This window comes from Poecilia mexicana, unplaced genomic scaffold, assembly GCF_051168715.1.
Source record: "Poecilia mexicana isolate PSO_F unplaced genomic scaffold, ASM5116871v1 scaffold_14, whole genome shotgun sequence".
In the NCBI taxonomy this organism is placed as follows: Eukaryota; Metazoa; Chordata; class Actinopteri; order Cyprinodontiformes; family Poeciliidae; genus Poecilia; species Poecilia mexicana.
In genome coordinates, this window is record NW_028263383.1 from 25,647,193 (window position 1) to 25,770,661 (window position 123,469).

The 123,469-nt window shown below is 39.6% G+C and overlaps 1 protein-coding gene across 1 annotated transcript; it reads left to right on the forward strand.

Annotated features, from left to right (window-relative positions):
• Positions 1–55,982: 55,982 nt before the first annotated feature.
• ntm (neurotrimin) lies at positions 55,983–121,000 on the forward strand. The gene is made up of 7 exons (XM_015001656.2): positions 55,983–56,553; positions 90,925–91,157; positions 99,357–99,482; positions 109,216–109,344; positions 113,484–113,604; positions 113,808–113,959; positions 119,873–121,000. The coding sequence occupies exons 1-7, from the start codon at positions 56,378–56,380 to the stop codon at positions 119,959–119,961; spliced, it is 1,026 nt and encodes a 341-aa protein (XP_014857142.2). The 5' UTR covers positions 55,983–56,377; the 3' UTR covers positions 119,962–121,000.
• The last annotated feature ends 2,469 nt before the right edge of the window (positions 121,001–123,469 follow it).

Here is a 123,469-nt window from a genome sequence, read left to right on the forward strand (position 1 = left end):
CCCACTGGACGGAGAGGACGGGGGGAATGTAACTCCTAGCACAATAATCCGTTCCTATTTACCGCAACTCCACAGCGAGGAGAAACTACAGCAAGGGAGACGTAAATGCGAAATGAAATTCCTTTCACTTTCCAACTGCTCTTTGAACAATCGGCAGAGCTGCCACCGCGACTTCATCAGAGCAATTTATCGCCCAGCCTGTGCTGTATGACCCTTCTTTCTAATCATACATGAAAAGCAGATACTCGTGGAAAATTACGTGAGGAGCAGGTTCCTTCAGCTTACTACCCTCGGTGTTAAAGGACGCTAATTTCCACCCAAGCACACTCCGGCTTATTGGTTTTTCATCAGCGAGTGGAAGATTTGTCAAGGTCGACGCTGACAAGTGAGCAAGTGGGCGTCTCTCGTGGAAGGAGCAGGGATGCAAAGCAGATGACAAGGACTGTGTTCTGCATGTCATCAGCACCGCTACGGTTGTGTCCTGAGTACACTTCCTCCCAGGCTCTTGCGTGGGTGTGTGTGTGTGTGTGTGTGTGTGTGTGTGTGTTCGCGCACTTGAGATAAGTGTTTGTAAAGTGTTTTTGTGCTTTCATGAAATTTAGCTCAACCACATTCCACTTTGTCTGGTGTCGTCGTCGACGCAGAGTCGCCATCAGCAACTGGCACTGCAGCTTTAAAGGACCTCGTTTAAATCTGGAGTGATTTCTGCTCGGAATTGAAAACGCTACGACTCCAACAGCTTTGCTTGCTTTTATGCAATTATGTCCACAGCGAATCGATAAAAGAACACATAAGCCAAGGGATCTTTCTCTTTCTCTTTGTTGGACCTCTGTTTGGGAGGCCGAGCGTGTTTTTTTTTTTTTTTCTTTGGGAGAAAGTCTAGATATGAAGTAAGTTTTATTTTATGAACTTATTAATAAAAAAATATGGAAGCAATGTTTGACAATGCAAATGAGATGCAATGAACTGATAACATTTTGCAAGGTTTAGAACCTAAAAAAGAGATTTTTATGACAATTATATGACTCGCTTAATCAAACTACCTGTTAAGTTAGACAAAAAAAGGAAGGAGAAAAAAAAAAACCTGAAATGATTTTATTTATTAGGGGACAGAAAAAATACCTTTATGCCTATTTCTGAAAAATAATCACCCTTATTGGCAGCACCAATTGCCATCAAGACTTTTGATATGTGCTTTACATCAATATGGAGGAATTTTGACCAACTCTACGTAGCAGAATTTCTTTAATCCGTCCAAACTAAAGGGTTCAAAATATTATTTATTCAATCTATTTTGAGCTACTGATTTGAACTCAGCTTCCTCTAAAACAATAAGTAATATTTCCAAATACTTACATATTATTAAAAAGAATTATTCTAAGTCATAAGTGAGACTTCACTACACTTTGGCACATTTTCTCAAGTTGCCAACTTTGCATTACGGCTTTGTTCGTATGGTGAATACGCTGTTGTCTCATGTACTTCATATTAACGTTTTTGTCCAAAGAAAATCTCTTTGCGGTGCGAAGACTGAAAAGCGCTTTAAAATGTCAAGTTGATTACTGTTTGGGTCGTGCTTTGGAGCGCCGGTCAGCAACTCGGATGCAGAACTGCACCGAGGATGAGGGAAAGAAAAAGACGGACAGGCAGGTGAGGTTTAATGGTTTCACTGCTGAAAATGGACCGACCACCTTTTTCTCTGCATGATTTTAAAACTGTTTGACTGAAGAGATAACGTTGAGAGAAAGTCATTTTTAGGCAGACGGGACTAATTGACGGAATCGACTCTTGAGATAAGGGAGAGGGGAGACAAATTGAGCAATTCTTTCCAAATTAAAAAAAAGTGAGATGCGAATTAACGGTTTTTTCAAATCCCTGAGACTGCAGAGAGTGAACGGATCGCTTTGGGTCAGGAAAGAAGAAGGGCTGGTAGAAACATAAGTTGGTGTGTCGTTTAGACTCTATTGGAGAAAAGACAAAAGACGGGAGAACACATGAAGCGACTCGCAGTCTTATGAGAAAACTAAATCTACCCCTGTTTTATGTAGCTGCTCCTTGCACTTCTTACAGGTGTATAGTCTAATCAAAAGTGAAACAGAATTTAAAAAACTGAAAAATAGACATAACAGGTACTTGGGGGGGGGGGGGGGGAGGTGTGTGTGGTGGCCAGTAAAGGTTCAAATGCTGTTTGATTGAATGTCTTTGACGACACCCCCAACTCTCTTCAGTGTACAAACATTAGCTGCCTGCAAGCTTTACCTTGACATAGCTGTGCATGATAGACTTATCACTCCAACATCAGCTAATAGTCCAGAAAAGACACATCGAGGTTAATTGGCTCCTCTCAGCTGCCCTCAACTTTGACCTCCCTTTTGGTGCAGATGTTTTTGATTCAATTGAATTTAACATCTAACTGAGTTCTTTAGTTTGCCTGCTCTGATGGGCTTTCTCAAACGCAAAAAGTAAAAACTAGTTTTAAAGTTTCATGTGTGTGGATGAAGAAAAGCAAAGAAGAAAACGAAGAAGAAGAAGAAATTCTTAAACCAAAAATCAATTAATGTTTTACCAACCTGAGAGTGGAATTGATCGGTGGTGCAGTGCCGGGGCTGGTCTGCTGTCTTCAGACGGTGCAGACCAGAGCAGCTTTACTTTTGGAGGTGACTCGGTTCATCCCAGGAGAGGACGACACAAATCTGTAGATATTTTCCTCTCACTGTTCAGTCGTAATGTGTTCCCAAGGCTGTGCAGACCAGACAGGGTGATGCATTCTCAGCTGCGGCCTGACTGCTTTTCACGGCTGAAACCAGCAGCCTGTCATCTTCACGCAATTGGATTAGAGTAATAATATGTCTCTTTGCTTCTAGAGGGCTGCTGCAGCTTTCTGGGAGTTGGTTTATCACCTGTTAGGTTAATATTACTAAACCTGCCGTCTTTCTTTCTTTCTTTCTTTCTTTCTTTGCATAACATGATGTGTGATTGTTCTGTATGACTGCAGAAGACCATGGTCTATTTGTCACATTTATGCAGGTTGCCATTATCCAACAGCTCCAGCATAATTGAATACTGAGAACAATAACCCTTTTTTCTGCTTTTGCACCGTAAAAATAATCAGACATGCTACATAAATGAGCTGTTCGACACAAATTTTCAGGCGTGCCGTGACCTCATTTGTGATGCTGTTTGGCACAAAACATCTTTTTTCTTACTGAGTAAACTAACATTATTCCGGTTTCTAAATCTTAGAATTATTGTTTTTATATTTACTTTGTTTTCAACTTTAAGAAAAAAAAAAAAAAAAAAAACTCACATGCTCATAAAACTGTCAGGAAATAAATGTGTGGGACATTAGAGGAAACATTTATTTTACCGGACCTTATGAGAAACGAAGAGCCTCTGAAATCGTATTATTGATGTGCTGTATGTACGCCAGGTAAGGGAGTTTATTCGTACGGCACCATTCGTTTCCATCACAGGGACATTTCTCAGACAATGTTACAGCTGACGAGCTAGCAGTAACTGTGATGGAGGACAGGTTGGCTGACAAAGAGGAGGCGCTACAGCTGGAAGGAGCCCTGCAGATCTGAAGGACATGATTGCATTTTGTTGAGCCAAGAGACAGATTCCCTAACATTGTCTGGAACGTGACGTCTAAGAGTCCGCAGTCTGGACCTAATCTGTTGAGAGGAACAGCCTGGAAGATTGTTAGGTGAGAGAGATGAGACCTAGACACCAGAACCTGGTAGGAGGGGAGGCAACGACTGAAGATCTAATAAGACTCCAGAAAACACTCGCAGGCTGCGTGTTGGATCGTGATCCACTGACGTTCTGTTGAAATGAATGGTTACAAAATCAGGATTATTTATAACGACCACTGATTGAATTTGGTAAAACTATGCAAGTGTTATATATGGAAGCCTGTTTACACCACTGATTAAAAAAAAAAAAAAACGACTATCTCATAAGACAAGTGTCATTATGATGATATTATAATAAGATACTGTCTCTTTATATTATTATATTCTTTTTTTTATCAGCGTGGCAGAAACGGGCTTCCGTAGTTATGCTTAGAAAACCAGAATTTGAACAAATTTGAACCCGTTTTCCTCATAACCCCCTTGTTGAATATTCTGTTACAATGACAGACTATATGTTTTTCAAATATGACCTGTTGAATGAAGATAAACACAAATAAAACGAGCAGCAACCGACTTCACTAGATTGAAGGTTATCAGGTTATTTTGTTAGCGTCTAAATACTTTCCGCTGGGTAACGCAGCCGCTTCAGTGTTTGCGTATCGCTCCTCTGCCTTTCCATACGGTTCTGGACGACTCATGCCAGATAAATTTCAGGATGAAATGGTGACGCAGGATGTCGGATACAGTAGGAGACTCGGTTCAAGCCAGCCATCAGCTCGTAGGGTGACTCTGACGTTACCATCGTTTCCTCCTTCTGCCATCTTGCTCCGACTTTTCAAATAAACTATCGAAATTTGAGCATTTTTTTATTTTTTTTTGACGCCGATTCAAAAACAACCGGAAAGAGAACATCAGAGGCAAGCGGTTCATTCTGAAACATTTATTGTTCTCAAAGATGTTTCACCTCAGGAGCTTTTCATCAGTACAGTCATGATCCTGATTTGGCCATTCATAAAACTGATCAGCCAACATGTTTTAGGATTTAAATCGAGTCAGGTGAACATTATTACCTCCGACAGGCAACTTGTGTAGACAGCAGTGGACACATGCAAAATAACAAGACATACAAAATGCTGACAACTTTTAGCAGCTGGGATAAAAGATGTTTTTCTGTCAGTTTGCCAGATGTTTTGGAAGGTGAAGGGTTAAAGAGTCAAATCTGTATTGTCTAAAGCACAGAGTCTGAAAAGTCTCCCAATGTCCAACAACAACCACTTTAAAGCTGCTGACTTGTTTTTATTATTTTTGGCCTCCAAGATGCAAAGTTAGCAGCAGGATAACACCGGAAACCATCTGAGAATCTGAAGAGCAACGTTGTTAGATATTAAGCCGGCATTGGCTGTAAGAAGCTTTGTTTTGATTCTCGTTCTGTTTCCGACACATATAAGGCTGTGCTTAGCCCGGTTCCCTCACATACTTAAGATGCAGCCGTCCGTACCTTCCAGCTCTCTTTGGGATGATAAAACGCAGTCGTTCCACCGCTGCACTCTAACAGTCTCTCTGCATTAAACTTGATACAACCCACAGGCCTTAGGGGAGAAAATTGATCCTCTTGCAGACTTTCGTCCCGTCTTTTCCTACTGTCTCGGGCAGATATATTATTTTAGACTTTCAGTTTTCTTATCTTTCGGGGGCAATAAAGGTGTCTAATAAAAATGTATATCTATACATGCGTGAGTTATTTTCTATATTTTCTTTTCTATTTTTATGGAACTTTGTGGCACAACATCATAGCTAAGCAAAGTTGTTAACTTTACTGACATTTGCAGTGAAAATGAGTAAAATCAATTTGTTGAGTGACTTCTCAATCCATCCATCCATCCATCCATACATTTTCTTTACACCCTTTCCCCTCAGTGGGGTCAGGAGGGGTGCTGGTGCCTCCTATCTCCAGCTATCGTTCCAGGCGAGAGGCGGGGTCAACCTGGACAGGTTGCCAGTCTGTCGCAGGGCAGACTTCTCAATCACTCATAAGGAAATGAGGTCATTTAACAATTTTTTTTACATGGGAAATTATTATTTATTTTTTTGTCACACCTAGGTCAAACACATTTTCATATGAGATTAAGATAATTGGAGAAAATACAAAACGCACAATGGCGAAAAAGTAATCACCACCCGTATTTAATCCTTCATTACACGGTATAATCCATATTTTATTCAGTTTTACTACCTAACAACTAGAATCAGGAAATCGCTTTTCAATTCTGACAGGGAGGCTGAAACATCTGAAAGGGCGACACACAGAGCCCCAAGTTACAGCAAAGCAAAAACTGTTAAACAGATTAAGTGGCACTTCTAGCCTGAAAAGGAATGCAAGCCATTTCCACTGCCATCAGTACAGACGACTCATCCATGAGGTCGTGAAAGATCCAAGAACTTGTGAGGCGCTGTGGGTCTCAGCTGGGCCAGTCGGGGTCAGTGTTCAGCGTCCACCACAGAGAGAGACCTGAGGCTGTAAAAGAGGCAAATGAGTAAAAAAATACAGAGGCTGCTTTGCTGCTTCAGGACCGAATGATCACTGTAATTAATAGAGACATGAACTTCTGTTCCGTAGCAGAGAATCCTTCAGGACAGTTTCTGCCCTCAAGTGCACTTTGGTTGAACAGCAGAACAATGATTTGAAGTACACCTGCAAATTCACATCGGTATGACTCATAAAAAAAAAAAAAGACACAAAAAAAAAAGGTTTTGGAGCAGGCAGGCTGAGTTTGGTTCTGTGATATGAGCTTAAACAGGGCTCACGCTTTAAAACCATGCAATGATGCTGAAATTCCTTAATGTGGGAATCTGCATTATGTGTTTATTCAGGCTATTTTTTTATATATATATTAACATTTGTTGATGATTTAAAACACTGAAATAAAACAAAACCTGTGCTGCAAATACCTTTCCATAGCAATACAGTGTAGATGATAGATGCAAGACTCAAAGGTCTACAACAAAGTTAGCCGTATGTGGACTCAGGCTTGGCCGTACATGGACGTGTTTGAAGCTCTGCTGTCCTCTAGAGGAGAACAGAGTGCATCACGAGTCAGCAGCGGCGTGAGACCACATCACAGTGGACAGGAAGCAATGATGTCTACTTTAAAGAAAAATGTCTGCTCTTCTGGACCCAGTCAGTTTCGTGCAGTAATTTAGTTCTCTGTAGAATAACGGCACATAGTCGGTGAAATAACCGCTGCAGACGGGAATTCACAGCTATGCATTAGGAACATTTGGCTATTAAAAGATCAGAGCTGTATGCATCAGCAATTTAAGTTGGATGTTGTTGAGACTTAGAGAGTTGAAACTTTTTAAAGATGTGAGTCATCAGAAGTTAAAAACTGGAAAATAGAAAGAGGCACTGCGATGTTTATAAGGTTAACTTCTAATTTTGCTTAGCATTCTGTACAAGGTAATAAAAAAAAAAAAAAAAACACAAAAAATTAACCACTTTCAACGCTGAAAATCTGTCAGCGCCATCTCACTTCACGGTTTATATTTTTATCCCAGAGGAACGTCACACCAGCGTCTGTTAAAAATAGAAGCTCTGCAGTTCAGAGCCTTTCTTTCTTTCTTTCTTTCTTTTTTTGCAAAATTGAAACGTATTCTACGTGTGCACATTACATGTCAAATTCTCTGACACATCAGTGGAACAGAAGTTGCAGAATGAAACGACGTACAGCAGCTGCCTCAAAGACTCAAAGCTGTTGTAACTTAGCAACAGCCTGGGAAGTGGGATCAGAGATGAAAGGGTGGAAGAGGTAATTGGTGGAGAATGGGGGTGACTGGAGGTGGTGCAGTGGGTTAATGACCAGCGTGTTCAATCTTCAGCTCCCTTGTGTATCATCTTGTTAATGTCTATCCGGTTTGTCACAGTTTAATTGTCATTTGCTTCTTGGAGCTAAAGAGGAAAGATCTGGAGTCGGCTTCAGTTATTACAGCTAGAAACCAGCAACCAGGCCTGGAATCAGGGTGTGGTCTGATCTGAACCTTCAGAGCCACATAAAGATAGTTACAAAGTCGACCTTCTGTCACCTGAAGAACATCTCAAGGATTCAAGAACTAAAGCAGGATCTTGAGGAATCCAAACATGTTGTTCTTGTTCCCAATAAAACCATGACGATAGAACACATCACCCCAGATCTAAAATCCTTACAAATTATTCTATAGATGTAATTAACCAAACCTAGCCTGAGAAAACTTGAACAAACAGTTTTGATTTTATGATTTAATGTGTTAAAGGAACAAAGCATCCAATGGTGACTCTGACTGAGCACACAGAAACTTAATAAATACAAACTTAAAAAAACAAAAAGTTAGATTACATTCTCTCAAATACGTTAGAAGTTAAAAAAACAAACACACACAAAAAACAAAGGCACATGTTTCTTCATAATGAAGGCTTTTAATTCTGTTTTAAAAAGTTTCCAGTGTCTTTGAAGCCCGTAGAGGATGTTCAGCAGGTGTTCAGCAGTGGATTAATGTGTAATAATTAGTTAAATTGGCCTTTAAAAAACAGCTCTTGATATTTTCTCAATTTGTATTTGTCTGGTTTTAAAATTTGTTTGATCATCTAAAACATGTAAATGTTTTACATGTTTTGAGGGGGACAGAATGGGGGAGCGGAGGGGAGAACATCTGTAAGGAATAATAAAATACTTTTCCACACTATGAAGTACCAGTCTTACAGTATGGAGCATAGTCGATTGTAGAGGGAGGGTATGAGTTTTATCAATTTGTGAAAGTTGTTTTGTCTGTTTTTTTCTTGGTAATAGACAAAAAAAATCATCAGTGTTGAACGTTTTCTCTTCAAAGCATTTGGGAATTAACTAGAAATGTTCTGAGTTGTAATGACTGAATGAAATCATTTAGTTTCAGGGACTTTCTCTTGTTTCTGATTGCGACCCTCCCTTTGAGGACAAACCTTCAAGCCGTCAGGTCGGCAACTGAAGGCTCGACACCATGTGAGTGTTTTTGTTATTTTGAAGTGAAGCATAAGACTCTTCATATTAAAGTCTGTTTTTTAAATGATGTGTTGTTTTAATGTCAGTATTTCAACAGGTTGTTGAGTCTCCATCTCCTTTAAGTAGACCTTTAAATAAGTCTCAGGATTGGTTGTAGATATTCTGTAAAGTCCGAAAGAAACTGATCCCAGATCCTATTTAATCAACCAAATTTCAATACTTATTTTATTAATGTAAAGTAGTACGTGTTGATATTTCAGTCAATTGCCCCGAATCTCGCAGCATTCCCTCGACTCATTACAAACGGCCACTGAGCCGAAGCTAATCCTGGGGTTCTGCTGCTGATCTATATGGAGGGAGCAGCGTGCCCTTTATATCTTAGCTGTCCTACAAAGCCCCAAGATCTAAGGAAGATTAACTGAAAGGCAGCAAAACTTAGTTGAAGTTGTGCAAGAGATAATCCAATTATAAAATATTGAAAAATCTCAAATCCTTTTTGGTGTTGTTCAAAGCTGTGTGAAAAAAAAAAATAGAAGAAGAAGAGAAAGCTCTTTCAGGTAGAAACATTTTTAAAGCAGTTCCGTTTTTTTATTTTTTTCAAAAATAAAACTTCAAAAGAGTAGCAAAAGTAAATAAATAAAGTGTTATCCTGTTACTCCAAAACATAATCATTAGACCAGCAACACACCTTTTGAAAAATAATAGAATATCCTTCTGTAAGTAGACAGCAAAACCAGAGAGCCGTTTTCTTTTTCATCTCTGAGCGTCAAGCGCAGCGGGTCGTCTGCGGGTTGAATTGAAATTGAACACCTGTCTAAGTTTCCATCTTTCACAGAGCCAATTATTATTGGTTGTTCTGTAGTTTTTGTTCATAATTTGCTCTTGAGTTTGAAGCAGACGGTGTTTGTCAAAGGCAGATGAGAGTTAAAAAAAAAAAAAAAACGGAGGCTCTTCACTGCTAGTCATATCTCTCAGTACCTCCACGTTGGACATGCGCGATGTTTACGGACAGACTCACCACCGGCGGCTCAATTTACCCAATAAACATTATTAAAGATTCTCATTCTGTGTCTTAAAACGCAAGTTTTTTTTGTCTTTGAATTTGATTGTAATTCACACAATATCTGCGCTCTTTCTCTCTCTCTCTCTCTCTCTCTCTTTGTTTTCCCTGGTGGGTTCATTAAAGAACAAGAAAACAATGGGAGAACCAGCCTCATTTGTTTACACTGTTGCATCAGATAAAAGTGAATTCTAGCAGTCGGCTTAGCAACCATAAACGTCAGGCTGCATTTGAAGGAAATGGCTTCCTGGATTGCACTCTAAACCTCACTGGTGCACTATATCACTATGTTGACACTGCCTGATGAAACTGTCGAAAAGAGCAACATACATACCCTCAAATGGCCAAAGGCCTTGTTTGATAAACTGGAACAGGACTGAGAACAGATAGCGGGAAGCACAACTAGTTTTGCCAGAGGCATCATAGGATTGCTTTCTCTAAACCATTAGCATCACTTCTATCCACCGCGTTCAGCAGTGCGGCACAAGTATCTTGATCCGTCCCAATGACTCCAAGCCGTACGGAAGTGTGGGCTGAAGCCCTGTGGCTGGAAAAAGGGGATAAGGTAGGTTTTGCGGTGATTACTGTTTCGTTCCCGAGGTCAATTCAAGATGGAGGCGACAGAAATAGTCAGCTTTTACGCAGTGTCAGAGCTGGGAGCGAAACGGAAACAAAATGGGACAATAATGCGACTGTTTTAAATAATGACATTAGGCAAAGCAAGGTGAGCTTACCTGTTCACACACCAGACAGGAGTCCTGGTTCTGGCTTGTACTGGGTTTCTTCTGAGTTTGTATTTTGATCATTTACTTCAGTCCTCCTCTTGTATCTCATCTTTATCCTGTGATTTTATGTAGGTGTGGCACAAGCTGTGAATAACAAGTTCCTATTGGAAAACTGTATGCATTTACTTAACTGAAGCTGCTATTTGCCCAGTATGATGAGGCAATGACAAATATGAATAAAACTGTTCATTAATTTTGAAGTGTCTTCACTATCAGAATTTCTTTCCTGTATCGAATGTTCCTCTGAACATTTACGATTGACGTTTCAGTGCTTCCCTGTTGGTCTGATAAATATTAAGTGAATTAATCAACGAGAAAGGACAATCTGTTGGTTAAACTTGCAGTTTCAAGCAATCGGCATGTGGGGGGCAGGTGAATACGTGTCAGTGTAGAGAACATACTGCAGCCTGACATTTAACAGTGTTTTACTGGGTCATTGCTGTGATATGTAGACAGCGGTTGTGCTAATTCTGCTGCAGAAGTCTGTGTGTGCAGCATAACTCACCCATGTGACACTCGTCCTTTTGTACATCCAAAAGGAGCAATTTGTTTATAAACCATCAATTGTTAATTTCTCTTAGAATTTCAAAAGAGTTTAAATTCGATTGTTTTCTCATCATATTGTGTTTTTCTACATTACTTAGATAGATTATGTAACGTGAGCCAATCAGGGCAAAAGTAACATATTGTAAAAATATCACAATGTAGAATTGATTTTGTTTTTTTATTTTAAATAACTTGTCCTCTATTTTCATAACCATTATCTTTTTCTGAAGTTCCAATTGGAAAGTGTCTGTTTCGTTTGGATGCCCTGCATCTAAATTCCAGACAAGGTGCCACAGATTACAGATTACAGATTACGTGTGTCTGCTGCACGTTCTCTGTGTTGCACAGACTAGCGATCTCTGAGTGGGATTAAAATTAAACAATATTGTGCCGTGTTATTTAGCAAATAAAAAATAATATTTGATGAATGGATGGATGGCTTTACTAGTTTGTAGCCAACATTAGGTTGGGCTCAGCACCAGCTGCTCTTGAAGAATTACAAAAAGTTTTTTTTCTCCATTCAACATTTTGAATTTATGTAAATTATTATTATTATTATTATTATTATTATTATTATTATTATTGTGAATGAAGATATGTGCGATATTTGATAGAAGATTCTCAGGATAAAAAACAACAAAAAAACAATATTACAAATGGTTGATAAACATTATCATAACCATATTCATATTAATACACTCATGTTTTTCTCCATAGATAAACCAGATAAACATGTGAAATTATTTTATTACAGCGTGAAATATCAATACACATTTGTAATATAGACATTTTCTCCTCACAGGCTCTCTGGGTTTTGACCTAGTTGTTAAAATACATCCTAGAGCTAAAAGTGGTCATTTCTGAGACGTTGGGAGCTGTAATCTTTACTACACTCGTGCCGAGTGCCTCTTCAGAGTCTTAATGTAATATTTTCCTCCCACTCAAACGTGAGGCGTCCATGCGTGGGTCTGTGTGTGCCTGGCGTTTCAGACTTAGAGTTTAACATATGTTCCCCACTAGATGGCAGAAGAGCTCTACTGTGTTGGAGAACCTGGAATCTGGGTTAGTGTCTTTCTCTGGAACCTCCCCCCCCCCCCCAAAAAAAAAAAAAACCAAAAAAACAGGGATTTCTACCTCATTGGAATACAAAGATTCTGCTCAGATTGTCATTTGCACAATGCCGCTTTTCGGGTGTCAAATAGGTTTTTATGGCTGACGAAAACAGTGTCTTCCAATGGGGACTGTCTGACAGGATGTCCTGGAACCACAGAAGCAAGCTAAAGATAGAACATATTCTTTCCATGAATATATATATATATATATATATATATATATATACACCCCAGAAAGCTCCCGTGCCTGAGCATGTGCTTCATATGTTCCTACCTGAATGGCAATGGGGGTTAATTTTGATAAACTTTCACATAATCCGTGGCGCTGTAAAACTCCATTTTTGAAGCCAGTTTAAATATTAATTTTGTTGTTTCACAAATAATACAGTTTTCTCGCTCAGTACTCCATGTTTTCCAATGAACAGTTTCGAAAATGACTTTTGTCCTTAAATGGGTGGAACAACAAAGTGACTCAGAAGGAAATATTGTGCTTGGTGGCCCACACGTGTGCCTTTCTATTGGCATGGAAACAAACAGGCATGCCTAATAGAATGGCTCGAGCAAGCAGAAAATAAATTTCCTGCTCCGTGCACACCAGCTCTCTCCAGTTTCATCCTTATTCATTTCAGTGCTGCTGCCGGTGCTGTCACTGATAGTAAGGAAGGCAAGGGCTGTTCATACACAAAGCATTTCTCTTCTCGGAAGAATTGATTTAATGACAGCGTCCTCTGCCCGCAATCGATGGGGCAGAGGGAAAAGTGCATTATGAAGGAAGGAAGAGTGATAATGAAAGATCACAAAGCTATTCCCATCACTCTAACTAGCACCATCAACGCTGCACTCTGTGTTATTCCCAAAGCGCCCAGACCATTGGTGGAGTTTTCTTCTGCAAGCCCCGTGAATTTCTCTCTTTTCGTATTTAGTCGTGTTCTGTCTGGATCTGAGCATGTGCTGTGGGACGCATCGTCATGCTGGTTCATGCGGAAAGGTCAAATTACTTTTGCCTCAGCTGGATTTTATTAGTCATCATCCACACGTCTTCAGCCACTTGTCTTGGCTTCTTCTCAAACATGTGCGTCATGATTTTAGTCGTAGTCGTGCTTGTGACAGGAAGTTTTATGTCACCAACGCGTTAAAGCATAATGTTGCGTTTTGCTTCACAGTTAACGTATGAAGAGGCAACCAAAGAACAATGCTTAACATTTGCAACAAAATGCTAAAGGAGGAGCCATAGGAGATGGATGAGGTTTAACTAGGAAAGCAGGAGAAAATCTTACCTGCAGTCGGTTTTTGTGAATCTTCTGAGTTTTTTTTTTTTTATCAGTAGGGGAGAAGATGGATAGATATTTCTGTCTGTAGCTTGGAGCTCTTTTAAGCTGTTGGATTTAAAATGAGAATCAAAGTACTTACACATGTCTGCTGCTAAGTGGTACAGCTCTTTCCTCTGCAATACTAAATACTAATTGCAAAGTTCAATCTGAACACAGAGTGAAATGTTGCAAATAAGACCATAGGAATACTAAAAAATTTTTAAAAATCCTAACATTAAGGATTTTTGTTCAACACTTAGATTCCTTTTCAACAGTCTGTGTGTTTGTGTGTGAGCAGAGATACAGCATTTAAACAGACAAACTTGTAGAAGTGTCATGTAGTATATATATATATATATATATATATATATATATATATATATTTGGTTAATTTTGGTTGGCTGGACGGCTCCCTGCTGAGGGGTTCCTCAGAGGAAGACCCAGGACACGTGAGAGGGACCTGGGAACGCCTTGGGATTCCCCCAGAGAAGCTGGCACAGCTGGGTGTGGAGGGAGGAGTCCAGGACTCTCTGCTTCGGCTGCTGCCTCTGTGCCCGGACACCGGGTCAGGAGGAAGTCAATAGATGGAGCTATTTCGGTTGGCTTTCTTGGAGTTTAGTTCAGCGAATACCGATTTATGTAGTTTCCTGCTCAGCCCCTTCTTTGGGAAACTTTTCTTTCACCTTTTCAGACATCGTTCTCTGGTCTTCTTCAGCCTCCATCTTGACTGGTGAGTCAGTGAGTTTGGCTTTTCCTTCCCTTTCCTAGTTTTTCACCACAGCTTGATGAGGGAGCAGTTTGGTGGATGACCAGTGTCAGAATCTGGAGGATTGGTCTCGTGGTCAGCTATAGTATTGGCAAGGTGATCAGCTAGAGGAGCAGCTTACTGGTCATCTGGAGATATGTCAATATTGGCAGTTGGAGAAAGATGACCTATGACCTGTGAGGGAGCAAAGTTGGATTCCACTGCGCTGGAGCCCAGTCTGTATAATCCTCTGTGTAGCTCCTGCTGGAGTTTTTGTTCTGGCAAGACCTGGTGGCGGCATATTGCCATGTTTTTTGTTTTTTTTCTCTCACATTTATTCTCATCCAGGAATGACTTGCAGTGCTCAACGTCTTCTTTAGTGGCCCATAAATACTCCTGTCAAAGGGTTGGAGTTTGTGACTGCAGTGAGGGAGGGAATGTGAGCATCACAATGCCGTTGCTCTACCAGAAGTCAATGACTGTGAACTGTGGTAATCCATGAGGGAAAAGCAGCTTTTTTTTCATGGCTGACCTTGGTGTGGTTTTTAAACCGCTTTAGAAAGATGACGAAATGCCTTTACGAACTCTGTGCCAGCTGACATGACAAACATTGTACAATTTTACCACAGATCTGTTGGACATTTTCCTGATTTTTTACCAACATTCCAGACTCTTAAATACATCAATAAGTCAATGGGGCATCTGGACATGCAAATCCTGGAGTGCCATGATTTGTAACTCAATGCTAATTGGAGAAATCAAGGGGCTGCACAGAGGAGCAGTTGGTAGAGCTGTTGCCTGGCAGCAAGAAGGTTCTGGGTTTGATTCCCAGCCCCGGTCTTTTCTGCATGGAGTTTGCATGTTCATGGGTTTTCTCTGGGTACTCCGGTTTCCTCCCACAGTCCAAAAACATGACTGTCAGGTTAATTGGCCTCTCCAAATTGCCCCTAGGTGTGAGGTTGTGTGTGCATGGTTGTGTGTCTCTGTGTTGCCCTGCGACAGACTGGCGACCTGTCCAGGGTGAAAATGGATGGATGGAGAAATCAAAGGTTTAAACTATCCTTATCTCTAATGATTCAAATGACCAGTGGCAGATATCAAGGCTTGTCTTTTAGCACACGAGCTTTTCTTTTTCTATGATACATCATACTAATATGCTGAAAGTTTAGTAGAACGATATCATTGATAGAGGTATCGTCTCCAGAGCAGGTTGGGGTTTACACTTTAGCTAACTTGCAGCTGAAGTCAAGTAGGCTCCTAAAAGCTAGAGTTGAACCAGAAGTTGGTTTTCTACCTTAAGCTTTCTAGGTGCAACACCCTAAAACTGGACAGGTCAGATCAGAGACAAGTACATGACAAACTATTATGAGATTCTCAAACATTACCATACTCAAATTATCCCTTTATCTCACTTAGCTGACTTCTGTTCATATAGCTTTTCTAAAATGAAATAATCCTTCACATCAGTGGCAACATGTGTTGTCAAACATTGTCAAAAAAGAAGAAAAAAATTATTTTTAGGAGTGGCAATTTTTTTATAAAAAGATTTAGGGAACAGTTTTATTTTATTTCAGCTACTTTTCAAATCTCCTTCTAATCATTCTGGCAAAAAACAACAACAGAAAAACAGAAAAAAAAAAGTCAAGAATACCTTTGAGAAATTCGTTCTCCTGCAGATGTAAAAGACGTGAAGCAGAAAGCTAAAGCTTGATTTGTTCATCTACTTGTTTATGTTCTTCCCCATCAGTGCAGCGGCTGTGTAAGGATTCACAGACATCACACTCTGAGATTCCAATTTTTTCCCCCCTATCTGAGAAGTAAAAGGGAGATTTTCTCCCACATTATAGCTTCAGTCCCACGTAATGAGACAGCCAAGTCGGTTCCTCTCTTTTCTCGTCGAAAGTGAATGACTTTCAGGTAGCAATCACTGCATGAAATAGTCCTTTAGACGAGCCTTCAGATTTTCCTCCCGGGCAACCTGTGATGATTTGACAGTTGATCCAACAGAGATGAGTTCCTGGTTAAGAAGTCCAAACCAGCCCTCTGATACACACGACCACCAGTTTTTCGAATGTTTGCTGAACAAATCTAACAACGAGAACCGAAGCAGCAAACTGGGCTTTCTAAAGTATAATGCTGAGTATTTGTCAGAATGCGGAAAATTGATCCCCTGCCTGCGCCTCCGGGGCTAATAGGCCTCTCGTATATTGCTTTATTCTGCATAACGTAGCAACTCCGCGGCAGCGGTGCTGTTTCACAGACCTGAGCAAGATTCCAAACTTTCCTCGCATCCACTTGGCTTGGCTAATGTTGCTGCTGTGGTGGTGTTTTTTTCCTCCCCCCTAATTCCCAGATCACTGAGGAGTCCAGGTGTTCATGCAGAGCAGCTTGCAAGGCAGCAAAGTGATATTCCGAGGCGTGATGACAGTCAGCTCACGCTGCAGTTCTGCAGCATTGTGCCCGCCGCCGTTCCTGGGGGAAAGTCAGATCCTTGGGCCCGCGCAGCTGGCGCCGCCTCCTGCCAACAGCCGCAGCTCCCCGTCACAGATGTTCACGCAGTCCTCTCAGCTTCCAGCTCTTTGTGTTGACCTCATTCACACAGACAGGCAGCCGCAGAGTGAAAGCGGGCCCTCGCAGCCGTCAGTGAGAATGTTTAGGACATTTGCTGAGGACACCGATGCCCCATTGAGAGTTAATCCAAATGGATCAGCCGGTGTCACCCATGGCAACGAGCAGGTGATCACACTGTTCTTGTAGTTATTCTAGTTTGTTGTTGTTGTTGTTGAAACAAACAAACAAAAAAAAAACTGTTACCAACAGTTACCTGTAGTAAAACAATCTATTATCACCATGAGTGTCGTGACTTTACATGTTTTTTTTGTAAATAATGACACTTTAATGCAAAGTTGGCACTTTTAATGGACTTTCAAAGCAGGTTTTAGAGCAACTGTGGATTATAAGTGTCATTATTTACCGAATGACACTTCATGACAACTGTCATAAACATTCATAAAGACTCTGTCATGTTCATGACAGATGTTATGTCATGTTAATGACAGTGACATGTCAGTCTTATGCACAACCCGTCAAATAAAGTGTGACCAAGATCTCTTCTGTCCATATCGATATACTAACATGTTACTCCCAAAGTCCAAAAACTTGCATTTTAGATTCCTTAGATACACTAAGGCTGTTTTCACAATCGTGCATCAGTCGTGCTGCTGATCGATGCAGCCATAACCAGACATATGAACATAACATGACATGTTAACAGTGTGAAACGATGTTGAGCAGTGGATCTCACAATATTGTCACCAGATCAGAACAAGACAAAGGCAGCCAATAAAACGGAGCGTAGCTTTTGTCACATCCTCCCCCAGCCTTCTGGTTCGGCTGGACTGACAGGAGAAAGGTCGGCTCCTGAGAAGGATCTAAGTGTGAGTAGACGCGCGTCATTTGAAGAATAACAGATTACTCTGGTGATGCGGGAACATCACAGCCTCTTCTTTCCTGATGGCACTGTTGACTTACAACTGGGCTAGTTGAATGCACAAATATGGAGCTTTCTGGGATTTAAAACCATCGAAGATGCCCGATCAATATCAGATCAAATTATTTGTTTTTACCTCTGTTCTCCATCCATTGTGCTGCAGTTCAAGATGCTGTTACACAATCAGAGTCCATTTCTTCAGATCACCCTCCCTGACTTTGAAAGATGAAAGTGCAGCTGATATGATCAAATAATCAAATTTAGAGTAGTAATATTTATAACTTGAGAACACATGGACCTCTGAACGAAGCTCACACAAAGCGTCATAACTTGAGGGATAAGTTGGGTGTGTCCATGGATACTTATCAAATGAAACTGATTAAAATCTGAGTCATTCAGAATTTTTATGTCGGACAAAAATCTCAAAGTTGGAACTTTACATACCGTAAATACATCAACCGGAATGGCTTAAAGGCCGTTTTCACCACTGAATCAAACCTAAAGACCAACATCATCATTAAAAATGAATACCAAGTTCAAACATGGCATTTTATTTTTTTCAGCAGCACCACAGTACTCTTTTAATATTTCCTCTTACAACAGACCACATACATGTCTTAGATCATGTTGAGTTTTAATTCATGCAAAGGTTAGATTACTTCACTTGTATTTACAGGAGTCTTAATGCAAGCAGCTGCCTCTCGGCTTAAAACGCACTCTGAAGTAGAGAAACATATCTTTGCCCTCACTGCCCTGGCGAGGAGAGCGAAGCAGCCCGCCGCCTCCCTCAGCCTCATACGCTCAAACGGAATCATTTTTTTTTTTTTTTTTTTTTTTTTACAGAGACGGAGCAAAAAACTGTCATCAGCTCTGCGCGAGAGCCTTCACATCCTGTCACCTTCTCCCCCCCTTTCTCGCTTTCCCCTCCGTTTTAGTGATTCCCTTCATCAATTAAGGCTGCTCTCAAGATTGTCTTCAGCTATTTCATTACAGTCAATTAGCCTGGAAAGAGACAGCGTGAGACAGAGGAGAGCCTTTCAGGCAGCGAACAACATGTGCAGCAGGGCCTGCATACCAAACAGCGACAGCGGCAGGCGGCCGGCCAAGCTGCTCGCAGACTGGCTGAGGGCATTCACCCCTCTGAAGACCAATAATGTTTCTAGGGTCCTCTGTGGAGACCAGTCAGATACACTCCAGCCTTATGCCAAAGGCCTTAGCCAAAGTAGAGTATTTTAATAATTTTATGAGCTCTGTTTTAAGCTCAGCCTATAAACCGGCAGTGAGCTGTTTAGTCCCACTGCATGCATTTACAAATGACTAAATGTGTTGAGCATGTGTGGATGCTACATGAAAATCACGCTGCCGAACCTGGACCTGACCGAATGCAGGTTGGCCTGACTTGATGCAACCTGCTGAGTTTCCTTAGGCAGAAATGTTCTAAGCCATTTTGAATAATTAGACGAGCATACTGTTTTATAACTAGGATGAATTGAAATGCGTGTGTGATTGGATTGAAGTGATTTTTTTTTGCAAAGGGCCTTGAGACGACATGTTCTGTTCTACGTTACCTTCATGCTTCAGGAAGTGCTCTTCCTTTCCTCACAGTTAGACCCAAGATAAAAGGGAGTTTTGGTAACACCAGCCTCCTTCTAATCTGGCTACATTCACAGCAGGACTAGACAGTGGCTTTAATAAGCAATTATTCCACTTCCACCCTTGATCAGTCTCCTGTGTGTGTATTTATTCTGGAAAGTTGTCATCTACGTTTTCACACCTGGCAGCCTTGGCGCTCAAAGCTACATGAAAATCCACCTCAGTGCAAGACTGAGATTCTGCCTTCTGTATTTGATGCATGATGCTGCAGAGACGTGGTTATGCTTCTCTATAAAAAGCTTATTGTTCATTCAACATATTTACCGCGTTATAATTAGGGTTGCGATGAAAGGATTTAGCTGGTTCCGTCTGTACGCTGTTGGACTGTCCGGTTTGTGGCTATTTAGCATATGGTTGAGAAACAACTGGCCGGCTCTCCTGGCTGATCACAACTCCTGGGAATCCAAACGGCTTCTTGGGGAAGATCGCCATATGCCTGACAGTGCAGTTTACTAAGAACTGTTGTGTTTTTGTTTTTCCGTCTCCATGATGTTGTCGATGCTCATCTGCCGATGTGCTTAGATAATCTGCTTTCTTCTTTGTTCTCCGAGGCTCATTTTGAAAATGGCTGGATTTGATTTGCGGTTGTCATGTTTACGGTTAGTGTTTTTTTTTTTGTAAACAGAGAAGAAATTGATAACGCTATCATGGGCTGATGTCAGGAACAGTTTAGCTAAACAATAAAAGCTTTGTCACGATTTAAGGTTCAACTTGTGGTTATCTTGTTCAGCTAATGACAGACAGAACAGCAACAACTCTCTGCCACGAAGTTCACTCAAAATGAAGTTTCTGGCTTTTATGCGTAAACATATGAGATTACCGTATAAATAGTGACCGGCGGTACATCACATCTGCATGAAAACGTTTCCTGAATGATTCTATTATCATTGTTTTTGCTGTGACAGCGGCATGAACAGTTCAGAGTGTAATCTCTGAATATGTAAAGGAATAACATGCAGCGTCGTACAGTGGAACATTAGTCGAGGAGGCTGATGCAGCATCATCTCTCTCTTTGCTAACATTGCAATTTAGTTTGGCTAAAAATAATTATGTTGCATGTTAAAAGCAAACCAGAGAAGAGAAGAAAAAGAAAAATGGAAACAAGAAAAAACCAGCAACTCTACTGGGAGAAATTAAATCAAGCTGCTCGGCGTAAGATGTGCTAATTAGCAGCCAGCATCGTGTTAAAGTATAATCCTATGGAAAATCCATCCCAATTTTAATGGCCCATTTATAACGCAAACAAATCATAACTCTTTAAAATGCCAGAAGCACTCCGCTCGTCTTCTGTAAACATGCGGGGAGGTTTTCACGACTTTTTTTTTTTTATGGTAAGTATTTGCTATAATCTCGAAACAAAATCCAAAACATTTTAGCTTGCAGTAAATAGATGTTTACTGTTTGTTAGGAGGCACAGAGAAAAAGCAACAACTGAGATATTAATGCAATGTTTATTCATTTCCACAAGGTTTTATTCATGAAAAGTACAGAATTATTTCAGAATGATGCCACGTGTGGCTTACGCTTCTTGCCCAATTCAAGCTAACTGGTTCAAAGCATAGAATCGATCTGTTTCTTCTATTCCTGCTTCAAAAAACCCCCCAAAAAACACGGAAGTCCACAAAAGAACTCCGGCCACATCCACGTCACTGTGGGTGATGTTGGATTCCCGAGGCGAGTCCCCACCTGGTGGGACAGAGCCTCGTCAGATTAGAAGAGGCCTCGGAGAACAGCTTTAAGCATCTTTATGCAGCGTGTAACTGTTGATTCCTAGTGATTTGCTTCCCCTCGTTCCTGAATAACTGGGAAATCAGAAGAAGGTACTCGCACTCAGCCATTTTCTTCTAAAGTAAATCAGAACTGAGCTAATCCTTCAGGGGCTTTCAGTCTGTCGGCGTTCGGCACCAGAAAGATTTGCATTTGAATAGCCGGAGGGAACCACATTTGTTGGGATGTGTAAAAAGAAAAAAAAAATCAACCCCTCAAAATAAACATAATTTTTGCTCCTTTAGCGAAACCCCCTTTTTGCCAAGAGGGGCACCGTTTGGTCGTCTCCTGTGACAAATCTCAAAGACGGAGCATGCAGCGATGGCGCTCTTTGACCCATTCCTCGTTGCTCGTTTTGTCCTGGCTCATCTTCTACGTTCTCGTCCTTTCAGGTCACCCCAAAGTTTTGCTTGCCCGTCCTGGGAATGTAGAGATGGCTCAGCAAATACAAACACCAACTAAGAAAATCTGTGTTAATTAGACCAAATGTTTTGGATCATTATCCTGATTCACGGCCCACTTATGACCATTTTCCTGAGCTCACCAGATAAAAAGATTCAACAGTTCATGATTTGTGCCGAGGTTCCTAACAGGCCCACAACATCTCAGATCCTTTGCAGTACTTAATGGTGTCAACAAAGTGCTTTTCTGCGTATTTATACTTACTTTCTCACTCGACACACCAGGATTGTTTGTTAATGAAGAGTTACATTTTAGTCTCATTTAATCAAAACACCGGGCTGCAATTACATTCTCAATTATGGTTACGTTTGTTCCAGTAGGACAGGAACGGCTTTTATTCTGGGATAGTTGGCAAACAAAAGCTCACCATCTCAATGAGTCCAATGGTTGCTATGAGCGCCTAGTGACAACAAGATGTCATTATTTGCTACAGAGAGCTTTTCTTGACCGTTACTGCGAGGCCTTTGTGTCGCATCATATTTCACTTACAGGATATGGCCTCTAATTAATGTTAAAACGATTGTGACGTACCACTGTCCCATTGGTGATTTAGTTAAAAGCAATAAATTCTCAACGTGATATTTTGTCACATTCTACACATCCAATAAAGGTGTACGGCTCTGTAATTCTGACAAAAAGTGAACTAATAAGTTGATACAATTTAGCACATTCTTCACAAACTCAACCCACAAAGTGTGACAGAGAAATGAGAGAGAGAAAAAAAAAATATATATATATATATTTTTGACGTGTAAAAGCAATTTAGTGGGTTTTCTTTGAAGCCTGTCTGTTTAAGACGTCTTCGCAGCAGGTTTTCTGCATCCCTCCTTTGCCCCTCCACGTACACAGGGGGGCTGCCGGTGTGAGATTTTCTTACAGCAAGAGATGTCGCAAGCTTTCAACCCACCGCCGTCACCACCGCCACCCAAGACATTCAGATTCCCTTTATGAATTTCTCCAGTGTTTCCTGTTTATGCGGAGACAGATTATGTATCATGTTTTTAATTGATCCCTTTGGGGTGGTCGCTCACAATGAGGGGAGACTCGGCAACACGCTGGTATGAACCTCAGTCCAGTGATTACCATACAAACATTGCGTTTCAGATACGTAGCTTCTGGCTGCTGTAATTGGTGCTGCATAGACACAGACGGCGAAGAGACTCTGTGGCCGGCTGCAGTTGGATCGGGGCGCTTTTGTGGTGCTGTGTGCATTAGCGCATACACATCCCTGTGGACTATTCTCTGTTCAGTCTTGGGAGTTCATTGAGATTTGTTATTCCTTCCTCCATTGTTGGAGTCCAGGACGGTGGTGCTGCAGCTGCACGGCAGCAAGAAGGTTCTGGGTTCAAATCCCAGCCTGGAGCTTTTCTGCGTAGAGTTTGCGTGTTCTCCTGGTGGATGCGCGGCTTCCTCCCACCATCCAAAACAAGACTGTTCGGTTAATCTGCTTTCCTAAAACGCCCATAGGTTTGTGTGTGTGTGTGTGTGTGTGTGTGTGTCAGTTAAGGTGTCCGTGGTGTGATTTAAATATTTTTTAAGGCGGCTACCCCCACGGAGCCGGTTTTGTCCATTGTCTTATTGGAATGCATAAGACTGAACATATAAGTCATGCCTTAGGTTTTGGCAGTGATAAAAACTTAGTGATTTCTTCAGTTGGATTTTACAGTTTTAATGAAATATGCTGAAAAGCAATTCCTGCATTCCACACAATTTTAAGCTGTTCCTGGCAAAAATGTCAGATTTATCCCAAGAATGAATGATAACAGGTTGGCCTTACTCATGTGTTGCAGAGTGTTAACTTGCTTGATGATGGCTGTTCTTGTGGTGACAAATTGCAACTGGACGTTTCTGATTCGGTTTTTCCTCTAATGCCACATGTTCTGCATGTACGTAGCTAAGATCCGGAGAGTTTTTCAGTTTTTCCAGTGTCGGATGAACCACTTCTTTATCCGTTTCTTCCTCTGACACCAGTGTTCAGTCATGTTCTCAGACATTGCAACATCCTCACCAGGTTGTTTCTGTGTTGTCTGAGGAAGGTGAACTAAAGGAATGTTCTTGTCTCATGTTTTTTTATGCTGCTGTTTCTGGGTAGAAGTGTGAAAAAACACCTCCACCCATAGACTTTATCAAAATGTATTCTATTAGCATGATAAAGAAGTCACGTCAGACTTGTCTGCCTCGTCTTTTCTTCTCCAAACAATTGATTTTCTGGATATTATAAACTATTCATCAGAGAAAAGGGACATTGCAGCAGTGTTCTGTGATCCGTTTCCTGACTGCAGAGTTTCACACTGAACTTTGATATTGTTCTTGGACAGAAGCAGCTCTCTAGCTGCACTTCTCATCATAAGACCGCTGTCCAAATGTCTTCACCTCACCGTGTGCTCATACCAACCTAATATCAATGCTGAGCAAACCCTGGCTTGGTGGATGTACACTTGTAAAGAGAATACTTCAGTAGGACGCTGTTCTGGAATGTGTTGGACTTACTTGGGCATCCCGGTGCTGAAACTAAAACATTCGCCTTGAAGGTTTTAATGACCCTGAGAGCAGTTCTCTCAGGTGGAACAGTATAAGCAACTATTCTGCTTATAATGACAGGAAGTAAATGTTGCTAACAAAAACACTTCTCTCAAGAAATTCTGCCTCTGTTTTTAAAGAACTCATTCAGAGGACAATGGCAATTTCGAGGATTTATTTAAGTGCTACAAACTGCTTCGCATTCAAGAAAATATATTAAGACAACAACATAAATTGCGAGAACGAGAAACGAGAAACATATTATGCATCTTCAAATAGTCCCTACTCTTTCCAGCACTCTCTCTTCAGTATGTCTTCACAACATTTACCACTAGCGTTGGACTGAGACGTAGTTTGTATGACGAGCTCAGCAAATGCACATTTCCACCAGGTGTTTGCTAACTGCTGCTGCTAGTCTGGAGGAGCCGACTAGCAGGACCTCTGGATAAACAGGCGACTCTTTGTGAGAGCAAGTCCTCTGAATGGCTGTCATGGGGGATTCAAATATTTCTCAAACATGCATGAAAGAATCAAAGCAATCCTCCAGGTATATTCCAAATGTGGGAATATCATCATGAGACAAAGATACAAAAAGTCTTTTTTTTACATTTTTTTTTAAGTAAGCTGTCTAATCAAGTGAAGCTTGTTGATTCCAGTCAGCAAAATACTCTAAGACTAATAAGACTTTTCACAACAAAAGCAGAAGGTTCAAAGTTGCAAAGCTGCACATTTGCATAGCTCAACTTATTTATTTCCTTGCCATGACCGTAACATGACAAACGCCCCTCTGCTACAGAGGTCTGGCTTAAAGGATATCTCTGGGGAAAATGACTCACTTATTTCCATCCATATGTGACAGGTACTAAAGAGCTGCGAGTGTGAGGCGGCCTTATTTTATTTTTTTTTTGTCCTCTCTAACCTCACTATTACTTCACCGCAGCCCTTAAGGTTGCCTTATCCCTCCGGGGTATTACATGTCCTCATCCCCGTCTCTGGACACTTTGAGAGCCGAGATGATCCTCATTAAAGCGTGTGGACAGAGGGCATGTGTCTTTGCGGTTTTTCTTGTCCACACACTGAGAAACTCAATCTGACAAATCCTCTTATAAAGATATCGCTCTGCCTCCATCCAGTCACCAGCCTCTGTTCCCATTAAACGTTTCGGCCCGATTCGTCCTCTCCTGCACGCGCCCGGCGCCGATCAGAAGCAGGCGGCAGTGAAACTAGGACAGGCAAAGTGGATGGTTGTAATAAATGATGAATATCCTTGGCTGAACAATTTTTTTTTTTTTTTTTTTACCCAGGGATTTGACAGATGAGGTATGGCGATCACCATCAATATAGTCTGTGTGGCATGAAGATGAAGGGTCAGGTTACCATCCCATCAACTACAATAATTGAACTGTCGAATAAACTGCATAGCCCTCTTCTGGTACTCCTCTACCTCTTTCATGAAATTTTCATCAGCCAAAGGCAGGGAGTTATTCCTTGTCTTCATTTACTCAGCTGACTGGAGTACTGCTGAGGACTGGGCTGACAGGGAAGCTGATCGGCAGACGTGTTTTTATTAAATTGAAGCGGCGTTCTTCGGAGGAGTGCGGTGCAGAAGAGAGCACGGCGTCTGACCTTTAAATGCGAGGCAACCACAACACGCTTGATGTTGAAGTCCCGCCCTGCCTTTACAGCTCAACCTCTTACAGACCCCAGATCTGCGGCGCTGCGGCGTTAAGCAAATGCACAGCAGGCAGCAGAGAGACTTTAACAAACTGTCACTCAGGTAGAACAGCGTTTTTTTTTTGTTGTTGTTGTTGTTGTTCTTTTTTTGGATGGTGACTCAAAATGAACGCTTATCTCTACTGACACAGCAATAGTGTAGTAAAATTACTGTAATGTAATTTTTTTTTCTCACTTTCAGGTGATTAGAGTGCAGGGATTAAAATACAAATGTTTCTCCTGTATTCAATTTTAAAAAAGAAAAAAACTAAGAGAAAATCACAGTAATGCTGATCCTTTTTTTTTATGACACAACATTGCTGACAAGATTATTCAATACAGTTTACAGTTAAAAACTCTCTAGAAAGAGCGAAGCGATCCTTTGAACCACACATTGTTGATAAACGCTTGTGTTTTACTGCTGTTTTTCTAAACCGGCTTGTGGTCATGTGTGTTTTTCCAACTGTGTTTGGATTGAGATCGGCGTTTCATTTGGTTCATAACGGCATTTAGAAGAACAGCGTCATGTTTCCACTGAATGAGAAGATTTCTCGTGGAACAACAAAATGTGCCCATTCTGTTTTATTTTGTTCTGTTCTATGAAAGATAAGGAAAAAGTGGCACTAATGGGATACCGTAACAATTTTTCAATGTAAATTCGATATGTCTGCTTCCTTGATAGCAGATATAATCAATGGAAAGGGACTGATGGGATGGTAAACTGTCTGGAGTTGTTCTGTTGTTGTTGTTTTAATTTTATTGCTACTTTAAGAATCAATACGCTCCATTCAATTTTTTATGTGGGACTCTTTGCTAAAAGCAAATGTTCCATGTCTCCATAATGTGCTTTTAGGACATGTGAGCACGCTTTATTCTTCAGTTCACAATCTCATGCCAATATGGAAATAAATCAACTTGAGCAGAAGAAATGAACATTGTAGAAATGTCTGTTTCTTGATGCACAAAGTGCACAACGTGACCTTTATAGAAACTGTTTCCACTTGGTTTTAGTTACTTGGATGTGAGTTTGTTCTGAATAATATCTACGGTAAAAAGGAACATTTTGAAGTTCACTTCTTCTTGCAGATTGTTCTGACAACACACACACATTCCCAAATCATTTTAAAATCTCAGTTATTATTCCTGTAATAATACTATGTGAAATTATAGTAAATGGATGTGGAACTACTGGTAAATTTAGTGGGGAAACTAGTTTATCACTGATTTCAGTGAAGTAATTACACAGATTTTAACGTGCAAATTTAAAAAAAAAAAACAATTCATTGCACTTTTCTTCTTTACACCACAAAAGTTCTGAGCCAGAAATCTATCAATGAGCCTATCAATAAAGCAATTAAAGTCTCAAATAGCATCTCGATGCTAAACATGTTGCAGCAGCACAGATATTCCCAGTGCTAACGTCAGCGTTAATGTCAGTCCACATTTCTAAAGAAGTTCTGATCCAGGCCTCAGTGAAACACTGAACACTGAATGGGTACAAGAGCCCCTTGCACCGACCTGATAACAAATTAAAAACAGTAAATGTCTTTGTTGTTGCGCTCATACATCCGTTTATTCAATAATTTAGCAGCAAAAAGGGTTTTTGAATTGAAAATGTCACTAATTTTGTCAAAAGGATTATGAGACATCTAGAATGTCAAACATCTCACGAAAGAGCTGGAATTTAAAGAAAGCAAGAACTATATGTTGAGCGAAGAAGACACAAAATAGTTTGTACCATGATTGACAATGCACAGTAATTAGCCAGACCAGCAGACAACCGCAGCTGTCGCTTAACAAAATAACCTTTATCAGATAAGGAAATGCTTTTTCCAATGCGAGTTACATTACGGCCGAATATTAATTAAATCGAGTGTGAGGCTAATCATGTCGAGAAAAGAGAAGCTTGCACTAAACCCACAGGGCCGCTCTGGTATGAAGTATTCTGGAAACTGTTGGTGGAGGAGATGGCGGCATCTGAGTAACAATGCTAGTCAGAACTGGAGCACAAATTACAACATCTAATGATTTAAATTCATCCGTCGGGTTTGTTACGTCTCCAGTCTACTACAACCAGACTGCAGTTATTCTGATTATCTCCTAAATTAGGAAGTCATCATGTAGATCTTCACTTTATGGACTTTAAGGTACTGAGATGAACGCTTCCTTGTTACAACCTTCTTTATTATTATTATTATTTTTTTTTTGGATGGACGTTGAATGTAACTTCATAATTCCTTCTGTAGTTTTGGACTTTGTTTTCACTGGTCATCTATTCTGTTTTTTCTTTCCTGTTTTCTTTTCTGTCCAGGTTTGAGAAACGTAAATACATACAGATATGGTTGAAAAAGAAACATTTTTAAAATAATGATAAATGTCCATTATCACATACACAAAAAACTTCCAAATGTATAATGTAAAAGTATTGTAAAATATACAAAGTAACCTTACTGAGTTACTGTTATTGCACAGCGTTGATCTTAGCATTTAAGTGCGCTCATGATTTTGAGCTAATAGCAAAAACTACACATTGATTTTGCATTATGAAAGTGCCACTAACCGCTATTAGCCTATGATTACAAAGCTCGGTCTAGGTTTTATTTCCCCAGCTGTAGAGAAACGGCTCAAAAAGAAGCAGAAGTGTTGTGTGTGTGTGTGTGTGTGTGTGTGTGTGTGCGTGTGTGTAAGTGTGGTAGGAATTGTGAAAGGACAGAAAAACAATAATGTCGGTCACAGCAGCATATCCCTGGGGAAGTCAAGAGGGAGCAGCCATGGCTGCAGGTATTGCATTCACTGATACAGTTTATAATATCTTGGAGTCCAAAACAAGGTGCTAGCTGGCTGGCAGTGTAGCCAAGGCTGATAGACTAATGGAATTCGAATGGCTGGCCTCATCTTGCTGTTATGATGGCTGGGTGACAGGCCCTGATGGATAGCTGGAGCTAAAGGTTCGCCTGACAGTCAAGCTCTGGTTGATGAATTGTGAGATGAGACAGACATACAAAAGCTGTGGGCAGCCCAGACTTAAAAAGATCCCCCCGTCTCTCCCCCCGTCTCCCCCCACTCCCACCCTGCCACCATTCTAGTCGGTCATCCAGCACGCTCTGGATGACAGCAGCAGCCGAAACATTTTCATCCATCTTACACCAGGACCTTCTGCTGTGATGCTGATGCCTTGGGCTCAGTGACTCAGCACCCAAATGAGAGAATTGGTGAACATTAGAAATTGTTTTTGTGCTGACTTTTTTGTTTTTGTTTGGCATTGTCATGTCACTAAAGCTAAGCGTAGGATTATTGAAGCCTGGCGAGTGTTACATTACTGTGGTCTCATTGAAACACACTTCCTGTTTGGTGGACAGCAAGTCCTTTCGAGTGAAACTGCGAGTCGTCGATGTGAATGACAAGTCAAGTTCAAAGTCCGTTACGATGCCACCAAGTCGAGTCAAAAGTCATTCAGTTTGCGACTCTAGTGTGACTTGATTCCTCACCACTGGTTTATAAACTCATCATTGTCGGTATTTAAGGTGGGTTTAAGGTAGCACTGTCCTGTTTGAGAGGGGATGACTAGAAATGGTTTTAAAATGTGTTTGAAAATTGTCAGCTTTAGAAACCCACGGAAAGGCAAATTTTGATTTATTTGTGTTTTCTAATTTAACATCTCTTAGGTTTTCTGGGACTGAAATAGGATGATCTATCCACCGTAAAAATGTAATACTAACAGTAAAATTTTTCACAATAGGTATTATGAAAAACAACCTACAGAAAAAAAAACATAATCAGAAAAAAAAACAAAAATCTAATTGTTTTTTTTGTAGATAAGTACATATAGATTCAGTGATAAAAAATCAGAAGCAAAACTACTTGATGTTTCGAAAATTGATTTTGAAAAGATGTTAGTTATAAAATCTATAAAAATTTGGACTGACCTCTTTCAAAATAACTCCTTACCCAAACAAGAGAAAGAATGGAAGAAAGCAAATAAATAGATAAAAAAAAATCATGCAGTCAGAATGTTACACTTTTAAAATATATCTCTGATCTGTAATCTTTGTCAAAAAAAAAAAAAGTCCTTGCTATGCCTCCTCATTTCAGCAGTGACCGGGGCTCTGTTGTTCCTCTGGACCTGAGCTACAGTATTTTGTCCATCGTTGCTTTTTTAAGAGGTGGAGAAGAAGAGGAATGTTGTCTCATCTTCAGCTTTGGCACACATGCTTTTCCTCTAATCCTTCAGGCACTCAATTTGCAGGCAGTGAAGTGTGAAGCTCTGTAATGATGGGTTATTGACCCACTCACTGTTTGGCAACAAGTGTGGAGGTAAAGCCGATGGACGATTCCTGTTGTTCCATGTGATATTCTGAAGCTGCTAATCTGCTGCTAAGGGTAATGTAGATTAAATGGATCATTTGGTTTTCTAATAATGAGAACACAAAATAACAAATAGTGTTTTGTTGGTTAAGGTCAAATTCAACAGACAGATATGGTAAGAGAGGTCTGAATGTAGACGTTGGCTCGTTTAAACTTAAAAGTGGTCTGTGTTGTGTATGAAATTTGAATGACACAAAAAGCAAAGAGGTGAAGCTGAAGACATTTCATGGTGAAAAAAAACTGTAAATATTGTACAACAGGGATGTCAAAAGTGGAGTCGGTCCTGGGGCCATTTGTGGCCCTCAGGAGGATTTTTGTGTTGCCCTCAACCAGTCCAGGCAACTGTTCACGATACATATTTAAAAAGAAAATGTTTGGGTAGAATGTGGCTGTCGTGAGAACTTAAAATAAAAGATCAGAATCGCATTAAATTTTAATTTAATTTGATATTAAATAGCAAGGCAAACATCCAGTGACTGTCGGTAAAAAGCACACTTGGAAATACAAAAACACTTACTGATGCTGATATATATATATATATATATATATATATATATATATATATATATATATATATATATATATATATATATATATATATATATACATAGCACATTGTATGCTGCTTTTTTTTTCTTTCTTTTCATGTTTCAGCTCCAACATGATTTACAGAGCCGTAGAGATCACTTTGCTTGTTTCATGAAAACAAATAAATGAGCTAAATAAGAAACTTGATTGGTCCAAAATAGTAGTAATAGGCGTTTTGTGCAGCTGAATGGTTGCCATGGGAAATTCAAGGATTTCTCAAACATGCATGAAAGAATCAAGGCAACACTCTCCAGGTATGTTTTTGATAAAAGAATAACATCATTACATGAGCCGAAGCTCATAAAAGTCGACTTTACGTAATACTGTCCCTTCAGATAATCTTAAGAGATATTCATGTGGAAGGGTGGTCCAGTCCACGCTCAAGGACGTTGGGACCAACCCAATCTAAAATTAGGGATATTTACCACGTTGGATTGTCTTGGCTCGATATTGGAGTGTGTGTGTTTGCGTGTGTGTGCGTGTGTGTGTGTGTGTGTGTGTGTGTGCGTGTGTGTGTGTGTGTGTGTGTGTGTGTGTGTGTGTGTGTGTGTGTGTGTGTGCGTGTGTGTGTGTGCGTGTGTGTGCGTGTGTTCCCAGTTGGCAAACGAGAACGCAGCCTGTTGAATGTGACTTGCAGCCAGTCAGGAAGCAGGGTGGCAGAAACACGGAGAAAATCTAAAACACAGAAGATAAAAAACTGGCGCAACAGAAAGTCCGGTGGAAATCAGACCTCTCTCTGTCTCTCTCTCTTTCTCTCTCTCTCTTCCTATCGTTTTTCTCTGTTAAACATGATCCTCAAACTGTTGCCATTGCTTCTTCCCAGTCGGCCATGTTTGTTTGTTCTGAACTCACGTTTGACCTCAAGAAGTTTTGCACGATTTCCCATCAGACATCCGAATGCTGCTGAATGAGTTCATTCTCAGTTGGTTTGTGGTGTGTGTGTGTGTGTGTGTGTGTTTCTCCTGCCACACACCTCAACCTCACATTCTGTAGGACCAAATCTGTTATAACTACAATTTATTATCATCATGTGTGTGAAAGTTACAGCACAACTTATATCCCAGCCTTGTCGCCTCCATGCAAACTGGTGGATTGACCTGCACGTTGCTGGTCCTCATGTCCGTTAGGTTGAAGTCGAATTAAACTATTCCTTCTAGAACTTTAACTTAGTATTGCATTATTTTGTTTTGTACTGCACTAAAGGAACAATGGTTGTTCAGATATATCAAGTGTGAAGAGTGTTTCTTGGAAAGGTCACTTTTATTTAGAGAAGAAAGTGCATTGGCAAAAACTGTTTTCTCAGGACTTAGAAATACAACTTTAAGGAAAGAGTTTTTTCTTCTTTTTTTCTTTAAATGTAATTCATTTTATTACTTACTCTGTTGCATCTAAAAGACTTGGAGCATACATAAGTCAAATTAAACAGTTTACCCCTGTATTGAAGCTTGCAATGTATATTTTTTTTCTTTAGCAAGAAAAGGAAAACAAACCCGCTTAAAAAATGGATTTACATTGGATTAAGTTTCTCTGTTTTCCTTTTTATTCAATCATCCATCTTCTGCAGCGCTCCCCCCCTCCGCTCTGCCTCCCCTGGGGCACCTCTGGTTATCTCTCCTGACACGAGGAAGGGAAACCTCGGGGTACTGCTTGACAGGGAGTCCTCTCTATGATTCCCTGCAGCTTTTTCAATTCTCTTGTTGTCACTGCAGCAAACTGGAAGGGACTCATAAAAGAACCCTGTCATGTCATTGTCGCAGACACAGTGGGAAACCGAGATGGCCGCGACCGGCGCCGCCGCTGCTGCTCTGCGTCTCCGTATGTTCTGGTGTGAGTAAACAGAAACCGCACTCTGACGTTAAACAAACCAGCTTCCAAAAAAATAGTACAATTTTTATTCATATTTATCACCATTAGACATGAATTCATTCTCATTAATGATCTTTTTTTTCATTTTTTTTCATCCCATATATAGTGGGACAGTCTGAGAGCTATTAGAGCCGCTAGCAGAGTTCTAGCTGCTGTCCAGCAGTGTGCTCTGTTTTCTTTACCATAAAAGACGCTCTCAGACCGGCACATATTTAGCTTTCCGTGTCTGATTTCTGTCCTCTGAACCCCCAGCTGGCTGCGGCAGACGGCCAGTTATAGTTATATAGAGTTTGGTATCTCTTTGTTCCACTGTCACCACATGCTTGCTTCAGAGGAGGGAGCTGCTTTCAGTTGCCGAGAAGTCAGAACCCGAAAACAATCTGTTGCGTTGTCTGAAACGGGAGAAAAAAAAAAAAAATTCAGTCATAAGGTCAACTGATAGCAGAGTTGCACTGTACTATAATTAATGCAGAGAGTACTGATGAAATGGTGGTCAGAGCTGTGAGGAAAATGAGGTTTTAAGTCTCGTGGTAAAGAACTGGGAGCAACTTTCCGCCTTAAGCCTGCAGTCTGAAAAATTCTCTGTAGGGAACAAAAAAATGTTCCTTAAAACATGATAGTTTGGAAAAATACCGCGAGAGCTGTTCTTTTAAAGCTTCTCTATGAGAGAGTAACTTATTTAAAGCTAAAATACCATCACAAACAGAGCTCAGGGTGACGTCTCATCTGGGTGGAACAGGTGCAAGCGCAGAAAAATTGCAGCAAAAAGTTTCTGGGTTTCTGCGTTATTAATTCCCATGTTTTCTCCCAGTCAGCAGACAAACGCGCCACAGTGTGTCGCATTCCAAAGGCAACATTGTCTTTGATATCAAAATGGCACATTTATTGAACGACAATCTATGGAGGATTGATTGTTCGGAAGTGGCTGTTTTCTTTGTAGACTCGGGGAGTTTGCAATTACCAGATGGGCAACGTAACGAGGAGCTGTTGTGTAAATGTTGAACAAAGGCATTACGCCTCGGGCCTTTTCCTTTCATCTAGCAGAATGGCTGCAAAGTGAAAGAAGCTACACTCTCGTTTTGGGTTATTTGGAGGTGATTTAGTGAAATAAACATGATGAGGATGTGCTGTTAACATCGCCATATGTACCAAATGGTTTATGAAACTCTGACTCTTGTGACATACACTGACAGTGTTGCACTCTGTCGCTTTTCTTGGCTTAGTGCAGTAGATCTGACCCAGAGGTCGTTCAGGGCTTTCTTTTCTCCTGCAACCCCACAAAATAACTGGGACTCAGAAAGCCGTGACATCATCTGACGTACATTTAGAAATGTGCTTTTTTTTTCAAAATCATATTTAGCAGTTGGGTCCAACATCATTTTTAGGACTGAGCCACGTAGTTTTGGGGAAAACGGATTCCTCGGATTTCTTATAGACAAATTTCATGCTCTTTGTTTTTCTGTATTTGTGTCGCAAATTTGGAGCAAAATGCTTTTGATAGTGGAGTTTTGAAAATGTTTTTAATTTGGAGCTGAGATATAGTGCAAAATCTATCATTTCAACATTCTTAAAAAAAACAAAGTAGGGGATTACACGATCCTGGTTGAGAATTTATGGCTTTTCTTAGATTTTGCTGCTGTAGTTTAACAGCAACAATTTCTTGAAAAAAAGCTGAATAGAAATTCTCTCTCATCTTATTCTGCCCTGTATATTACATCAGGTAAACCTAAAGGTAATGCGCTGTAATAGTGGATTACTTTTCTGAAGAAATGAGTGGCGACATTTTTATTTTTTTTCCCCAATAGAGATTTTCCTTCGTAACAACCGAGGCCTTGGCTTCTCATGAAACAACTCGAACTCAGATTTGTAATTCCTCACTCCGTCACTCCATTTTTAATTCTGAGGATGAGCGATGCCTCTCAGGTGACTCCTGCTTGGTTCAGCGTTCAGTTAAAGCAGCATCGGTTCCTGATGAGTTTCTGATGTACACAGATTTCTCCATCTGTCTCTCGCTCTGCACCTTGAAGAGGAAATTCTGTCTTTGTCACTTTGCCTCTGCAGGTCGACTAATGATCATGTACTGGTCTGTGTGAGTAGGCTTCTCCTCACCTGCAGTACATAGTTGACACTGTAACAAACCCTCATTTCTATCTTCCTCAAGGACGGGACATCGAATTCGGTTGGTTTCCATTGCAGGACTGGGTCGGGGTGTGTAAGGAGACAAATGGGGCCCCTGGTCCTCGTGATCCATCAACCAAACAAGCGCTGCATGCTCAACTACTCTCTTAAATCCCAGTTCCGCTGTAACTTCCTGCACTGCAAAAATAATTTCATTTTTATTAACGTGTGACATGAAGCGAAAGGGCAGCGCTGTAGAGCAGCGGGAGAAAAAACAAAACAAATAAACATGGAGTGTAAGTGGGTTTAAAGATGACTGGAGTTGTTTTGTTGTGAACCGACTGGCTCAGTGAGGAGTCTGGATCGGTTCAGGAATGATCTGCAAGGCAATGGAAAACAACCGGAGGGCGTCAGACGCCACCTTGAACTGACTTAGTTTTGTATTGATCGGAGAGAGTTCGCCCATGATTCCACCTGTTTAATTGAGCGCCGGTCTAACCTGTGCTGCTGTAAACGCAGGAGTCCAGCAGGAGATGGGCAAAAAGAAAGCAAAGAAAACAACAATCCAAGGTTATGGGAAATAAAAATCAGCATGCAGCGCTAAGGAAATGTTTAAAAAAAAGATGCAGAGTTCCTTTTTACTCTTACTGTTAAAGGAGGCAGATGTGACGCGTGTCGTGTTGCTGAGTGTCGACAGGCGAAGCTGCATCCCAGTTGGCTGTGTGTGTTTGTTTCAAATAGCAAAATAAAAAGCTGGATAACTGACATCCACAGCACTTCCTGTGAGAGAATGTACCTCACTTTATTTACAGTATTTTCTTGTGCATATAATTTGCAGGTGGAAGATGAAAGAGACAAGCTGAAGAGCGTTTACAGCTAAATTTTGATTTTATTTTATTTTTTCTGTGAGCGTCAAGCAGACTGAGTGGAGGCAACGTGTGGTGGCAGACTAAACTCCTTCTGTTTTACATCCACGTATTTGTTACGGGAAAAAGGGTTTCTCTCTCTTGTTTGCTCATCCCTCTTATCGTCTCATTGCTGATGCGAAGGGGCACAGCTTGGCAGCACAGAAATGCTCAAAGTACAAATCTTTATTTGCTGCACGAGAATGCAGCCAGCAGTTTCACTCTATGCCGCAGTGAAGCAGAAGAAAGCGATGCTGTAGCTGTGCTCCTGACGTGTCGATGAAAGAAATCCCAAGCGCGGCGCGTCTAAGACCGAAACGAGGCCAGGACTTTGAAAATGCGGCCTCAAGACCAATCCTGAAAACCAAAACAAGTCTCAAGGACCACAACGCTGCGGTCCAGTAAGGTCTCATGCATAAACGTATAAAGTAACTACAGTTATGTAAGTGTATAGATTTGAGTTTTAGTAGTATTTGTTTCAGCTGCCTGAATAGATAACATTTTTGTCAGTATTTTAAAGTGCAACTGTGATCAGAAGTTACTGTGTGAAAGCAGAGAAAGCCGAGAGAGAGGAGAGAGCAGTTTGTCCAGACAGTGTTGGAGGGAAGCTGAACAGATTGTATTTGAAAGAAAGCAGACATTTTGAATGCAAACACTACAAAGGATTCAAATTGAAAATGTTAGCTCTTGATATTTGGCATTTTAATTCCTGCACGTGTCCTGGCATAAACAGAGCGAACGTACCGATCTTATCACGCCGATATCGATACTGATACTCACCTCAGTATCGATATCGATACTCACCTCGGTACCGATATCGATACTCACCTCGGTACCAATACCGATATGCAGGTCAATAAGCCAGCCCTTACTGAGATTCGAGTTTGGCTTGCTGAGACATTCAGGTGAGCGTCGCTGGGCAGTTTCTAAAATACACGGCGATTCACTCAAAGTGTTGAATTTAAAATAACAATGTTTTAACCACCGACATCTGCGCCCTCATAACCTTTTAAAACATCACCGAGCTACTTCCAAATGGCATATCAAACCCCAGTGAGTTATTAACAGTAGTTAATCTTTGCACCGTTATTATCAGGCTTTCTAGCTGCTTTAATTATGAGGAACGGTTTTGGTGAATAATACGCCACCCATGAATAGACTTCATTTGGCAGCTAAATCTGCCCATGCAGTTCATTCAGTGAGGTGGAATTGATACAGTAAAAATTCTTCAAGGCAGTCAGTTTGTACATCAGTCAGATTTGAACAGATTAACTGAGGGGATGATATCAAATGGAGAAAAGTCTGAATATGCGGCACAGTTTAATACGTTCTGGTGCGCCGAATAGGTTTTTATGTAAGATATCAGATAACGTAGTTTCACAAATTACACGAGGCTTTTTCACAGCGGTAAAAAAAAAAAAAAAAAATGGTTCTAAAGTATCTACTTCTATTAGCACAGATTGAAGGTTTTTATATATTTCTGCATGTCAGCAGACTCGCTGGCATGGGCCTGACATCCCTACTCATCCTATCTGCAGGTCGGCTGAACCACAGCTTTATACACAGAGATAATACATACATTTTTCAGCAGAAACTCCAGTGGGTGATAATGCACCGGCTCATCAGCCGTTGAAACTGTCAAAAAATGTTTTTTGTTTCAGTCCCTGTTTTCTTTGAGGGGAAAATAGCAATATAATATATATAAAACAAACATAACTGTATTTGTAAATCCAAATAATACTCTGTATTTTTCTTTACTTGTTATGTTTGTGGCTGAAGTGTGACGAACTAGATGTTTTTTTTTCTTTCTTCACGTGACTCGACATCAAGACATTACATTTTGTTGAAATAACGTCAGTAAGATGCCGGGTGTGAATCCTTATTTAGGAGTGAGTATTTGAGTGGTTGGGTTTTGTCGGGCGCGTCTCTGCGTGGCTCTGTAATGTAACGGTGACCTGTCCAGGATAAATCCCACCTCTCACTCAACATTTGCTGGATACAAACACCAGCTTGCCTGAACAGGCGCAGGCATGTTGACAGCAGTTCTTAGAGTCCGACTGGTAGACTACGGTTCAGCCCGACATTTCTCATCTCATAGTGGATTTAGATTTGAGCTAATATTTAGATTTTACCATCATGTTTCCTCTGACCATGAAAGACCTTCGATTTGAATTTGATGTCTGAAGGGAACGTGCAAAGAGACGGTCAACAAATAGGACAGGTTTAACAGGCTGAAATGGCAATTATCTCTCACATATGCCTGCCTCATTTTCTGTCAAAGACAAACTTTTTGGATGAGCAACAATCTTTTTAAATCTCTAGCAGCCAGGGGTATAAATAATGTAGCGCTTGACTCTCATTTTCATACGGCGCAAAGGATAGCTGCAAATTCTTTTGGGACCTCTTTAACTTTCGAACCAGACAAGTAGCCGTCTTTGTTTTGAAGGCCTCAAAGGTTTCTGCTGGTCTTCCCGAAATGTTCACTCTTCCTGCAAAGGTCAGCAGCACAATAACCTAGACTTCTGGGAATTAAAGACGCAAACCTCCATGTTTTAATTATATGCACATGATGTGATGCACTTCTGTGTTATTTTTTTTTAATAACAATACTGGATTATACTAATTATTTCCTTACTAGAAATCACTTTTTTTTTTGTGACATTTTACAGAACATTTCAGGTTTTGTTATTTACATTTAAGTTATTTGTATGGTAAAAATATATTTGTGTACATACAAATAGGTTAGGAAAACACTCCAGCATTTGTAGGGCGTCCTGACTTATTTATGATTGTTTTTGAAGGGACTGCATTTTCTGGTGCTCTGATGCCATTTTTTGTTTTAATCATTATTTATGAACGTGTCCTTTCAACTGCACAGTGGCACAGTTGGTAGCACTGTTGCCTTGCAGCAAGAGTCCTGGCCTGGGTTCTTTCTGCGTGGATTTTGCATGTTCTCCCTGTCCATTGGCAGGTTCTGTCTGGGTACTCCGGCTTCCTCCCACAGTCCAAAACCATGACTGAATGACTCGGTTCTCCTTAGGTTTAGGGTCAGGGCAGGGTAACGCAAAAGAAAAAAAAATCCTCATGTCCCCTAGAGGGCTCCGTAGTGAAGCGATGCAGTAGGAGCCGATGTTGCCCACACAGTTACTGTTACCACTAACAGCAGGCAGAGAGATAATGAATTCTGCTTTGCTGGAAGCGAGTTTCAAACATTCTTCTGCTGCTTTTAATTGAGCTTAGTGAGACTGACCAGGGATGCAGGTGACCTCTGACCTGCAGTGTGTTTATCTCCTCTCCTCCTTCCGCATGTATTCATTTTTTAATTTTTTTTATTTAAATCCTCAGTACTATCTATCCGACTTTGATTGGTGGAAAAAAAAAAAAAAAATCAATCAATGCAGTAAACAGCAACACTGTCTGAGTGTCTCAGAACCGTTTTTGAATCAATTAGAATGAGAATGATTGGCCAGCTTTGTGTCCACAAGCAACGAATTGGGACTACACAGATGAGAGAGATCGTGTGATATTTATAGATAAAAGATAATTAAATATCTTCCCAGGAAGGTCGTTTGTGAGATTAAAGTACATTTAAAATAACAACCTTTATGCAGGGATCAAACATACCTCCATCTCGGTAAAAGAGAAATCATTGCTGTGACATGATATTCAAATCTGTCATGTTTTCATCAAGTGTAAGCAGAAAATCACGACGGTAAAAATATCAGTTTAACAGTTTAATCTACACAACTAGTTTCAAATATGATGATATTTTCATTTTTTTTAATGTGGTCTCCTTACGCACGCAGCACACACACACAAACTGCAGCAAACGTGCACGTTCTCTCATTGTAACAGAGTGAGAATGTTCCAAGTCATCCTGTGTTTACCAAATACTGAGCTGAACTATCTCTCCCACACACAGACGGAGCGCGCCTGCCCCACATCCGGCTTGCTTCGGAGGGGAGAAGCGCCGGGGCTGATAAAACGCAGCACCAAAAGCTCCTTTGGGGAGCACAGGTGTCATGCGATGGGGAAACCACACAGACGCCTGTGGGGAGCCACGACTTTCTCTTATCTGACACACTCAGTCCTAATTCCTCCTCTGCCTAACGAGCCACTTGATCATCCTGCCAACATGTGCTGCCTGATCAATTTGAGCAGAAGGTTTAAAAAAAAAAAAAAAAAAAAAAAATAGATGGTAACTTTAACTTTCTCACTGCTGGAGATATTTAAAGGACTTATCAACAACTAGCAATAAAAGCCAGCAGGCACTCCTGACCCTATTCTGGCTTAAAATGCGAGCTTGTTAGTGATGGCGGTGGAAGGCTTTTATTACCGAATCGGCAGCAGATTCATATCCTTTTCTTTACCGTCACGGAAGCAAAATTAGAGTGGATGAGCTTTTTCTGCTCCCCGAAAAAAAGGTGTTTGCCATGTAAACACATTAAAGGTTGTCATAGGTCGTCCTTTTCTAACGGAAGACGTTGATGTTGTGAGTGCACTTGCCCCCTCGGTGAGCCTTGAACGCGCTCATTTCCTTTAACTCAAAGCGATTCTCTCGTTCATTAAAAAGGCCTGGCCCTGAGCACTAGCACAGCTCAGCATGTACCTTTCTGGTCTTCTAAACCAAGGTTGGCTCCCCATTGGGACGCTTTGTCATTTATCAGAGCACAATGGAGTCCAGTAGGAGGTCAGGAGAAAGGCCTTGTTTGAAATTTTAAAAGGAACTTTGCATTAATGTGCGGCCGGGGACGGCCCATGGAGACTTTCACTCTCTCTCTCCTTTTCTCTCGCTCTCTTTTTCTTCCAAATCCTAAAACGACTCGTCTGTTGGAGATAGTTTGTTGTTTCTGTCATTTCTAGTCGGCTCTCTGCCTCTCTCCGTTTGATGAATTGTTTGCAGGTGATTCATCAGAGATGCTTTACCGTGTGCTTAGTAAAGTTTTGTTGGCGCAGGTAATTACTCGGAAGTAGTTTGGGGAGAATAAAGAGAGATGATGGGATTATTGGAGGATGAGTATAAACAACTAGAAAAATGATGTAGACTCTGCAGGTGGGGGCAGGGGGAAACGCTATATTGAACTTTTTATTGTTTTTTTTTTCTATTATTTTGTCTCTTGTGATTTCTCAATTTTCTAAACTCTGACTGTACGTCTTACTTTACTTTTGTTTGTTTTTACACGGACGGCAACTAAATACCAAGCAGACCGTGTCCACATCCTGAGGCTGCCGATAGAGAGCTGTGGACACGCATCGGCCAAGACGCAACTACAACTCAATGACTGGGAGTAATGTTGCAGATCTTCACGTCTTTGTTTCCTGGGTGACGTGTCGTACGGGATTATTTATTAACTTACGTGTGAATGGAGCGAGGTACACAAAGAAGTGCTAGTTCAAACAAATAAATGTTAAAACTGGGCGGACCTGGGCCAGCGGGGCAGACGACACCTCGACTAAACCCGCCTTTTCTCGAGGTCTTCCTAAATGGGCCGCTTTGTTCCCTCACTTTCAGATCAATGGAAACACTGCTGTCCGCTGGCTTCCTTAGACAAACAGCTTTGTGGCATTTTGACAATTTACTAAACGTCCACGTAATGATTTGTATTTCAAGTGCCTGAATTTGAATATTAATCTTGCAGTTTCTGGTAGAGGTATATTGGACTGGACATGGAATTATACTGAGCTTAATATATATATTTTTTAAAATGATTTTCACCTAATCTGACGCCAACGCGAGCAGTTCGCTAGTTTGGATCGGTCCCCACATACGCCTAGTGGAGACTTATCCACGAATAAGTAAACCGAGTTCAAATGAGGAGTCTAATTCAGCCTAATGATGGAAACCTCAATTTCTGTGTCTGCATATATATTTGACAGAAACGTCTCAAGGGGACGCAGCACCTTCAGGCTTTCAAGCCGACGTCCTTTATAGGGGACCGCGGTGATATTTGACTGGCCCTCATTAGCCTGGCCTTATTTCCAAGACTAATGACCCTTTACTTCTTCAAGCTCTGTGCCAACAGGAGGCATTTCTTGGTGGAAAATTGCTCCAATCTGCAGATAATAACTGAGTACGTGAAGGGTGACAGAACGCTTCTGTCAACTAAAAGATTAATTTCAATGATTTTTCCGTCAGATTCCCCACCCGCTCCCTGCAGATCCTTCACTGCTACTTTATGCGTCACAGCTAACTGCCACTGTCAGACATTTATATAAAGCTTCTGCTGTTCATCCCGGTTTTTCAGTTTGCTTTTATTGATAATGTTATGGAAAGGGAGGGAAAAAAAAAAGTCCCATAGTCTTATTGTCAGTAAGAGTACTTATCGGAGGCTCTGCTGCACTCCAGCGGCACATTTCATATCTAAGAACACATCTATCCGTCTTCTCCTCTCCGAGATCGATTTGTAATTTAGGCCGGCGTGTTTCTTCTTGTCCAACTGAATGATTGTTAAAAACAGGCAAACTAAAAACAGTAGTTTGAAATGCTTTTAGAGGATGCTTGTTAAAAGCATTTTTTTTGTGTGTGTGGAAGAGGATGCTTTTGTTCACGATAGCTTGCTCTAAATTAGGTTATTTTTAAATTCGCAAACATATGATCAATCAGTGACTAATTCGCTTGAGTTTATTTCCAGCTAAAATCAAACTGTATTGCTTGTGTTCTGTTTTAATATGTTACAGTAAAAACCTGTAAGTTTACAGATATTTTATTTATGCCTCTGAATCAGATTTTTTTGTAGAATAACAACTGACTTGAAACAAAAAAAAGATTTTTGGGACTTGAATATCAACGTTGTGAGAGAAAGCAATAGGTTAAATATAATTACACTTGAACTGTACCTGTTTAACATCAATTTTTATGATTTACTAAGAGTCTGCAGTTTCTTGACTGCGACTTAATTTATGTTTCTGTATAATCACTGAGAACATGTGCAGGGAAATTACACTTTCTGCGAGTTGCAATAAGTCCAATATAGAGACACTATGGAGTGTGTACAGAACATAGACTGTGCCCAGGATGGAAACACTCTGTAATTTCATGCAAGATTTCTCCATTTCAAAACAAATGTTCAAGTCCACAAAATAGTTGTTTTTAAATGAATCCGTCTCTTGAAAATTAACAAGAAACCTCAAGAGATGGACATTTGTAACATAATGGAGTTCCATGTAGATTGACTGAATTTGTCTGATTGGACTGATTTGATTAAATGCTTCTGCACTCTCCTTGGGAAGCAGATCTATGTGGCTGTAGAGGACATGTACGAGTCTGGTCCATGTACGAGACCTAAACGAGGTTTAATAAGATTTACTCTGTGATAGTTAAATGTAATCACCATTTATGCACAATCGTTCTAAAGAGGTTCAAACTCCTTGGAAAAATATCAAATTTCTGTGGAGCAAAAAATGAGACTAAATCGATCTCGTTTAAAAGTGCATTACTTACAGTTCTGAAATAATAACCTTTACTTAACCAGATAAGAACCTCATTGAGAAAGATAGCAGCACTGTTTGCTCTCCGTAGCTCAGCACCGTTTTTCAAGACAAGTACACTTTCAATAGACAGCAATTTACCCAAAAGCTCCAATAATCTGGTAACACAAACCCTTCAAATATTACTTTGTTAAAGAAGCTGTCGGTTCAGATTCAACATTTAGCCTTTTTGGTTTCACACCTGGCACTATTTATAAAGAGACTGAGCTAACTTGAAGTTCAGCTGCAGAGTGACTGACCTGCGACATCTGCCTGTCTGCATCCTTTAGTTAAATCCATACTGTACACAGAGGCTACCAAGGATCAAAATGACCTTATGGTAGAAAGACATTGGTCAGTCAAAGAGCTAAAGATACCAAAGAATTATACATACTCTATTGGCACAGTAAAGGTATAGACATTACTGAATATTTGTTTAAAAAGGTCCAGGAGTCTGCCAAGAGGTTATATATATTTACATGTTATCTTTGGTTGTTTATCTTGTGATGTATTATGGATTCCTGTAATATTCACTGAAATGAACAGGACATTAGATTGTCCAGCACTGGACAGTGTGAGACGTAAGAAGAAACATCGACCAAGACGCAGAGAATAAAAGGACTAGTCAAGACAACGAACAAAGTCTTTGGTGTCTGCGAACAGCTGCGCTTCTGCGCCGTGAGCAGAGCCCGGACTTTTGTCCTCAGCTTCTTACAGTAAACCATTGTAGCGTGCTGACAATGGGAAGACCAGGTCAAAAGGTCACGGTACTGGTAAATTCTGATCAAACGTGTCTGTCAGGTCTGAGGCTTTGTTGGTTGCCTGAGAGCTTGGAATCAATGGAATCACAGTGGATATTAACAGACTGTGGCGCCGTAGCTCACATATCATTATTAATAAGAGGTTTAACACAACAAAAAGTTGAAATACTTTAAAACCATTCTTTTTTTTATTTTGTGGAAGAGGATGCTTTTGATCTGATAGTGTTTTGAGCATTTAATACTCTTCCTTTATGACTCGCCGCAGAATTCCCACAGTCTAGAGGAGTAACTTGTAAAGTGGAACCGAGTGCAGCCGTGTTTGACCTTCGCTTGTTATTGCTCAGGGACCAGGGGATGCCAGCAGTCTTAGCTGCTCATATTCAGATTGAATCTATCAGGCCGATGGAAAAAAAAAAAAAAAAAAGAAAAATCTGATGCTCTTGCAAGTCTTGTGATGTACAGTTATTGTTGCTGTGGGATTAGTCTATTGTAAGCATCCAACAGATTAAAGGTCAAGGACAGTTCTACGGAGCAGTTTAGCAAACTGATGAAAAGATGAGCTTCTGCGAGTCCCAGCGTAGCAAAAAAAAAAAAAAAAGAAAAGAAAGAAAAAAGTGACCTGGTGCTTTTCCACGTGACGCGGGAGGAGTTATTGAAGCGTGGACGGATAGGTGAGGGGAGGGGTGGCGGCTAAATCAACGCCGGCTGTTTTGTGTGGATTTTTTTTTTTTTTCCTAACCAAAACAAGTTGTTCCAAGCTGTGTGTAATTCACCGCACAGATGATGGGTTTTACAGCCTCTGCGCGCGTATTTTGTCCGCAGAAGATCTGTAAATCTGTCAAGGAATGAGTCGCTTCCATTTCCCTCGGTGTAATCTCATTTGCCTCCGGTGCCAATGGAGCATCAAATGTCGGCGCCGGCTCCCGGTGGTTGGATGCCGCGGCTGTCTGTTTGCCTGAGTTTAGCCTGGGAATAAATCCCACCTGTCCCACATGAGGCGCTCCATCAACCACAAAAATCCATTATCCCCCAGAATGTTTTAGAGGGGTAATGGAATCCTTATCTTTATTTTGCACTAGGAGAATTTAATTACATGCTGTAATAAAAAGCTCTCCTAGTCTATCAGTGTATGAATATCTGCTCTTTTTTTTTTTTTTTATGGGGCTCATATTGTTGTGTGACAATGTTCCTCGGCGCTGACGTCTATATTCTCCGGTGCGGACTTGCCAATCACCGGCTGCAGTCCTGATTCGGCTCCCATCGTTTGCGACTCTATTACATCTCATTCCACAGATAAGATGAGATGAAGCCTCATTTCATACAGCATATGCTTAGCAAACATTACTTGGCATTTGCCTGCAAACCTGTTGTGAGCTATTAAGATGAAAATGAGCTGGGTCTGAGCATCGCAAAAGAGATGAAAGTAAATATTTAATCACACCGAAGCCTTTTTTAATTATTATTTCTTTTTTTTTTACATCCTTACAGGATCACACTTTTCTCTCCGAGCTCCGACTGTTGTTCGCGTGTTACCTGACTGTTGTATTCTTTTCACTGAGACGCTGCAACATTTTGTGCCGCCGATTGTTGTAGCTGTTGCACATTCTTCCAGCGATATATGATATAATCTCACGGTGACGGCTGTATCCACTGTGAGCTGAATTGCAGGTGAAATAATAAAACCTCACTGGCTGGGAAGCAAAAGTCACAGGAACTGTGAAGTCAGTAACCGTCTGCGGTCCATTTAAAGCAGCAAGAGTCTAAAAAAAAAAAAAAAAAAAAAAAGTGAACATTTGGGATGAAAATATAATCATGTTAGTCCATGTTTGGAAATATCAGTGTATCTGTTGTAAATTACAGGGACATCATCATTTATTATCATGTAAAAAAAAAAAAAAAAATATATATATATATATATATATATCTGCTTTTGTAAGGCTCTTTATTGGATGAGCTGTAAGGGATTTATCTGTTTAACTTTGATTTTTTTCACTATTCTTCAATTCTATTAGTAGAATCATCTTCAGTCGATTAAAATATACATCCTGATGGTTTGACAGATTAAAAGTACCTTTTCATTAAGCCCACATTTCTGTTTTTAATGAGTTTTTTTTTTTTTTGAATGCCCTGATGTAATATTCTATTTTTAAATGTCATGTTCTCATTAGCGGTAAGTGGAAAATCATCGTAATTACCAGACGTAAAGGCGTTCAAACATGCATCTGTGTGCAATTAATCCATATAATGTGTTTCAATGAGTGATGAGATAAACGGGCTTCCCAATAACATTCAAATTTATTGAACGGGGCGGTGCGTTTATTTCCCAAATGGAGAGGAAATGCTGAGCGCTCACCTCTGGTGGCAAAAGTAAGCACACCCAGTGTCAGGTCTTCGTCGGGTTGTTGCATGATTTAAACCTAACCTCGATGAAAATCGGACGGCAGTCGTCCAGCCGTTGTACAAGATGAATTCAATTCAAAGTGGGATCATGCACCCCAGAAAGCCTCAATACAAATGAAGCAAACGAGAACCAAGATTTTAAAGTGGATGTACGTTTGTTTAGTTGCTGCAGTGCAAAATGAGGATCCAACAAAAATATTTGCAGTTGACTTTTTACCATTACAAAGTAACATTTAAACTTCTGAATTGTAGCGATACAATGGAATTCATTTGGTTTAAGCCTTCAGGAATCGTCGTGTTTTGTTTGCCGTTGCCAATACTGTAACTCACCGAGGATCGAGAACCTCTGGAGTCAGAATCCTCCGTGGGAACGACGCCTGCCTGCGTCAGACCAGATGTGTTTCAAGCATCGTGGTGTGTTGTTGGGTGTGTTGCAGTCCAGGACTGAAGTGTGGCTGCAGGTTGTGAAATTTTGAACAGAGTCCTCCCGGTGCTTCCTTCTCCAGGCTGGAGCTTAGGAGCTGCTTTCTTCATCCACTCAGGCATCTTTCACAGCAAAACTAACAGACAAACAGCTGTGCAGATTGCTGCAGTACATATTTGCTTGAAGTGGGGTCCTGTTGAGAGGTTCTGAGCAGCCAGTAACTTACCTGCAACTGTGAGATGTTCTAGCCTTAAGTTGTGTCACATCCTTGATTTAAGAGCTGCTTTAAAAAAAAAAACATTATGTTTGCGTTGAGCAGCTGTTTTGTATTCTAGCAGGTCATCATCTGTTTCCGCTGCCCTACTAAGTGAAACAAATACTGCAAAACCACGTTTGCCAACAACATTCAGCCGGTGTCTCTATGCTCTAAAATTATTTTTTTAAAAGAAGAAAAAACAAGAAATATTTCAGCCGTTAATGTCAGTATGTTCTGTTTCTATTTTCCACCTTCCTACTTTTCCATCAGGCATTTATTCTGTTCACAGGATGTAAACAGGATCTGTTTTTCAGAGTATATCTCAAATTAGATGTCAGGTGAAACCAACAACAACAACAACAACCTGTCATGTTGACAGCTGGTGACCCAAATGTGAAAACTATTGGGAACGAAAGGTGAGATTAAGAGAAAGTTACGTTTTTGTTATCAGCCACAAATATTTATTAGTTTAACTTTATCAAGTTGCAACAGTTTTATTGTTTATAACAATTCTGTTTGCCAAGAAAATTACACTGAATGATCTCTGAGGGTCCAGAATAGTATAATTTTTGTTAATTTTTAGGAGTCGTTTATATTCATGTTGTTTTCAGAAAATGAAGGAGCCATCACAACACCTGACAGTAACAGGTGAAGCTTCCTGCTGACGTTACTTTTCGAACACTTTTAACAAACGTTGCTGTTTCACACAGAGGCAAACTAAGATCTCCAAGTGACCCACATAAAATTAGAGCCAGTTCAAGACGATCAAAGACCACAAATTGAAAGCATTAGGATAGATTTCACAACCAACCAGCCTCACATCAGAGGAAGTGTTTTCTTTTCCTGGTTTTGTTCTCTGCTTGAGTCTGTTTTATGCCTTCCTCTGTGGCAGCGTAAGAAAAATCAGGATGGCTGTGTGGGTGCTGTGACTCTCATGCTTGACATTTCCATCAGTTGCTTTTTATGAAACTTGTTTTTTTTTTTTCTTTCTTGAGCATTATGCTGTCTTCAATTAATCCTTACATCCCTTTTGTCAGGAAAGAGCGTCTGCTGCTTGATCGTTATGACGGCATCTCATTACGGAGAGGGCTCTTCTTACTGCAGAGCTGCACCAGCAGATTGATGTCTGTCATGAAGAAAACATCTTGTTTTGTGTCAGTTAACAGTTAATTATGTTTTATAGTTATTAGCATCACTGTCAGCAGAGCTGACCTATGACCTTCGAATGATAATATGACCTACCCATCTGGAGCCCTTTACTTCCTTAGACAGGGTCTTATGGCAATGAAACGCGGCGTTGAGCCTAATAATCTAAATGTCAAGGAAGCCGGGAGTCATTCAATATCATTTGCAAATAATAATAATACAATCTTTAATGTTAAGGACATCGTTTTGAACACAAATATATCCAGGTCATAAAAATGTAAGTCGAGTTTGCCGTAAATCTTCCGATTTCTGACTGAAATCTGTTGAGATACAACAAATACAACTTGTGAACTGCAGGTCAGAGGTGACAAACTTTTCTTTCAGCATCAGTGTGTAATCAGAACTTCACATTTATTGTTAATGACTTTCAACGTTTACATTTTTTCTGCTCACAGCCCCTTAAATGGTCTGGTTGTTTGAAGTCTTTCTGGTTTTCACCGGAGCAACCGTAAAGTCTCACCAGCCTGTCAGAGAGATGCCCAGGTGTCCAGCCCTGCTTTACTGGGAAAGAGGATTACTTCAGTGGGCGTTTGGTGAGCAGGGCCTGGGGGCTTACCAGGAGAGCTTGCTGACTTGTGCATAAAGTGAGGGAGGGGTGACAGTTCTTCAGTATTGTAAGGAAAGCATGGATCTGTAACAGATACTCTAAATGACATGCGAATGTTCTCGTGTCATTCTTCTGGACTTGCAGAAAAAAATACGGACAATGCAAACAGAACAGGATACAATAGCATGCAACTTTTGACAATCGCAAATGAGGATTACTGTACTAAAGGAGGCGCAAGTTTAATAAAACAATCAAACGTTTAAGTAAAAAAATAAATAAATAAAAAATCTAATTTTCTGTGTTGAAATGTTTTTAGATTTATACTGGATACAACAGAGCCAGCTCCTGCCTCCAGATTTTTTATTTTTATTTTTTAGCAAATATGAGATTTGCCTTTATGTTTTCAGTGTTTGCTTTTGCTTTGAAACTCGACTGCAGGCGCCATTTTTGTCCCGTTCCTTTCTTAGTCATGATGAACCTTTTTTCTCATCCTGGAATAATTTTGGTAGAAAGTTCACCGCCACTCCAGGTGATATATCTCTCTATGGTTTGCTGGAGACCCAAAGTGCTATAAATGTCTCACCAGTCTGATAGATGCTGCTGGCTTTGTTTCTCATTTGTTTTTTTTTTTTGTTTTTTGTTTTTTCATTTATTTAGATTTATTAGAAAAAAGACAAAAAAACAAATACTATGTCACCTCATGCTCACAGGTGTGAAAGCTCCTTGGATTCACCTGCAGCTGTAAACAATCCATCCAATCATCCAAGGGCTAAACATCAGCAGGGAAAGGAAGCTTTTGTGTTCTGCCGTCCTTTTCTTTGAACGCCGTTCGGCTTTCATCATCACATTGTCAGCTCAGTCAGCTGGCCTCTTCCCAGTAGCTTCTTCTCCAAACCAACCTGTGTATGATCTGTCAAACATTGTCGGAGTCGTCGTCAAAACCAGAAAAAAAAACAAAAAAAAAACCTGCGCTTCTGTGAGCAGAGCCACAAATAAATGTCCTCATACCGGAGCAAGGGAAGACACCGCAAACCTGTTTATTACTATTTTTTTACTTGAATGTTTTCCCAAATAACATGCATGTATATTTATTTATTTATTTATTGACAACATGCTGCCCAGCTCCAACAATGTCTCACTCTGGAATAGCATGGCATCGACTGCTTTCTCGTCTGAGAACAAAGTAAGCCACTTAAGTGCACTTACCGTCCCTTGTAGTCAGACAGCCACTGCTCAAGGGTGAGGAAGACAATTTCACCAGCATCAATCTCTTTATTAGAAAGTAATGGTCACTTACATTTCGGATTTCTAACCTCAAAGGGCTTTTAGTATTGATTGTTCAAGCCCACAGTAATAAAGATCTTGGCAAATACTCCTTGTGAGGCTTAAAGATGAGCGAAAGCCTGAAGGACCTGCCGTCCCCTCTGTGGGAGCAAGCGAGAGGGCTGGACACCAACCGGTTGCCATGACAGCCACTTAAAACAGAGCGTGCCCCTACATGTCACTGCTGCTGTTTGTTTCCCGGTAATTATTCATTTTGTACACGAGCCAAAACACAAGTCAAGGACTTTCCGTGGCCACGTTTGTGAATGTTTCGCCGTAATCGCCTTAAATCTCAGCTTGTACGATGTGAAGGAATCTAGAAACGTGGATTCAAGAAGACGCAGGGAGAAATGTGGCGCATGGATCATGAAGCAACAAGGGGAAAGCTTCCTCTGTTGACAAGTAATAGCTGAACGTGCCCAGCTGACTGATTTGCTGAAACGTTTCCACTGATGTGCTTCCTCGAGTCAGCGAGGTAATCATTCACAAGCACCCTGTTACCTAATCTACCCCTGTGGTCAAAGAGAGTCCCAAAGATGGAAGGTGGCCATCTGGAAGCGATCAGGCCGATGTTTAGATTGGCGTCTAAAGAGTAAGCATTAGCTTTTTCACCGTGGACAAGAAAACGTCTTGGGGGGGGGAATACCACAAGACTTGAACTTGATGCCAGTCTTGATCGCAACTTCTGGCACTCTTTATGTTAATTCATTTCATACCATGTGATTTGTTGCTGCAGCAGAATCGTGTTAGAAAGATCAGGGAAAAAAAAAAAATATATATATATATGTCCATCAGATATTTTACAGTTAGACTCTGAAAACAAACAGAAAAGACAGAACAGGAAACGGCGTCCGTCATGCCGATCGCGACAGCTGGCATCACCGTCCTCAAAAATGTCCGGCACTGTTTGGTATTTCTTATGGATGATTTCCTCTTTGGTCATGAGAGAGCCAAACCATTTCTCTGTGTGTTTGTCACACCACATATCATCAACAGAAGCTCACAACCGCATATTTTCCTAGGACTCTTTCATAACAAGATGTGGTGTGTTTGAAGTCCGGGTTGAGGCCACTCTGTCATACTGCAGAAGGCAGCTGAGCAGAACTTAACATTTATATCGACGGTTCCACATTCAGGGATTAAAGGTCATCTTCTTTTTATTTGCCAGTCAAATGGAAAGTCAGTATTACACATGCACCAACTGTGAACTAGATGAATTTGATCTTTTTTCTATTCTGCTTGTTGTGTTTAGCAGTGGGGCTAATAGCAATTTTGAATGGAGTCGGTTTTAGACCCAATTTCTTTCATCTGACAAAGAAGAACGCGAGTCTGAACATCTCATCCACGCATCGATTTACTCATCCATAAACCATCACCGCGTTTGCTTCAGACGTGTCTCCTGCTTCCCTTTTTCTCTCGTTTCTGACTGAGACCCCGAGATACTTAAACTCCTCTAATCATAGAAACGCTCATCCCAAAGCAGAATGTAAGAGGATTTGATCAAAAAGTTTCTCTGTGTTTTTAAATAAATCATTTGAATTGAAAAATTAAGTGCATGTACATAATTTAGTGCTAATTTATGTAAAATTGTGGTCAGATTTAACAACAAGAACAAAAAAGCAATTGGCTGCATCGGTTCATTAGTTAGGTACATTTGGTGATGTGAACTGAATTTTAACCTTCTATACATCCTGCCTGTATTGAGCTGATTAGCTCACTTTTGATATGAACTGAACCTGTTTGCCTTTTCCTGAATTAGCAACATGCATAAATGAACTAAGCTAAACTGAAGTGAACATGACTGTACCGTTAAGGGTTCAACTGGCAGCTACATGGTCAGTAACAGTGAGGAAATTGATGAGGATAACATTTTAGCAAGAATCCATTATCTCTGATTTTGTTTATATATATTTAGTTTATTTTAGTTTTCTTTCTTATTCTCCACTAATGCTGCACACTACTGGAAAAAAAAAAAAAAAGCGAAGCCTAAAATGATGCATCCAGGCCAACATCCTGACAGGGTCTGTGTGACGAGTCTAAGTGCTGCAGTTCTCTCCCCTCCACGCGCTCATATGCTTGCCACTTGAAGAGACTCAGCAGGGGCCTGTCATCTCTGCTGATGCTTATTGTTGGTCTGGCATATAGGAGCACTTAAAAGCATAAGGCCCTCGCATTGCAGAGGAAAGCACTTTTATTTGTACCATTGTGTGATCATTGCAATCATGTGCACCTAAACGGGCTGCACCCAACCTGCACCGCACAAATCCCCCCGAAGCGGTAAGAGTCGTCTCTGGGAACACAGCAGTCTGGCTGACATGGACACTTGAATAGCTTTCTACAGACAATCAGCATATTATATTTCTGGTCATTACGTATTTAATTTTGCAAGATTTCTTTTTGTTTTGTTTTTTTTTAAATGAGCTTGTTGCCCAAAATGAATTGAGAACTACGAGCAATTGAGTTGTTGCTGGAAATAAAAAAATGCTTTGGTTCAGATTTTTCTCATTTAAAAAAGTAAATAAAATATGTAACACTTTGAAACTGATCAAGACAACCATGTGAATAAAATAAGGCTATTTGGCAATTGCGCTTTCAGGAGAGCACACACACATTTGTTAGAAGGTCAGATTTTCCCATTGTGAAATAATGAGACTAAAACATTCCAAACCTTTTCCAGTTATCATGTGACATTATATGTCTTTAATTTAATCTTCAGCTTTCTAGCAGCCCCCAATCAAAAATTGTTACCCACCTAGTAGATGTGTCCATCAGACCTAATACATTCTCACAAAACAGAACGCCTCGGTTACTGCAGCAATTGATTTTTAAAGCTTGTCCACTAGAATACATAGATAATTAGAAGCCTACTTAGTTTTTTTTTGTCAATATTTATGAAAGAGAGTGACTGCAAAACAAGATATTTATCACCCTTATTAAAATGAACATGTTTTCAGAAACAATTGAGATTTAGATCAGGATGCCAGACAGAAATTGCCAATTGTTCTCTCACTGAAAATATCAACAGCTCATTAGACGAAGAACAGGATGAACCATGTGAGCAGCGTTTTTAGACTTGAAAACGGACCTTTGACAACCACAGCATCCTCTTGGCCAAACTGTAAGCAATTAATCAACTGGTTTGCTTCTTATCTCAAAGTAGAGAACAAAATGTTCAGATGTACGGAAAGCAGTAAACACCCAAACGACCCGGAACGTCGTCGCATCTCGTGCGAGTTGCTGTTTAACGTTTACATATGATGTTTGAACCAGCTGTAAAACGCTGATGCTGACGACACAATCATTGCGTATCGGCTGAAACAGCTGCAGCGGAGAGATTAGCAAATGACATAAAACACACGTCAGGATGTCCTCAAAAGCAGATGCTACAAACTCAGTGAGACACCTAAAGTGCCCAGGCATGAAATTGCATTTTAACATTTGTCTTACTGTGTAACTGGATGGAACTAGGATTTGTTGTATCAAAATTGTTAATATAAACAGTTACGAAAACCAATGAAAAGACATGTTTCAGTTCAGATATTTTTCCTCAAAAGGAAAAAAAAATATCCTTGAAAAGCATATTTTCTCAATCTTGAGATTTCTATCATTCACTCTTAGAGAGGAGACTTTTTAAATGTGTCTTTTTTTTTTGGCTAGAATTTTCCTGCATGTCACAAAGACGAACAGAAAAAGAAATATACTAGGAGGATGAGCACATGACAGCTGAAGTGTGAACTCACTTCCAAGCTTCCTTCATCTAGTCGCCTTCAGCGGTGAAAGTGACACACGATTCCAATTCACCTCCAGCAGAAATAATGATAAAAACACCGAGTCATTTCACATTTATTTAATGATGAGGTGAAAAGGTGGGCACAACAAAACCACCAAAGAAGCAATTATATATAAAACAACTTGATTCATTTTGACTTCATGAGAAGGTGCAATTCTATGATAGATTTTAGATGATTTCCTCAGATATTTAGAGGCATTTTTCAAGATAGTTTTGTCTTGTATCTGCACAAAATCTAAGACTGATTACACAAACCTGTTCATGTCACCACTACAAGCCTACTGTAACGTGTAGCATGTTGCTGTTGTTGACAACACTACAGTATCGTCACGCGCAGACAAATGACCTTCACACTGAACATGACTCACCGGCTTAAAATAGGCAGCTCACCTGCACGACTGTGCATGGCACAAAGCAATTGCTTCCTGTTCTCGTGTCCTGAGCAGATATAAGTGGAGACATTGGTTACTGTTCTGAGAAAAAAAAAATATAACAAAGCAAAATCGCCTCACTTCTCCGGCACAATTTCCTGCAACAGCCATGACAACCGTTGGCCCTGTTTCCCTTTTTCTATGTGACGCCTTTGCGGACATGCACGTTTTGCTAAGTTGTTCTTATTACGTTTGGGTCATTTTCATATTGAACGTTTAAAAAAAAAACATTCATAGGGTTAGGCTTTTTGTGATTACAGTTTTATGAGTTGTAGGATTTAATATCCTGATTAGTCTCTTATAATCTGGACTTTTTCCTCTTTTTTTTGCTTATTTCCACTCCTTAGAAGAGTGGCATCTGTCTCTAGTGTTTTCTGCTTCAGAGCAATCTCTCTTAATAGAGAGTGATGGACTCTTCTGTGTTTTGTAATTACCTGGTAATCATTTCCAGATTGACTGAAAGTAAAAATAGCTTCTTGGAGATCATGTCGCTCCTCCTTGTTCCACGCCGATGTGAAATCTCAGGAGCAGCAAACCGCCTTGCACTTTTGTTTTTTTTTTACAGACACACTGAGTACAATTGAATCAATGTGCTTGTTTAGCGCCATCTGACTTCCTGCAAACCCACTTAGTCCAGTGGCGTATAGGTGGAGATTTCCCACAGCGTGTCTGAGGTTTTTATAAGTCATTTTTTTCAAACACAACTTATGTGCTCGTGTCCTTAAGTTGATTGACTGATAAAATAATTATGTCCCAAATTGCAGAGGAAAAACCTTGAGGTGGCTGTCATGTTGTACAGGTGCAGAGTGATGAAAGGTTCAGTCACAGTGAGATGAAACAGTCAGATGTGTGTCTGAGACTGAATAAAGACCCTTGCAGACACATAGAGAAACACCAGTGGATTTCCAGCTGGGGTCAGATTTTAGATCTGCGTGAGGCCGGGTGGTTGTTTTGTGAACCTTACTTTGGTGTAAACATCATTCAGCCGCTGTGAAACTCTGTCAAGTGCTGGCAGCGCTGTCCGATGGGTCCCAGAGGCTTCCTCTGCTTTCGTTAACTCTGTGTCGGGGCTGACTGTCAGGAGCTCCAGGAGCTCCAGGAGCTCCGGCTCTGCAGGTCTGAGGCCTAAACATGTTCCCCATCGAGTGGAGTGGGAACTCCTTGTAAATTGAATTCATGCACACCAGTGGACTGAAATACACTGACTCATCCATCTGGAGATTCACTTAATCAATAATAATAATAATAATAATAATAATAATAATAATAATAATAATAATATCTGAAACCAAAACAAACATGTGGAAAATAGTTCTCCCTTTAAATTGAGACATTTCCTTTGAACAAACCCGTCATTATGATTTGATTCATATTTATTTGTGCATTTCTTCACGTACTGTCTTTAATTTTTTTTTTTTTTTTTTTTTTTTTAACAAAAGTTAGTCAATGCGCCTAAAACACTTTACTAACACGAACAGTGCACATTATATGCATTATTGATTTATGCACGTCGTTGTTTGTTACATAACACTCCCCCCCCCCCCCCCTTTGACTCCGTGTTTGGCGCAAGCAGAAGCAGAAAGCGCTGCTGCTGAGAGCCAACAAAAAGGAACAGAAGATCTGTTGGAGACGAAGAGAATCGGGAACTTGGCGTCTCTCTCTCCTTTAACACCCCTGAGCCCCCCGTCCCCCTCCTCCTCTCCCGCACCCCCTCCTCGCCTTGCATTCAGTGCTAGATGAACCGCCTGTGTGATCCACGATCCTCATAGACGCACTGAAGGGATTTCCGCTTATTGTTTGGAATTTCTTTTAATAAAGAAAGAAAGAGAGAGAGAGAGAGAGAAACGCACTTTGCTTTCGAATGACAGCAAACAGTAAGAGTGTGTGTTCCCAGACAGAGAGACAGGGTCGGTGTGTGCGTGTGTGTGTGTGTGTGAGTGTGGTGTGCTCACCGCGACTACCTGCACACAGATTTGGATTAGGACTAATGAACTGGGGTTGAATTATCTCCTCAGGGCTGTTGACCAGACGCCTCGTTGTCTCGCTGTGGGAGTTCTTTTTTTTTTTTTTATATCTTTTTTTTTTTTTTTTTTTTCCCCCCCCTTCCTTTTCGGATTTGAACGATGCCCGTCCGGAGATCTTCTGTCGCTTTTCCCAAATGCTCACTTCTGGTGTCGCTGAGGATTTTGCTTCTTGTGCTTCACGCAGGGTCTCCGGTCTACAGCCAGGGGGATTCTCAGTCCGACAACAAAGTGATGGACAACATCACTGTCCGACAAGGAGAGACGGTCTTCCTCAGGTAAGCGCAGATGAAGTGATCTAACAACGTGGACCTGCATTGTGTGTGTTTTTTATTTTTGTTTTGTTTTTTTTGCTGCTGGTTCTCGTTTCGGAGTTGCTTGTGTTGAAGTTGCGCGTCGCGCTGCCTGCGGGCTTCACCCGAAGGGATCGACGTGAAGGGAAGCGCAACTTAACAGGTTGCCTCGTTTTTTTTTTTCTTTTATCATGAAGCAACCTCGGGTTTAAAAGAGGGAGCGGGATTCCGCGGGATTAGTGCCAGAAAGAACATTGAACGCAGAACGAATAGCCTGCTTCTAATCTCCGACAGCTGTCAGTAACTGCGTTTGCAACTAAAGCAGAGTTTAGTGGGGGAGATGATTGTTTTCTGAGAAGACAAACAGCTGGTCCAAGTAAGGCAGAGGGGAGGAGGAGGAGGAAGCGGCTTGGTCATCGAGCAACACTGACCAGAGCTGACCTTTCCCCTCCTCTGCGCTCTGAGGGAGGCTCACTGCACTCACACGGATCTAGGTTGTGTCCAAGTGCCGCCGGGCTTTGGTGAGCAATGATCACAGCAGTGTCACTTTAACAGGAGATGAATGTCACAAAAAAATCTACATTGGTTGACAAGTTCAAGTTATGAGAGATCGTTACCATCACTACTAAAAATAAGTGGGGGAAAAAAAGTCGTCATGAAATAAGCTTATTCATTTCACGGTCGGTGAGAAGGATTTTGGCTGTCAGGATTTTTTTTTACTTATTTATTTATTTTTTATTTTTTTTCCCCCGACTCCTCAATGATTACTTGCAAAACCGAAATACTCCAGCGGTGTGAGTAGTTTTGTAGCTACTCGGTTTGCAGAATCAATTTAATACACAAACTGGAAACTTTCTTATAAACCTCTTAAGGACACTGCTGTTCAGAACACAGGCTAACCAGTGTCACCTTTATTCCTGTCGATTAACGGGAAATGGGTTTCATTTTGACAAATGCATGTCCTCAGATAAAATCAACTTTTTGAACTACACAGTTTGAAGGGGCTAATAAAAGTCATCATTTATCTCTTGCCCCTGCTTTACTGCTCTTATTACACTTTTTGCATACATATATATATATATATATATATATATATATATATATATATATATATATATATATATATATATATATATATATATATATTCTGCTGTCTTCCTCCTCCTTGGTGGATCCGGTCCGCCTGTACTTCTCAGACTGTAGCTGCTTCACTTCTGCATTAAAAGGAGACAGTTTCTGGCGAGAATTCGGTCTGGACATCTCCCAGTGGGAGCGGGCCTCGGGGCAGACCCTCTAGATTAAATCACACTTCCGCTTTGGGAACGAGTCCCACCACCACATGAGCAGAAGGATGAATTTGAGGGCAACAACAACAACAACAAAAAAAACCCAAATAAAAGTCTCTGAACATCTGGGTTGGTAAACCTGCAACCTGCTCTCAGATGGGCAGACTGGCGTTAGGTATTTGCTGTAAAGGTCAGATTTAAATACTGTGGTGATATCTCAGCTATTAGTTACGACTGTATTGGTGATTGGAACTGTTAGATTTAACCGGTAGAGTGCAGATAATTGCTGCAAATGGCGGCGCTTATTAAAGTGAAAAGGCAAATAACTTTTCTATTTGTTTGAATGTTTGAAGGACAAGCTAAAACAGACTACAATAATTATCACACATTTGCTTTGCTTACAAATGTGTGAACTTAATGGCAAAGTTTCAGATACTTTTACAAACAAATTGTGACGTAAGCATTTTCTGAATTGTTGACTGGTTCGTATGAAGGGCGCCCTTCTCTTTTCATGTTTTATTGTCATAATGTCTGTCTGTCACACACTGCAGTCAATTTGTAAGTGCAGCTCTCATTGTGACCAAGCTGCCTTTTTAGTTTTTCAGCTTCGACCAAAGTCGCTGCAGAATCGCTTCAGCCGGCTTCCTGCATCAAACCCAAAAAACGACTGTGCTAGAAAAAAATGACTTAATCTTCAGAGTTCATCCAGAGTGTGATGCATCTGAAAAAAATAAAACAAACAAAAAAAAAATTGAGCAATATTTTTGCTAGCTGGAGAAAGTGAGACTTTGTGTATTATCAGCAAAAGAAGTGAGTTATTTTTATTTCCATTTATTTAGGTATATTTCAGTGGCACATTGAAAGTTTGCATCACAACCAAGTAACTATGTTACATTCAGATGATATGGACATTTTGTAAAATAACTTAAAAGAAAGGTGACTTCGCGTTATAGCGCCATCTGACACCTTGAAATGGGTCTCTGTCTCTGCAGAGCAGCTTTTGGTTGCCAAAGGAGATTATAAGATAATCAGAGCAACACAACATTGTATAAACTTTAAAAAAAAATACACCCTGCCCCCTATAGAGGATTTCATTGACCATGAAGTCCTGAGGAATTTTTACTTGCAATTTGTTTCTTAGGCAACAAACGAAGTCTGGCTCCGTTGGGAGCCGCCAGCCTCCAGTGCTCAATGTAATTGTGAAAACTTAAGTGTATTAAGTTTAAAGTCCCATTTCTCTTTGCTTGTTATTTGACCCGATTTGAACAAGCAGCTGAGGAGCAGTTTATCTTAGCGGGAGCTCAGCTGTGAGCACTCACCTAGCAACCTACTAGAACCGCAGCCGAAGTGCGCGCCAGCACACACGGCGCTCTGAATCACGTAACAATGCCGCAAGCCAATGTTCAACACCGCTTTATTGAATTTTCACAATGAAGATAAGGATCTATTCATGAAGGCAGAATAAGAAATTGCTGAAACAATACGGCAGGGCAGAGACTCAGTGGCACCTCATCTGCATACAGCGCCAGAAGCGCTGCCAGTGAGCGCAGAGTGAAACACACACAGAGGACTGGTGCATTGGAATCACCAATGGCTCTACATTCAGAATGGTGACTGATATGCTAAATGGAGGAGCCAGGAGTGAGATCTGCTGTTTTATTCCGGTTTGCATGTTGAGCTTCCTGCTGCCTTGCCCCTCCGCCGACTGCTGCTCCTCCATAAGTTTATGTTCATTAGAGAATTTAATATTCTACGTTTGAAATTAAGCAAGGTTAGTTAGTACTGAGAAAACAACCTCGCTTTTCTATTGACCAGAAAATAACGCAAATTAAAGTTGCAAAAATAAATTCACTCGACGGGAACTCCAATCTAGAAAACGCATTTCTCGATAAAATGCTGCTGAGTTGAGACCAGGTGGTTTTTCAGCTGTATTGAAATAGATGTGTGTCACGAAAACGCAATCAGAGCACTAACACGGTTTGTTTTTCACCGACAGTCGATCTACCAAAGCTCTCACAGGTTCATAAAAAGTTACCAGTTACTCAAAAATGTTGAATTTGTAGCTCTTCTGTAAAACTTCCAATTGCAATTTTCCCAAAAAATGCTGCACATGTAGGCGCTCGTCTACGGCACACGAGCTTTGGGATGGCTGACAGATGATGATAATTATAGGAATAGGTAACATTTGTTTACATTCGTCTCTGCTGTAATTTTGAATCGCTTATTCATGTAATTTAATTGTTTTTCTTATTTTAATGGAAACATCGCAGTTGTGAAATTTTATGGGGTTTTGTTTTGTACGTTAGCTAAAGAAAAAACTTTGCGTTATGAACATTTGTAACAGAAACACATCTAGAGTCACACATGTGGACTAGAACTGTAGTTAGATTTAATACATTAGAATACTACTGAATAGTTCATTTATGTCAGTAAATCAACTAACCAGATCAAACACAGTATTTAAATTAAACAGACTGACATTTTCAACTCTTTATTTCTGTTTACTGTGATGATTTTCCAATTACAGCCAATAAAAACACAACATTGAAGGTTGAAAGATTAAATTAGACCAATTCAGAGAGGCATTTTAAATGGTTTACTATGTTTAATACCTGCGCAAAGGGCTGGTATTATGTACTTTTTCAGCCACGTTGTGCCATTTTACAGCACAATCCAGTAACTGTGTTATGGTCAGGTTTTATAAAAGTGCTGTACATATCAAACGTAATTAAAAAAGATATTTGACATCACAATTTGAAGTTGGCTTTTGCACATTTAAGAAGCTGCTTCTCTTTCCGTCATTCTGTCTTCAGCGTGTCGTCACTACAATGCTCCTTCATCATGCTGCTTACAACCATTCTGAGGAGCTTTGGGCTGAGAAATAGTTTGTATCATAAGCTCTGCGGATGTGCAGCTCCACCAGGTGTCAGCTAAGTGCTGCTGCTGCTAGTCTGGAGGATCTTTGTGGGGAATCCATGGGGGGCGGAGCTCTGTGAGGGAGAAGCTCGGTCAGAGACTGCAGGAGCTTTGAGGTAACAAGCGGTGAGACACCCCGAATGGTTGCACAGAGAGATTCAAGGATTCTTTAAACAAGCATGGAAGAATCGAAGCAACACTGACGTCATAACGTGATGTAAACCTAAAAAAAAAAAAGTGGATTTTTAGTAAAAACTCCCCAGTTAGAGGTTGTTATTTTATCTGGTGAACACACCTCATCAGAAAGTAGACTGTAATTTATTGAACATGACTGCAGACAGAATCAAGTGCAATTGGCTTCAATACAGGCAGAATGTGAACCTGGCTTTGCCAGAGGTGCAAAATTAAAATGGGAAGTGTGTTATTTTTACTACAAATGTATGACCACAGGATAGTTTGAGTGTCTGTCTGTCTGGAATTTATCCCAGATGGCTTAGTCAAAGACTAACGGCCCCAATATATCTACCACTATGCCACACACCACACCATAAAGAAACTATAATGTTACCTTTCGATTCTTACTCTGGTGTTAGACGTTATCTTCGATCTATCTGCATGAAAAGGGCTGACACAGTAAAACACAGAAATTAAAATATGACGGTGAAAGACTAGGCAAGCCAGTAATGTCTTCTGGATAATACTTTCTTTTTTGTCTCATCCCAGTCTTACAGACGGCAAGTCGGAAGATGAAATTCCTCAGTAGTTCATATATACTGTGGACCGCATGCAAGCAAAGGCTGCACCGTTGCCAAAACATGTGATGTACAAGACCAAGAACCACAGCAGGGGAGCGAGCAGAAATCAGAATCACCTTTCTGAGAACACGTGTGTGTGAGAACACGTGTGTGTGTGAGATAATATTATCAGACGGAGGAAGAGTCCGACTGATTGTTTAGCTGATACTTTGTGCTTGCTGGAGAGGCTTCAATGTCAGGACTTTCTTAGAGAAGTTTCACCAGAACATTTGTATTCAAGTTACTTTGATTGTTTGTAATTTAATCTGAATGTGACAAGACAAATGGATTTAATATGAATTAGTTTCAATTTGATTTGGGCCGAGTTGGACCAGCTGGTAACAGTTGTTCTAATATGTGTGAAAGAAGTGAACGAACTACGTTTTAAAAGTGTGTTTTGGCAAAACAAAGCAATTTTCACATTTTCCACATTATGCCTACTGCCACGTGACTGAAGCAGGAAAAAAGCTTTCTGTAAAGAGCACAAAAGACGGAGTCAAAAGTACTGTAGTGAGTGATGAAGGATCACATTTTTCACTTAAAAAGAGTAAACTGACAATGCAATTTGGACTTGTTTGTTTAATCAAACACACGTAATTGTATCTTGAGGGGTACATAAGAAAACGGTGAAGTGGCGTCTCCATGGTGATCTGGTTTGGGTTCTTGCCTCGCAGCTCGGACGTTCTCAGCTCCAGCTTGGGTGGTGCTTTTTTGATTTCCTCTGAATGCATAAGTCATAATATGCAAACCGACTATTAGTGCAAACATGTGTGGGTGTTTCTGAAACATTTATTGAACTGCTGGGAAATGTTATGTCACTAAGGACTGTATAAAAAAAACCAAAAACGTATAACCTTTTTCTGGCTATCTGAAGGTCTGTTTGAATTACCGCAATAATGTCCATTTGCTAAACATCAGAGCAATGAATCAGACAATGTATTTATTTTAGAAGATATTTCCTTACCCTCTCAGTTTCACGACTTCTATCTTTCTTTCACATTTTTATATATCATATGATTAGTGTTACCTTACACAACTTTGTTCAATGTAAATGCTTTTCTGACTTTTTAGTCTCTGAGTTAAATGGATGCACACTCGGATGTAGTTTAAGGCAATACCGTCATCAGGGGAACGTCAAAACAAATCAGAGAAGATGTGAGAAAGAGAATCGTGGATCTCATTCTGGTTTTCCCATGGGTATAAATTTCAAAAGTTTTAAAGGTGCTTCGTTCATCTGTTCAAATATTTGTATGACATTTTAAGCGGCATGCACATTCTTACCCATCATTCCGTCTGTCCCTGGAGAGGAACATGTGTTGATACGAAGTGTGTGTGTGTCAGCCACAGAACAAAAGCGAAACATCTTGTGAGGTCATTATTCACAGTGAAAGGAGCCCTGCTCCAGTTTGGGCTGAAAGGCCAGTAGGATGGGAAAAAAAACAAAACAAAACAAAAACATTATTGCAAAAACATCACATATATTCAGGTTACAGGTTGCAGATGTGCAAAACTACAAAACCTTATTTTTTACTGACATTTCCAATGACCTGATGAAACTAAAATTCATCCAGCCATTACCCAAACTAGCTCATTCAAGGAGATTTTTTGCCTGGTGTGGATCTTCAGAGGTCTCTTCTGTCTTGTCTAATTTAAAAAGATATAGGTTTTTATGTCTGGGATGGACTTGCAGCCTGTCCAGTGTGTACCCCACCTCTCACCCGTTGACCACTGGAGATAGGCACCAGCCGCCCTCGGGACCCTTCAAGGATAAGCTTGTCAGATAATGTATGGACAGACAGGTATATTCTTCAAAACATGCGCGTAGTTTGCCAAACTGATTGAAATGTATCATGAATTATTGATTTATTTATCTGAGTATCATCACCATACCTGTGGAAGTTTTACTCCATGCGGTCTAAGTTTATGAACTAGAAGCATGCAGTAAGGAGAATCAACCCGAGCACTAAACCCTGTGGTACTCCACAAATAATTCTGGAGCGTGAAATAAATTAATCATTACCTTGAAAAAACTGGAATCAGGTTTCAGGTGATCCCGATGGGTTCAAGTCTTTCTCAGACAATGGTGAGATCAATGTACCAAATGGGATATAACAGGACAAATACAGACACATGAGAGAAGGATACCCTAAAGTACGTGAATGAAAATCATGCAGTTTACAGGTAATTCTTCCAAAATAAAAGTAATGGATGTAAGACTCAGAATATCTCTCAATCTCTAATTTTCTCTCATTATTCTGACATTCAGCAAACAGGAATAATTTTGCATGAGCTGATTCCAAATACTGGAGATATTTAGTCTAATTCAATGAGAATCATTATTTGGTTGCATTCTTTTCAATAGCGTAGGGAAATATGTAGTTTCAGCTGTAGCTCTTTGGTAGCTTTCCTGAAACGTTTTGGGGCCTGATCGTCTAAAGGTTTTTGCATTTAGAAAACATATAAAATTATTTCCATACCTGATCTACAAACAATACATGAACAGAATTGGGTCAGCAAGTCAGGAGAATTACACGGGCAGAAATGTTTTTGCTGTGTCTGCCTTAACGAATAAGCAAAACATACAGAATTCTGATCATCAGATAGCGAGGATATTCTTCGGGCAATACTAAACCTGAGTTTCATACAGATGTTTAGAGTCTTTTTCTTTAGATTAAATGCACAATAATTATTATTTTTTATCATTTATAATATCCCCAATACCATGACTTTCAACATCAGCCTTTTTTCATGGCCACTCTGCTTCCCAATACCTTTCATGATGACGCAAAAAAACGAGGAAGGTCTGCAGAATCCATACGCATGTATCCCATTGCAAACCGAATCTTTGTGGATCGTGTGTACCTTCCAACCCTCTGCAATTTGTCTTTGCTCACGCGATGCAGCGCTCCTTATTTGGAATCTTTGTAGATCAGGCTCCCTGATCTACATGAAAAGGACAGTAACTTGAATAAATCAGAGGTATGTTTAATTTTTGAAGGCACGGCGTTCTCCGGTAGACGAAGGAAAAGACAAAATGCCTCCCGAGACGACATGTAGTGAATGTCGCCACCCCGGCCAAAGTTGGCCGACAGCCTCACGAGACACTTATCAGCCTGCGCAGACCATGTCGGTCCGAAAAGCCACACCGTGTTAACAATGATCCAGTCTGCGTGATCGTCCATCTGTTACTCAGGTTTTACGCTTCATGTCAAAGCTTTTGTTCCCATGAGCAACATGCTTTCGTTTGCCCTGATATTTCTTTTGTTTCTTTCTTTGTTACGTTAATGAATTTGTGTCCCTTACGTCAGCACGCCGACAGTCAGTCAGCCAGAACTTCCTCTGCTGCTGTTTTCCAATCCTATCTTACAGCTGAAACATCTGTCTTTCAAAGAGGACGTGCATTTTATTCCTAAAGCGTCAAGAGCCGAGATCGGAAAGCAGTCATTTGAGTTGAGAATGGCAACAATTTTCTCCATAATTCCATTTTTTCCCCCACCTCTCCGTGTCGCCTGACTGCCATCCACTCCCACCTATCATCTTTTCAACTGAGTGAAGCTTTCAGCATCAAAACATGAAGATTCCAGTTAGTTAATATACAATTTTACAAACTGACTTCAGTGCTGTTTATTCAAATAAAGTACCTTCAAAATAAATGTCTAACTTAGTTAAAAAAAATAATGGCTGGATTCTCACTGTTGACAGTCTTACAGTTCCATGTACATTAGACGTGATGATGATCGTCCACCGTGTTCCCATCATGCTATAGCAAACCTATAGGAACTGTACTGATTATCTACAGCATGAAACAGAAGCCTGATATTGCTTTGGCATTCTTCGTGCTTCTATAACTGCAGAGGGCACAGGCAGCTGACCTCCAATGATGGGGTGTAATATCTGTTGCTATCAGATAATCTTGTTGCTCCCATGGGGACTAAATGAATCAGCTCATCCCACACCGATCGTATCGCATTTGCTTCTGATTAATCTGGAAAACACATCAACTCCGTGGTCGTTGTGCTTCTGCAACGTTTCTGAGCAGATCTTTTTTTCAGTCTACAGGGCACATCGTCTTGTTTGGCACGGCCATTGAACGACTCTCAATGATTTACTTGTCTCAAGACGAAGCTAATAAAAAGGAACAAAATATTTTCAATTAAAATTTCTATTTAAACTTGTGGAACAAACAATGCAGTTTGACAAAGGGAATTCAAAACCTTCGCTCTCATAATAGGTTAAAACATTTTGAAGTTTGTGCACTAAAACAGTTTGAAAGAAGTTTCTTTCCAATTAGCCTTGGTTCTTGGTGTTTCATTTAGTTCCTCTGTTGTTGTTAGTGCAGCAAAGTCATTGTCAGAGCACTGTGATGAGTTAGGTCAGAAATGTGGTGTTTGACAGTCCCTGCCCTCTAGATGGACAGCCAATGTACGGTAGATACATCATGAGCTATTGTCTTCCTATCTGCTTATAGGCCTCCAAGTCAAACTTTATAATTCTTTTCAGTAAGTTAAAGACGAGAATAATTATGTACAAGATGTGTTGCTGGGTCCATTGGAAATTGTACTCCGGTTAAGGTTGTAATTTTTCCAATAGCCTTTTCCCACAGATTAATTACCTCTGGACAATCCCACGTCATGTGCATAAAAGAGCCAATGGTTCCTCGGGGTCAAAACGAGCCATATGGATCAGAGACTAATCCCATTTGATGTCTCATTCTCTGCATTATACATGTTCTACGAAAGAATTTCAGATGCATAAATCTGTCACTGGGGTTCTTGGAAACATTTACGACGCCATCCCAAATGGATTCCCAGTCTAACTCCTTCCCTGATGTTGGAGTGCATTTCTCAGAATTGTGACTAATTTTTTTTTTAGGAGACATTTGTATCCATCTTAAAAGTGGACGCCCAAGAAACTCCGTAGGCTTCACAGGCTGATCTTATTCTAATATAAAATAAACGAGAATGTTGTTGCTGTTAGACTAATTCTTGAAAATTCAAAATACCATCTGCTCCATTAACACCATTCAAGGTGTTTTTACCTGTCTTGCCAATTTTTGTGACCAAATGTTGTCCTTGTAGTTAAGATAACACAACTAGGATTTATACCATACATTTTTATCCTTCGAACACTGCCCAGTATTATTTTAAAGAAATATGTTTTTAATAAAAAGACACAGAAAATTGCAGTGTGATGAATAGTGACAAGTATTTAAAAGAGATAAGAAGTCATTCAGCCATTTGGTATTATAAAAAATAATTCCAGTATCACTTTGATCAGGTAATAATTGTTAATATTCCTTGATAAAATCATGCATTGATGCAGTGGAAGAACTAACTGGAAAACAGATAGGCAAGGTCCATGAAAATCTATTCAGCAGCAGCTCCTTTCATTTTCTGGTCATTCAACTTTATACACTTCTTGGCTGTATCCTAGAGTCAGCTAGGCTGGTTGCCATGGTTTCTGTTCATTTCTGCTTGACTTTTGTCAGCTTCTGTTTGGATCTTTAAGCACACATAAAGTAGCTTTAAAGCAAAACAAAATAATCTGAAGTTCTCAAATATAGAACATTTGTTAGGACTGAAATGTGTAGGATGTATTGTAGCTGCTAATTGTCTTACTGTTAAGCAGCTGAGCAATGAGGGGGGTTGCTGCTCAGTTTGCCTCTTCACCATTCCATACCATAGCAGTTTTGGACATTTCTTGCTTGATTTAGTTTTCTGCTTCAGGACAAGTTGCACCAACCATGCGTCACTTCATAACTGCAGGGCTGCAGGCTGATAATGGAGCACTCAGCATGTTGCTAATATTTAACTGATGTCTTTTGCTTTTGCTGACCAACACGTTTAATACGTCGCTGTCGTAAATATGGAAGATTTATCGACCTGCTTAAAACGAGAAATAAACATCGGCGTCAACTTTCAAGACGCTTCACCAGGGGTGTGGTGTTACAGTGAACTCCCTGCTCCGTGGCACAGCTTGTAAAAGGCCTTGCCAACATTGTTCGACTTCACCAGTTTTCTCCAGACAGCCTCCTTGATTTGGCCGCTCAGTTAAAACCTGGACATTCTTACAGCAGATTTGAGCTGTCAACATTATTTATTGTTTCGTTCTCAGCCATGATTGTTCAAGTTGTGCTAAGGGAGCTGAGCGGTTTTGTTTGTGTCTGCTGCTGTTGCACATTGTGCATCAGTCTGGGAAGATTTTAAACAATTTAATGGAAATGAGTAAAAAAAAAAAAAAAAACATGTTTTTGGTACTGATTGTACCAGCGCATTCGATATTTTATCAACCCTGCTTTCCAGGGTTCTGTTAGCAGACATAATTGTAACTTAAAACTTACACTGGTTTCATTTAGCAGCAGATGGAGTGGAAATGTACCGTGGGCCCTCGGTGTTTGTGGGAACGAGTATTTTAGCTCTCCGAGCTGCATTTTTGTTTGAATATTTTAGAAGTTTACGGTTAATTCTTGTAGGCTTTGATGTAACCTACAGCTGGTAAAACGCAATCTGTTGAAATATTTTATTGTCGTATTTCACACCAGGCCACATCAGGGTTTGCACTGGAAGTCGAAGTAAACAGAAATCATGAGATACGGGCGCAGAAATTTTGTATAGATTAAGCAAAAGTTGACAGGAACGTCTGTTGGCATAAAGTGTTAAAAAAACGATTTGCTAACTGTTGCATTTGGCATTTCTCATTTGGTCGTATCCTAGACAAGCTTCACCTCACCGTGTATAAAAGAGCTGCTTCTGTTGCTCGTAAAGTGGATAAGATTGGGAGCTTAGAACAGATTGCTTCTGTCTTTTAGAAGCAAATTGGGAAATTAAGATGTATTGGGCTCTGAGCGCTAATAATGCCTGGAATGTGTGTGTACAGCGTTTGATATTTTATTGATCAGCAATTGTAAATCCATGATCGACTGACCTGGAAATCAAAAATCTCATCAAATCATGCTGCTGTGAAGCGTTTCTCAAAGACTATACCTTCTGCCTCAGTAGCAGGACTAACCAGACCCATTTGTGGTTTACGGTTGTGTCAGTGACGTTTACTGACTATTGTAATACCTCAGGATTTTTCATTCTTCTACCTTTTTCATAGTCTCTGGTCCACTGGTTTTGATCCATCCGTTTTGTATGGATACAAACTTATCCAGAGTCAGAGAATCTGGCTTTGCTGAGCGAGTTGATACCCATCATCAAAGTATCATTGAACGTGACAAAAGAAACCCTGAGTGTATTGAGCTGGCTTTGTAGTTCAGGCCTCTGACAGAGAGAAGCAGAAGAAAAGAGTCAGAAAAAGGAAAACTTCCCAGCATCCAAATATGGAGGGTAACACGAAATAAAACCAAAAAATTGAACTGAAAAAACAAACACAAACAAAACGATCAGATAAATCTGAACAAATACTTCTCAAAAAAGAACATGAATATTAAAACATACACTGAACCAAATCATAAACATATTAATGCTCATAATTTAAATATCTGGTTCATTCTTAGCTTATGCTAAGAACATTTTTGGCTACTCTAACTTTTTTAATCTGTAAAAAAAAAGGAAGTGGTTTAATTGCACATTAAAAGAAAAATACATGTATATACTAATTTAACCAAAGACTTCAGGAAAAACTTGTATTTTCCATGAAAGAAAGTTAGAACACCCGGTCCTCTAATGTCCAGCCCTACTGCTCTTGCTGTGATCCTTTGCTGTAGCCATTTACATCTCCGTCTACATCAGCCATCTTAGACATCAGTCTGAAGACAAGCCCTCAGTTTCAGCTGGTGTCTTGCCTGTTTCCAGTCACTTTTCAAAATCTGCATTAGATTCAATTTAGTCTTTCACTCAACACAGAAATATCCATTTTCTAATTCACACTTGTGATGGATTTATTGGTTTGTTTTGGCTCAGTGTCAGAAATCCTGTGAGGGGCTTCCAGTTGGTATAAGCTGAAATGATGTTCTTTGCACTTCTTGATAATGGCTCCAGTGGTACTCATTGGAAAATTCAGAAGTTTAAAAATGCAGCAAAAACCTTGGCCAATAACGGGGGTTTTTCTTTGCTTTTACTAGTGATGATACTCTGATCAATACTTTGCTAAAGAGATTGCTTTTCATAGTTGTTTAGCGCTTTATTTATAGTTATTTCATAAATACTGACAGACTTCAGCTGGGCTCTTAATCTCCATTTTTGCTTGTTTCTTTCTATACATTGAATACATTCCAAGTTTTTTTTTTTATCCATATCCTAATTGGTGGACTAACTTGTTTTTTGTTTTTTGTTTTTTTTTCATATGTGGAATTCCTTTGGTTGTCTTCGACATATGGTGCAAGTTTCACTTCAGCGGCCCCATTAGAAACACGTAAACTAGCGAAAACGTTGAGACTTCCAGTATTAATGTTGTATACTCAGGGCTCTGGAGGCATTTAGTGGCCCATTTTGCTACTCTATCATGTTTCCATAAAACTGTTGAAAAGTGGAAAATGATGAGATGTCAGCTAATGCCGTGTGTCTGCTGGCTGACGGTCCCCCCCGCCCGCCCAGTTAAGTGCTTGCATGGCAAACCGAGGGTAATGGAATTATTTGTCAGCATGCGCCTATGAAAGATTATACTAAGAGGAGCCGCAATGCTCCTGTTCGGCTCTCACAAAATGATCAATAACAATCCAATTCTTTCGGAGACTGATGAAGAAGTTGTCTTATTTTTCTGCACTTAATTGAGAAACCGGAAGCTATCTTGTCTAATAAAGTGTGATAGTTGGCGACCAGACACACAGCTGAGACGCAGGTCACTGTAGCGACTTTTCTCGTTTGCACTCTGTGGGTAAAACATGTGCTCACCTGAAAAGCAGGCCGAGTTTGGCTTGGACTTTTCCGTTTAGCTTCTGAGGGTCAGAAACATCTCTCACATCGGCGAGCACTTTCTGTTGCACGTTACAAATGTTACAGTCTGAAGACTTTTGTTAGATTCTGGTCATAATATTAAACACAAATTTTAATGTTTCACCTTGAATGAAAGATTTAAAATGAGACTTGATCAATAGAAAACTTGCATCCAGCAGATCCAAACTGTTATTCAGTGTTTTTCTCTCTTTCAAATCTCAGCTTTCTACACTTTTTGAGATTTCTGGCATTCATAATTTTTCTTTTTTTTGACTAATATTTTCCATCTTTCAGATTTCTGATTGATTTTAAAAACACATGCACATGGTAAGATGAATCTGTCTGAGAATCTACAAACCGATTAAGAGAATTAACTATTTTTAAAAAATCTCTGACTATCTCAGTGGTTATTGCAGATTTGGGACATCCAGCCACATTGAGGTGAATTACATACAGGAGACAACTTAAAGTTTAAGGTGTTCCCACAAAGTATTTGACACAATTCTGTAAAGGTGTTGAATATTTATTTCCTGTTTTATTCCAACTTTTGATCAGTGATGTCATGTTTGAACTAATTTGATTCCAATTCTTAGTATTATTTGTGTTGCTGTTGTTATCTGGTTGGAATTTTATTCAAAATAAAACATTAAAAAAATCAAATAAAATATAAAATTATGCTTTAATAAAATACAAGAGTTTTTTTTCCTCATTAAAATGTAACCCTTTCCATGCATGATTTTTGATCCTTTGTGTCAGGATTTTTTTTCCCAAATTCTTTTTTATTTTCTTATTGCATAAAAAAAGGTAAGGGAAAAAAAATGTTAAAAAAAAAAATTTCATTTCATTTTTGTTTTAGGTGATCAAATGTAATTTCCTCCAAATACAAAGTTGTTATTTGAAAAATACATCAGTAGTATTGTTCTGTAGGGGTTTTCTGATGTCACAATATATATATTTTTTTAACTGCCAGATTCGTCTACAGTAGAAGGAGGGAGCGGGTCGGTTGGCATGCAGTATTGTTTGTCGGCCATATTGGATTTAACAAAAATAAGTTCTTGCATTTGCAGCTGATTATGCTTTTAATAAAATACAAGAGTTATTTTTTCCTCATTAAAACTGAAACCAAGTAGTTGAAGGCGGGCCGGTCTGTCAGGAACTCCTGGGCCGCTGCGTACACCCATTCTCAGGAAGACAAGAGTTATCTTCTTTACAACTCGCAAATATCATATTAATTATGTTTTTAATAAAGCACAAAACCCATAACCAGGCGATTGTTTTCACCCTGGACGGGGATCCCTCGACTTTCAGGTCTAACAGGATAACAAGAGTCTGGCGATGGAAAAAAAAAAAAAAAAGCGATGCAGCTGTAACTCGGGGTAACGATGTTGTGAAATGAACATTTTGAGCAGGGAATGCTGGGAACAGCATCTCGTTAACCTCGAGTTCACTCTTCATACCTTCTGCTTTGATATAGCTGTTGCTTGATGTAACCCCCCTGACTCGTTTTTCTTCACAATGTCGGCTCTTATCATTTCTTTTGTGAAATAGGCCAGCATGTGCTGCTGTTTTAATTTCAAGCTTATTAAAAAAAGAAGGATGAAATTGAGGGAGAGTATTAAAGGGTAGAATTAGCATGTAGAGACAATCCTCTGTGAAATTACTTCAGCGAAGGGCAGCTGGTGTTACCTTTAAATCTGCACTGTGTCTTCCAGTTCCACTGTTTACCTGTTTCCCTTCAGCATTAATTAACCCGCCGCTCACTTCTCATCTCGCCTCCGATCGCTGCGAAGTCAGACCAGCCACTCGAATCATTTGGCATTCCAGATTTGATCGTATTGTCTCAGATTCCCTGTGGCAAAATCCGCTAAACCCGACGTGTAATGTTGGTTAAATAAGGCAAGATATTTGAGGGAAATTGATTTTCTCTTTAAAGCTTCACTCCAGAAAGCGCTGCGTTTGCTAATGTTCCAACAGGAAGTGATGTATACCTTCAGATTCCTGACCTATCTGTTGACACATTTTCTGCTACTGTACATGCTCATAATGAAGTGATTCTTGTCATTTTAGACTTTAGGCACTTTGTGAATCACAACAGCTGGTTTTATGTATGATAACAAGTGGGAGGCTTAGTTTCTGTGTCTGAGGATCTATGCCAACCTCACTGTTAGGTTAGGTTTAACTTTTACTAATTAGCATTAATGGGCACAAGCAGCTTTTCTCTGAGGTTAAGGTGGGTGTCTGATTCACATTGTTTACTCGACAATGCTTGTCTCACTGCCTGAACGTGCGAGCTGGTTCTCCGAATCATTAATTATGTCGCTTCATTTGTGTTTTTCAGTTCAAAAGCCGAATGGACATTCGACAGAATTTTCTCTCGTCACAATAAGCCGCGGAAAACACCTGGGCAGCCTGAGATGAGAGGAAATTATTTTTCAAAAAGCTCAGATGGTAATAAACCTGTTTATTTATGATCAGCTCAGTTGTTTCCGTTTTGTGGCATCGACAGGCATTTTTACAAGCAGTCGGATGTTACAATGCAGGGAGCCTCTAATTTCTCTTGACTCCGTAAAGTGTGAGTAGAATCTACTCTTTGGTTAGCTTGTTAATTTCAGGCTCCATCATCTGCTCCTTTTATAAAAGTCATTAAGAACCCTGCCTGTCAAAAACTGAAAGGAAACCTTTTTAAATCACCGGATAGTTATTGAGCTTTTCACCGCTGGTGTTACACCGTGAAGTGAATATATTTGCAGATATATGAAATAATCTCTCCAGAGTGTTCCAAGTGCAGACTGTACTCTGCCCGAGTTGGCTTTTTAAAATTTTTTTTTTTTTTATCTTCCCCTCCACCCCCGACTCTTTGTGTGGTATTCATGGATAGGATCTTAAGGCACAAAGCGGCTCAAATGAGCTTCCTCCATAGAGAGGCCGGGCTCAGCCTTAGAGATAAGGTAGAAAGACCTCAGTTATCCTCCGCCGCATCGAAGCCACTTGAGGTGGCTTTAAGCATCTGATCAAGATGCATGATGGGTGAATCCCCTGTGGAGGTTTCTGGGCTCATCACACTGCAGCGGGACCCTTGGGCAGACCCACAACTTGCTGGAAGGACTCTGTAGGCCTTTTGGACCTGGAAAACACTCTCAGATCCCGACCTGAGAGCACCGCTGAGGACCAGAGGGTCTGGGACTTTACCAGGACGGGAGGATGGAGGCATAGATAGATGGACAGACAGATAGATCCTGAACTGGTGGAACTTTGTCAGCCACATCTATTCTTAGGAACCAGATTAAAATATATGACCATGTCTTTTGCAGATGAGAAACAGAACTATTTTCCTTTTATGTAGTACATTTAGGATCTTTTTTTACTGGGGAGAAAATGTGTGCCTCTGTGACCAAAAAAAAAAACAAAAACTGTTTGGTGTTGCTGTTTCAGCTCCCACTTTTTTATTTATTTACTTATTATTTTCTTGCACAGAGACTTTGAATTTTTAAAGCTGGTGTTTCTGGACTAAGGGCTCTAACATGCAACACAGCAGCAGCAGCAGCAGCTTGGGATGATCTACCTTATCTCACCCTGTCGGTTTAAAGACAGAGCTGCTTTTTACAAACATACAGAAAGCTGGAACGGCTAAAAGGCACCAAACAGTTTCAGATTTACTGCATCTTTTTTTGAAGGATGAAAAGGCACCGATGTAGAGTTCAGAGGTGATCACTGAAGCCTTTAGTACCTCTGGTCTGTTTATCAGGGTGAGACTGTTAAAGAAAAAGCTAGAAGACACGTATGGTGAATTAAGAATCGATTTCTGTGGGACAATTGTGGCTCATCATGCAAGAGAGTTTTGACTTAAGAGAGAAAAAAAAGCCTTTAATGATAAATAAGCTAAAAGCAAACTGGCTTAAGTTAGGCGTTAAAGTGTTGCTTCAAACAATGGGGTGTCAGTGGAGAACAGCTCCCTGATCTACACCACAAACAGAAGCTGCATGTTTTCATGCTCGTAGTTTTTGGTCAGAGAGATTTGATCGCTTTACTTGTTGTTGTTTTTCTCTCTAATGGAAATAAGAGCACGTTCTGTGGTGTTAATCACTGGAGATGCTGTGGGTTCGCTGACACCGACTCAGAGAGAGAAGTCTCTTTCAGTCGGACCGTCAACACCCAAATCCACGCTAAAAGCTTATGAAGGCGCACACGGTGTCCGTGCGACCCCGCCGGAGAAACGCACAGAGTGAAAAACCTGTGGAGCCAAAATGACTCTGTCTCATAAAACTGCAGGACGGTTTGAAGAAGGAGAAGGGGTTTTATGTAAAAATGGCTTTTTTAAAAAAAGTTCTTAGGTTATAATGGTATTCCCTCATTAAAAACATTCCTGGAGTTTTGCTTTGATTCCTTCATGGACGTTTGAGAAATCCGTTGATCTCCCACGGCAACCATTTTGGGGGTGCCTAAACGCTTGCTCCAACAAAGCTCTGCCTGTTTCTACGCAGCTCCTCCTTGGAGCTGAACTTCTTCCTCGCATAGAAAGAAAACTTTTAATTCTAATCTGGATGTAGCCGGAAACTAGTTTGAAACATGATCTATCTTTTTAATTTCACAACTTGTGACAGGATATTTCAAATTTTGGCAATATTTGGGAGGTGGATGAAGAAAATTCTGAAAACCTGTGACGTGTTTCAATGACATATTGTGGTCTAAGACGATTCAAGGGCCCTTTAAATTAACAAGTAAGCACCTTGTATTTCAAAAGTTCTGGCCAAAAGACCAGTATCCTGCTTAACCTGTTTAAATAAGTACAGTTGATGAATGCACATAGCTGAGTAGTGGAAGTCTGTGATCATTTCACTAAGTGAAAGCATTTATTTGTCAAGAATTTTGGAAAAAAGAAAAACTGAAAATAAAGAGGCACATCAAAACTTGTGTCTTTTTCTATAATCAGTAGAAGAATATTTTTCTTCATCCTGCCTTGGTCAAACTGGACAGTTCAGTTTAATTTGATTATGTCTTTAATTGAGTCTCATAATAATGATACTCTTTGGTGTTTTCCTCCAAGAGAAAATTAGCAAAATGGATGAACTGTTGCCAAGAACACCACACACATGACAACTCACAAGAATGTACTTTATTACTACCTGTTTCCAAGGAAACACAAAAAGAAGAAAAGGAGCATCGTTTTGAGCCACTATTTCTAAATTTTAGGCGTGCAGTGCACTCTTCAGCTCATCAGTGTGTTCTTATCTGGGTCTGGCAGAGAGTTCTGGGTCGGCCCCGGGGCCTCTGCTGCAGAAGAGTCTGTTTCTAGGGGCTTAAACATCGAGTGTTTTAGGTTTCATGTATTCATGTTCAAGGATTTAGTGAGGACCATTTCCCAATAGAATATTAAAACATACATGCTAAGTTACAGGAGAAACTACTGAGAGTAGCACACTGAACAGTGGGGCTAAATTCATTATATATATTAGATATTTTTAGTGTGCAGAAAGTTTTGATTTAATCTCACACTTTCAATTTTTTCCCCATCCCAAATCAAGATGTTTTGAAAAGTCTGATTTTGATGTAGGCAATAGCAAGTAATACATATATATATATATATATATATATATATATATATATATATATATATATATATATATATATATATATATTTTTTTTTTTTATATACATATCTTGAACAGCTGTTGGCTTAGCAGAAGGTATTATGAACATATTTGACATATAAATGAATCTCATCACAGTTGTGGGGATAAGAGAATAATAATAAATCACATCGTCTGATTTGCCCTCCATCTCGACGTCCACCCACTGAAAGTTGACTGTAAAGTGTAGCCAAGCAATACTCCTCCAGTTGCTCTGGAAGTCCATTTTGAGAGCTTTCAGACTTGGACACCCTCTGTGGACTCAGGAAGTTTGTTGCCCTCCAGGGCTTTAAGTAAGCCTTCACAGAGTTCAGCGGTTTGACTGAAACATGTCTGAGTGCCGAGCTGTCAGCGCTGTTCTGATGCTTCGAGATAACAAAATGAAATCAAGTCTGCGGATAGGTAATGATCTTTTGTTCGAGGAGAAGATTACAGAGAAAAAGATAAAAATCAGAAAGTTTAACTTGGATGTCTTAACCGCAATTATATTGAACACGATCCGTATTTTATTGCTATAAACGCATAGAAGTAGTAAAGTATGTGGTAGCTAGTCTAGTCAGTAATAACTGACAGTCCACAAAGATACAGACATCCTATCATTCTAAAAAACCAAAAAAGAGAGAGTCTAGTATCTAAGACGGCAAGATGAACTGTTTCTTTATGGGACTGAATCCTCTTCAGCCCAATTTAAGCTACTTGACTGACTTGATACAGTCAGTTTGATCCAGTTCAGTTTCATTCAAGTCATTTCATTTGAGTTCAGTTCATTGGTGGGATAAGACAAACGCTGTAGGTTTGCATCAGTCTAAGCACTCCGAGGAAAAATGAGATTTTTACGTTTGTGAAATGTTCAGCTTGAACCAAAAGGAAGTGTTTTTGATATTTTTCTGAAAATGTGATGTAACAATATGAATCTACGAGCTGATTTTTGAATCTTATTGACCTCTTGAAGTGCTTTATGCTAGAGTCCCATTTAGCCAATCACACAGATGAGTGGGCAACTTTGAGTTAAGTGCTTTGCACCTCAACATGTGACCCTAGTTTGGACTTGAATTGCAAGGCGAGTTCTCCAAATAACTTAAGCAAAGTTGGACATTCCCTAAATACAGGTTTCAAGTTCCAAGTTAAGCCATCATGCTATGAAAAGATTTGAAAATAATCTGTCTTATGAAGAAAAATGTATTTCACTGAAAAAGTTGATATGTCCTCAATGACACAAAAATGGAGCAGAATAAAACGCTGATCCAGCCACGTGTCACAAACGACGGTTTACCTTCACCGAGTCAAAAACTGAAGGAGATTTCCTGGGTAATCAAATGACTAATTATCATAATAATTTACAAAAAGAAAGAAAAAAAAGTTTGTTTTGTGTTTTGTTTTTTTAAACCTAATTATGTGGAACAATTAAATAACTGACACACCATGCAAGTGACATGTTTGGTTATTCCTAAAATTAGTCAGCCGCGTTTCCGCCAAATATTTTGCAACTGAGAAAACAGAAACAAAACAAGATTTTGCGTCACAGTTTCAGGGACAAACATGGATGGAATAAACGAGGAGAATTCATTTTCTTTTGCGTTACAAATGTAATTGTAGGTTGGGGAAATTTGAGTATGTTATGTAGCGCCTAATCTTGACCCTAGAATAAGATAGTTAGAGTAGCGTTTTCAGACAAAATGATGTGCAGTGTAGAATACATTCCAACCCTTATAGATTGCCAATTATTACAGGCCAGACAACAGCTTGTTCTTCATCCAGTGACCCTGAGGCGCCGAGTGTAACTGGCCACTGTATCAGAATCAATCTTTCAAGGTGATAGCAGAATCCTTTGGCAGAAGAAGAAAAAAAAAACAGTAGGATAACAAATTGGTCACCACTGGAAAGCCGATGCCTTGGCCTGTTGGAAACAGATTGGAAATCAGTCATGATTAAGCTAACTGTTGTTCGGTGGTCAGACAAACCAGGAAAAAGTAGAAACCTTTGCAAGACAATAACAGTTTGCTAAAGAAATGCTTTTGCTTTGTGAACATGCAAACTTCGATTTTATATTTTCAGAAAAGCTCTGGGTACATTTGGAGTAGCACAAACGTTTTATATAAATATCTCTAAAGGGAAACTGCCCGTGGAGCGTTTGGCCAATTAAAAAAACACCCACCTACGTACGGGTCAGAGGGTAGCAACATTTCTAAGCTATTTTTAAATAAATCTAATTTGTGCTCCTGACAATACACGACAAATATTGGTATATTGGTATCAATAAAGTCTATTATAATCTATCAGGACTAAATAAGAACAACCTGACGCACTCATGCCTAAGGCTAATTTAGAAAGACCAATTAACCTAATAGTTATCCTTTTGGACTGCCAGAGGAAAAAGTGGAATTATTCAGAAACATGCACTGGAAAAGCAGGCAGTGTCCATGCAGAAAGACCGAGGATGAGGATTAAACCCAGGACATGCTTGCTGCAAGGATTTGGATTGGGTGATTTAACTATGTTTAATACTTACAGGGCGTAAGTATTATGTTCACTGAAACTGGTTCTGTTCTTCATTAAAAAGTGCCTTCTTGTTTTTCTTTTTTGCAATTACAGCTTATTTATCTTACACAGAGAAAACACCAATCACCTTTATTGCTTTGGGGTGATTTTGATTGACTCTTATACATGAACACTTTCCAGCTCTTACAAGTTGCTGTGGGCCCACTTCTATGGACTCTGATGTTCTGGTGGATTTTCCTTGACTGCGTGCTCAGAATCATTGTCCACAGCTCAGAAATCCGATGATTGTCAGATGCCAGTTCTGACTACGAGACCAGTTTGAACCCAGCTGGTGCTGATTTCTTCACTTTGTGGCAAAGATGGAAGCAGAGTGGAGCCGAAGGACCGGATAAACAAACCACGAGGAAATACTGCAAAGCTAAAGACTTGGTGCAATAAACCCTCCACTGTCACCACACGCTTGTTCAGGAGGCACGGTAATGCAAAGTTAACGACTCGGTGCTATCAGAAGATGGATAACATTTTACCATTTGGTATTATAAACTTAACTGGAAAGCATTGTATTGGAACTAGGTTGAAGTGGAATTTGCATCATTTGAATATGAAGCTGTGCGGATTGAATTTTTAGGTTTTCTGACGTTAAAATATGCTGAAATATGCCCTTTTAGCTGCTGGAAGGTTCCTCTCTCTTTTCCCCTCTTTCCTTTCTGTGTCTGCAGAGACCGGTAAAGCTTGAAACATGGCTATTGTTGTCTGGCTTCCTTTTAATTCTCTGTCTAACCGAACGCGCTGCTATTGGACAGATAAATACACGGACTCCTCCGTGTTTACTCTCTGGGAGTTATTTTACCCACTCTAGATACCGCGGCTCTTCTCCCGTCACTTTTAGGTCCACTTAATTCTGAATCGATGCTCATCAGCAGAGGCCAGGGGTGACTGTAAATGCCTGACAACGGTGCACTATCGATCAGCGTCCACCCAGAATAATTTAAACTGCACACGTCATTATTGATATGGCCAGAACTGACCCAGATTCACTGTTGCCGCTCGCGGGGGCTCGTCAGGGCAGCTGATAGGCGGAACGGTGTGCGAGAGTCCGCTGAATGCCAGATAATTACAACAGAGAGTTGTTGATTCCCTGACCGTACACTTTGCCAGCAGTCTCTTTGTTTTCTTGTTTGTTTGAAACCCCCCCCCCCCCCCTGTAATAGAGCAGTGGGTAATGAGGTCGTGATGGAAAATAAACCAGCAGTGTTTCATGCTTTTTCAAGCCATCAGGTCCGGTCGAATACCTGGAAATCCTAGCCGCTGGCATTGTAGCACCTAAAATATCAGTTGATTAGCTGGCGTCTCTGCTGTATTACTTCTTCGGGAAAGCCTCAGAAAACGGCGACAATTGAATTAAAGGTCAAATAAATCTGTATAACGATCAAACTGGGCGAAAGCTCCTCTGAACATCGGCTTCAGTTCTGACCATCGTCTTTGTCCTTTTTTTTTTTTTTTTTTTACAACGTTGGGTGAAAAGTCTGATTTTGGTCTCATTTGAACTGAGCAGCTTCTTCCAGGTTTGCTGTGTTCGCCACATGGTTTGGATGAAATGCAAACTAGACTTTTTATGACCTTCTTTAAACAATAGCTTGAGTTGTGGTACTATCCACACATTCTCACGTTTGAGTAAAGTATTGATGGTAGTGTACAGATCCTAAAACCCAGGCCAGACTCAGAGCCTTTACTGCCTTAATTTATTTATGTTTTGGTACATAAAAAAATCAATCATTCCTCTTTAGGTTGTTGAACCAAATGAATAGTTTTATATATATATATATATATATATATATATATATATATATATATATATATAATAGAGTTTGCTTGTAAACATTATCGGTATACTTACTTATATTCTTAGCTGCTGTAGGAAATTATTTTAGCCAAATTGATGACATTAATCCATACGTCTCTGTTGTGTGATGCTGTTTTAAGACTTCACAAAAAAAAAAAAAAAAAAAAAAAGCTGCATTTAAACTAGTTTGGTCAGTGCAGTTATCTGACCCTTATGGTTATCTAAAGGTTTCAAAGTCAAGTGAATTGAATGCATGTGCAAGCTAGATTTGTTTTTTTTTGTTGTTTTTTAAACAGTTTTTAAAGAATTTTCTGTACAATTCACTATTATGTACTGAACTGTGACCAGCTGTCAAAAACAAATCACGAAAGTGGTGAAAAATAAAAACTAAATATAAAGGATTTTTGTAAGGTACTCTGGATATTTCCACTGAAGACTACAACTGGTCTTGTCAGTCCATACTAGTGATGCATAATAACAGATGCAGCTAAATGTAACATGTTAAGAATATTCTGACACAGACACTGAGTAATGAAGTCAATGTGCTGTAAAAAAAAAAAAAAAAAAAAAAAAAAAAGGAGAAAGATATTGCAGGGTGAAATCTCTTTCCTCTGTATCTGATAACTTTTTTTGGAGTTAAAAGATAATTTAGTTTGTGATCGCTGATTTACTGGACCTACTGTGGCCTATAAGAAACCATTTCTACAATATGTGCTAGAATTTGCATTGTATCAGCTCAGTCTAACAAAGCACACGCACGCACACACACACACACACACACGCACACAGTCATGATTGCCATCAGACGGGTTGCTGCCTTTGTCCCACTAGCTTGTCTGTTTTCTATATTTTTTACCTCTGTGAAAACAAGGTGTAAGGGAGTGGGAGGAGGGTGAATTTCTGGCTGCTTACTGGCCTATGTTTATGTGTCATCATAAGAACTCGCATTAAACCCTGGCTACCTGTGTGTGCGCGTGTGTGTGTGCGTGTGTGTGTATGTGAGTACATCTTGGCCTGGCCTGTTGCTCTGAATCCAAAGCATTTCCATCGGGACAAATTATATCCTCTCCAAGAAATGTTTCCTCCTCTCGTTTAAGGGCCTCCCCAGAGAGGGGGAAGAGGCCAAATCGAACTCGGCTACATCACCCGTGAGTGACCTCCCTGAGCTGGTGGGTGATAAACTGGAGCAGCATTGTGTCCGTGGAGCTGTTTGTGGAACAATGGACTACTGTGCATGAATAAAATCTAAAATGCAGTCCCATAATTCTTAACTTCTTTACTTATTGTCTTGCACGTTTCTTTGTGAATTGTATGAAAACGTTTTTGTTTTTGTTTTTGCAGTTTTGGTGGATTTTATTCCTTCAAGATTACAATATGTTGCTTATTGCACATTAAATTTACTATTTCACTATGCTATTATTTTAATGTCAAAGGAAGATTCACGGCTGCCTGGGGACTTCCTGTGGTTAGAGCTATTGTCTCTGATCATAAATGCCCTGGGCCCTAATCCTAACCACACAAGGTCCCTGAGTGGGTGTTCTGCTGCTGGATGCTCTTCTGCTCCTTATAAAACAAGCAACAGCAAAAGTAAAGAACTTTGTGTGGAAAATAGTGAAGCAAGATGTAAATAAATCATGCGGACCCTTAAAGTTTAAACACAAGAGCTGGTGTTACAAATGGACAATGAGTCGAAGCAAGTCTGGCTACAAAGTGGCCTGTGGTCAGCAAATTCAGTGTCTTGGAGTGGGCATCAAAAAGACACTGGTTGCTCAGTTAAAACATTTCTGTCCAGAGGAATGGACAAAAGAAAATCCTGCAAGTGTTTCTGAGAAGCTTGCAAACGAAAACAGAAACAGTCCTTTCAGGTTTGCACTGTAAACGAATCTACAAATTGATTATCACAGATTTGGTCTGATGGGACGGCTTCTCCTTATTGTAAGGAAAATGCAAAACTGCAGTAACAAGATCCGCATGCCTGACTTTCAGAAATGCTTTCCTTAAGCTGAAACATGAACGAATCAGCAATATTTGTCTTTCAGCTGATCTTCAAACATGACTTTGCATTTCGACAATTTGGTGCAACTCTGGTTGCCAGGATGCAACGCCGCTGGGCTTCATGACAAGTGTTCATTTAAAGGGCTGCAAAGAGTCAAGGTCAATTTCAGCAATCTTTTTTAATATACATCACAGCGGCTGACCTTCTCACAATAACAATACAATTCACCTTAGCGAAGCTGTTTTATTCCTGTATAGTTACTAGCGGTAACTATTGACTTTAAACATAGAATGTCTTAAGATTAATAGAGCGAAAGCTTAATGTGTAGAGCAAAAGCAACAACCCAATGTCATTATTTTATATTAAAAGATATTGTATTTTTATGTTGTGTTAGACAATATGTGAGTCATGTGCTGCTCAAACCAGAATGTTTGTGTTGTCTACTAAATGAGACAAGCATGTTGGCCTAATGGAAACAAAATGATCCTCAACTTGATGCGAAAGGTTTGTTTTGACTGAAGACCTAACAGTAATTCCCATTGATTTCCAATCTGTCAAATAAACAATCAAAAAGCACGTGAAACGGAATAAAGAAACAATACAAGTGGCAAATAACAAACAAAAAGCAAAACGACAAATTTAAAGTCCTAAATTCGGTGAAAGTTTTATATTTTAGGCCGGAAGACGCGCCGTTCTGCACGAACCAACCCTGTGATCCCATGAACAGCTCTCGGTGAACGGATCATTCACAAGAGACTCAGTTCACTCAAAGCTGACATAATGTTGCGCTGTAGATAAAAGAGGTTCTTGTTTAGAAGTTGGATTCCTTCATATATATTTTTGCAGAAGGCCTACCAACACTACTTCAGTCAAGCTCGATGCACCGGCCTCAGGCACGTCACATGTTGTAGTGCGGTCACCTCTTACACTCTTGTGTTGTTCAACACTGGCGGAGCGCCTGTCAGCATTTCTGGACTTTTCTACTTAACGGGAAACCTTGCCCTCTTAGACATTTGCTTCCTCCTGTGACTTAAAGTTGAACACGATTGCGGTTCGGTCACTGTTATAGTAGAAATTCCTGAAATGCAAGGCAAGCTGAGTTCGGATACCACCTTTGGAGACGTCTTGCAGGCACAGAAAGTGCAGGAGAGAACAGACCACAGGAAGACATAGTGGGGGGGGTGTGAGGGCAGCAACATGAGGTGCTTGCTGCCAACACAATGTCAGTAAGCTTTGTCTGAAAAATTCAGACCCAGGAGAAGCGATCTTTATGCAAGCCTGACCGAGACCCTTCCTGGCTGTGCTGCATCAAATAAATACTGACCTGAAGGGATCAAGCAATCAAGTTTTCATGTAAAATATTCTTTGCAAAAAAAAAAAAAAAATCCATTTTATTGATCATTACTGATTTGTAAAAGCAACAAAAAGTGTAAAAAAAAAAAAAATCCAAAGGGGTGGCCAGATTCTTCTTAGTCACTATTATGACTAGGAGAAGTTACAAAGGGGAGAAATATAATTTTTTGTCATGGTCTGTTCATATCATTGTGGCCATAAAATTAAACCATGTTGGAATGGAAATGATCAAAGTAGGCGCAGAAAGGAAGTCAAACTGGAACGTCCAATGATCCCAACTGCTTTGATGATCAGTGAGATATCAGCGATCGCCTGAGAGCAGAACCAACTTGAGACGGCTATGGGAACTGACAGAGATCATTATAGCAACAGAAGTTTAGGCATTAGTGCGTTTTGTCTGGCCAGCTCCTTTCTGCACAAATTAGAAACTGTAAACTATCCTTAGGACTTGCACCTAGTGTGAGGTTCTTTACATTAGCCCTGGAACAGCCTGGCGCTAGTTCAGGTTGCACTCTGCTATCTGATTGTTTACCTGCTGTGATAGGCTTCAAATGGGAACAGATATAACTCTGAGGCAAAGCTGTGTACCTGCTCAAATGTTCTTGAGCAATACATTAAAGATGCAGGTTTGAAAAGCTCACCTTTGTGTGGGTGTTTGACAGGAACATGTTCTGAATGCATCCATTGCATCGTGCGACCGTTCAAGGTTAGCTTCAGCACAGTCCACCCACTTAATATCGATTAAGTTCCCGTGTTGCAACTGTAAACTTTTAACCCATTCAGAGTTGAGCTACTTGCTTAAACAGAAGAATTTATGAGGTGGGATCTTCTGGTCAAACACTTCCACCATGTCGAGATGTCCAAGTAGTTCTTGTTCTTATGCGATTCACCAGCAGTTACTGAAACAGACAAGAAGTTGTAATTTTTTTTTTCTGTGTTTTATCCATATGAATGGAAGAATGCAAGCTTCCCTGCTAAGTCTTCTCTTAAAGCAGTGATCTCAAACCGCAGTTCTCGAGGGCCAAAATCCTGTAACTTTCAGATGTGTCCCTTGTCCCACATGCTTGAAACCACCTGACTAGTATGCAATCAAGTGCCTCTGCTAATGAGCTAATCTTGAACCCGGGGTGTGCAGAAGCACACGTTTGAAAGTCGCAGGAAACTGGCCCTTGAGGACTGGAGTTGGAGACCACTGTCTTAAAGCATAACAGTTTTTCTGCCCTCTTGCTTCTTTCACGTTCTCTCTCCTGATGTCTTCCAATAATTAGCAAAAACAGAAGCTAAACCTTCTGCTTGGTGTAAAATGAAAACATGCTAATCATAGTTTTGTTCAGTGAGCGCAAGAGACTGTAGGCAGTCTGAACTCGCCTGTCTTGCTGTGACACATATTCTCTCACTAAGGGTGTGAAGCAAACTAGATACTTTTTTTTTTTCATTTGTGTGAAAGAAATCACACACTCACCCACAACTCTATTAGATGCAGCATGCCAGTACCAAGACGAACCCCGTTGTGCTTTAAGAACTGTCTTAATTCTTCACGGCTTGGATTCAGCAATTCAAACTTTCCTGCAAGATTGTGGTTTAATATTGACATTACAGCGCAACGCAACCAACAGAGATTTGTTGGTCGCATTTCTGTGATTCACCGTGTCACAGGCAAATGGAGTAAAGTTCGCTCGTGGTTTATAAACCACTTTTGGATCGCTTGATCTTTGTGACGCGGCGCACCGTCCTGCTGAAAGCCGCCATCAGATGGTCGGCATGTTGTGGTCATAAAGAGACAGATGGTCTGCAGCAATACTCTGTGGTCTGTGGTGTTTAAAACATGCAGATGTTCAGCTTGTACCAAGGAACCACAAAACAGGACAAGAAAACTTTCCAAAATTATAACCTCGCCACCTCCACCCTGATTCTATTTGAGCTTCCCGTTATTGTCTCTGTGGGATTGTCTTACTTGAGTCCATCGAAATGTTCGATAAGCTACATTAGGAATCCAGTCTTAACTACAAATTAGGGGATTTATTCATAGACCCAATAATTTAGATTAAAACTACCAAGTCAGGACACGACTTGATTATATATATAAAAAAATGATAGCCAAATAATCCAGTCTCAGTTGTTGTTTCTAGATTCCTCCCTGATAAGGCGTGAGGTTTAAAATAAGACCTAATCCCATCACTGAACAGCAAGATCCTACACCTGGTTATGGACTAAATACAGACAGCTTCTCTCCATCATAAACAAGTTTATTACACAGAAGAATTGTGAGAACTAGTGAAAGAAGGATGAAACTAATAACTGCCAACAGTAAAAGCAGTAGAAATCCTAAAATAGATGAAAAAAGAACCAATTAAATGGTTAAATGTTGTCACAGTTCAGTACAAACTGTGAATATGGAGAAAGCAGGTTTAATCCATGAGGAATTTAGATTGTCAATTAGTTTGAGCTTATTAAGATTAAGAGGCAAATTAGCTCTAAATTTAGACTAATTGACAAGCTTGATATTGATTCCAAATACCATTTTACTAAAGACAAAACTTTAATTTGAGACTGTAATTCTTTATTATTCTTGACCAATACAGCATCACTTTATAAGTAAAATAAAGTAATGGTTTATTTGGAGAATTCTGGAATTCTCCAAATGATTGATCCTTTATCTTAATCAAATGAACACAAATGCTGTTGGAACAAAGCACCGTGAAATTCAATATTACATATTCATGAGTGTCATCTGTTGCCAATGTTTCGGGGAAGCTGGAGTCCTGACTTACATTTAGCTGATGTTAGCTTCAATGGAAAGCCACAGCAAGGGGTTGTTTGAGCTGCTGTTTTCGTCTCAAACCAGTTAGCCCACTCCGCTTACCTCTAACATCATGAGGGCTTTTTGTTACCGGATGTTTTCTCTTTTTTTCGTGCCATTTTGTGTAAACTCAGAAAGCGCCAGCAGATTAGCGTTTCCTAAAACACTCGCACTGGGCCGTCTAGCGTCTGGCACCAACAGGACATCCCACATTCGAAGTCGGATAAATCCCCTTTGTTCCAGACGGAGACGGCAAGTTTAAATTTCAGCGAGTCGTCTTCACCCGTGTGTAAATGTCTAAGTGGATTCCATTGCTTCTGTGCAATCGACCGAGTTTCTCGTTGTGTTTTTATGCAATTAAATGTACCTAACAAAAAGTCACAATTCTTGATGTGTTATGTTTGTTGTCCAAAACAAAATCCTTGTAGTCAGACAGGAAAAAAAAGAACAAAAAGTCCATCTGATCTCCTTCAATATTCATTTGAGCATTCCCAAAAAATTATGCTTGGATTTCTTGGGATCCAATCAGCAACACTCTAGGAGCCATGATGACTGTTCGCCACCCAAGAGAGCCTACTGACACACACAGAAAATGAATATGAACGCATGACCTTTATATCTATTATATAACAAAGGGTAATCAGGCAATGTTTTCATTTAAAGGCTCCTCACCCCTGTGACCTTACAAAGAATATGTTTGTTTCCAAACTCTGATGGAAATCGTATTTCCTGACATTTAAAAGCCCGGTCACTAACACCAGGATGGATTTTTATGCAAAAGTGGACATTCAAGTTGTAAAGCAGACAATTTCATAAAAACCATTTAATGCCATCATTTTGTGCAATTTGCGCTTTAAAATGCTGACATTTTGTAGAAATGATATTTTACTCTGAAGTGCATGACCTTTGCTCTGCTTGAGCAAGGGTCATGGAAATGGTTTTGTGTAGAGGAAGAACTTTCAAAAGCAATTTGTACAAGCTAAGTTACTTTCTGCTCTATTTTCATCACAGAACATAATAAACATGAACTTTATTATTTAATGTATAAGACAGCAGCTGACCTATAGATACAGCGTTATAGTTTAGGCATGAGCGCGTTTCGTCTGGCCAGCTCCTCTCTGCCGAGTACACAAATTAGAAACTGTAAATTTTTCTGTCTCGCGTGTCTTTGCATTAGCCCTGGAACAGCCAGGCGCTAGTTCAGGTTGCACTCTGCTATTTAATTCCTTCCTACTATGATAGGCTTCAAATGGGAACAGGTGTAACTCTGATGTAAAGCTGTATACCTGCAAAATACACTTGGAAAAGAGATGGAAAAAAAACAAAAAACATCAAGTGAAATCAACAGGAAGGACTGAGCACACTTGATGTCACAGCTACACATAACCTGATCATTTAAGTACTTTACTTTTCTGTTGGACTATATAAAATACAAAGCCAATGGCAGTATGAAGACCGATTGTGTAGCTCATGGGATTCTTAAGTAAAGTGCAGGAAAGAAAGAGATCAAAACAAGATGCTTTCAAAGACCAGAAGAGAGTAAGGAGTGAAGACGAGGCTCCAGGGATCAGGGCGCGACCCAAAGAGGTCACAGGTCATGGAGCATCCCTTTGTCTTCAGAGCAGCAAAGTTCCATAGCAGAGATCAGTGCAACTTTTCAATAAGCTACTTGGAAGGTGTGCACTTAGCAACAGACGGCTTTGATGGTAAAGTGGCCAGTGCACCAAGAAGGATGCATTAATGTCTCAGTGAAAACTGCTGGAGACACTTCTGAGAATATTGAGCTAAAAAAAAAAAAATTAAAAAGCTTTTTATGTTTGGGGGAAAAAAACAAAAAAAAACAGCCAAAAATCCTTATAGCTGAATACAGTAAACTTACAAAGTTTACACAAGAAATACACGAGGCGCCTTTTATCTTTAACATCTGCACCATATTGATACCGGGGAAATAAGTGCTCAAGTTTTATAGCTTTTTTTTACTTCAAGAAAATATATATTTTCTCTTCTGTTATGTTTTGTTACTTTGTTATTGTTATTTTATCCTCAGCGTGATCTCTCCGGTGTGTCGGGAAGCTTCGGTTCATTTCGGGGGCTATTTGCGGCTTACTGTGAGGCAGCAGGGCTGAAAATGAGCACCCAGGGTCTAAGACCTCAGGCCAGAGCAGTGTTAACCCCCAACCATGTGAACTGATTTAGAACTTTATAAATTAAACAGCAGCTAAAAAAATATCCGATTTGAAGTACATTTAACCTGAATTTTATGTGAACTAATGTGAGAAAATGATACCTTATGGTGCTCTTCACGAATTTAGAATAAAATTGAACGAGAGGCTGGCAGGCAAGTAGAATGGCAATGTGAATGATCAGTCAGTTTTATTGTTTAGAAGAAATTAGCTCAGTAAAGCAGATTTACATTTCTGTATATCCAGTGATTCTGTCAGCTTAAAAAAATGAGTTGATATACACACATATTTGCTGGCATAAGTATTTTATTTATAGGTTATGTGATGCATGTTTCCATTGTTGTCCAGGTATTTTGCGCGTTATTGTTTATCATATAATTCCAAATATCACCATTCCAGATTTTATAGTCGTCAAACATGAAATATTTGACGACTGCAGTTTTTTTGAAGTGAATCTACATTTTCCTGCTTTGTTGTCAGTTTTTGTTGTGATTGTGACACCAGTACGTCTGATTTTGTAGAGGGTGATGTTTACATTCGTCAGTTAAATTCTAACTCAAGCGTAGATTTATTTTTTGAAAATGCATCATCTTAAAAAGTGTTTCTAACCTGTGCGATTTGTACAGTCAAAATCAGTCATTCCCCATTCACACACACATTCAAAGGCCTGGTGATGGTGAGCTACTGGGTTGTAGCCACAGCTGCCCTGGGTCAGTCTGGGTCTGGGCCAGACAAGGCAGGTGAAGCGTCTTGCCCAAAGACACGATGACGGAGACGGAAGGGGCGGGGCCTCGAACAGTCAACCCACCAACTGCAGGGCAAACGCCCACCGACATCACCCCCACGTTGTTCTTTAGTGTTTTACGGACACATCATATGTGCAGTCTTATATACTTCTTCCATTTTCTCATTCCCTTCGAAGCAGCAGCGGCTTTATGACCCTACTGTTTCTCATCACAGTGATACTGAAAGGTGATGCCAGGAAGCTGTTCATGTTGCTGACCCTCTCTGATTAAATAGAAACCTTAACAGAAAAGTTGCTCAGTTCCTCTAAATTTATTTAAGTTTTGTTTTTTTTTCTTTTTCTTACATTTTAGAAGGTCTTCCATTCAATTGCAGGCTATAGAAAAAGTTTAGAAGTGTTAGAAGTTACAATGTTACGACCATTATTGAAAGTCTGCTTGTTTGTTAAAGGTTAACGCTTTAATAATTACTGTGTAGATATCCATTATTAGCTGAAACCACAATTTGTGTTTTAAAACACTTTTGATATTTTTGAATATTGTAAATGAACTTACTTTGCAAATAATTATCTAATAATTACTGACAGATTCTGACAGATTTCATTTCTATTCAGTGGGGAGTGTAAATAGGTAACAGATGCATGAAAAAGCATCAAAGAAATAATGAAGCATTGACTTAAAAATGCTGAAAAGAAATTAGAAAAAGTTGAGTCTAAATGTCTGGTCACTATTTGAAACCAATTTAGACTTTAGAGGTGGACATTGTATGTCTTGGACTATGAAAATGAAGTAATTTAATCGCTCAGTGTAAACACAGTAAAACTGGAACGTTACACTGAGAGTGTAAGTGAAAGAGGTGCTACTCGTAGAGATAGGAAAACGTAGAGTACTCACCCACGGTGGGACCTCAGAAGTACAGAATGAATGAAAGAGTGAAACGGTGATATTTGCTTTCAGCTTAGTGCCGGACCGCTTTGTGTTGATGCTGCCGGGAGTTCTGACACAAACTCTTGCACGGATGCTGGCTCTCGTGAGCCCGTCGGGTCGTAGAGGGACTGTCATCTCGAATGTAAGCGGTGTGTTTTGGGCCTGAAAGCGTATGGCTCCACTGGAGCACTTTCTGCAAACCAGAACATTTTAATTGAAGCCTATAGGACCTGAGTGTGGGGGGGGGAGGGCGGACAACAACAAAAAAACCCGGCAAAATCTGACAAGGTTGGTTGTTTGTAGAAAAAAAAAAAAAAAATGAACTAAAGTGAATGAATGGAGAGCACAACTGTTCGCTATGTTTTGCTTTCAAGGCCCATAGATTAGGTTTTATTTAACTTTTGACATGATTGTACAAAGTAAATTAAGTCATTGTTCTGAGACTGACATGTAGACAGAGAAATTTCCGTCTGCTTTTTAATCTTTATTTTATTTGCTTGTTCTTTTTCGCAGGTGCGAACAGGGAGACGTTGTGACACACACAGCATGGCTGAACCGCTCCAGTATACTTTATGCCGGAGAAGACAAATGGTCAGTTGATCCCAGAGTGAGTCTGGTGACCCTTAACCAGGAGGAGTTTACCATTAAGATTGAGAATGTGGACATGACGGATGAAGGACAGTATGTGTGCGCAGTCCAGACAAGCAGTCGGCCGAGAACAACCTCAGTGCATGTTCTTGTCCAAGGTAAATGAACGTCTAAGGGCAATCTGGCTACTGTTGTGTGTGTGTGAATTAGCGAGAAGGCAGTAGATAAATAACATAAAACAGTCTTAAATATTTAGTGTTAAGAAGGTTCCAACAACTTGTGGCTATTTAATTGTGCTTGTTTTGGTTTATCTCTGAATTTGAAAGAAAACTGGAGCAGTTTCACTTGATTTACATATTTTCTAACGTGTAGGAAAGAATTAGGATTTATTATAAAATATGCTTTAATTGTGTTTTTATCCTTGTGATACTGGCGCCTGTCTGCCTTTCATTTATTAAGCTGTGGAAGGCACAAACTCTTCATAAAATAATGCTCCCACCTCACATTCCTGGACCCGTTGAGAATGGTGCCAAGGATCTTTAATTTTTTTTTTTTTTAAATCCCAAAAATTTCATCAAGGGTGTGAAGTGCTGCAGAGAGAAATACCTTTAAAGATTTTTTTTTTTTTTTTTTAAACAATAAATAAAGCCAAATAGTAATAATATGTGACCCAGACTGGCACAATGTCCTTGTTGCTCTGTGTTGAAAAAAACAAAAAAAAACAGCAAGAAAAATGAATTCAAAAAATCCAAATAAATTCTTATGTATCCTTGTTTTTTTTGTTTGTTTGTTTTTTGTTTTTCATTAGTTGGTAGACCTTGCCCTAAATCTATTCTACAGTGTTCACTGTGAAATTACAGGAAGAGGGATTTTAACACCCAATACTGTCGACTTGGAACCAGAGAAACACATAAAAATAAGAGATCAAGAGGAGTTAAAAATACTTTTTTTTTATTACCAGTCGTTTGTACGTTTTTGCACACACTGTTAGCCGCCAACAAATATGTACTATTAGATGCACAGATAATAAATATACATATTGAAGTGGATCTGACAAACCTGAACCATTAACAGCTGCACTTATCTGGTGAATAATTCCCTACCTAATTTGTAAAATGCTCCACCATTAGTGCCAGACATGCATATTTTGTTCAAACATAGATCAGCATAGACAAAGAAGACGGATGGAAACTGATTTCTCAACAGTAATATTTGCCTCCCTTTTAATAAATGTCTTTTATTAAAAATCATGCAAACTCAGTTGGAAGTTGACAGGAAGAGCTCGTATAAATTACTATCTCCCCTCAAAGCCCTCAGTTGGTTGTGGCACATGGGCTCTTGTACTAATCCAGATTCTACTGGAGGTCTCTTCCCGTTTAAGGGGAGTTTTTCCTCTCCACAGTCACTGCCTGCATGCTCGGCATGGGGGATTACTGTACAAGTCAACGACAGAGCAAAGTACATGCTCATCCAGGTGGAGTTAATACTGCGAGTCAGTGACTTAGACGGAAACCATTTTAAAACTTTTTTTGAATAATTAATTAAGCAAACTGCACTGTTTCATAACTAAGATCAATTGGAATGCATGTGTGCTTGAACTGAAATCATTTTTTTTTTTTTTTTTGTAAAGCGCTTTTAGAAGTTTGTTGTGAATTGACGTTCTATAAATAAACCTGAACTGAACTGAGTTCAGGTTTCTGCCACTGACTGGGCATTTACCTATGACAGGATCTTAGGTGAAGTTTCGCCTCCTGTCTCTCCCTCATTATGATCAGCCTAGGGCTCTTTAGGCTCCTCAGGCTCTTCAGGCTCTTCAGGCTCCTCAGGCTCTTCAGGCTCTTCAGGCTCTTCAGGCTCTTCAGGCTCTTCAGGCTCCTCAGGCTCTTTAGGCTCCTCAGGCTCTTCAGGCTCCTCAGGCTCTTCAGGCTCTTCAGGCTCTTCAGGCTCTTCAGGCTCCTCAGGCTCTTCAGGCTCCTCAGGCTCCTCAGGCTCTTCAGGCATCAGAAAAGCACAGCAGACAAAAGGCTCTGAGCAATTTTGATATTTTTAACCATTTTATGTTTTGGATTTTCTTTTCTGTTTTACTTTTGCTTTGCTTTCCTCCTTATGTTATTGCTATAAGCGAGTTACTCTTCTTTGACAGTTGTTTTTAAAAAAAAAAACACATAAAAGTTAGTGGAAGCATGAATGCTTCATTTGCTGATCATAGCTGCTACTTTCTTTAGGTCTGACTGCCATAACTCATGTTTTCCAGCAGAAGGAAATAAGACACAGTTATTAGCGCGATGCTTACAAATTCAAGGCGCTTTAACATGATAAATCTGACTTTTGCAGTCAAAAGTCCTGACTGCGCCACGGGCGTATTTGTTTGCTCCACTTCATCAAGCTTGTTGCTGATGGACCTGGTGTTTGTGAGGAGTAGGACGGGGAGAGCAGCGGCTTATAGAGACTGTTTGCTCAGCCTGCCTTGTGGACTTCCCCGGCTGCCGTCTCTCTGCTCCGTTCACAGCGCCGCGGCTTCTGTCTGAGCCCGACCGTGATCCGTGGTCTTGATGGAATGAGACCGATGGAAGTCACTCGCTGTGTCAGTATGACATTGTTGTCCGGTTTTCAACAAAACCGCCTGATAATTACGTGTTAATTGTCTGGTTGAAAAGCTGAAAGCTGGTGTCACCATGGAAACAGTTATTGGTTAGTTAAATAAAGAAACTGATTCAATAGTTAAATCATTAATTAAACATAATTTAAGCCGTCAAATTTGCCACTCAGGTCGCCCCTTACTAATGGTTTCTTCTCAAGCGGGTAGGTTGACTGTTCTGTAAAATTATGCTACAATCTGGAAAAAAAATACTTGTCAGTTATTGCAAGGGCACAATTTATTTTTTAAATTCTTATATTGTTCCTAAGAACTTTTCACTGGTGTATGATAAATTTTGTTTTTGTCTTTTCTCGCACGGGCTTTCAGCTTGGACTTGGACATCATGCTTGGAGTTCAGTCCTCGCTCATTGTTGCTTTGGAAACGGCGAAAAGCAGGGCAACAGCAAGCCCACCAGGTAGCTAAGAAAGTCTGAAAAGAGCAGCCATGATAAAAGATGGAGGGTCACTGCGTGTGTACTTGCAGGTGGTGCTGCTGTCTGCCTGAGCAACAATAGATTTGCCCATTTCTTTGACTATTTCATCCCCTGGGATTTATGGGAGCCATTTTATCTGTTCCATTTGTGCTGAAGGTTTTATAAAACAATAAAGTTGTATTTTCAGTAGATGGTTTCAGAATTAGCTTTTCACAGTTTTTCCTCATGACATGACCACAGGTCTAATATTAAATGTCAAATTTAAAACTTAGAGGTCCTAGTTATAGGCATTAGCAGTCAATTCTTGGAATTTGTCTACCGTTTCCAGCTTGTTATACAAAATTAATGTAGGAAAGTCATAAGAATGCATAACTGTGCTGCATTATTTAAGAAATAGTAAGCAACAGTTTGCTGTCATATAGTTTTATTCCTTAGCTTTATACACTGTGCATGTTTGCTACATAAATCTTTACAGAATGCAGGCATATTAGGGAAATTTGTTGCAATTTTGATACAAAAGAAAAGAAAATTTCTTGATGTTTACATTAAACTACGATACGATCAAGAATATTAGGTAATGTGCCCTAACTCTACGCCTGGGTGTTCATGATTCTTAAACAGTACACAGTTGGTGTTTTATTATTTATTTATTTATTTATTTATTTATTTATTTATTTATTTATTTATTCATTCATTCATTCATTCATTTATTTTTGTCTGGAAATCTTGAAGACAATGTTGAGATCTAGTTTTTATGTTTGATTAGGCAGCAATGTCCCAAAACAAAAACATTTTTTAACAAAAGCTTGTCTGCTTTCATAAAGTTTTCCCTGTAAATTGTACAATTTTCTATAAACAAAAAGCACCCTTTGACTTTTTAAATGGTAGCCATCCCAAAAGCATTTTTTTTATATCGATCGTCATGATTCATAATGCTGTGTAAAACGGTCAGCAGACAAAATCTAATTGAAATACATTAATTTGCAGCTTTCTTTCTCTGCATCTGCAGGCTCTTCCTCCTTGCCTGTGTGAGACTTCAGCTTAGATGGGCAAGATATGAACCTCTGTTGATATTGTTGCATTTAAGACAAAGAAAAACTTCATGTTGTTTTTTGGAATTCTAATCAGTTCACTGAACTGAGCCTCTGCCCTGATATTCCCTTTTAAATGTTGCTACATGTTATTATTCTTATCCTGCTTCCAGTTTCTGTTGAGATTAAACATTGAATCAACAATATGCTTCAGGTGCTCCACTCCCGGCGTCTGTCTTGAATTAATGCTGAGTCATCAATCAATCAAATCATTTTTTTATGGCACATTTCAGCAGCAAGGCATTGCGTTACATCATGAAAACACAAAAATACAAAGCTGTAGAAAAGACAGTCCACAGTGGAAACATTACATTTTGTCAACCGCCGTCGTTTCATATCAGATTGTTGATTAATGCTTCATTGATTATATTTCAAAAGGTGGGTTTTTAGTCTAGATTTAAAGACAGTCAGTGTTTCAGCTGTTTTGCAGTTTTCCGGAAGTTTGTTCCAGATTTGAGGTAAATTGAAGCTGAATGCTGCGTCTCCATGTTTGGTTCTGGTTCTGGGGATGCAGAGCAGAACCAGAACCAGAAGACCTGAGCGGTTCTGGAAGGTTGATACGACAACAGCATATCTTTAATGTACTGTGGAGCTCAGTGTAGGGACTTTAAAACTTGTGTTATGTGCTCTAACTTTCTGGCTTTATTGAGAACCCGAGCAGCAGCGCTCTGGATCAGCTGCAGCTGGAGGATTACATTTTTTTAGGCAGACCTGTAGAAACACTGTTGCTGTAATAAATGGATGAATTTCACTAGATTTTGCTGGGACATTAGTCCTCTAATCCTGGAGATGTTCTTCAGGTGGTAAAAGGCTGACTTTTTAACTGTCTTTATGTGGCTCTGTAGGTTCAGGTCAGAGTCCATCGCTACTCCCAGATTTCAGGCCTCACTCGGTTTTAGTTGTAATCCCTGAAGCTGTGTGCTGGACTCCAGATCGTTCCTCTTTAGGTCCAAAAATAATAACTTCAGTTTTGTTTCACAAATGCACCACCAGTTATTTGTTGGCAACAAATTCACCTTAGTAGTGTTGGTGGTAGGAAGTGCCAGTTATTAACATAGTGTTGTCTCAAAACAATATTTTAAGACATTGTGTGTCTTAAAACGTCTATGCAACTGTATGTTCAGTCAGAGATGTTTTGTGTCAACTGAATATACTGGAAAAAATAGACTGAAATGAAACTGTGCCAACCCGTTTTCCCAATGTTGCACCTCACCCAGCAAAATGCATCTGTTCTGTTTATATATATATATATATATATATATATATATATATATATATATATATATATATATATATATATATATATATATATATATATATAAGAATAGTTATCCTTGTATCTAGTCATCATCTTCATAATTGCGTGGCTAACAGGAAGTCAGTATAGTTTGGGACATTTATTTTAATCAATTGTCTTTTTGTGTGTTTGGGTGTAAAAAAAACAACCCTTCTTTCATTTCATGCACTCAACGTGAAGTGAGGCTTCAGTCGACAAAATCTCCTTCACACAGAGCAGATGATCAGATTTTCACAGAGATGCTCTTATGGTGCGAAGCTGTTCATAGGTAATGAGCGCAAATACAGACGACGGTGCAACAGCAGATATTCTTGGTAAACCTACATTGTACTGAGGCCGTTCACTTTAAAGCTTTGAACAGACTGTTGAGTTCAGCATGGGTTTAACTTTCATTCCTGTCATTGTCATGGATTTGATAATCCTTATAAAAATACAGTGATATGAGATCGAACATTGTCAGATGCCAGAACAACGGACAATGAAAATCATGTGCTAATGTTATATAAGGTACTTTGTCAACAGAGTGGACATTAATCACAGTTGATTCCGTTTGACATAGATAAGTGTGTAGCTAAGGCCAAGTTGCTGTATTATGTAGTTACCTAGCAGACGGAGTGTGTAGATGTCACAGCGGTCTGATGCCGGCAATGGCTACTAACACACAGTCTCTTTCCACGTCGTGTTCAGTAGACCTCACATGCTGACTGTAGTTCTTAAATCACCCTTTATTTACAATCTCGCTCCCAGGAAAACCCATTGGTCGAGTTTTTGGCACAACTAAATGTGTGTGTTCTCTTTCATCCATTGAAGTAGACTCAGGGTTTATCTGCTAAGATGTGTCTCTCCTAGATGAAGCCACTAAAGGAACTACTACTGCCATTAACGTCTTACTTCTCTGTGACATAGAAAGTACTCCTGGATCTGTTTCTTTTTTATGTGCATGTTCTGCGTTCTCAAATTCCTAGTCGGTAACAGCAGATTACTGTTGACTCTAAGCCTGGTTCTGCCTGGAAGTTTCCTTTCCGCTGTCACCACATGCAGGCTCAGGGAGTGAGGGGTTGCAGTAAAGTCAACGGCACAAGGAGTCTGCTGTGTTTCCTTAGATGGAAAATGTTCTTTAACCAATTTGAATCATAATTTGACTGCATTTTTGGATAACTAAGATCAAGTGGAACGCATGCATGATCAATTTTCATCCTCAAGCAAGAATGAATAAAATAAACAGAACGTGCAATTCAAAAGCGTTCAAGTTAATTAGCTTACACTTTCCTCTGGCTGCCTATCAGCATCTAAATACTGAAACATACTGTGAAATGTAAAGAATATACAGTTCAATTATGAATTAATGGAAGAACTGAGCATCATTTGCTCCTGATTGGACCCACAAACTCTGGAGATAAGTCAGACAGAAAAAAAATGCCATAAGGACAATCGGACATTTTCTTGGGAGTGTTTCTAAATCAAGTGAGAGATTTTTTCTTCCAAATGAAATAAAAAACATTGTTGTGAATTTCTGAGCAGAGGTCAAGAGAAACCTGAAGAGCTGAGGTTTCTCTTGACCTCTGCTCTTTTTTTTATAAACAATAAAGACAATCAGTTTCAATGAACAAATGTCTTCTTGTGATGGACACATTTTTTTAAAGTAACTATGAATTAACTCTTTGCTGCAAAGAGAAAAAGATTAGGATTTTACTTCCATAGTTTGATATTTGAGTATTTTAATTACTAAATATTTTTTATTTGACTCGTTACTGGAATTCCTGAAGGAGTTAACTCATCCCAGTCTTTCTTGCTGTTTTACAAGTGAAAGCATCTAAGATTTGCATGAGGAGTAGAAATAACTAGGAAGACGTGGAGCTGGTTGTGAATTGCTGGTTTTATTTTTAATTCGTTGTTATTTCACGTGGCAGTGTAATTGAACTGCTACCACACACCTGTAAAGTGCTGCTTGACGTGTTAAACTCCTCGCCAAAACAATCAAATGATTCAAGAGCTTTTAAGATCAACGGATGCCATATAAAAATCGAATTCTTTGCAAAAATCTGAGAACAGATTAAAACTCATGCAGTACAAAAGCAGAGCAATCTAAAATATCAACGACTGATGCCACGTTATCAATAATGAGGGTATTTGCTAAACACATTTTCCTTTTTTTTTTTTTTTCTTTGTAGTAAAGATTTCAGATGGGAATCATCTATCAACAAAAAAAATCTCAAACAAGTAAAAGGGAGCAAGTTCACCTGGAATCACCTTAGAACTCAGAAGTGAACTGGTCCGTTCCAGGGAATGTGTTTAACAGAACTGGTTCTGACCTGAATTACCAACAAGAGTTTTTATTACAGAAAGCAAATTGAATCTGAGGAACTTATTAACTACTGGTTGTTTTGGACTTTCAACCTCATCCAGGAATCAGATCTGGACCTTCGTAGGTTAAAAAAATAAAATAAAAAATCGGATTTTCTCAAGTTCATGGCAGCTGGATGAGATCCTGTCATGTAGAAAAACTTTGTTTAACATAGAATGGGAAAATAAAGGACACATGGTTGATTGCAGCAGAAGCTCCTTTAGTGTCTTCGTCCAGAAATGAGACGTCAAAGACACAATTATTCTAACAATAATACAAAAATGTGTGTACAAAAAATTGCTTATTGGATATTTTATATATACACTTCAACCAACAGAAATGCTAAACTGTTAATTTTTTCCCTCCTGCAAGGTGATAAGTTATTATAAAGTGATTCATTAATTTACCTTTTCACAGAAGACTCTTTACACCTTTAAGAGACTTTTCATTTGTAAACAAATCCAGATTTTTATATATATATATAAAGTGTTATTTTTAGGTACATGAAACCATTTACTAATAATTGCAACCTCTTTCTCTCTTTTTGACTTAGTGCCTCCAAAAATCATCAACTTTTCAAGGGACATTGTGGTGAACGAGGGATCTAACGTCACCCTGATGTGTCAGGCCAGCGGTAAACCGGAGCCGTCCATCAGCTGGAAATTGATCTCCAATTCAGGTAAGCCGTTGGTTTGCTCCTGCAGGGGAGACGTTCAGCCTGCTTCGCGTTTCAGTGCTTCACGTTGCTCCCGCCTCTCGCTCTGCCCCCACACGTTCCAGGTGTTTTCACATCCATCAGTGACTTTGTCTTCACCCCTGGTGGATTTTGCGCTTCACTAACTCCCCATCATTACCTGTTTCAGATCATCATTATGCTGCAATCATTTACTGGGAAATAAATTGGCCCTGTTGTAATTGGACTAATTAATTAGTATAACTGAATGGACGTAAATATTTTATGAGCGGTTTGACTGATGGAACAAAGGAAGGAGGATTAAAACGGAGCGGGACGTCGCTTTTGGTGGCGCGCCGCGGACAAATCTGTTTCTTTCTCGTTTTCATTCCACTTTCTATGTTTTTAAGTGTGTTTGCTTCTCTATTACTTTAGGAAGATTGGATTAAACTGAGACTCGGTCGCCAGCTCTGTAAGCTCGTGTAGCCTTGCGTGGCCTAATTAGAAAAAAAACCCCACATGCATTTATGTGCTTTTAGAAAACCCAAACTCTGTGGTGTCATTTGTGCCGTTCTTTATTTAAGCCACAATTTGTGCGTTGAGATGCTAACATGGTGTAAATGTGACTAACCTGCCTGGGAGGAGATAAGCAGCGAGAGGAGACGGTAATTGTTTCTTTGGGGAATCAGAAACAGCGCGCCAGCTGTTTCCCCTGGAAATCAGAGCCAATTGTTTTCACACATAGATTTGGGTGTAATATAACGGTTGAGTGGATTGCTTCGCGAGGCTTATTTTATTATTTCTCTCTTTCCAAAATGACTAAAGCAGCACATTTATAGACCTAATGAAGTGGGAGACTGTTGTGGCGGACGCTGGGCAGACGAGGCACTTTACGTTCATAGCAGAGACCAACAATCCTCGTTTAGATTCCTATTTGTGTCTGTCTTTATGCAACAAATACAAGTCGAAAGAGGACATAGTGTAAACCGAACTGGCCGGTGTGTCGGAAAGCTAATGATTTCTCCTTTTCCCCTGTGATTTTCCTGCCAGCATTCTTGAGCTCACGATCCCCAAACCGCTGCCATATTTTGAAGGAAACCTCAGACTTACAGACTGATGTTTACAGGCTTTAACAGGCAATTTGCATTTAAAACTGCCGCACAGATTGTTACAGCCTAAAGGCCCGAACATACCTCCGTGCATGTATGAATGCGACCGAGTAGGAGAGCACAGAGCATTCGTCTCTGTCTGTATGGCACAGTCACCTCCACAGTATCGGTACGGGTGATGAAATTTATGTCACGCAGGCTTTGCAGTTGAGTGGAATGAGAGGTGTGAAATAGGTTAAAGTGGAAAGAAAGAGGACTCCGACGCAGGACAAGGACAAATGCATTATTGCTTTTTATAATAGAACCGCATCAATAATTTATTGATGATCGGGATAGCTTGCTCCGTTTTTTTTTTTTTTGTTTTTTTTTTCTGCAATTACATGGAATGACTTCAATTCGGTGAACTCATGATATGCTTTGCACGAGCTGAATCTGATTCTTTCATTTCAATAACTTGTTTTATCGGCAAACTGTCTGCCTTGCTACCTTTGCCTTAATTATGCTTTAATCAAATTCATGTCTTGTTTTCAAAGTAGAGCACATAAGATGATTTTTAGAAACTCTGTACATATAGGCTTTCTTTAATTAATTTAGGGGTGGGCAATATGGATTTAAAGTTTTATCACAACATTTTGCAGAACTTTGGTGACAATGATAAAAGTGACAGTTAGGACTATGAATGACTTCTTTTCACATAAAGAAACATCATTTGTATCACTAGATTGAACTCAGTCACTGTGTTTAATCACATGTTCAAATGTATTGACATGTACTGACTGACACTCTGAACAGTGAAGACAATCCCAACAATATGATCGGTTTAGATTTTATTTGAAACATTATTCATTGGAATTATTTTGATAACAATAAATCAAAATTCCTATCATAAGAAATGTTAAATAATGGCTACTATTAACTGAACACTTATGGGTACTAACAGACCTTTGAAATTTAGTTTCTAAATTTCCTAAACTAAATAGAACCAAATATCTGACTATTTAGTTCAAATGGTTATGACAAAGAAAAGTAGTGTACCATTATGCAAAAAAATATTCAGAGCAGGAATGCATCAAGAGCATCAAACATGCTTCAAAAACATGACAGGCTGTGAAGTTGAACAAAACGGTTTTTATTTCTATGTTTAGATCGACAAGTGTTTTTTATTTTTATTTTTTCATTATTTGGATGTTTATTGTGTTTTTGTAAGACTCCAACCTGGTTCCAGGATTCTGACCACTATACATTCTTTGTCACCTTTTTATTTTTTATTTTTTTTACCAAAGGTTTTCATTTTTTAGTCTCTACACAGCAGATTCTTGCCCTTGGAATTAATGTACATACCTGCATTGTGTGCGAAGTTTTTTTTTGTTTTTTGTTTTTGCTCAACTATGACTCATCATATCAGCTCCTTTGTCAGCAGTCACACTGGAGGATTGACAGAGAAACGTAATAAGAAAAATAGAGAACAGCATAGCAGCATGTTGTAATTCTTGGAAGAGCCCAAATGTTTGTTTCAGTGTCCAGCGTCTTCTGTGTAACACCTCCAGCCCAGGGCCAGTCAGTGTGGAGCTACTCAGTGCGAGCACTCCTGTGTGTTTTAAGAGTGAATTAAAAAATAATGAGACACGTGGTGTGTATGTGTGTGTGTGTGTGTGTGTGGGGGTGTGTTTGTCTGTGTGTGTGTGTGTGTGTGTTCTCCAATATCCAAAGGATTTCAGACTAGGAATGGTGCACTCAGAGGTGGTCATCACATTTGATACATGGTTGGCTTTAGGGCCTTGGGATGGATCAGAAGTGATTCCTGTTTCCCCTGCAGAGCACACATCCTGCACAGTTTCCAGCGGAGGTGGCCAAGTTATCACGCGCTGCAACAGGGCAGCCAGAACAAACATGCAGGGATTAGACACTCGGAGAGCTTGATTGAAAATAGTGGAACGTGGAGGTTATAGAAAGAGCCTTGGCTATGAACTTCAACAAGCCAGAAAGGCCAAACATTTCCATGTCGTACATATATGAAAATACTTCCCCCCCCGCCCCCCTTCTTGCAGTTTAGTAAGAAGAGAAACTATAAAACATAGTTGAAACCAGATATTTACATACGCAAAATGAAAATAAACATGTTGCATATTAAATCAGATTACATATTTACTGCTCCAGATCAGTTGGCAAAATTCTACAATAACACAAATTATTTATAGAATTTCTTTACAGTTTTTTTTTTATTGTTGTTGTTGTATTATTCTGCCTCAGGTGGCCTTTATTTGAAAGTGGGTAATGAGAGAGGGGGAAGACATGCGGCAAAGGTTATCAGGCCGGGACTTGAACCTGTGACATCCACGTCGAGGACTAAGGCTTGGATACAGAACTCTGTGAACAACCAGCTGATTCAGCAGCAACCTTTTGTGTCTTCCTCTCCTTGTGAAGGCTGGCCATGACTGTCTTCTGGACATCTGTCCAATCAGCAGTCTTCCCCATGATAGTGTCCTATACTGACCCAGAGTGAGAGACGGTTTAAGGGCTCAGAAACCTTTGCAGGTGTTTTCTGTTAGTTAGCTGACACAGTGCGATACCTTGAGTTCTGAGTTATGACTCTTTGCAGCACGTTCTAACACACACTGAATGTTGGGCTTTCATCACCTGTAACCCATAATCTTCAAAATGACAAGAAACAAGGCTTAGAATATTTCTCTCTATCCGTTACGACTCTATAATATATATGAGTTTCACCTTTTTTAGATGATTGGCAAGAAATATTGCGCATACATGCTCTTGATTCTGCATTTTTGAGACATACTAGTAGTGCTTCCAAATAGATGGCGATATGAAAAGCAAAGTGCACCTGCCTCTACTTTCCTGGTATTTGAACAAAACAGACCGGCTTCAATACGATCCCCAAAATAGCTTGCAGTGAGCGATGCTCCACAATTATGAGTGAGTCAAATGTTGATCAGCTGAAACAGGGAATTGATCTGCCCAGAGAATAGCCTCATCAAGTTTTATGTCATTTTAAGCATGATCGCTTTGTTCCAGAACGATTTCGCCGTAGGAAATATGAATTGTGCAACAGCTCAACTGCTTGCCTGTAGTGAAGCAATTAGACTTAATACGGGCCATTTCAATAGGACATCACCACGTCTAGTTAGTTGACAACTTTCTTTTAAAACATTATTAAATGCCCAAAGGGAGTCTCAGAAGTAGATCTACATTACCACAAGGTTTTTTTTTTTTCTTTTATGAAAGACTGGTTGCTCTCAGGCTTAAGCTAACAGAAATAATGACAGTACATTTACTGTAAAAATAAAATAAAATAGAAAATAGTCTGAAAAATAACAAGCATAGCTTATACAGACTTGTAACAGAAGTCTGATCCACATGCCTTTCGCTTCGATTCTCTAAGTGTTATAAATAAAACATTTAAACATGGAGAGTCACAAATATTTTCCTCTGGTTTTAGTGAAATATCTGCAGGACAGTAATGAGCGTATAAACCACATTACAGACGGCACATTCGCTTCCCGAATACATCCCTCTTTGCATTAGTGGCTACAAAACATGTGACCAAACAATGGGAGCTGCAATCATTTCTTCTTCTCTCTTTACATGAGAAAGAATTTTGGACTTCCATCCCGAAAAGCAGCAAGAAAATGCTCCGGCAAACAGAGCTGAAATCAATGGATGCTCTTATTTACAAAGCGTTAGCAGCAGAAGATGATAAAATGGAATTTATTGACATTCTCCTGGAGGCTTTTCAGAAACTCAAATACTGCTTTAATCTTCTTATGGACGTCTGAGGATATTTGCCCGCTTCTTTTTCTTCTTCTTCTGAGGGACAGTAAAAGATGGTTTAGATTCAAAATCCTCCAGCTTTCTTTCCCCATGTTGAGAAAAAGAAACGTCTGCGGGTGTTGTTGGTAACTATGGAGGCTCTGAAGGGCAAGGCGTTTTCTAGCAGTGACAAAAAAAAAAAAAAAAGAAAAAAGATAATTAAACTGACCTTATAACTTATTGGAAGATTTCGAGATAGTTCTCTTTTTAACCGAAGCAATCTGAGATGCTTTTTTTTTTTTAATTCATAAAAGTTTACCTTTTTTTTTCATGGCCCTGAAAATGAAGTTAAAAAAAGTGTTTTGATTAATTAACTCTGATCAATTTTACCTTCTGTCTGTTTTTCTAAAATGCTTTTTTAAAATAAATGTTCAGCCCTGAAAAGCAATTAAGAAATGAAACAAATAAAAGGTTCATTTTTGTGTGTTATTTAGAGGGCATCCCATGACGTGAAACACTTCACAGACATCTGAAATGGGATCAATTAAAAGTATTAAAAGTAAATAATAGAATGAAACACTTTGTAAATAAAGTATAATAAAATAAACATTACATGCGGCAGAAAGATCTGCTTACTAAAAATCTGAGATTAAGGTTAACGAATCTTACAGATCAGCAATAAGTTACTTTTGCCACCATGCTTAGTGCTGTGATAGTATTCCTTATACTTCTAAACAAACAGTTTAGTCAACGTTATATAAAGTATGAAGGAAAGTGTAGAATAGAAATGCTCAGTTATCATCTCTTAATAATGATATCATCTCGCATTAAAAGTTTCTGAAGAAATTTAAATGGGGCCTGCCAAAGTGTGCCTGTCGATTGGAACCCAGCGATCTGATTCTAAAAATTAGCCTCAATGCTAATCAGTGATGGAAATGTTGGTCTTTTGCTCCTGTTTGTTGATCGAGTGTTGAGCCTTTACTGTTTTCTAGGTGAAATGGAAGCTAAAAGCCAAAAATCATGCTAAAATCACAGCACCACCTCGTGTCCTGGCCTAATAACTACAAGACAGTCAACATGTTTTGGTGGTTTTCTCGTTACATGGAGGCCTTTCCCTAATCGACATGGAAAACACCATCAGTTTCCAGACCGCGGTCTCGTGCAAACGTAGCCTGAGCTTCCTTACCCAGACGCGTGGCTTTCAGGCACCAATAAGCATCTAATATTAATCATTTAGCCTTCCCAAACGATTCTGCTCCAAGCCTGTCTCTACAAACGTTGCATCCTTTCGTTTCACAACACTGCTTACAATACGTTACAAAACAGTGTGAAAGCTATTGACAAGCCCAATCTATATTTCCAGCAGATACTCTGAGCTAGCAGCTGTTTCAGAAAACATCAAGCTGCCTTGTTTCATGGTAACACAGACCCGGAGCTACCGAGATTCTATTTTTTCCTCTCTCAATCTTTTTATGCTTGGTTTCTTCAAAGGGAGGGGGAAAAAAAAAAACATCAAAAGGGCCCTGGCAAATTAGGAAATTCCTTATGCTGACGGCTGATATTCAGCAGAAGCACATGTATACTCGCATCTCACCCAGGCATGATTTAAGAGTTAAACTCATTTGATGGGTGGCTTGTTTGTGCTTTCTCTTCTCTTGTGCTTCATTTCAATACTGTCGACTTTCTTTTTTTAATTTTATTCCCAGTCAAAACAGCCTAAGCGTGCGTGGCGCCGTCGCCACCTCTTCTTCTAAAGCTCTTCACTCAGTGACCTTTCGCTCACGAGCAAGCCGGTTTACAGCTTTTTGATTCCCAGTTTGTCGTGGCTCACGCTTGCTGGCATCTAAGCAAATCCTATCTACTATGTTCTACTTCAATTTCCTTTTCCCTGCCTGCTTCAGTTCATCAATTTGAATCTACCCCCTTTGTGTCTCCACACGCTTTCCTGAAATGCATGCATCCCTCAAGCATCTGCTCTTACTGTCCTCCCCACTAACTTGCTCACCTTGCCCTGCGCCCAAATGTCTTTGTCGCTTTCCATTTTCTACCCCATTTTCTTCTTTGCCCTTGAGTTTGAACATAGCATTTCAGGGACACAGAGAGGGTACATTATCTTCTGCCCAGCCTCTCCTGAGACATCCCTCCTCTCTCTGCTTTCTTCTTCTGGAAACCTTCTTCTGTGTGGTCTCCCCGATGACCTGCCATGTCACTTTGATGGCAGCGTAGGACAAAGTACTCTTCCCGCTAATGAATAGGCCACAAAGCCAGAAGTCCTATTTAACAAAGACTAAGCCACTGAAAGTCAAGGGTAGCTTTGCATCGCTGCTGAAAATGCAAGTAGAATCCATGTTGTTTTTGACTGTGGGAAAATGTTTCTTTTTTTTTTTTTCTTTGTATTTTTCTGAATGTTGGCTGGTGCTGCAGGCATTTATAGTAAGTGGGTGATAGAGCTTTATTCTCTGAGACAATTTAAAGTGATCAAAAACCAACAATCAGCTGAGATTTCCCATAAGTTAAAGTGACTTAAAATTCTTCTTCTTCTTCTTTTTTGTTTTTTTACTTATTTGGTAAAACTCCACGAAATATTGCAGTCATTCTAACCAGCATACTCTCTATATCAAATCAACTGGTGTTCAGGTGTGTGTAGATACACAACTCAAGGTTGATGAAAATATATTGAAAGGTAATTAAAAGCATAAGCAAACTGCAGGAGAAATGAACATGAATATTATGGACTGCTTTATACTGGACTAGGTTTCTTGGTTTGCTTGCACCAAGAAATTTGTTGTAACACTTTTGGTTCTGTGGCTTCGATGTGAAAACACCATAATGTGACTTCTCTGGCTACAAGGATCTTAATCTGAAACAAACAAAAATGTAAATTCTCCATGCAAAAAAAAAAAACCCCAGAGAGAATGCACTGAACCTGGGCTTGTTGCGCAGAGGTCAGTGTCAGTTACACACTCAGCCATGAGACGGCTGGGGAGACCTTTCCAACGTGTGCACACACAGATGAGCCCGGAAATGTTACACTCCTGGCAGATCTACGTCAACTAAGAGCGCGAGGAAGCTGAGGTTCTTCAGGCAACATTTTAAATGCAAACTGTGTTTGTCATGATGTCTGTGAGTCCCAGGAAGGGGGGAGGGATGAAAAAAGTGCAAGCAGCAGCTTTTAGGATAGTCACAGTGAGACTGACAAAGAAGTTCAGGCTTCGGTGTGATCACCTCGGTTAGCATTGAAAACACACATTTTGGATTTTGGTGCGGATCTCTTCTTTTTTTTTTTTTTTTTTTTTTTTAGGGGGGGCTGCGCAAAATTAAAATTAAAATGCAAACACCAAAAGGCAGAGAGAAGAATTAAACACTGTTTACAGGAGGAGCCTCTTCCTCCAGAGGAAGGTAGAGAAACAGAGACTGTGAGGAAAAAGTACAGATTTAATGACAACGGCATCAGAGTTGATGCATTCTTTTTAGGTTCAGGAGATTTAAAAAAACACTATTTTCAACTCTTTATGTTGTTCTATTTTCATTATATTAGTGATATCTTTTAAGTGTTGACATTTTTAAATCTTTTGTTTTACTTATTGTCGGTTGGGTAATGTTTAGCTTTTCACCGGGATGGCGAATTTCTGTGTCTCGGTTTTTATGAGGGTTATATTTACTTTAAATGTATTTGCAAAAACAAAAGAAAAACAAAAAAAAACCCAGATATTTTGTGTGTGTTTTTGTTTTATAGAACCACACTATAATTCTCAAACCAGTGGGCCAAGAGAGCTGTGATTTATGCACGCTGTTAACATGTCAGACATATGCTTTGGCTGCAGGACCTGGCAGGAATTCAGCTCCTCAGCCTTATCATGATTAGCTGTCCGCTGAGGTTTTACCGTGTCTTTAACAGACATTATGGTCTCTGCTGGTGACTTAATAATACTATAAATCCCAGCGAGGAAAAGTGAAGTTGAAATGTGCACACCTTTAAAGCGCCGGCCCTCCTGGTGCCTCTCGTCAGGTGACGAGTGTCACGGAGACTTTCCTTCCTCTTAACAGCCTTCCCAGGTGCAATTCAGTAATGTACTCAAACCCAGCCGAGTGAGTCTGTGAGCATTTTATTAGTCACTTTTAACGTCTTCGGAGGGAACGTCGTGTCAATTATGGCTTTTTGTTTTCTGCACTGAATGCTGTGTTTAAGTCTCTGTGTCAAGCACGTTCCTGTTGATGGAAGTGAAAGAACCAGATCTGGTATTTTCACTTTCTCATATATCTCAATAGCAGACTCAGGTGCTTGCAGGCATAAGAGACGGAGTAAAAAGGAGACTAATATGGACGTTTTGGCAGATGAGGAATGATGAGAGGGGGCCGAACAAAGCGCTAATCACGAGTCGTACTCTGAAAATGTCAATGTGCTCAAGAAACCTCTTTGTAAGTGTCGAAAGAGACAATACAACGTGTATGAGAGGCAGACAGAAGTGGGCATATGTCACGATATTTACCGGTTTGAAGCTTCAACATGCACAGAATGTGTCTGGTCATGTCAGATCAAATTGCTGTTGTCCGTCCGTGGGAGACACCTCAACACACCGCCGTTACTCGGTTGAAATCCTGGTGTTTTGATGGTGGGAGGCTCAGTGTGATTTACGAAGCATCAGAACGACCACTGTTGTCGGGCAGGGGCAACAAGGATGAAATGATGAATCACAGAGTTTTACAAACTATCCATTAGCCTCTGTAATCAACACCTTCCTCCATCTATCGTCCGGCAACGTGAGGAGATGCCACGCGACACCAACGCCAAACGAGGCCACAGATGTTGACTCGTCATATTAACTGTTAATGCCCCTCTCCGCTCTGTGTGTGATCTTTCGCAGGGGACCTGGCTTCAGATGATGAGCTGCTGGAAATCTCATCCATCTCCAGACAGAGAGCCGGGGTTTACGAATGCACAGCCGTCAATGATATCGACACGGACGTTCAGACTGTAGACATCACTGTCAACTGTGAGTTCAAAATGCAGAATATCTGCTCCGAGTGTTTGCTCGCTCATTTCAATTATTCATCGCGAATGCATTATTGAGTTATTTAGGCATTAGATGATGTATTAAAATTCTGTGTTTTGGGGTATTTGTGATGAGGATAGTGTAGCTATATTAGATGAATGCTTACTAATTATTTGACATTATGTGATAGTTAGTTGTTTTAAGTTAATTGAATTGTATCTACTGATACTGCCTTCTTAATTTTGCCACATAATCTTTAATGTGGCAAAACTATGGCTAAATCTGGGGTCACACTCTGAGGTCAAAGACGTCAGTGCATAGAAGCACAGGTTGAAGTTTGAATGCACTCTATGCACTCTTGCGTCAATCTTATTTATGTGATACAGAAATAATAACATTTTATGGTCAAAATTATTGGCATCAATAAATAGAGTTTAGATCGGGCCTAAAATATCCAACCTGGCTCGAGTCCGATCCAACTTCACTGGTTGACTTTAGTTATAGGGCTGAGTCCGAAGTGCACCCGACTTATGATTTAAATTATGATTTTACCGATTTTGTTTTTAGACCACCATTTAAGTAAGCAGCGTTAGAAAGAAAGAAGGAATGAAAGGAAGGAAGGAAGTTAATTCAAACTAATTAACATTTTGATGATTTATAACAGTATAAGCTGTATAACATTCTGATTGGAAAATATTCTGATTAGCATAATACTATTATGATTTTCTTTATAATAATGAAGAAAACGTAAGCCTGCATATTAAGAATTATGCAAAAAGAAAAAAAGTGCAGATTTGAGAAGAAATAGGCCGTTGAGCTTGGTAAAGCCTGACTGGAATGAGGTCAGTGATCAATACCAACACGACGAAGGAATCCTTGACAAGACACTGGAGAAATATTCCTGCGGCGCGGTGAACAGAAGACGGCCTGTCACTGTCGTCAGCATGGCAGCACTGAAGATGCGGGTTCTCAACGAAGGCTTGATGTCTATACGGCCTGCATAATTCATGATTTCATATTGGACCTCCCAAAATAGGTTTCATTGGAAATATGAGCTGTTCGATAAAAGCAAAAGGAACAAATGGTCACAAAATGCTCAATGTGACGAGTAGCAGAACTGGGGAGCCTTGAATACTAAGAAAGCAGCAGCAGCTTGATGTGCCAGCAACACCTTCAACTGTTTGCTTGACATTTTAATATTGAAATGGTCCTTTAATATTAATATAGTACAAGTGAAAATGAAAGTGTTCATTCACAACTTTTCAGCGCCACCTTTCGGTTTGTAGTTTGCTTTTGCTCCTCCATCTTCACTTGAGATGTGGACTTGTTTAATGTTATCTGTAGCTTGATTGTTGTTCCCATAGCTACAATCTGATGCTATGAGTTTAACCTTAATGTTTGAGTTTGTTTTTGCCACCAAATGCATCTCAGCAATTAAGCTTTAAAGCGTGGGCAGTTAATCTTGTCCCCTCTCCTCTGATTGTGATGTTTTTTTTAACAGGAAGAGGGGCCCCAAAACCATATTCTGCTTACGGCCCCAGACAACCTTGGGCTGGCCTTGCATAATAAACCACAGCCACGGCACTGCACATCTCAGTGCCGGATGTGAGACACTAACAAACACATGATTTATGTGGCTCTAGCAGAGACGAGGCTTTTCTGTTTCATCACTGTTGAGTTTTTAATAAGCGTCACAAAGACTATTTGTTTCTTAGGCCGGGCTTTATGGGACGACTTTTTTCTGTTCTCCACGTTCATGGTCAACCTGCCGGCCCTGTAGCGCTCGTTCATGTGTTTTGCAGGTCTACTCGCGCTGAGATCTGCCTGACTGGAGCAAAGGTAGAGGAGGCGTGTGATATGTGGCATAGTTTGAGGCATCGTGCCGCTGCACAACAACGGCACAATGCCGCCTGACTCCAGAGTGAGCGTGACAGCTCCTCCACGGGATAAAGCACCAGCCCATCAGGGAAATCTCCAGTCATTTGCCAGTCCACCCCTGGCTAGCAGGCTTCATGTGGACAAGATTCCAACAAAAAAAAATATCAAAGCGGCAACACAGATGAAAATAACAAAATGAGGACAGTTAAAACAGTTGTGTTATTTTTAGTGCTCCTGAACAGGCTGGCAGTGGCGCTGAATTAGTTTTAGCCACAACATGAAGGTGAAAAATAACTCAAGCTAGCTTTAGCACAACATCACAGTTTGCTGCTACAGGGAAGCTAGAGAATTAGTGAGTAACAAAAATGTTGACGGATCTAGATAGGTGAAGTAACACTCACACTGCTGAAATACCGTCTTTATTTGCTACCTAATGGACAAAGACAGGGCTAGCACTGTGTTACAGTTTGCTACTGTAGGAAGCTTGAACAAGCTGGTCATTTAAATTAGCAGGCTAAGAAACTCTTTCCGTTGTTGATATTCTAACAGAAATGTTGACAGAAGGAAAATTTACAACATAGAAACTTAAGCTTTAATTCTTTTAAATGTTGTAGCACCACCTAGCGTTAGCACAGCAACAAAATAGCTGAGAAATTAAAACTTCTTAATGGAGGCAAAAATATGTCTGTTCTCCACATTCTGACAGTACTGATAGATGAAGAACCAAAAACTAACAAACAAAAACTAAACAGTTAAAATTTAAGCTTTATTTTCTTTTTTTTTCTTCTTTTTTTTAACAAGCAACCTAATGAGAGAAGTTCTTTACAGATGTGTTTGCATCGACATTTATTTTAAAAAGATGCTGGATATCTTTTATGTAAACTTATTGACAACTCTGAACATCCTCTTTATGAGGCTGCTTTGCAACCACAGAGTCTTCAGTCAGAGGCTTCTTCAGACTTGCTGGAATATAGACTTCTGCAGGAGAACCTTGGATATTATGTGTCTAAGCAACATTTAATATCCCTTTTAGATTCATAAAGTGATGTAATTTGAAATAATCCGTACTCCCAGGCCACATGCGCAAAGATATATATTTATCCAGTGTTATGTGCTTTGAATTTTTATCAACTTTCCTGACAATGAGATGTGAAAATAATTCAACATCTTCAAAAGACATAAATTATATTTGAAGATTCAAATATCAAACCCCCAAAAACGATTCAAACATTACACATTTGCACAGGAGACTCAAAACTGTTAACCTAAATATAATTCCTGTCATACAATCTGTTAATTCCCCCAAAGATGTGCCATCAGTTCTCTTTGCTTCGAAGATAATTCTTAATTTTGTGTCCCATTAAACCCTGGTGGTACTGCTATATTTTTGATCCCAGCTGTACTGACATTTAAAACCTTTTCCTGCTGAAGACTGATTTATTATCTGGTTAATTTTGTGTTATTTTTCAACTCATAGCCTTTTTGTTTCATGTACCACAGTCCAGGTGCAATCCTGCTTAGTACAGCTCAGGCAGACAAGTTTAGACTTCAGTCTTTTCTACCTGCTGCAGATTTAGAAAAAGGTCACTCGTGTGTTATTTCATCTAGACTTGATTATTGCGACACTTCATTCTGGGATAAGTAGGTGAAACATCCAGACTGTGGCTCGCACAAATTGCCACTGCTGAGCTTTTAGAATAGACGCAAAAACGTTCCATATTCGTCCAATTCATCCTGTTCTTCAAAGTCTGGCTTAAAACTCACTTTATAGTGAGATCTATTTATTCACTTTATAGATCTATTTAAGTAGGTGCCTCTTCGAGAGGCACCTGTTTAAATATTCAATCTTTTCAACCTTTTTCAAGACTTAGTGACTCTTGGCATCTTGTGAAGATTTGTTTCTGTGGTCAGACGAGGCTAAAACTGGTTAACAGCTGTTTTGAAGGATCTGAGATTATGTCAAGGACATTTTCTGTCCCCTCGTTTTCTTTCTAAATTAAATATACTTGAACTAAAGGTTGAAATGTTCTAAAATGTGATAATCGCGTACTGCAATAAACAGTTAATCTAAAATTTTGGGTACTTTTTTCCAGAGGTACCACTAAATTTAACGTTGTACGTAAGTGTTGTACAGATTACACTTATGCTTAAAGCCCAGGCAGAGATAGGAAAACCACGACTTCTGTGTCCCGATAAGCTGAACTTTGTGCTGCCCTGCACTTGCCAAAGCGGCTCCTCTATCTTCTGCCGTCTCCCTGTAGACGCTCCGAGCGTGTCAGAGGGCAGAGATGCTGGAGTGACTCCGGGTCAGAGAGGAGTGCTGGAGTGTGAGGCCGACGCAGTGCCAGAGGCAGATTTCGAGTGGTATAAAGACAACAGAAGGTAATCACGTTGGGATTTACATTTTTTTCCCCAATCAGGACATGGAAGTATGAAGAGAAGAATTAACCGTATATTTCTGTTAGCCAGTTGTCTTGATTAGAAATCCACTGCCTCACTTGCAAATGATCAAATTTGGGTTCCAAGTTCAATGACAAACTTTTTTTTTTTCCTTATAAAGTATGACATACTCTTTCTCTTTCCAGGATCTTTAACGGCTTTGATGGCATGGAGATCATCAACACGGGATCCCTGTCAAAGCTGACCTTTTATAACGTGTCTGATGGTGATTATGGGAACTACACATGCGTTGCCATCAACAAACTAGGCAGTTCAAACACAAACTTCCTTTTGTATGGTGAGTATTTGTAGAAATAGTCGCACTTAATTGTGTTTAAAAAGAAAAAAAACTAATTCAGGCTCTTCTGCTATACAGTTGAACTGTTTTCACCGGTCAGCTTAGGCAACTGAACATGGTTTAGTGGACAGTGACGGATATTATTACAATGTTCTTGAACTGTGCTGTAATTTAGTTGGATTTTTTTTTTTTTTTTTTTTTGGCATTGACATTCCTAATGAACTTTCTTAGAAAGAACAGTTGGAATCCATCTGTCTTATTAAGCTGGTTCATCAGTTCTGAGAGGGGAGAACTAAAAAGATGCTGCAGAGTTGCTGAATCTGTTCTTTAAAGGAGTCGGCACCAGGCTCCCTGCTGGGCCACCCCACACTCTACCAGACTCGGCACCTCCTCGCAATATTTTGTTCAAATTCTTCAAATTTAGGATACTTTTAAAGACACGTATGGGGATTTTTGGCTGATTACAAAACCCTAAAAATATGACTTGATTTGTTTCTTTCATACATTTTGTGAAAACGACAGTTTATCAGTCAATTTTACTGTGAGATTTTGTCTTGCAAATATCGAAATGGAAATGTGAATATCTGCACATAAGGATAATATCAATTATTATTTTCACCATAAAAGAGAAAATATAATTTAGTGTTTCCTTTCGAAGAAAAAAAGTTTTGTTTTGTCTTTCTAGAATTATTATACTATTATACTACTAGCACCAAAGCAGTAGTTAAGGTAGTGTTGTGCTTTTACAATGGAAGTTATTTAAATGAATCAAAGTAACACACAGTATGTGTTGGTAACCCATCACTTACAGTGCCTTTCAAAGGTTTTCATGGTCTTTTAACTTTTTCGCATTTTGTTATATTGTAATTTTGTTATATTGTAACTTCAGTGTATTTGATGTGCTTGTCTACCATGCTTGGCATTAGGAGAGTAAAAGTTGGATAATTATTTGAAAAAAAAAATGTTTCATTTTAGTCTGATTTGTGTTGAGATCAATTTTCAAGACCTATCACAACTCAAGAGCAATCGCTTGAGTTTCTGAAAATCCTGCTAACACCTAATATTTAAAGGGATCCACAATTTGTTGTAACAGTAGACTTTATTTGAGAAATATTTGTTCTACATGTTAAAACGAAACCATGAAAATACTGTAAGCTGTTTGGTTTTTATAAATGAAAAACAAATATTGTCCGCTAACACTTGTTTAAGGTCTTGTCCTCGGTCTGGTGTCGAGTCTATGATTTCACATTCAGTATCAGTGGCAGTGGCAACAGCTACGTTATCATTTAAAAGAGCTTCCATCGTTGCAGTGTTTAGGTCGATTTGTGGCTAAAAACGATCAACACGGCATGTGGTTTTAACCCACAAGGGTAACAACCACCTGTTAGATCCTTCGTTAGTTTAGCTCATGCAAATGACTCGGTCTTCTGGAGAGAAATGTTGTGCTTCCAACATTTCATTTACAGCCAACAGTGACACATCGTCTAAATTTACAACAGTCAAACGCAATATGATTAAAAACAACTCGGGTAAATTTAGCATCCCTATGTTTACTCGATAGATTCCACTACAGAACGAACCCAAACTGCGTCATCAACCCAGCATTCATTGCACGAGTAAAAAAATAAAAATATAAAAAGGCGACTTCCACAGGCAAAAAAAAATATAATGAAAGATATAAAACTTTTGAAGTAGTTACGAGTTTTTATGTATCACAAACAGCCCTTTTTTTTTTTTTTTAGTTAATAGACAACTTACAACATATTTAGGCCGACTTGTTCAACTAATTGTGGATCCCTTTAAGGTGAAATTATCAACAAAATGCCAAGGAGAATCAATATGTTGATATGTTCCCACCGGTGAGTCGGCCTTCCAGCACTGGCAATATTTTAGCTTGAACCCCTGAGGGTATGACAGTGCAGGCAGAATGTGAAAAGAAAACTCTCACAGGCCTGCTTCTCAGGCTTTTCTCAAGTATTCTCAATGATGTGTTGCTGTTCTGTTTCCAACTTGTGTCTCTGTTGCACTTGTTTCCCTGATGTAGTGGTAATTGAACCCACTAGCTCGACACTACTGCAAGGTTAGTATTCCACACCAGCGTGCATTTCGGCAATGTTCAGAAAGCATTAACTGCATGCCGGTAACCCCCTGAATACTGTCATTTTCACAGTTGTACTCAGTTCCCTTTTTTGTTTTTTTGTATTTGGCGAGCAGAAAGAAAGAATCTCTTGGCTCTCTCGATGCTTCTTCATCCCTGCCTTTTTCATTAAACAAGATAGATGTTTTAATGATCGTGGGACGGGTTTAAATCACGATGAGGATAAATGTCAAAGCAAACTGCCGTCAGTGTATGTAATGTGACTGATTGTGAAAATGGCAAATGCAAACTCCATTTCTTAATCATCTTTCATCTCTCTCCTTTTCACACCTAACTGGCCCTGTGTGACATTGGCTTCATTTTGATTTTTGCATGCTGCCATTGTAAGTATTCATCATCTTTTTTTTTTTACCATTTATAATGTCCTTGAGTGAACCTGTATGCCTGTACGCCTCATGACTGTGGACAGCATTCTGCAAATGTAAACAGATTTGGAGATGTTGATATTGTTTATTTAATCTAAATGGCGATTTTTTTTCTACACCTCGGGTGTAAAATGTCTACAAATTGTCTTAGAAGTGATTACCATGTGCTGCTGAAACAGAGATAAACGCCTCACTTATTACATGCAGTGACTGCTAGCTGAAGAGTCTCGCAAGCAAAGCCACTTCATTAAGACAGCAGAAGTGTATTAATGGCTTTTCTTTTAAATACAAGTGAATGTAATTATTCTAATAAGCCATATGCAGGATTAGAGATAATCCGCTGTGGCGGAGCAACTGGAAAGAGACCCCAAAGGATGCTGTGGAATAGCGAAAATTCAGGGGAAATGATTAGTCACCACATCAAAAGCTTCAAAGTACAAAGTTAAAAATTTGGCCTCAATCGAAATGCATTGTTTGTTTGGCTTTTTTTTTTTTAGATTGACCTAATTTATCAAAAGAAAAAAAAAGAGATGAATAAAAAGGTTTCTATAATTGAAAAGCAACAGTCACGTCGTAATAAGTACGTAACCTTGATTTTGAGGTCTAGATTGCTCTGCAAAAACATACTAATGAATACAAAGAAATGATGCAATTTGCCTAATTTTAATCTAAAAATAGTACCCAGTGTTACACAAACACACAGCCGACTCTGGCCTGGCAGAATATCTATCCTTGCTGCATGTGCAGAGAGAAAGAAAAAACTGGTAAATACTGGTAGGTGTCTTTTGAGTGAGACACAAAAAACACCTACCAGTATTTACTTTTGCTTTGAAGGTATTGCAAAATAAAATAAAATAAAAATGGATGAAGTTCATTTTGAATTCAAAATACTTTATTAATCCCAGAGAGAAATTCAACTTTGTAACTCATGCAGTTTTCTTCAGAAATTGTTGCTGATGCTGATGGTTGTGGGCATTAGCAAGTAAATAATAAGCAGCTCTGTGATGTCGAGGCCTTCTGACCTTCTGTTGTGTGTCACCATTGCAATCTGTGATTGCATTGTTTTGGTGTGGAGTGCTCAGATAGTTCTTCATCAACGGATTTTATGCTTCACTTTCAACAACAGAGCGGAGATGAAGTGTCTTGCATTTGCTGTCTGATTGAAAGAGTTGCTATATTTAGTGTGATTATACATTTGCACCCGTGTTCAGTAGCATATTTCTCATTTATGTCTGTAAAAATGACAAAAATTAGAATTTTGTTCTAACATTGTTTGTGCTAATATTATACACGTGTTTCCTAAAAACCATCTCCTGGAACTTAAACCAGAAACATGCTAAATTTATTACTCCGGAGAATACGCTGATGTAGTTAACAGTAACAGGTTCTGGTACAATAACCAAACTTAAATGTGCATATTCGCCCTTAAACAAACATATATTTAATGTATTTCTCTGCTGTGCTTTCCCTGCAAGTTTTTCTTCATTTTAGCAAAACAAATAAATAAATAAATAAAAGCAATAATTGGATCTTGCACACAATACTATATTTCCTAATACATGTTTGTTGCACAACTATCAGCTGCAGCTTTCATTTAATATCATGTCATAAAAAATTATTTGAATGTGGATGTAAATGTAGTTTCCATATGCTGCATTCCATTTGCCTTTGAAGATACAAGCATTTTGTTGTAATCAAATAATGTGAATTTATCCTTGTGTACCAGATAGCGTACAACAAAGGACAGCATTTCACCGGATTCAACAAAAATGAGGGTGGAGAAATCATAAATATCCAGGGGAGGATGAAAACACCAAACAAGAATTCATACGTTCAGTGCAATATACACCCAACAGCACATCAGTTTAATAGATTGAGGCATTCAGGCAGATCTGCTTTTGAAGTTACGTTACCATTTGCCTGATGGTGTATGTTCAGACTGTCCACAGAAGGGTGTGAGGAGTTTCTGACTCCCAGTTCCTCACTGGGCTGCAAGGACACTGCCTGGTCGTCGGTCCTATGAATCGTCTGTAAGTGTAGTGACCAGGTTTTCCTCGTGTCGTGCATCTTTGGGTGTTTGCAGTGTGAAGGCCAATAAGCACATATCCTGGATTTTTTTTTAGCATGATCAAGTTGGAAACGTTTGTTCTAGTCAGGACTGACTGTGCCAAGACTCTGTCAGGAAGTGTTGGGAAGAGTTTTAGGCCAAGCAGAAGGTTTCTCTGTAAGTCTGGGGAGTGTTGATATTAACATTGTACGAGTTCTGGTATAAATGTCTCCACATTCCAGATTAGGGATCGCTTTAACACACAACGGGGTATATTCTATCGTCCGTAGGGCGGTTAGGGGTAATGGGCAAACCGGTACAGATACGCCGATGCATAGAGGTTGGCTGTGATCTGCGGTTTAACAAGCTGCTCAAACATTTAGTTATTCAGATGAGACATAGCATATATTTTTCCTCTTGGTTTCAGTAGAAGCTTTGAAGCATCTGGATGACGGCTTGACCGAGAGAGACATTAATGTTGTCAGAAGATCTCCCAGTTCGGCGCAAGCTTTGAAGACAAACCCTGGGATGTTTTGAGGACCTGCTGCTTCCTGGGGATCCTGTTTAAAGCCCTCCGAGCGTCAGCTGCGCTGACGATGAAAGTCGACACGTCGTGTGGCGGGGGGAGGTGCCAGGTTTCTCTCTGGCAGTTAAATTAAACGCATGCAAGCTTGCCGAAAAGTTGTTGACCCTGCCTCCAAGAGGAAAGTCGCTGCCCTCAGGAACGGGGAACGGGGTTTATAACTTGTCAGTATTTGGATTCCCTGTCACCTTTGTGTGGCGTCCCCTCTGCCGCCGACGTGCCCCTGTGTCTTGATCTCTTTTGAAAGTGCAGGGTTGCCGTCTTGTCCCCTGTCCGCCCCGCTGGCTGCGAACGTGGCTCCTTCACTTGCATTTTTTTATCATATAAAAATGACTAGAATTTAAACTGCAAACAGGTTGTTCTTGCAGGTGTCGGCACTTGTGTGCATGACGGAGTTTGAGGTCTTCGGAAACGTTCAACTTTCTAAGTACTAATTAGTGGAAGTTGTCGTTTTCAAGTTGGAGCTTGGTAATGTTGGAGTTCAACATTATGACAGAAAAGATAGGAAAACAATTTCCGTCCCATCTCACCTGAGTTTACACTTAACTTAAATACCACAATGTATTATTTCTAATCAACGCCACACAGTACGCTTCATTCCCCGACAATGTTCAGATTTGTTATCAGCAGACAGACGCTTCATCTAACAATTCACCCACCGGTAGCTTTAGCACTGTGGAAGAAGCAATGTCTCTCTGCAAAACTAACTCTAATGTTTTATTTCCACCGTTTTCTTCCTTCCTGTCAGGACCGAGAGCAGTTCAGGACGGCAGTGGCGGTGTGAAGACGGCGCACTTTCACACCTGTCTCCTCTTCATAGCATTTTTGCCCTTCCTGCTTCGCTTTTGAAGAGAATTGGATTTGAAAACAATTGGTTTGTTTGCAAGTGTGTGCGTGTGAGTGAGCGCTTGTGCGTGCGTGCGTGCGTGCGTGCGTGCGTGTGTGTGTGTGTGTGCGCGCGCGCTTTTTTTTTTCTCCCACGGAAACATAAACTGATGCACAATGAAGTATCTTGTAAAGCACTGATTTTGACCTTCTTAAGTTTTGGTTGTCTTTCTTTCCTCTTTCAACTGAAGACTTTCAATATTTTGTCTAAATTATAAAAAAAAAAAAAAAAAAATGTGTTACTTCCGTTGACATTTAAAAAAAAAAAAGTAACCTGTTATTTAAATGTCTTTATCTTATTGCGATGGTTCTTTTACTTTTAATCACATTGAATATTAATCTCAACTGCGGCAAAATGCAAATTTTCAGCTGGTATGAGGTGAATGATAAATACCTCAAAGTCAAAGTGGGAGAGTGGGGCAGGAGCAACGGAGGTTACATGAAGACATTATCATTTTGTAATGTATATTATTATCATTCAGTCTGCTTCGGAAGGAGAACTGTTTTTGACTTAAAAAATTTTTTTTTTTCCTTCTCAGCGTTGTAATATTATTATAATATATTGGAGTTGTGTAATGCTAACTTTATTTTAATTTTCCAGGTATATTTAGTCCTGAATATGTTGAACATGAGAACAGAAAAGATGAAAATTGTAATTATTTACAAATATATCAGATTATCTGTCTTTGTTGTCTATTTTTTCCCCTTTTCTTTTCCAATGTAACCTATACACAAGAGTGTTAAGTATATTCATAATAGTATTAAGTATTTAGAAATGGTGACAGAGTTTTATTTCATTTTTGTAATGCGAATTTATGGATGCTTCTTGTTTTACCTCATGCCATTTATACATAACATAATTATTTGGAAAAAATAAAAAATAAAATAAAGTGGACCTGCTCACGTTCATAAAAAAAAATTACTGGATCGTTCATAATCTGTTAACAGAAAGTACCATGTTGTAGTTTTTATAATAAAAAAAAAGAAGAAAAGAAACATAAAATATGCTGGTTCCCCTAAATGATGTGCCGGACACAGAGCCCTGTGGAGTTCCTTGATTGACCTCGTGCTTTTCAACTGTGTGTATTTGATGGAATTCAAATAGTCCAACTATTTTAGACATTTTTATGTCTTATTTTTATTAATTTTTTAACTTTTTTGAAAACATTTGATTTATTCTCATATAGGAAGCAGATGATTTCCCAAGTTGAATTCTGTCAATCACAACAGGAAGTGGTTTGTTCACGGTGCCACGATGTTGATTGTCTCTGGGCCCAAAGGAGTGACATCAAGGTTTTAACAACAAGGTTTTGGATATTGGTGTAAGATTATATTTCTCAAAAAAGTCAAGTCTGTCTCATAAACTTTGTCTTGGTAATGAGGCCCAGAGGTGAGTTCATGATGCTGTCGGTATTTGAAAGTCTTATTTGGACGGTAGAACAGAGAAATTATAATGCAAATGATTTGTACGCACTGTGATAAAACTGCAACAGGCTGCAGTTACTAAAGGTCCCCGAGGATAACAGGTTTCATAGTTGAGACTGGATTGGAGTGTCTCTAGTTTGAAATTAAAAACGCTTAAAGTAATAAAACCTGAACGAGGTATTTCTACAGTGAACAGATATTCTTCCTTTCAAATAAGTCAGGATGGATCAGAACATGTATATTACTTTCTTTGCACAAAATCTGTCTCAGATCAAGAGATTTCACCTGTTTAGTTCTGCCTGTTTTGAGCTCATTGAACTGCAACTTTTATGCAAAAGAGCTTCTGCTGGCCGAGCATTATTATTATTATTATTATTATTATTATTATTATTATTATTTATTATGACCATCTTAGAATTAGAAAAAAAAACCCCACCAATATCTGGAGTTAAAAAGCTGGACTGAAGGACTGAGATATTTGTTAAAATATTGTTTGTGTATTATGACAACAAACAGAGGCCATTTTTAATTGATCAAAAATATCCTCATCTTGTGCTCATGAATCCAATATTATATATATGAAGGAAGTGAAATTAATAGCTGTTTATTTTTATAGTAACTATTCACAGAAATGATTTCTCAGGATAATTTAAAGTCAAGTCAGATGACCAAGTTAATCCAGCTCCGTTTGTCTGTCCAGCCAATCAATAAAGATCATTTTCACCTTCATTACTGATACAGGAAGCCTTTTCTTTTGCTCGTGTTGCAGTTCTCTTTGCCATCTTCTTCCTCTGAATGCTTTCTGCTCTTCCTCTCCGGTCTGAAGTCGCATCATCAGTCCTCTCACCAGTTCTCCAGTGATTCTGTACCCAAAATAAGAATAATAACAGTAAAGCATTTTTAAGGCAGTCTGTCGATCTTCTGGCGGTGGTGAATTTGAAAAGATCCCATTAGGGAATCCATTGGTCCATTCCCTCATTTCTTCTGTTGAAGGTGCGTCTTCAGAAACAAGTCAACGGGATTCTGAATGCGTAATTCTCTTTGAACTCATCCTGAAGCCAATAGACCACGAGGTCGACGCACAATATTCAGGAAAGGCTGAAAGGTTTCGGTTCGAGCCTTACCTCGAGAAGTTGTGAAGAAATTGCACCAGCCAGCGCCCCGGTGTGTCAAAATCCATTTCCGCATGATCAGTTAGAAAGGATAGCCTCCCAAAACGGGGAGAACTTTCAGCTTTTCCTTCAGGGAATTCTGCTTTTTTTTCTTTTTTTTTTTCTTCCTGATGACTTGCCTCCTCTCTCGAGGTCCTCGTCCATCATCTCCCTTTTGAATTCTCTGCCCCCTTTGTGGCTTTGATATTGAGATTTGTACACCTTGATCTGGAAAAAAAAAAGAGCCAATATTCAAATCAAAGAGGCATGAAACAGATAGAGCCATTATTGGAACTGATTGTGGTAATCATCGACTGAATCTGACAGACTAATCATGGTTTGTTTCCACACGAGAGGAGGAGAGACAGAAAGTCTGCAGATGATTATTCATCCCCCAGTGATGTTTGGAAATGACATGGTAATTATTCCATCCTAGCTTGAGGGATGGCGCTACTGATCTCCCGTCTATCCTGGACAGTCATTTTGCCACACAATTAACCGCATTTAGAATGAACTGAAGTTTGATCACCTCTCTGGGAGCTCTGCACTTCATCAAGATGGCGGCTGCCGGTGTGCACAAGGCAATCACTGCCTAACTGCTCAGGTTATTTGTGAAACAAGCTGGGCAACGGCTACAGAAAGAAGAAAAATATCAGCAAACAGAAACATGCCTCGGTTTTCTTTCTTTCTTACTAAAGGTTTTACATAAGTATCATGGCTTACAGTTTGTTGTGTTGTGCTTCTGTCAAGATTTGTAAAAGAGTTTGGTGAGTTTTTTAAACAGCGCTTCTTGTGTTTCATCATTGTTATGTCTGGCAGTTTGTGGGTTTATGTAAAGTCAGATATATTGTCCCAAAAGCTCATTGGTCCCCAGGTTTAGGTTTCAGCTTTTACCT

What these genes read in the sequence shown, in the direction of transcription:
- ntm (XM_015001656.2), top strand. Translation starts at nt 56,378, where the DNA reads ATGCCCGTCCGGAGATCTTCTGTCGCTTTTCCCAAATGCTCACTTCTG. An exon ending in GAAATTGATCTCCAATTCAG is followed by an intron (nt 99,483 to 109,215) that starts GTAAGCCGTTGG and finishes GATCTTTCGCAG; the next exon opens with GGGACCTGGCTTCAGATGAT. An exon ending in CACAAACTTCCTTTTGTATG is followed by an intron (nt 113,960 to 119,872) that starts GTGAGTATTTGT and finishes GACCGAGAGCAG; the next exon opens with TTCAGGACGGCAGTGGCGGT.